This window comes from Budorcas taxicolor, chromosome 25, assembly GCF_023091745.1.
Source record: "Budorcas taxicolor isolate Tak-1 chromosome 25, Takin1.1, whole genome shotgun sequence".
NCBI classification, from domain to species: domain Eukaryota; kingdom Metazoa; phylum Chordata; class Mammalia; order Artiodactyla; family Bovidae; genus Budorcas; species Budorcas taxicolor.
The window spans coordinates 13,295,871-13,440,049 of record NC_068934.1 but is presented as its reverse complement, the minus strand read 5'-3'; the positions used below and the strand labels follow the sequence as shown (position 1 = coordinate 13,440,049).

At 39.6% G+C, this 144,179-nt stretch overlaps 2 protein-coding genes across 2 annotated transcripts; one reads left to right on the top strand and one right to left on the bottom strand.

The window, feature by feature from the left end:
• Nucleotides 1–35,383: 35,383 nt before the first annotated feature.
• On the bottom strand, nt 35,384–122,113 carry PRCP (prolylcarboxypeptidase). Its single transcript, XM_052662291.1, has 10 exons — nt 121,990–122,113; nt 120,876–121,058; nt 80,060–80,200; nt 71,366–71,467; nt 67,551–67,732; nt 67,139–67,296; nt 66,221–66,393; nt 47,103–47,267; nt 45,977–46,164; nt 35,384–35,961 (listed from the first exon to the last, which is right to left on the bottom strand). Exons 2-10 carry the CDS (start codon nt 121,041–121,043, stop codon nt 35,745–35,747), a joined length of 1,494 nt encoding a protein of 497 aa, XP_052518251.1. The 5' UTR covers nt 121,044–121,058; nt 121,990–122,113; the 3' UTR covers nt 35,384–35,744.
• A 5,518-nt stretch (nt 122,114–127,631) lies between these two features.
• Nucleotides 127,632–140,187, top strand: DDIAS (DNA damage induced apoptosis suppressor). Its single transcript, XM_052662541.1, has 4 exons — nt 127,632–127,744; nt 135,147–135,308; nt 136,366–136,483; nt 137,581–140,187. Exons 1-4 carry the CDS (start codon nt 127,632–127,634, stop codon nt 140,185–140,187), a joined length of 3,000 nt encoding a protein of 999 aa, XP_052518501.1.
• Nucleotides 140,188–144,179: the final 3,992 nt, after the last annotated feature.

Genomic DNA, 144,179 nt, shown 5'->3' with positions numbered 1-144,179 from the left:
AAGATGGCTGAGTCTGGGCTTAGTGGCAGGAAGCTGGTGGTATTCCTTGTGAGATTAATCTCACAAGGAACAAGGCAGAATTGCTCATTCAGGAGAAAAATAAAAAAGCAAATTGAGGGGATCCAAAATCCAAACCAATGGGGTAATTAGATTCTCTTACACTTCTGGAAGTGATGAACTGGAGGGAGGACACATAGCTAACTTTGACTTTTAGCAGCCTCAAATGGTAACAGACCCAATTCTGCAATTCTATCACCCTTATGAATTACTGTTAGAACTCTCATCAGATATACCTCCGGCAACCCTTTCAAGCAGGTAGACACATCTGCTGTCATTTTAAAGATGAGAAAGCTGAAATAATGAGCAGCCTTTTACTAAAAAATTATAGGTCTGTTAACTAAGTTAACTGACTTAACTGATTGTGTTTGAGTTAAAATACAGCAATTCAGTTTGCTGAATTTTTCAAAAACACCTAAAACTAGTAAGTTGTTTTCCAATGACAAATCAAGTTTATGTAAAGTTACTATACAAAATTAAATTTTACAGATAGTTCTTTGCCATTTGTACTTTTTTCTTTACTATAAAATACATGTACATGGAAAAATAATTCTAAAGGTATGAAAGATTGCAACAGAAAGGAAATTGTGCCTGTTCCCAAGCCACTCACGTTTATCCCCTCAAGTCACTACCAGTTTCTTGTTTATCTCTAAAAGTGAATATATTATCTTGGAAAAATATGTTCTATACTAATAAAATGTTGTTTGTTTAATTCCTTTTATTTACAATGATGTTATACTATATCAAACATAAAGAAGAACTAATACCTTTCTTTCCCAAACTATTCCAAAAAACTGAAGAGAATGAAACACTCCCAAATTCATTCTGTGAGGCCACCATTACCCTGTTACCAAAAACTGACAAAAGTCCTACAAAAAAGGAAACTTACAAATATCTTTGATTACTACAGTTGCAAAAATCCTCTACAAAATACTAGTAAACCAGATTCAACACTATATAAAAAGGATCATATACCATGATCAAATTGGATTTATTCTAGGGTCACAAGGATGGTTCAATATTTGCACATCAATCAATGTGGCACACCATATTAACAAAAGGGAAGAAAAAAACTTCATGATCATCTCAATAGACACAGGAAAAGCATTTGACAAAATTCAACTGCCATTCTTGGAGGAAAAAAACGTATCAGAGTGGGCATAGAGAGAACATATCTCAACATAATAAAGATCATTTATGACAAACCCACAACTAACATCATACTCAATGATGAAAGCTGAATGCCTTTCCTATAAATTCGGAAACATGACTAGGATGCCCACTCACACCACTTCTATTTGCCAAAGCATTGGAAGTCCTAGTCATTGCAATCAGACAGAAAAAGAATAACAATCATACAAATGAAGGGAAGAGGAAAACTTATTTTTGCAGATGACATGATACTTTATACAGAAAACCCTAAAGTCTGCACATACAAAAAACCTTTTAAAACTAGTAAATGAGTTCAGTAAAATTGCAGTTATATAAGCTTAATATAAATAAATGTTTCTTTTCTGTACACTAATAATAAATGACCAGAAACTTTTAAAAAATCCTGTTATAATCACATCAAAAAAGAATAAAATAGCTAAGAATAAGCTTAACAAAGAAGGTGAAAGACCTATACTCTAAAAACTATAAAACATTATTGGAGAAATTAAAGATGTTATAAAGAAATGGAAAGATATCCTGTTCTCTTGGATTGGAAGAATTAATATTGTTAAAATGGCCATATTGCCTAAAGCAATCTATAGATTTAATGCAACCCCTATCAAAATAATGATGACATTCTTACAGAACTAGAACAAATAACCTTAAAATTCATGTGGAATCATAAAACACCCTGAATTGTCAAATCTTGAGACAGTAGAACAGAGCTGGAGATATCACCCTCCCAGACCTCAGACTATACATACATAGATCAACTGAGCAGGATAAAGAGCCCAGAAATAAACCCATACACTTATAGTAAACTAAGCTATGACAAAGGAGGCAAGAATATACAATGAGAAAAGACAGTCTCTTCAATAAGTGGTGCTGTGGACAGCTACAGGTAAAATAAGAAGATTAGAACATTTTCTCATACCATATAAAAAATAAACTCAAAATAGATTAAATACCTAAATATAAGACCTAAAACCATGAAAACAGAAGAGCACATAGGCAGAACACTCTTTGACATAAGTTGTAGCAATATTTTTTAGATCTGTCTCTGAATGCAAAAGAACTAAAAGTAAACACATATGACCTAATTAACCTTAAAAGCTTTTGCACAGCAAAGGAAACCACCCACAAAACAAAAAGATAAACTATAGAGTGGGGGAAAATATTTGCAAATGATATGACTGATAAACGGTTAATATTCAAAATACACAAACAGCACATACAACTCAATATCAAAAAGCCAAACAACTCAATTTAAAAAATGGGCAGAAGACCAACAGCCATTTTTCCAAAGAAGACATGCAGAAAGCTAAAAAGCACAAAAAAGATGCTCAGCATCACTCATTATTAGAGAAAAGCAGATCAAAACAAGAATAAGACACCACCTCATACCCATTAGAATGGCTATCATCAAAAAGTCTACAAATAACAAATGTTAGTGAGGATGATGAGAAAAGAGACATCTTGTATGTTGTTAGTGGAAAAGTAAATTAGTGCAGTCACCACAGAAAATAGTATATTTCCTTGAAAAAAATGAAAATATAACTACTACAGTTCAGTTCAGTTCAGTCGCTCAGTTGTGGCCGACTCTGCAACCCCATGAATTGCAGCACACCAGGACTCCCTGTCCATCACCAACTCCTGGAGTTCACTCAAACTCATGTGTATCGAGACAGTGATGCCAGCAAGCCATCTCATCCTCTGTTGTCCCCTTCTCCTCCTGCCCCCAATCCCTCCCAGCATCAGAGGCTTTTCCAATGAGTCAGCTCTTCGCATGAGGTGGCCAAAGTATTGGAGTTTCAGCTTTAGCATCAGTCCTTCCAAAGAACACCCAGGACTGATCTCCTTTAGAATGGACTGGTTGGATCTCCTTGCAGTCCAAGGGACTCTCAAGAGTATTCTCCAACACCACAGTTCAAAAGCATCAATTCTTGGCACTCAGCCTTCTTCACAGTTCAACTCTCACATCCACACATGACCATAGGAAAAACCATAGCCTTGACTAGATGGACCTTTGTTGGCAAAATAATGTCTCTGCTTTTTAATATGATATCTAGGTTGGTCATAACTTTCCTTCCAAGGAGTAAGCGTCTTTTAATTTCATGGCTGCAATTACCATCTGAAGTGATTTTGGAGCCCCCCAAAATAAAGTCTGACACTGTTTCCACTGTTTCCCCATCTATTTCCCATGAAGTGATGGGACCGGATGCCATGATCTTTGTTTTCTGAATGTTGAGCTTTAAGCTAACTTCTTCACTCTCCTCTTTCACTTTCATCAAGAAGCTTTTTAGTTCCTCTTCACTTTCTACCATAAGGGTGGTGTCATCTGCATATCTGAGGTTCTTGATATTTCTCCTGGTAATCTTGATTCCAGGTTGTGCTTCTTCCAGTCCAGTGTTTCTCATGATGTACTCTGCATAGAAGTTAAATAAGCAGGGTGACAATATACAGCCTTGACGTACTCCTTTTCCTATTTGGAAACAGTCTGTTGTTCCATGTCCTGTTCTAACTGTTGCTTCCTGACCTGCATACAGGTTTCTCAAGAGGCAGGTCAGGTGGTCTGGTATTCCCATCTTTTTCAGAATTTTCCAGTTTATTGTGATCCATGCAGTCAAAGGCTTTGGTATAGTCAATAAAGCACATGATCCAGCAATTCCACTCCTGGGTATATATCCAGAAAAAACAAAAACATAAAAAAAAATGCATCTCAATATTCACAGAAACATTATTTACAATAGTCAAGATAAGGAAGCAACCCAAGCATCCGTTAACAGATGAATGGGTGAAGAAGATATGGTACATATACACAATAGAATATTAAATCAGCCTTAAAGCCAGTGAAATAATGCCAATTGCAGCAACATGGATGGACCTAGAGAATATTATGCTTAGCGAAATGTCAGGCAGAGAAAAACAAATACTCTACTGCTCATATGTGAAAATCTAAAAAATAAAATGAATGAATATAGAAAAACAGATTCACAGATTTGAAAAACAAAGTAGTAGTTACTAGTGAGGAAAGGGAAGGAGGAAGAGACAAGATAGAGGTGTGGTATTAAAAGATACAAACTACTAGGTATAAAATAGATTAGCAATAAGAGGATATTGTATAGCTCAGGAAAATACAGGCATTATCTTGTAACAACTTTTAATGGCATATAGCCTGTAAAAATACTGTATCACTATGCTCTATGCTGGAGACTACTGGTGGCTTACAGTCCATGGGGGTCACAAAGAGTCAGACATGACTGACTGACGACTAACACTTTAGGGCTTCCCCGGTGGTTCAGATGGGAAAGAATCCACTTGCAATGCAGGAGACATGGGTTCAACCCCTGGGTCAGGAAGATCCTCTAGAGGAGGAAATGGCAACCCACACCAGTACTCTTGCCTAGAGAATCCCATGGACAGAGGAGCCTGGTGGGCTACAGTCCACAGGATCGCAAAAGAGTCAGACACGACTGAGCAATTAACACACACACACACACACACACAGACACACACTCGCTCTATGCCTGCGACTACTATAATATTGTAAGTCAACTATACCTGAATTTTTTAAAAAAAGGAGTGAAACTGAGAAATTGGTTTAGAAGATATCAACCTGCTGTCATCTCAAGCCAGTGAGTCTTTAGGCCCAGGGTAATTCCTATGAGTTTTGGGGTCCCTTGGAGAATGCTGATAAAAGGAGTTTCATTTATCCAGATAATTGTCTTTTAGAGAATGTACCCTTATTGGCTGTTCTTGCTCTGTCCTTTCTCCCTCCTGCTCTTTCCCTGACCCAGTACCACCAATATATTTCATAAGAAAAATAACTGAGTGATTTAATTTCCAAAGGATATAGAATTAGAAAAAATCACTTGAATTCCAATCAAGAACAACTTTTCACTTGCCCATCAAGATTGGGAAATCAAGGCTCCATACAGTAAGTGACACATACAGCTTTTTCCATAGTACACAGACGTCAAACATTTGACCTTGGTTCCCCTCTCTGTACTTTTTATACTGTTGGGGAAATATAACTAAAAACAAAACATCTTCCCCTGCCCAGAACACTTCTCCATAAGGGCCAAAGAGAAAGAAAGCAATTTTATTATTGAATAAGTACTAAACCAGAATATGATGTAAGCACAGACAACCCATTAAAGAGTTTACTAAGATAGAAAGAAATCTCACCCATTTATACAGTTGTTAGGAGCTGAATCTTTTTCTCTTCAAAATTTATATGTTGCAGTCCTAACCCCTTGAACTTCAGAATGTGACTATATTTGGAGACAGGGCCTTTTAAAAGATGATTAAAAGGAGGGCCCGTATCTAATCTGACCAATATCCTTGTAAGAAGAAATTTGTTTTAAAAATTGTTTCACAATGTTGTATTGGTTTCTGCTATACAACATGAATCAGCCATAAGTACATATATATTGCCTCCCTCTTGAGCCTCCCTCCCACCTCACCCTCATCTCACCTCTCTAGGTTGTCCCAGAGCACCAGGCTGAAGCTCCCTATGTTATACAGCAACTTCTCACTGGCTACCTATTTAACACCTGATAAGACTCAGCCAGTCCATCCTAAAGGAAATGAGTCCTGAATATTGACTGGAAGGACTGATGCTGAAGCTGAAACTCCAATACTTTGGCCACCTGATGCGAAGAACTGACTCCTTGGAAAAGACCCTGATGGTGGGAAAGATTGAAGGCAGGAGGAGAAGGGGACAACGGAGGACAAGCTGGTTGGATGGCATCACCGACTCTATGGACACGAGCTTGAACAAGCTCCGGGAGTTGGAGATGGACAGGGAAGCCTGGCATGCTGCAGTCCATGGGGTCTCAGAGTCGGATTTGACTGAGCAACTGAAATGAACTGAATTTTTATATTTCAATGCTACTCCCTCAATTTGTCCCACAGAAAAGGAAATTTGAACACACAAAAAGCCACAAGGCTGTGCGTGTGTACACAATGGAAAACCACATGGGGACATGGCGAGAAGGCGCTATCGTCCGCCAGAGGCCTTGGAAGAGGCCACACTGGCCAAGGCCTTAGCTCGGACTCCCAGCCCACAGAACCCGGAGGAATTGATTTCTGTCATTCTGCCATCCTGTCCGTGGTGTTTTGTTACGGCAGCCCTAACAAACCAAGAGCCAAGCAGATGCAATCTGCTTCAAACATGTTCTCAGGTGAAACAAAAGCTAGTCCTCACGTCAGAGGACTTGTCACACATAGTTTATCTTAGATTCACCTGGTAATTGAGGTGGCCATCTATAAACATTTGCTAACTGGCTTTATCCTAAGGAAAAATAAATTTCTCAAATCTTTCTGAAAGAAGGTAGTTTTACAACTTGGAGCAGGGCACCCACTGAGGTTAGGCTTTTACCTTCCCCCAGAAACTAGGATGTAGGGAGGCTGTCTCCCTTGATGGTTACCTGTTAAAAAGAAGGCTGCCAGGATGGGTGGTGCTGCCAGTACACAGCAATAAGAATATACTTAATGCCGCTAAACTACTCCCTTTAAAAACTTTAACATATTATATTATATATATTTCACCACTTTAAAAAGAGAGATGTTTTCCAAGTCCTTGAAAGACATGCCTGGCAAAATGCTTTTTAAAAAGATTTATATACATCTCAAAGGGGTAGAGAACGAACTTATAATTTTTCTAAAGAAGATGTTCTAAGGAAAAGGAAGGGGAGAAGTCTGTCTTCCTACTCTCAATAGGGAGAATTAAGTTCCTTATTTTTAATTTGTATGTGTCACGAGTTGCAAAAGAAACAATCAAAAAATGTAAAGGGAAGCCCTGGATTAAGGAGAAAATATTTGCAAACCATACATCTCATAATAGGTTAAAAACCAAAAATATACAAGAAACTGCTACAAATCAGTAGCAAAAATACAGATAACCTAATTGTAAAGTGGGCAAAAGACCTGGATAGACATTTCTCCAGAGGAAAAAATATGTAAAGATCATAATAATAAGAGTTCAACTAGAACACAAGCCATTAGAGACAGGAGACAGGATGCATGGTAATCTTTCTCAACAGGAGCCCCCTGATGAAATTAAATCTGTACATGGAACAACAGACTGGTTTCAAATAGGAAAAGAAGTACGTCAAGGCTGTATATTGTCACCCTGCTTATTTAACTTACATGCAGAGTATATCATGAGAAACACTGGGCTGGAAGAAACACAAGCTGGAATCAAGATTGCTGGGAGAAATATCAATAACTTCATATATGCAGATGACACCACCCTTATGGCAGAAAGTGAAGAGGAACTAAAAAGCTTCTTGATGAAAGTGAAAGTGGAGAGTGAAAATGTTGGCTTAAAGCTCAACATTCAGAAAACGAAGATCATGGCATCCGGTCCCATCACTTCATGGGAAATAGATGGGGAAACAGTGGAAACAGTGTCAGACTTTATTTTTTTGGGCTCCAAAATCACTGCAGATGGTGATTGCAGCCATGAAATTAAAAGACCCTTACTCCTTGGAAGGAAAGTTATGACCAACCTAGATAGCCTATTCAAAAGCAGAGACATTACTTTGCCGACTAAGGTCCGTCTAGTCAAGGCTGTGATTTTTCCTGTGGTCATGTATGGATGTGAGAGTCGGACTGTGAAGAAGGCTGAGCGCCGAAGAATTGATGCTTTTGAACTGTGGTGTTGGAGCAGACTCTTGAGAGTCCCTTGGACTGCAAGGAGATCCAACCAGTCCATTCTGAAGGAGATCAGTCCTGGGTGTTCTTTGGAAGGACTGATGCTAAAGCTAAAGCTCCAGTACTTTGGCCACCTCATGCAAAGAGTTGACTCATTGGAAAAGCCTCTGATGCTGGGAGGGATTGGGGGCAGGAGGAGAAGGGGACGACCGAGGATGAGATGGCTGGATGGCATCACTGACTCGATGGACGTGAGTCTGAGTGAACTCTGGGAGTTGGTGATGGACAGGGAGGCCTGGCGTGCTGCGATTTATGGGGTCGCAAAGAGTCGGACGTGACTGAGCAACTGAACTGAACTGAATCGAAGAAAATTTTTGAATGACCTTCTTTTAAATTATCTTAAGGATGATGCATATCTAGGGCCATTTCTAACTACAATGGACAAAAGTTAATTTATTACACATAATGGATACTTTAAGTATTGGGGCATAATTCCCTCATTAAATACATTTTTTTAAAGACTTAAACTAAGAATCTGAGGAAGAGAGAATGGTCAAGAAGGAAGACTGAGCTTCAGGCTTGGCACCCGAGAGGCTGGGAGTTCTATTCACTGAAACAAGAAACACAGTCCTCAGGCTTTGCAAAGTTCTGCTGCACCTAGAATGATATTTCTTGCCCTTTCAGCCCAACCTGCCTGGATGTTCCACAAGCAGAATCACTCTCATGTCCCAAAACCAAGTTCTCATTTTCCATTTCCCTATTACCTCTTTCTAACCTCAGTTGGTTGGACTTTGACCTGGTGATGACAGAAAGTCGGTGTTTTCTAATCATCATTTCAAGGGCAGGGTCTATGCAGATGTTTTTGTGCAATCTCACAGTGCCTGCCACAGGGCAGGTGCTCTCTGTATATTCAGTTCAGTCACTCAGTTGTGTCTGACTCTTTGTGACCCCATGGACTGCAGCACACCAGGCTTCCCTGCCCATCACCAACTCCTGAAACTGCTCAAACTCATGACCATCAAGGTGGTGATGCCATCCAACCATCTCATCCTGTCATCCCCTTCTCCTGCCTTCAATCTTTCCCAGCATCAGGTTCTTTTCCAATGAGTCAGTTCTTCGCATCAGGGAGCCGAAGTATTGGAATTTCAGCTTCAGCATCAGTCCTTCCAATGAATATTCAGGACTGATTTCCTTTAAGATTGACTGGTTTGATCTCCTTGCAATCCAAGGGACTCTTCAAGAGTCTTCTCCAACACCAGCATCAATTCTTCAGTGCTCAGCTTTCTTTATAGTCCAATTCTCACATCCATACATGACTACTGGAAAAAACCATAGCTTTGACTAGATGGACATTTGCTGGCAAAGTAGTATCTCTGCTTTTTAATATGCTGTCTAGGTTGGTCATAGCTTTCCTTCCAAGGAACAAGTGTCTTTTAATTTCATGGCTGCAGTCACCATCTGCAGTGATTTTGGAGCCCCCCAAAACAATGTCTGTCACAGTTTCCACTGTTTCCCCAACTATTTGCCATGAAGTGATGGGACCAAATACCATGATCTTAGTCTTCTGAATGTTGAGTTTTAAGCCAACTTTTTCACTCTTCTCTTTGACTTTCAACAAGAGGCTCTTTCTTTAGTTCTTCTTCACTCTCTGCCATAAGGGTGGTGTCATCTGCATATCTGAGGTTATTGCTATTTATCCCAGCAATCTTGATTCCAGCTTGTGCTTCCTCCAGCTCAGCATTTTGCATGATATACTCTGCATATAGGTTAAATAAGCAGAGTGACAATACACAACCTTGACATAGTCCTTTCCTGATTTGGAACCATGTGTTGTTCCATGTTCAGTCCTAACTGTTGCTTCTTGACCTGCATACAGATTTCTCAGGAGGCAGGTCAGGTGGTCTGATATTCCCATCTCTTGAAGAATTTTCCACAGTTTGTTGTGATCCACACAGCCAAAGGCTTTGGCATAGTCAATAAAGCAGATGTTTTTCTGGAACTCTCTTGCTTTTTTGATGATCCAATGGATGTTGACAATTTGATCTCTGGTTCCTCTGTCTTTTCTAAATCCATCTTGAACATGTAAAAGTTCATAGTTCACATACTGTTGAAGCCTGGCTTGGAGAATTTTGGGCATTACTTTGCTTGCCTGTGAGATGAGTCCAATTGTGTGGTAGTTTGAACACTCTTTGGCATTGCCTTTCTTTGGGACTGGAATGAGAACTGACCTTTTCCAGTCCTGTGGCCACTGCTGAGTTTTCCAAATTTGCTGGCATATTGAAGGCAGCACTTTCACAGCATCATCTCTTAGGACTTGAAATAGCCCAACTGAAGCTTTGTTCGTAATGAACAAAGGCCCACTTGACTTCGCATTCCAGGATGTCTGGATCTAGGTTGGTCATCACACCATCGTGATTATCTGGGTCGTGAAAATCTGTTTTGTACAGTTCTTCTGTGTATTCTTGCCATCTCTTCTTAATATCTTCTTCTTCTATTAGGTCCATACCATTTCTGTCCTTTATTGTGCCCATCTTTGCATGAAATTTTCCCGTTATCACTAATTTTCTTGAAGAGAACTCTAGCCTTTCCCATTCTATTGTTTTCGTCTATTTCTTTGCATTGATCTCTGAGGAAAGGCTTTCTTATCTCTCTGTGTTATTCTTTGGAACTCTGCATTCAAATGGATTTACCTTTCCTTTTATCCTTTGCCTTTCACTTCTCTTCTCTTCTCAACTATTTGTAAGGCCTCCTGAGACCACCATTTTGCCTTTTTTCATTTCTTTTTCTTGGGCTGATCTTGATCACTACCTCCTGTACAATGTCACAAACTTCTGTCCATATTTTCAGGCATTCTATCAGATCTAATCCCTTGAATCTATTTGTCACTTAGATGATAGCTCATGGTGACTAGACCTACCTGGTGGCTCACATGGTAAACTGTCTGCCTACAATGCGGGAGACCCGGGTTCAATCCCTGATTGGGAAGATCTCCTGGAGAAGGAAAAGGCAACCCACTCCAGTATTCTTTTTTTTTTTTTTTCCTTTATTTTAATTAACAATACTGTAATGGTTTTGGCATACATTGACATGAATCCACCACGGGTGTACATGCGTTCCCAAACATGAACCCCCCACCCACCTCCCTCCCCATAACGTCTCTCTGGGTCATCACCGTGCACCAGCCCCAAGCATGCTGTATCCTGCGTCAGACATAGACTGGCAATTCGAATCTTACATGATAGTATACATGTTACAATGCCATTCTCCCAAATCATCCCACCCTCTCCCTCTCCCTCTGGGTCCAAAAGTCTGTTATACACATCTGTGTCTTTTTTGCTGTCTTGCATACAGGGTCGTCATTGCCATCTTTCTAAATTCCATATATATGTGTTAGTATACTGTATTGGTGTTTTTCTTCCTGGCTTACTTCACTCTGTATAATCGGCTCCAGTTTCATCCATCTCATCAGAACTGATTCAAATGTATTCTTTTTAAAGGCTGAGTAATACTCCATTGTGTATATGTACCACAGCTCTCTTATCCATTCATCTGCTGATGGACATCTAGGTTGTTTCCATGTCCTGGCTATTATAAACAGTGCTGCGATGAACATTGGGGTACATGTGTCTCTTTCAATTCTGGTTTCCTCAGTGTGTATGCCCAGCAGTGGGATTGCTGGGTCATAAGGGAGTTCTATTTGCAATTTTTTAAGGAATCTCCACACTGTTCTCCAAAGTGGCTGTACTAGTTTGCATTCCCACCAACAGTGTAGGAGGGTTCCCTTTTCTCCACACCCTCTCCAGCATTTATTGCTTGCAGATTTTTGGATCGCAGACATTCTGACTGGTGTGAAGTGGTACCTCATTGTGGTTTTGATTTGCATTTCTCTAATAATGAGTGATGTTGAGCATCTTTTCATGTGTTTGTTAGCCATCCGTATGTCTTCTTTGGAGAAATGTCTATTTAGTTCTTTGGCCCATTTTTTGATTGGGTCGTTTATTTTTCTGGAATTGAGCTGCATAAGTTGCTTGTATATTTTTGAGATTAGTTGTTTGTCAGTTGCTTCATTTGCTATTATTTTCTCCCATTCAGAAGACTGTCTTTTCACTTTGCTTATATTTTCCTTTGTTGTGCAGAAGCTTTTAATTTTAATTAGATCCCATTTGTTTATTTTTGCTTTTATTTCCAGTATTCTGGGAGGTGGATCATAGAGGATCCTGCTGTGATTTATGTCGGCCACTCCAGTATTCTTGCCTGGAAAATCTCATGGATGGAGAAGCCTGGTAGGCCACAGCCCATGCGGTCCCAAAAAGTTGGACATGACTGAGCATCTTCACTTTATGGTGATTAGTGATCTAAGAAGATTTAGCTTTGGAACCATGGACCAGGCTTGATCACTCAAGAGCTTTTGTGTAGCAGAGTTTTATTAAAGTATGAAAAGGTACAGAGAAAACTTCTGACATAGACATCAGAAGGGGGACAGAGAGCGCTCCCCTGCTAGTGTTAGCAATGGAGTTATATACTTTTTAATTGGTCATTGCTGCTGCTAAATTGCATCAGTCATGGCCGACTCTGCAACCTCAGAGATGGCAGCCAACCAGGCTTCCCCGTCCCTGGGATTCTCCAGGCAAGAATTCTGGAGTGGGTTGCCATCTCCTTCTCCAATGCATGATAGTGAAAAGGGAAAGTGAAGTCGCTCAGTCAGGTCCAACTCTTAGCGACCCCATGGACCGCAGCCTACCAGGCTCCTCCATCCATGGGATTTTCCAGGCAAGAGTACTGGAGTGGGTCGCCATTGCCTTCTCCTAATTGGTCATTGAGTGTGAGTAAAAGTCGCTCAGTTGTGTCCAACTCTTTGCGACCCCATGGACTATGTAGTTCATGGAATTCTCCAGGCCAGAATACTGGAGTGGGTAGCCTTTCCCTTCTCCAGGGGATCTTCCCAACCCAGGGATCGAACCCAGGTCTCCCGCATTGCAGGCAGATTCTTTACCAGCTGAGCCACAAGGCAAGCCCTGATTTATTGTAATTGGTCATTACAATAAACCAAAAGAATGTCTCATGGTTGTAAAGATCTTACTAGACCCACTCCTATAATTTACATTTTAAGATGACAAGATTAGAATTAACAATAGAAAGATCTTACCAGACTCCCTCCCATAATATACTTTTTAAGATAACAGGATTAGTCAGGTTTTCAAGAAGGAGAAACTGTCCTCAAGCAGGATACACTGTTGTTATATAATTCTTAGTACAGAGTTTAAACTGAGTTGCTTTTTGTGTAATCATCAGTTTCAGGCTTAAATAAAAACATGTTTTATGTGACTAAGACTAAGAAATGTAGAGAGAAAAAAAGTCCTTTGTCCTTTCCTTCTCCTTGAGAATTCCAGACCTCTATTTCCTCCTTAAGAGCCCCAGACCCCTTTCTCCTTCTCAGAGACCCCAGACTGCTCATCAACCTGCTGATGAGGAATTGACTATCCTCAACTTCCACTGTATAATTGTATGGGATTTTATTTAGATCATACCTGAATGGTTTACTGGTTTTCCCTACTTCCTTCAAGTCTGAATTTTGCAGTAAGGAGTTCATGATCTGAACCACAGTCAGCTCCCAGTCTTGTTTTTGCTGACCATATAGAGCTTCTCCATCTTTGGCTGCAAAAAATATAATCAATCTGATTTCGGTATTGACCATCTGGTTGATGTCCATGTGTAGAGTCGTCTCTTATGTTGTTGGGAGAGGGTGTTTGCTATGACCAGTGCATTCTCTTAGCAAAACTCTGTTAGCCTTTGCCCTGTTTCATTCTGTACTTCAAAGCCAAATATGCCTGTTACTCCAGGTATTTCTTGACTTCCTACTTTTGCATTCCAGTCCCCTATAATGAAAAGAACATCTTTTTTTGGTGCTAGTTCTAGAAGGTCTTGTAGGTCTTCATAGAACTGTTCAACTTCAGCTTCTTCAGCATTACTGGTTGGGGCATAGACTTGGATTACTGTGATATTGAATGGTTTGCTTTGGAAATGAACAGAGATCATTCTATCATTTTTGAGATTGCATTGCAGACTCTTTTGTTGACTATGAGGGCTACTCCATTTCTTCTAAGGGATTCGTGACCACGGTAGTAGATATAATTGTCATCTGAGTTTAATTTGCCTGTTCCAGTTCATTTTAGTTCACTGATTCCTAAAATGTCAGCGTTCACTCTTGCCCTCTCCTGTTTGACCACTTCCAATTTACCTTGATTCATGGACCTATATATATATTGAGTCAATAATTAGTTATGCACTCATGATGATTAAACCATTTGGAACTTAAGCAAGAAAGTGATTTAAGATTTGTTATTTAATAGGATTACTCTGGCTTCAATTTGCAGAATCTCTAGAGGTTTTCTTAACCTCAGCACTATCGATATTTGAACTGGTCAATTCTTTGTTGTGAGGGACTGTCCTTGCATTGTAGGATGTTTAGCATCCTACATTCCTGGCCTCTACCTACTCATTATTATTAGCTCTCATCCCCAATTATAAAAGCAAAAATGTCTCTTCAGACATTGGCAATGTTCTCTAGGAAGCAAAATTGTCCCTTGATGAGAACCACTGTCCAAAAGGGAAAAGAAGATGAAGGATCAGTCAGAGGCCAGTCACGAGGTAATCTCATAGGAGGAAGAGAGAAATACAGTCACATTGATTGAAAATGTCTACTATGTGCTGGGCACTTTACATATGTTATCATATTCTAAAGAGGGATATGGAATAAGAGAGCCCCACTCCCATACTGACTGCCCCTTGAAACCCCTTGACCTGAGGTCAAGCTCCCAAATGATTAAACCCTAGAACAGACACCATCACTTTCCCTGGCCCCATATGAGTGCAGTGGAGTCTAATTCCCACGCCATGTCAAAGAGGAGTGTTTGACATTGCTCCATGGATATTAATTTGGTATTCTGGGGAGGCCTCAAAATCACTTTCCAGTCAGCTCCTAGGGGGAACAGGGAGAGGTTCTTTGCACACGCTGGTCAAACTCCAGAACTTGGGTATACTATTCTTTTGCCCAAGCCCTCAGGCACCTTTGGGGAGCCTCTCCCCGGGGATCACACAGCTGTAGGGCTAAGAGCTGAATGCTGGAGTCAACCAATTTTCCCGGTGAGGTTCAGCTCAGAGGGCCCTGGCAGGTGCCTATGCCTTCATTCAGCAGCCTGGCGACTTGGTTTGCTCTTCTCTGCTCTCACCAACGCCCGCTGATTGTTGCTGGTATTAATAACATAAGCAGCAGGAGGCTTCGCACCAGAATCAGGTCTGTCTGGATAATTATCTAGTGGCCTAGGACCAGTCAGTAAATTACTCTGTGACCTGAGAATTCAGCAGGTTACCACCATCACTCAGTCCTGCTCACTTTATTGCTCTCCCCTCCTGCTGCACTGACATTTATTTGTCTAGTTTACATTCAGAGCATTGATTTCATGCCTTTTGTTTTCTGGCTTAGAGATGAGAATTAGTTCCTTTGGGAAGGCTGGTTCTCAGGTCAGTGGGATGACTGTAGTGAAATGGGGAGGGGAAACATTGGAGTTTTTGTTTAGTGCAATTGTTTCATGGGCTCCCAGCACATCAACACCTGCTCTCTGTGTTACTCCCAAACACATTTGTTTTCGTCAAGAATTGTGACACTCTCTACTAAACTGCCTGTATACGTAACCTTGCATATTGGAGAAGGGGAGGTCAGAGAAAAAAACTCACATCACCCCCACCTCACACACTACATTTCAGCTATACCAAATAGGAATGGTACAGTCAAACTACTTTTTCCAAATTATTAATACTTGGGATATTTGCATAAACTGTCCCCCTTGTCTAGAACACTCTTTGCCCTCTCCTATACTGCACTCTTGTTCATCTTTCAGGTCCTACTTTAGATGCTACTACCTGCCCACCCTCCACTCCCACCACCATCACAAGGAAGTTTTTCCTCACCAATCCAGAACATAGTTACTCATGCCCCTTCTAGACTGCCACAGCATCCTATACCTTATTTTAATGAGCAGTTCCAGTTGGTTGCAATTACCTGTTTTCTTGTCTGTCCCATCTTTTCAGACTATGAGCTCAATGAGGACAAAAACTAGTTCACATCTGTACTCAGCTCCCATTTAAAGTAGCCAGAAAGATTTAGTAAGTAGATGTAGGAAGATATCCCCTATGTCTATTTTCCAGGCAAACTCATTTTTCATCTTCAGCTCAGCAAAGACATTCACTTTCATATTCAACACCACTCTTCAAAGAGAGCTGTCATGAAGTTCCCAGCAGGGAACCTACAGCTTTGGCTAAGGATTTTATCCCCATTCCCTGGAATTATCTACTTCATCCAATCCTCTTTTCAATTCATTGGTAAACTGAAACTCTTACCCAGCACTATTAAGGGTTTAAACTGTTTGGTTAGACACATTTGGGACTCTGATTTGGTTCACCACCTACCACTGTGGAAAAATGACTTAAATGATCTGACCAAGCCTCAGCCTCCTCAGCTGTGAAATGAACATACTAGTTTCTACCTCATAGAGCTACAAGGATTGAATGAGGTGTAACCTTAGTAAAACATATGACTCAGCTCCCAGCTGAGTGCTGTATAAGATTTAGTTATCACTATTGATGTCAGGTTAAAATTAATCACTTTTGATGCATTTATCAAGCTGAATTTTACATGCCTGTCTCCCCTACAAGATTGTGATCTCCTTAAAGTTCAGGAACTTATATTCATATCTATATTCCCAGACTGTGCCCAGGACATAGTAAGCTACAAACAAATGTTTTGCTATGTCAAATTGAATCATACATTTAGAAAAGAAAGGTATTCTTAGAAGTACAAGAATTTAAAATAATACTTTAAATTATTGTTGTTTAGTCGCTAAGTCGTGTCCAACTCTTTACAATCCAATGGGCTGCAGCACAAGTGTTCTCTGTCCTTCACTATCTCCCCGAGTTTGCTTAAACTCATGTCCATAGAGTCAGTGATGCCATCCAACCATCTCACCCTCTGTCGTTCCTTTCTCCTCCAGCCCTGTCTTTCCCATCATCAGGGTCTTTTTCAATGAGTCAGCTCTTCGCATCAGGTGGCCAAAGTACTGGAGCTTCAGCTTCAGCATTAGTCCTTCCAATGAATATTCAGGGTTGATTTCCTTTAGGATTGACTGGTTTGATATCTTAAATAAAGTAGGATTTTTTAAAAAAGTGTACAACATGTTATCTGATCTGATCATACTCTAGAGTGACTGTGACATTTTCACTTTCATGTTCATGTTTTCACTTTTGTTCTCACAGTGAATTCATGTGGCAGATATTACTATTCTGAGTTCACAAATGAGAGAAAGAACCTTGATTTTGCTCCAAATTCAGAGCAATTAGCAGAACCCAAAACTGTTATCACTTTGCTCCCCTCTTATGCTTCCCTTGCCCACCCCTACCCCACACCCTCCCCATAGAAGGAGTAACTCAACCACTCTTAAAAGTCAGGTAAAAGATACTAAGCTTCCCCAAGTGATCCCTCACCCAGCATCCAAGGAAAGCAGGCACCAGGCATGGGCCCTTCTCCAAGATGCCATTCTTGCTGGCTACTGCAGCCGCCACTTCTCCACAGGCTGGCGGAGAAAGCATGTGTGTGCTGTATGTCCTGCCCTCAGCATTCAGGAGACACTTGGTTTCTCCCAGTGCTTTGGGCTCCTCCAGGCTTTTCCTGTGCTTTTGTGAAGCTGAGAAGGTGAAGCGTAAGGGTATCAAAAGCTGTAAACAGTCCCTACCTCTGGAGACAGGCATTTACTAGAAGAAAGGACGGACCACTGGCTTCCCAGAGCATTGTTCAGCCACATTAGAGAAAGGATTAAGCAGATACATTCAGCTATTCTAACAGATTTTCTTTAAGCTTTGAATACGCCTCTCACACTCACTCAGATAATCACATTAGTTTTGTCATTAAAAGATCCCTTTTATAGAAAGTACCTAAACCGCTTAAACCACCCAGAGAGGTTGCATACATTATCAAACACCAGGACAAACAAAAGGGATTTTCTATTCCACATCTCAGTTTTTCTTATTCCTCAAAAAATCTGGGAAATTGAGGTAGAAATAATTTTGCAAGTGGACAGTGGCAGGAGAGCAATTCTCACTCCTTCCTTCCCTGGCCAGTCCTTCGGCGATCAGAACTGGGAAAACTAAAACACTTCCAACTACAGCACCAGCAAAAAACAGAAGTTAAGACAGAGATGAAGATAGCAGGGCAAAGAAGGGGTAGAAAGAAGTGTGCTTGCCTCTCTGACACAGGAAATTGCATTTGGAACCAAGGGAGAGTAGAAATGCACAGGACTGGGGGTCAGACCACTGCCATTTACTAGATCTATGGCTAGTGGCTGGGGGTGGAAGAGTCACTTTGTTTTTCTTGGCCTCACGGTCCTTCTTATAAAATGGAAGTAGGTAATATCTGCCTTACTCTCCACACAGGGAGGTTAAGGGGCTCAAATGAGAAAAGGAAGGTGGCAGAGTTCATATAAACTGTGATACAAGCGTTACAGAGTAGGTTTCTTTTGGCTTTCCTTTAATAACCCCCATGATGATAGTAACTATGCCTATTCTTTTCAAACATGATGGGTGTCTAACCCTTAGTATATGATGAGTAGAGCTTAATATTTATTAAAATAGTGCTTTTACTGCCTTTCTCACCAAGCTGTATCCACCCTGCAAACTTCTATCCCTCAAGTCTCAGCTCAAATGTTACTTTTCCTTTAAAGCCTTCCTGAAACATTCACAATAAATTCATCACTTCAGCTTTCATGCTTCCACAAAATCCTGAATGCAACACAAATTCTTAGCCCAAAGCATTTAATCATCTGACATTGTGAACATTTCTCCCCATTAAGAGTGAGATTCCTGAAAACAATAAGGTTTTGCCTTTGAATTCTTACTACCTAACACTGTACAGCACAGAGTAGCCATTCATTACATGGTTGAATGAATCAATGATAAATGAACAAACAATCTCAAGAATTGCAGCTATTTGGCCCTGGGAAGAGAAATTCAAGGGGTAACTTAATAATTAGATTTCAAAATAAAGGTTGTTAAATTTTAAAGACGAATGAGTCTGTACCATACACTTTGCTATTGTGTTGTTTAGAGGGTAAGACTACTGGGTAAACGGAATTAACCACTGGCTTTTCATTTCCTTTGCTGGGTAAAACTTGAGGAAAGGGCCTTAAATTATAATGGAGAAGATTTAGATTAGACTAGAGTTTCTCAACACCAATATTATTTCCATTTGGGGTCAGATAATTCTTTGTTGTGGGAGGCTGTCCTTTGCATTGTAGGATGCCCACTAAATTAGATGCCAGTACAACCCACCCTCCCACTTCAAACACACACCCCTACTGCTATGAACAGTAACATCTCCAGACATTGTCAAATGCCCCTGGGTGGCAAAATTGACACTAGTTGAAAACCACTGACATGGACCTAAAGCATGAATTCCTGCAGGTGAGGGTTTTGTGACATCATAAAAGGAGACAAAAGAGATGGTGTGGCTCTAACCATGAGTTCCTTAGAGATAAAACAGATGGTTTCCTTTACTGGTTTACATTGTACCTTCTATTCCGAAGGTAGGCAGATCAGTTAAATAAACTGATATTGTGATAACACATGAAGCGCCTCCTGTCGACCATGAGATTTCTGAAACAAGAATAATCCGATAGCCTGTTGATGAAAAAAGAGGCCATTTATCAAATCACTGTATTGCACTTACTCAAGGGCATTTAATATACATCCACAGTGTCAAAGCATCTTACATATCACCTGATCAAAATGAATCACGTGGAGTTTAATATCTTGGAGCTATTGATGGTTTTCTGCATGCCTTTCTTTGGCTATTTACATCTAGATTTCAGGAGCTACAAAACAGAAAAATGGCTAAAGCCACTTTCCGAAAGCTAAAGAGGAAGTCTGGTAACAGAACAGATGCAAACATCTCTGCATAGACACACCTGATTCCCTATCTCTGCTCTGCCACCGCATGGCTGGTGAGCTACCAATGATCCCACAGTTCATCTGTGAGCCAAGTAAGGTGGAAAGTAAGTGAAAGTGAAGTCGTTCAGTCACGTCCGACTCTTTGCGACCCCATGGACTGTAGCCTACCAGGCTCCTCCGTCCATGGAGTTTTCCAGGCAAGAGTACTGGAGTGGATTGCCATTTCTTTCTCTACATTAAGGCAGATCATGAAACACACATACACACACCGACATATATACATACCAGTAGTTTATTACTTCATTATAGTATAATCATTATCCTTTGTATTATGACTTTCCTTTGAGTATAAAGAATGAATATGATAAAGATCATATAAGAATGAATACAGGGAACTCCCTGGTGGTCCAGTGATTAAAACTCTGAGCTTCCAATGCAGGTAGTGTAGGTTTGATCGCTGGTCTGGGAACTAAGATTCTACATGCCACATTGTACTGCCAAAAACCAAAAATAGATAATTTTTTAAAAGATGTTTTAAAAACAGAATGAATTCAGTACAATTTAGCAGTATGTATAGAGTCCACCAACTTGATGGACATGAGTTTGAGCAAGCACCAGGAGTTGGTGATGGAAAGGGAAGCCTGGCATGCTGCAGTCCACGGAGTTGCAAAGAGCTGGACACGACTGAGCGACTAAACTGATAGAGAAACTGAAGATCTTATTCATTACATTTTTATTCTTTCAGTAAGTTTCTGTGTGGGAGTCTCCAGGTTGATTGATCTGGTTTTATCTTAAGCACAGTGTGAACTATTTAACTGACTTTATTTTCCTCCTCGCAAATGGTTGATAAAAAGCACAGAAATTTCTTGGCTTCATTCAACAGAAAATGTCGAGAATTCCATGGCAGCATTTCCCAGAGAGTGTTTGGCAGAGCATTAGTTCCTCAAATGTTGTTGGAAAAGGGGCTCTAGATCAAATGAGTATGGGAAATGTCACATTCTTGTCAGTTCACAATGCACATGGCACATAGTTCTGAGAGATTCTGTAGTAAAGATAAGTTGTTTAAATTTATTTTAGCCATGTTCGAACAGTTTGATCACGTACCTCTCTTTTATGTAACACCAACTTACATCTGGCCTTACTATCATTCTGTGGAAACTGTTTGATAAATGCTGTTTTATGGTTTGCATTCCTGGATCCATTTTACATCAATCACGATCCCTTTTAAATCTCTCTGTCTGATTTATGCTGTGCTTACTATATATATTTAGATCACCTGAAATCCTTTCAGAACAAGATATGGAAAAACTGAAAAATAGGAGGTCAAAATGGCAAAAGAGGAGAAGCTGGGGTTCACCTTTCCCCATAAGCATGTCAACAATACATCTGCAGGTAGAACAATTCACACAGAGTACCTGCTGAACACTTGCAGAGGACCTCAAAAGTAAAAGATGCTCACATAACTAGGTAGAACAAAAGAGAGAAAGGGAAGAAAAAGAAAAGAAGGAAACGAGATGGGTTGCATCCCTGGTGGGTGGAGAGCTGAAGGAGAGGAGAGGTTACCACACCAGGGAGGCCCCCTCACCACCAGTGAAGTACACCAAAATAGAGCGGGGAGCTTCAGGGGCTACTAGAAGAAAGTGCAGCAGCTGGTCTGTGTTGGGCAGGACAGAGTGAGACTTCCACTGATGGTGGGTGCTACAGCTCTGCATGCCCCAGCCTGAGACGTACATCCACCATTGCTGATGGAGGCTGGGTACTGAAGCATGCAGTTAGGAGAGTGGACCCATGGAGAGGGCTGCTGTTGGCTATATGAAGACAGACAAAGGGGATGGGAGAGAGGAGCTCAACTGCATGAAGACAACCTGAGAGGATAGGTGTGAGGAGCTCTGCAGCCAGGAATGCTCCTGGAGGAAGCACAGGCTGCCTTGGAAGCAAGGGGCCAATGCTGAGTGGTGCACAAGGGGCAGAGCCGCCATTGTAGACTCTCTCCCCACACACCAGCCCCTGCCTCCATGGGCACTAGACAGGGAATCCCACTGGAGCTGAGCACACACACCCCGGTCAGTCACTACCTCTTGCCTTTCCCACATAAGTGAGCAAGCCTGCCCCAGTCAGTCAGTGCCTCCACTGCCTCTTGCCTGGGCAGACAACAGATGCCTGAGGGTGGCCCACATGCAGAGGTAGGGTCAAAACCAAAGCAGAAGGCTCAGGGGCTGTGCAACCAAGGAAGAGAGACTGAAATCTCTCTGTGCAGCTGCACAAGCCATGGATTAAACCCCCACGATAAGCTTGGTAAACCAAGTGTCCATAGCACATCTAAATGGACAAGTGCTTCCACAACTGAGACATATCTAGCTTTAGCAGCTGCTTTGGGAGCATGCAGCTTGAGGAAAAGAGATCACAAACACAGTAAGTTAGATAAAATGAGATGAAAAAGAGAAATATGTTGGTAAGCAAGGTAAAAACCTACAAGACCAAATAAATGAAGAGGAAACAGGCAATGTCCCTGAAAAAGAATTCAGAGTGATAGTAAACACAGTGCAAGATCTGAGAAACAGAATGGAAGTACGGATCACGATGCAAGATACATTCAACAAGGACCTAAAGTGGTAAACAACTCACTTGCTGATGCAGGAGATGCAACAGACACAGGCTCTATCCCTGGGTCAGAAAGATCTCCTGGAGGAGGGCATGGCAATCCACGCCAGTATTCTTTCCTGGAGAATCCAAGGGGCATCTGTTCCATGGACAGAGGAGCCTGGCAGGCTACAGTCCATAGGGTCACAAAGAGTCGGACATGACTGAGGTGACTTACTACCTTAGCAGCCCAGGTGGCTCAGTGATAAAGAATTCACCTGTGATGCAGGAGACATGGGTTCGATCCCTGGGTCAGGAGGATCCCCTGGAGAAGGAAACGGCAACCCACTCTAGTATTCTTGCCTGGGAAATCTCATGGCCAGAGGAACCTGGCAGGCTACAGTCCATGGGATTACAAAGAATCAGACACAACTTGGTGACCAAACAACAGCAACAAGAACTAAAGAACAAACAAACAATGATGAACAACACAATAAATGCAATAAAAAATATACTAGAAGGAATCAATAACAGAATAACTGAGAAAGAACAAACAAGTGAGCTGGAAGATAGAATGGTAGAAATAACTGCCAGGGAGCAAAATAAAGAAAAAGGAATGGAAAGAAATGAGGACTGTCTCAGAGACCTCTGAGACAATATTAAACATACCAACATCTGAATTATAGGGGTCCCAGAAGAAGAGTAAGACAAAAGGTCTGAGAAAATATTTGAAGAGATTATGGTCAAAAACTTCCCTAACATGGGAAAGGAAACAGTAACCGAAGTACAGAGTCCCATACAAGAGAAACATATTAATCAAACTAACAAAAATTAAACATGAAGAAAAAATGTTAAAAGTAGCAAGGGAAAAGCAACAAATAATATACAGTGGAATCCCCATAAGGTTATCAGTCGGTTTTTCAGCAGAAACTCTACAGGCCAGAGGGAGTGGCAGGATATATTTAAAGTGATGAAAGGGAAAACCTATAACCAAGAATATTCTACCCAATAAGGTTCTCATTCAGATTCAACAGAGAAATAAATATCTTTACAGACAAGAAAAAGTTAACAGAATTCAATACCACAGCTTTACAACAAATGTTAATAGAACTTCTCTAGGCAAGAAACAAAAGAAGAAAACAAACTACAAAAACAAATGAAAACTACAAAAACAAATGAAAACGGGAACATACATATCAATAATTATCTTAAATGTAAATGGATTAAAGGGCGCAACCAAAAGACACAGACTGGCTGAATGGATGAAAAAACAAGACCCATGTATATGCTATCTACAAGAGACCCACTTCAGATCTATGGACACATACATACTAAAAGTGAGGGGATGGAAAAAGATATTGCATGCAAATGGAAATTAAAAAAATCTGGAGTGGCAATGCTCATATCAAACAAAGTAGACATTAAAGACCATTACAAGACACAAGGTAGGATACAACATAATGGTCAAGGGATCCATCCAAGAAGATATAACAACTGTAAATACTTATGCACTCAATATAGGAGCATCTCAATGCATAAGCCAAAGGCTAACAGCCATAAAAGGGAAAATTGACAGTAACACAATAATAGTGGAGGACTTTAACACTCCACTTACACTAATGGATAAAGCATCGAGACAGAAAATTAATAAGGAAACACAAGACAAATGACACATTAGACCAGATAGACTTAATTGATAGTTATAAGACATTGCATCCAAAAGAAGCAGAAAACAATTTCTTCTCAAGCGTACATGGAACATTCTCCAGGATAGATCACATCTTGGGTCACAAATCAAGTCTCAGTAAATTTAAGAAAATTAAAATCATATCAAACATTTTTTTCTGACCACAATGCTGTGAGAGTAGAAATCAATTACAGGAAAAAAAAACTAAAAAACACAAACATACTGAGGCTAAAAAATGTTATTAAATAATCAATGGATCACTGAGGAAATAAAAAAATAAAAGGACAACCCAAAACTTATGGGATGCAACAAACATAGTTCTAAGAGAGAAGTTTATAGCAATAAAGTGCTACTTCAAGAAGTAAGCAAAATCTCAAATAAACAATCTATACTTACACCTAAAGCAACTAGAGAAAGAAGAACAAACAAAATCCAAAGTTAGTAGAAGGAAAGAAATTACAAATATCAGAGCAGAAATAAATGAAATAGAGACACAGAAAACAAAACCAAAGATCAATGAAACTAAAAGATGGTTCTGGGACTTCCCTGGTGGTCCAGGGGCTAAGACTCTGAGCTCCCAATGCAAGGGGCCCAGGTTTGTGATCCCTGATCAGGGAACTAGATCCCACATGCTGCAACTAAGAGTTTTCATGCTGACTAAAGATCTTGCAAGTAGCAACTACAGATCCTGTATGCTACGCCACAACAAAGACTGAAGATCCCATGCTGCCACTAAGACATGGAGCAGCCAAATAAATAATAAATATATCATCCCGCCCTCGCCCTCTCCCACAGAGTTCAAAAAACTGTTCTATACATCTGTGTCTCTTTTGCTGTCTCATATACAGGGTTATCGTTATCATCTTTCTAAATTCCATATATATGCATTAGTATACTGTATTGGTGTTTTTCTTTCTGGTTTACTTCACTCTGTATAATAGGTTCCAGTTTCATCCATCTCATTAGAATTGATTCAAATGTATTCTTTTTAAAGGCTGAGTAATACTCCATTGTGTGTATGTACCACAGCTTTCTTATCCATTCATCTGCTGATGGACATCTAGGTTGCTTCTATGTCCTGGCTATTATAAACAGTGCTGCGATGAACACTGGGGTACACATGCCTCTTTCAATTCTGGTTTCCTCAGTGTGTATGCCCAACAGTAGGACTGCTGGGTCATATGGCAGTTCTATTTCCAGTTTTTTAAGGAATCTCCACACTGTTCTCCATAGTGGCTGTACTACTTTGCATTCCCACCAATATTAAGAGGGTTTCCTTTTCTCCACACCCTCTCCAGCATTTATTGCTTATAGACTTTTGGATAGCAGCCATTCTGACTGGCATGAAATGGTACCTCATTGTCATGTCGATTTGGATTTCTCTGATAATGACCCAGAGGGATAAGATGGGGAGGGAGGGTTCAGGATGGGGAACATGCAACTAATCTACCATGGCAGATTCAAGTCAACGTGTGGCAAAACCAATACAATATTGTAAAGTTAAATAAAAGCTGGTTCTTTGAGAAGATAAACAAAATTGATAAACCTTCAGCCAGATTCATCAAGGAAAAAAAGGGGAAGGATTCAAATCAATAAAATTAGAAATAAAAATGGAGAAGTTACAGTGGACACCACAGAAATACAGAAGATCATAACAGATTATTACAAACAGCTATATTTCAATAAAATGGACAACCCAGAAGAAATGGACAAACTTTTAGGAAGATACAACCTTCAAAGACTGAACTAGGAAGAAACAGAAAATATGAACAGACCAGTCATAAGTACTGAAATTGAAACTGTGATTAAAAATCTTCCAACAAACGAAAGTCCAGAATCAGATGGCTTAACAGGCAAATTCTATCAAACATTTAGAGAAGAGTTAACACCTATCCTTCTGAAAATATTCCAAAAAATTGCAGAGAAAGGAACACTCCTAAACTCATTCTACAAGGCCACCATCACTCTGATACCAAAACCAGACAAAGATATCACACACACACACAAAAACAAAATTGCAGGCCAGTATCACTGATGAACATAGATGTAAAAATCCTCAATAAAAAACTAGCAATATGAATTCAACAATGCATTAAAAGGATTATACACCATGATCAAGTGGAATTTATCCCAGGGATACAAGGATTTTTCAGTATATGCAAATCAATCAACGTAATACACCACACTAACAAACTGAAGAATAAAAGATATGATCATCTCAATATATGCAGAAAAAGTTTTTGACAAAATTCCACATCCATTTATAATAAAAACTCTCCAGAAAGTAGGGTTAGAGGGAACTACCTCAACATAATAAAGGCTATATATGACAAACCTACAGCTAACATCATATTCAATGGTGAAAAGCTGAAAGCATTTTTTTTCTAAGATCAGGAACAAGACAAAGATGTCCACTTTCATCACTTTAATTCAACATAGTTTTGGAAGTCCTAGCCACCACAATCAGAGAAGAAACATAAATAAAAGAAATACAAATGGGGAAAGAAAAAGTAAAACTGTCATTGTTTGCAGATGACATGACACTATATATAAAAAACCCTAAAGATGCTACCAGAAAACTATAGAACTCATCAATGAATTTGGTAAACCTGCAGGATACAAAATTAATACACAGAAATCTCTTGCATTCCTACACACTAACAATGAAAGATCAGAAAGAGTGATTAAGGAAAAAATGCAATAAACCATTGTATCAAAAAGAATAAAATGCCTAGGAATAAACCAACCTAAGGAGGCAAAGACCTGTACAGAGAAAATTATAAGATATTGATGAAAGAAATAAAGGATGACACAAACAGATGGAGAGATATACTTTGTTCTTGGACTGGAAGAATCAATACTGTGAAGATGACTATACTACCCAAAGCAATCTAAAGATTCACTGCAATCTCTATCAAATTACCAGTGGCTTTTTTTTTTTTACAGAATTGGAACAAAAAAATTTACAATTTGTATAGAAACACAAAAGACTATGAATAGCCAAAGCAATCCTGAGAAAGAAAAAGAGAACTGCAGGAATCAGGTGCCCTGACCAAAGACTGTACTACCAAGCTACAATCGTCAAAGCAGTGTGGTACTGTCATAAAATCAGAAACAGAGATCAGTAAAACAGGATGGAAAGTCCAGAGATAAACCAACACATTTATGGTCACTTAATTATGACAAAAGAGGCAAAAAATATACAGAAAAGACACTCTCTTCAACAACTGATATGGGGAAAACTGGACAGCTACATGTAAAAGAATGAAATTAGAACACACCCTAACACCACACACAAAAATAAACTCAAAATGGATTAAAGTCCTAAATGTAAGGCCAGATATTATAAAACTTTTAGATGAAAACATAAACAGAACACTCTCTGACAAAAACTGCAGCAAGATCTTTTTCTATCTACCTCTTAGAGTAATGAAAATAAAACCAAAAATGAACAAGTGGGACCTAATTAAACTTAAAAGCTTTTGCACAGCAAAGGAAACCATAAATAAGACAAAAAGACAACCCTCAGAATGGGAGAAAATATTTGCAAATGAAGGAACCAACAAGGGATTAATCTCCAAAATATACAAATAGTTCACGAAGCTCAATATCAAGAAAACAAACAATGCAATCCAAAAAATGGGTGGAAGACATTTCTCCAAAGAAGACATACAGATGGTTATAAAGAATATGAAAAGATGCTCCACATCACTAATTATTGGAGAAGGTAAATGAAAACTACAATGAGGTATCACCTCATACCAGTCAGAACGGCCATCATCAAAAAATCTACAAACAATAAATGCTGGAGAGAGTGTGGAGAAAAGGGAATCCTTCTAACTGTTGCTAGAAATATAAATTGGTACTATGGAGAACAGTATGGAGATACTTAAAAAACTGAAAATAGAGCTACCATATGATCCAACAGTCCCACTCCTGGGTATATATCTGGAGAAATCCATAATTCAAAAAGATATATGTGCCCCAATGTTCATTGCAGCACTATTTACAACAGCCAGGACATGGAAACAACCTAAATGTCCATCAACAGAAGAATGAATCAAGATGATAGGAGACATATATACGGTAAAATATTACTGAGTCATAAAAAAGAACAGAACAACGTCATTTGCAGCAACATGGATGGAACTAGAGATTCCCATATTGAGGGAAGTAAGTCAGAGAAAGATAAATATATATCTCTTATAAGTGGAATATAAAAGAAGACTACAAGCAAACATATCTACAAAACCGAAACAGAATTAGAGATGTAAAAAATAAGCTTATTGTTACCAGGAGGTAATATGGGAACATAAATTGGAAGATTGGGATTGACACATACACACCACTATAGATAAAACAGATAACTAATAAGGACCTACTAAATAGCACAGCGAAGTCTACTCGGTACTTTGCAAAGGCCTATATGGGAAAACGCTGGGCTGGATGAAGCACAAGCTAGAATCAAGATTGCTGGGAGAAATATCAATAACCTCAGATATGCAGATGACACCACCCTTACAGCAAAAAGTGAAGAAGAACTAAAGAGTCTCTTGATGAAAGTGAAAGAAGAGAGTGAAAAAGTTGGCTTAAAACTCAACATTCAGAAAAGGAAGATCATGGCATCTGGTCCCATCACTTCATGACAAATAGATGGGGAAACAGTAGAAACAGTATCAGAATTTATTTTTCTGGGCTCCAAAATCACTGCAGATGGTGACTGTAGCCATGAAATTATAAGACGCTTACTCCTTGGAAGGAAAGTTATGACCAACCTAGACAGCATATTAGAAAGCAGAGACATTACTTTGTCAACAAAAGGTCCATCTAGTCAAGGCTATGGTTTTTCCAGTAGTCATGTATGGATGTGAGAGTTGGACTATAAAGAAAGCTGAGCACCAAAGAATTGATGCTCTTGAACTGTGGTGTTGAGAAGACTCTTGAGAGTCCTTTGGACTGCAAGGAGATCCAACCAGTCCATCCTAAAGGAGATGAGTCCTAGGTGTTCCCTGGAAGGACTAATGTTGAAGCTGAAACTCCAATACTTTGGCCACCTGATGTGAAGAGCTGACTCATTTGAAAAGACCCTGATGCCGGGAAAGACTGAAGGCAGGAAGAGAAGGGGATGACAGAGGATGAGATGGTTGGATGGCATCACCGACTCGATGGACATGAGTTTGAGTAAACTCGGGGAGTTGGTGATGGACAGGGAGTTCTGGCATGCTGCAGTCCATGGGGTCGCAAAGAGCTGGACACGACTGAGCAACTGAACTGAACTCATATGGGAAAAGAAGCCAAAAAAGAGTGGTTATATGTATATGTATAACAGATACATTTTGTTGTAACACCACAATGTAAATTATACCCCTCAAAAAAAATTTTTAAGAAAATAAGTAATAAATAAACATGTTAGCTATAAACCTTAGGGAGTAACTTTCACATTCCAGGCCTGGGTTAAAGAAGCAAGCTATGTTGAACACACTTGTAGAGCTAAATGATCCCAAGACTGCTTTCCAGTCTTGTATCTTGTCTTCCAATATTGTATTTATCTATTCCAGTTTCAATATTGTATCTATCTCCACTATTAAGCAGCAAAATCTATTAAAAACAGACCCTTCCTTCACCCCCTTGCTTTAAAATGTGGACCCAGAGAAATCTAGCCATTTGCATGGCTGTTTCTTATTCAGTTGCTAAGTCATGTCTGATTCTTTGTGACTGCATGGACTACAGCAAACTGTTTCTAGTCAGTGTTTTATTCCAACCTAACATCATAGTTATATTCAGCTCCCTTGACAAAAAGTACCAGGCTCATGTAGTGGGAAAAGGAGCCTCGGGCATGAGTAGTTGAAGTGAGGGAAAATCAGTGAGTACAAGTTGTAGACGTGTTGCGTACTTGGAGATCCCCTTTCCAAAAATCTAAGGAAGCCTAGAGAAGGAAGTCACATGAGAATATCAGAGCTGTGAAAGATGCTTGGCTACAGAGACAGACAGAAAGCTTGGCCTCTTCACCTGGAAAGTATGTTTTCATATTAATTTACTGAGGGCCTACTGAGACCAGCTGCCTGGCCCCATGCCATTACTGCTGCTGCTGTTGCTGCTAAGTCATTTCAGCTGTGTCCAACTCTGAGCAACCCCATAGACGGCAGCCTACCAGGCTCCCCAATCCCTGGGATTCTCCAGGCAAGAACACTGGAGTGGGTTGCCATTTCCTTCTCCAACGCATGAAAGTGAAAAGTGAAAGTGAAGTTGCTCAGTCGCATCCGACTCTTCGTGACCCCATGGACTGCAGCCCACCAGGCTCCTCTGTCCATGGGATTTTCCAGGCAAGAGTACTGGAGTAGGTTGCCATTGCCTTCTCCATACTAGAAGCTGATTACTAGAAGAAATGAGGCCTAGTCCCTGCTCTCAGATGGCTTGGTCAAACTAAAAAGAGAGTGAGAACATTTTGCAATATATCACAATTTGGGGTATGTGTACTAAATTAGAGGTGGTCAGGCACTGTTGAAAGCTACTGAAGATGCAGAAATGAACAAGACAGACAATCTATACTGTGATGAAGTTTACATTCTAGCTGACAACCTAGGTGTGAAACTTGTTCTGTGACAGCATAGATTTAAAAGAACTACTCCTTTGGGGAAACTGAGAAAGACTTCACAGGAGAGATAATTAAGTTGATCTGGGCTTTGAAGGATGCAAAGAAGTTTGCCAGTGAAAACATACTGCAGGGTAGTGATGAGAAGAGAATAGTTTTAGAGTAACAGAAAATTTGGTGTGGCTGAAGTGCAGGGTATTAGGAAAGTGAAAGACAGCAGTAAGAATGGGAAATGAATACAGAGACAGATCCCAATTTTAGCAAAGGTTGTATCAGCGATCAAGTGATGGATTGGCTTAGTGGAGTCAAATGTACTACAGCTGTAGAATTGGAGTGTTCAGAGTTTTCTTAAGAATGTGTCATGGTAAGTACAGTATAGCAGCAGCTCCTGAAGCATATTCCTGAACAGTAGCTCCTTGAGCTCACAGCTCATGCTGTGATTACCATCTATTCACCATGGCTCCCCAGCCCAGACTGGTTTCCAGATCTTTATATTCAACAGTCCAACTGGACAGCTAACCTGACTTGGTTATTTCAGAAGTATATAAAAGTCAGCATGACAAATTGAACTCATAATCTTCCTGCCATACCTGGTCACCCTGTGTAGCTCTCTTTCCAGTGTATGGCACCATCATCTATCCAAGTACACAAGTCAGAAATCATCAACCTCGACATCTGCCCAACTCCCGTCTCAAATGTGATCCATCACCAAATCCCAATGACATTTCTTACCAAATCTCTCTCAAGTTCATCTACTTCTCATTTCCACCTCTACCACCCTAGTCAAAGCTTTCTCTTACTTAGACAACTACAACAGTGGTCTTCTATATAACATGCTTGCCCTCTCCAATGCACACTCCAATCTATCTGTGTGTGTGTGTGTGTGTGTGTGTGTGTGTGTGTGTGTGTGTGTGTGTGTTAGTCACTTAGTCTTTTCTAACTCTTTGAGACTCCATGGACTGTAGCCCACCAGGCTCCTCTTTCCATGGAATTTTCCAGGCCAGAATACTGGAGTGGGTTGCCATTCCCTTCTCCAGGGGATCTTCCCAACCCAGGGATGGAACCTGGGTCTCGTGCCTTGCAGGCAGATTCTTTACCATCTGAGCCACCAGGGACAACCCCAATCTATAGCCAGAGTGGTCTTTTTAAACGAAAATCTGTTCATGTCACTCCCCTGAACAAGGACAGTACGTGATTTTTCATTCTTTATATTGACTCCTCATCATGGTCTGCTTCAATGAGCTTCCTCCCTATCCAAGTCTCCAGATTTATCTTATGTCATTTTCTCTGTGGTTACATGGTCATGTTCTGTCCCATACAAAGGGCTTCTTTCAGTTCCTTGAATATACTATATTCAGGGCTTTTACACATGCCATTTTCTCCACTCCTCTTCTAGTATAGCCCCATTTAGATAACACTAAAATGTCACATTTCAAAACAGCGTTCTCTTATTCCCACAGACCAGCTCGGATTATTCCTTGCTAAATTTCCGACTAATCCCCACTCTTCATAGCATTTACAATTGTACCCACTTTTTGTATAATTTGACATTTCATGTCTTCCTCCCACTGGAATATAAACCTTCTTAGGACAGATACTGTGTTTGCTTTTTGACCACTGTATCCTCTAGGTTTCACAAGAACATCTTATGCCTTGTAGGTGCTCTGTAGGTAAGACAAAGAAGTTGTATTCTTGATCACCATTTTGGAAAGTCACAATGCCTATTTACTAAAACAAAACAAAACAAAACCTATTTAACTTTGTTTAACCCATCATTTTCCAAACTTGGATTAACTATGAATCTATTACATAAGTCATGTATTTTGGGGGGTGGGGGGACACCTGTATTCCAAGAAACACTGTTTGGCAGACACAATGAATTGCTTGAACTGCTCTTCCTTCATCCTTATCCTAAACACTGTGTCTCTCTTGCTGCTGCTGCTGCTAAGTCGCGTCAGTCGTGTCCGACTCTGTGCGACCCCATAGATGGAAACCCACCAGGCTCCTCTGTCCCTGGGATTCTCCAGGCAAGAACACTGGAGTGGGTTGCATTTCCTTCTCCAATGCGTGAAAGTGAAGTCGCTCAGTAGTGTCCGACTCTTAGCGACCCCATGGACTGCCACCCACCAGGCTCCTCTGTCCATGGGATTTCCCAGGCAAGAGTACTGGAGTGGGGTGCCAGTGCCTTCTCCGGTGTCTCTCTTAAGTCATGCCTTTATGACTGCATCCCTCCCTAACCACCTGAGAGTTGTGAGCTTGTGAGGTGGTACTGCCCAAGGGGCCTGAGGACACCATTCTGGGAAGTCATTGAAGGTCTTCTGTGAGCAGAAAAGAGGAAGCTGGTGTGCAGAGATGAAGTAGCCATGGGGAAGGAAGAATTTGGCAAGGTTCCCATACTCAAATGGGATCATGTAGTTCAACAGGAGTGAGGAGAATTCTTCTTCCCTGTTAGAAGAAATTCAAATTCAGAATTCTCTTAACTACTGGTTCTTGAAGTGTAATCCCCCAGCATCGTGTGGAAATTTGTTAAAAATGCAACTTCTCAAGATCTACCCCAAGATGTATTATATAAATTCTGGAGTCGGGTTCAACAATCAATGTTTTAACAAGCCCTTCAGGTAATTGTGATGCACATGCACATTTTAGATTGGTAGCCAAATAATAAGAGAAACAAATCTTACTCACAATTTGACAACTGATGACCTCTGCTGTGAGCAAAAGAAACAGAAAGTAACAATCTTGACTTTTAATGACTTTCCAGATCCTAATTCCATTCTTTCACAATTCCTAGTTACCCAAGTCCTGGAGCTATTCTTACATAGCTTCAATAAACTTTTTCTTTTGTTTCAGCTGGTTTAATGAGGATTTGTTGCTTTAATTCAAACAAAGATTTAAGCTACACCAATAAAATGAAAACAACAGCAACAACAAAGAAACCGGGATGCAGGGCTTGGTTCTGCTAAAAAATGAGCTGTGAGGCCTTAGACAAGGCCCTTTTCTCTGGGTCATGATGGCATCACCTATGAATGATGTGACTGGCCTGGATGACACCTGAGATGTCTTCAGAACCCTCTAATATGCTCGGCTAGACACTGGCTCCTCTGGATAATCTCTTAACTCCACCGATCCCCTAAGAAAGACCTCGAAGTTTCTTTAGTTCCCATCAGTTCTACCTGTTACTCTAGGTAGTGAGAGTAACAAATACAGAAAATAAAAAACACTCCAACTCTCTCTCTTTCCTGGTCTTTCAAAAGCATCAATCATTAGAGGGATGCTTTAAATAAGGCTTATTTGATGCTTCAGTTGTTTTTCAATTTAAATTTTAAAATGTTAGTATATTATAATTAGGCCAACTTTAGTTAAGGTTGCTATCTGTCATTAAATGTACATAGAAAAAACATGTACATACAACCAACTTATACTTGCAGAAAAATAGTCATTTGGGAGCAACTAGTCTCTCCACAAAAATGCAGCTCATGCAAACAATCAATATTAAGCGAAGTGGCAATGTATATTTTAAAGATTTTAAGTAAAAATGCTTTGATGGACAACTCACTACAATGAGAACTGAAGGCTTCTGAAACCAGACAAAGATTTTTCTGTATCTCCCAGATGCCAGGCGAAGTAAGAGAAATATTTTGGTCTCCCATCCAAGAACAAACACTATATCTGCATTTTATTAAAAAAAAAAAAAAGCACTTTAGAAATAATCAAGCTCAAGATACAGTTTTTTAAAAAGCAGAAAATGTTACCAAGGCAGAATGAAGAAAAAAAATTGAGAGAAAATAAAAAGAAACAAGGGGAAAGAAATCTTTTAACAGAGTAGAAACTGTTAGAATCTCTGTGTCCCTGAAAGGTTTTGATCCAACCCTATTTGTTATCCTAGAAAAGCTCTTCTGAAGAAAGGTCTCAGTGTAAGAACTGCTTAAAAGAAGCCAACCCCTTGGAAATAAGAACGGCTCAGCCATTTATTAATGTCAAATATGCTGCTTGCATGAATTAGTCAGCTTGTCTTTTGGAAGCTATACAGAAAAGTTCTTCTGCACCTGCCTCTTAGTGTCCTGACACTTCTGGCTTTAATGACAACATAACAACCACCAGAAAATGAAATTTAAAAAACAAAACACTGAACACTACTATGTTTTACCTTCCGAATAGCTGATAGATCAATTTTTAAAGGCTTCTTACTGAAGTATCATCAGCGACTGGAGAATATAAAAGCTTGCTTAGATGTAAAAAGAAAAGGAAAACAGAGTCATTTTCCTAAACTGGCAAAATGTAACCAAATTACCACAAAACTTACCTTAGAAACAAAGAGAAATGGGGCAGAAAAGGCCAGATTTCTTACTGGCAGTACCAGTGGCAAATATCCCAGAATAAGAAAAGCTGCCAAATAGAAGAGAGAAAATTAAAGGACTTTCCTTTAAAAACAGCCAAGCCCAGCACACACAGCATTCCTAACAGCTGGAGCAAGCTTCAGAAGCAACACACAGGTATAAGGTCCAGCCCTATTCTTTATTTACAGCACAGTTCAAAGTCATTGAATCAAGCACAAAAGAAACGACTCCCATTTCCTGATTTGGCATTGGATATCCTTCCTACCAGCTGCAATTACATCATTTTTATCCATCTTCTTCTTTTCCTTTTGGGAGGGTAGAAAAGGGACAAGTGACAAATGGGCCAAAGAGACTTCAAAACCAAGAGAAATCCTTGCTTTCAGAGAAATAAAAGAAGGGATTCTCCCTCTTGTGAAAGGCAATCAATACTCTGCTCCGGTTATGAAGGCCGTGGATGGTGTGGGAAAGCTGTGGTGAAGAGATTCTTCCTGGAGGTGGCACAGGGATGGCGAGGACTTGGGTCGTGGGATGGCTGCTATCCCCACCATCAAGTTTGCTCTATCTCAGTCTTCACCACACGAAATTTAATGAACAAGGGAAAGTAATTATGCACAGAAAGCCAAAGTGAATGTAAATGTAGGTGGAATGAACTTAAAAGAAGAAACTGAAAATGATCAAAAGTTACTCAGTTCATTTTTCTCAGACGGACATAGAAATCAGTGACCCACTGCTTCATGTATTTAACTTCCAAGGAGCGAGTTAACTGCACACTGACAGGATCCAAGGCATTGCTGGCTCGGAGATCTAGATGATGGGCTCCATTTGGGATGACGATAGCAAGTAAGGTGTCTGTGATATCCTTGGTTACTCCACCTCCTGACCAGGGGTCTAGTTCACCATTGCTAAGTGAGGGAAAGAAAAAAAAATCAGATTGCTAGTTTTTCATATCTACATAAAAGATAAGATAGGAGAAACCTATTATATGCATAACACCTAAAATTATAAGCTTATGAACTAGGGAATATGATCTGAGGATTTAATCTGTCATATAGAAAGGTGCTTCTTCCTGGAGTTTGACAATACTTCTGTAACCAGGGACAAGGAATAGGACCAGAGAACCCTGAAAGTGGTGCCCCATCAATCAATTTAGACTATACTGGAACTTCGAATTTAGAAGACTCAATTCTAATCCTGGCTTCATTACTCAAAAGTTGTCTGACCTTACATAAGTTAGCTGTCTCAGTTTCCTCATATATAAAGCAGAGTTAACAAGGCCTACCTCAGGAGGTTGCTTTAAAGGTTAAATCAGATGGTACATGTATATATACTGAATAAATGTTAGGCACGAAGGAGTTCCTCAATTAAAACCTGTTTCATTCCTTCCTAGAACCCAAATATTAGTGATAAGGGAAAAAAAAACACCTATATTTTAAAATGCTAATTATCTCTTCAGTCAATTCAGTCACACAGTTGTGTCTGACTCTTTGCAACCTCATGGACTGCAGCATGCCAGGCTTTCCTGTCCATTACCAACTCCCAGAGTTTGCTCAAACTCTTGTCCATCAAATCAGTGATGCCATCCAATAATCTCATCCTCTGTCATCCTCTTCTCCTCTGCCTTCAATCCTTACCAGCATCAATGTCTTTTCTAAGGAGTTCTTCGCATCAGGTGGCCAAAGTACTGAAGCTTCAGCTTCAGCATTAGTCCTTCCAATGAATATTCAGGACTCACTTCTTTTAGGATTGACTGGTTGGACCTCTTTGCCATCCAAGAGCTATCAAAAGTCTTCTCCAACACCACAGTTCAAAAGCATCAATGCTTCAGGACTCAGCTTTCTTTATAGTCCAACTCTCACATCCATACATGACTACTGGAAAAACCATAGCTTTGACTAGACAAACCTCTGTCAGCAAAGTATTGTCTCTGCTTCTTAATATGCTCTCTAGGTTCATCAGAGCTTTTCTTCCAAGGAGCAAGAGTCTTTTAACTTCATAGCTGAAGTCACCATCTGCAGTGATTTTGGAGCCCCTCAAAATTAACTATGTCACTGTTTTCACTATTTCCCCATCTATTTGCCATGAAGTGATGGGACCAGATGGCATGATATTAGTGTTTTGAATGCTGAGTTTTAGGCCAGCTTTTTCACTCTCTTCTTTCACTTTCAACGAGAGACTCTTCAGTTCCTCTTCACTTTCTGCCATAAGGGTGGTGTCATCTGCGTATCTGAGGTTATTGATATTTCTCCCGGCAATCTTGATTCTAGCTTGTGCTTCATCCAGTCTGGCACTTCGCCTGATGTACTCTGCATATAAGTTAAAAAATAAAAAAGCAAGGTGACAATATACACCCTTGACATACTCCTTTCCCAATTTGGAACCAGTCTGTTGTTCCATGTCTGGTTCTAACTGTTACTTCTTGACCTGCATACAGATTTCTCAGGAGGCAAGTAAGGCAAAATATAATAAGACAAGTGCCAGTCCTGAATATTCATTGGAAGGACTGATGCTGAAGCTAAAACTCCAATACTTTGGCCACCTGATCCAAAGAACTGACTCACTGGAAAAGACCCTGATGCTGGGAAAGATTGAAGGTGGGAGGAGAAGGGGACAACAGAGGATGAGGTGGTTGCATGGCACCATCAACTCAATGGACATGAGTTTGAGTAAACTCTGGGAGTTGGCAATGGACAGGGAGACCTGGGATGCTGCAGTCCACGGGGTCACAAAGAGTTGGACACAACTGAGCGACTGAACTAAACTGATACAGCTTCTCCATCTTTGGCTGCAGAGAATAGAATCAATCTGATTTCAGTATTGACCGTCTGGTGATGTTCATGTGTAGAGTTGTCTCTTGTGTTGTTGGAAGAGGGTGTTTGCTATGACCAGTGTGTTCTCTTGAAAAGACTCTGTGTAGCCTTTACCCTGCTTCATTTTGTACTCCAAGGCCAAACCTGCCTGTTACTCCATGTATCTCTTGATTTCCGACTTTTGCATTCCAATCCCCTATGATGAAAAGGACATCTTTTTTGGTGTTACTTCTAGAAGGTCTTGTGGGTCTTCATGGAACTATTCAACTTTAGCTTCTTCTGCATTAGTGGTTGGGGCATAGACTTGGATTACTGTGATGCTGAGTGGTTTGCCTTGGAAAGGAACCAAGGTTATTTGTCATTTTTGAGATTGCACCCAAGTCCTGAATTTCAGACTTCTTGGTTGACTATGAGGGCTACTCCATTTCTTCTAAGGGATTTTTGCCCACCATAGTAGATATATAGTACATATCTAGTAGTAGAGGTCTTTCTTAGCCACCTCATCAAAAATTCAAACTCCCCCCCAACCCCCACTAACATTTCATAGCCTTCTTCCCTGGTTTATTTCCCCACCCCCCCACCCCCTTAGCATCTATCTCCTTCTAACATTCTTATAAGTGCTATCTTGTTTTTACCCATCTCTCAAACTAAAGCTTCCCAACAGCACGGTTTTTTGTCTGTTTTATTACTGTATCTTCAGTGCCTGGCATACACTAGGAGCTATACAAATATTTATTGAATGAATAAAAAAGAATAATCTAGTTATTTATAGTCTTATATCAGATGCCCTACACAAAAGATGTCTATACATATATGCTTGTGAGTTCAGGAACATGTAAATCACTACAGTACTTTTTACATGGAAAAGTAGAGTTCACATAGGTGATTAATGTAAATATACAGACAGTGACATTCAGCTAGGTATAATACTGGCAAGAAACAATGAACTAAGTCAGCAGGTCTAAGTTTTATACCCCAGTAAGCCACATGACTTTGGGTAAGTTATCTGACCCCTCTGAATCTAATTCTCATGTGTATGACCAAAAAAATAACTTTTAAAGATAATGCCCTTCAATCACAGAGACACTGTGAGGTTCCACTTGAATAATACATTTGGAAATAAGGTATAAACTATAAAATACCACACAAATGTGCAGTATTATTGTAATTATTATCACATTCTATAAGCATGAGAAGTGTTAATACTTCTGAGTGGTAAATGAAACATGAAAAGGGATGCCACAGCATTTCTCACAGAAATTTGGTCAGAAAAATGCATGCAATCAATTTTCTAGGTAAATGTTCAAGTTAAAAAGGAAATAAGCATTTAGGTACATTAAATATATATGTGCTTGAAATACAAGTCTAAAATCCCTGCTCTAGCCTGACCACACTTTTAACCATATTTTTGGTTTTTTAAGAAATTAATTCAATTGCAACTTAACATCATTCTTGGGGGGAGAAATCACTCTGAAATTTTACCTTTTTTGGTTTTATTAAAAACAAGAGGAAAAACTCACATGCAAAACAGGATGTTAGTTTTCAACTATGAGATAAATTTTTTTTTTTTAGATAAATTTTTAAAGTAAACTACACAAGGGGTTGGATTTTCTTAAATGAACAAGTGGCCTTTATCATTATTCCAATTTGACAGGACCAACCAAGATAGGAAACTCTCCATTATTTGCAAAACAAAAAAGCCATCCCAACAGCTACATAATAAGCAAACTGCATTTGATTTAAAAGGTCATCTGAATCCACCCAGTGGCTTAGCAACAGTGTTTGGAGTTGCTGAGAGACCTAAAATGCACATGGACTTGAATTTCTTGGTTCTAGACATGAGAAAGCTAAATCAGTCAATGGGAAATTTACAGGAGAAAAAAAACTGGCTTTCATGAGAGAACCTAGATGCGTGCATAAAATTCCCAACAGTGAGCCTCACTTAATTGCTGGCAACAATTAATTTCCCTGAAAAATTATGTTAAATTAACCAACTTCTCAGGGACTCCTTTTTGAATTTACATTTAAATAACTAAAAATGACCATTGGTAAGATAATTTCTCAACACCTGCGTTTTGGGGAAAAAATAAATCCTTCCAACAAAAATACTGTGGAATAAGAAAATTGCTGAAATGGAACTATTAATAGCTACTATTAAATTCTTATTTGCTCAACATGTTTACTGACTGCCTACTATGTATCAGGTACTGACTCGGTACAGTTAACTCAACTGTGAACAGACAAAAATCTCTACCCTCATAGTGCTCACTTCTATGATTATCTACTCCTTGAAGTAACTCTGGCAGATAGTTATTATTTCTAACTAATATAAATTGGCAATTTGCCTGAAGGCACATTGTTAACAGAAGCAGAATGGCACCTAGGTCTCTCCAACTTCAAAGCCAAAGTTCTTAACTTGCAGATATCTAATTCAACAGTTAAAAACAGACTGAACTTTCTAACCAAAAAAAGTAGTCACAGTTGATGCCTTAAGGAGAGAAGTATCAACATAAAATATGCTTTCCACATGGTTCCTTGGACATTTTCTTATCGTCAACCATAAATATTTTGTAACTGATAGCCACTCAGTAGACAGAACCTAATGCTGCTTTTTTATTTTTGGAATATGTTTTCTTTACAAAAGCAATAGAATTTTGAATTTTTAAATAAGGTAAGTTTTACATTGAATTCTTCACACCTAGCAGTACATGGGAAAAAATTTCTTTTTAAAAGTATATTTGCCACTGCAGGAAGATAAACCAGCATTTTTATATAGTTCTGCCTTTATACTTTCACATGCCTCTGAAGTTTTCCTGAGCTTTATGTCATTTCTCATCCTTATCAACACACACACTAACTGGGCATCTACTATGTGCCAGTCACTGTGGCAGGTGCTAAAGGCACAGAGATGATTAAGAAAAATTCTCTGTCACTGAGAAGTTCATAATCTCATTTGAACAGAGAAATGAGATTTCTCTGTTCTCTGAGAAATGAGTGAGGGGCAGAGAGAAACACAAACAGGTAAATTCCACACAGAGTGCTAAGGGATAGTCACAGGCTTTAGAGAAGCTAAGTGTGTAGGGGAAACATAACCTCCTTGGAGATGTCAGGGAAGGTTTCCTTGAGGATGCCTAGGTCTTAAGAAAAGGAAAAAAAGTGGAAGGAAAAAGACATTCAGAGACAAGTAGTTCCCTGCTACCTCGAAGCTAAAGTACAGGGCTGTGAGTATACTTCCACTTATTCATTCAGTGGGAATTTTTTTGGCATATAATTTGCCAGTTCAGTTCAGTTCACTTCAGTCACTCAGTCATGGCCGACTCTTTGCGACCCCATGAACTGCAGCACGCCAGGCCTCCCTGTTCATCACCAACTCCCAGAGTTCACCCAGCTCATGTTCATCGAGTTAGTGATGCCATCCAACCATCTCATTCTCTGTCATCCCCTTCTCCTCCTGCCTCCAATCCCTCTCAGCATCAGTCTTTTCCAATGAGTCAACTCTTCGCATGAGGTGGCCAAAATATTGGAGTTTCAGCTTTAGCATCAATCCTTCCAAAGAAATCCCAGGGCTGATCTCCTTTTAGAATGGACTGGTTGGATCTCCTTATGGTCCAAGGGAATCTCAAGAGTCTTCTGCAACACCACAGTTCAAAAGCATCAATTCTTCGGCGCTCAGCTTTCTTCACAGTCCAACACTCACATCCATACATAACCAGTGGAAAAACCATAGCCTTGACTAGACGGACCTCTGTTGGCAAAGTAATGTCTCTGCTTTTCGATATGCTATCTAGGTTGGTCATAACTTTCCAAGGAGTAAGCGTCTTTTAATTTCATGGCTGCAATCACCATCTGCAGTGATTTTGGAGCCCCCAAAAATAAAATCTGATACTGTTTCCACTGTTTCCCCATCTATTTGCCATGAAGTGATGGGACTGGATGCCATGATCTTCGTTTTCTGAATGTTGTGCTTTAAGTCAACTTTTTCACTCTCCTCTTTCACCTTCGGCAAGAGGCTTTTTAGTTCTTCTTCACTTTCTGCCATAAGGGTGGTGTCATCTGCATATCTGAGGTTATTGATATTTCTCCCGGCAATCTTGATTCCAGCTTGTGCTTCTTCCAGCCCAGTATTTCTCATGATGTACTCTGCATAGAAGTTAAATAAGCAGAGTGACAATATACAGCCTTGACGTACTCCTCTTCCTATTTGGAACCAATCTGTTGTTCCATGTCCAGTTCTAACTGTTGCTTCCTGACCTGCATACAGGTTTCTCAAGAGGCAGGACAGATGGTCTGATATGCCCATCTCTTTCAGAATTTTCCAGTTTATTGGGATCTGCACAATCAAAGGCTTTGGCATAGTCAATAAAGCAGAAATAGATGCTTTTCTGGAACTCTCTTCCTTTTTCCATGATCCGGTGGATGTTGGCAATTTGATCTCTGGTTCCTCTGCCTTTTCTAAAACCAGCTTGAACATCTGGAAGTTCACGGTTCATATATTGCTGAAGTCTGCCTTGGAGAATTTTGAGACTTACTTTACTAGCGTTTGAGATGAATGCAATTGTGCGGTAGTTTGACCACTCTTTGGCATTGCCTTTCTTTGGGACTGGAATGAAAACTGACCTTTTCCAGTCCTGTGGCCACTGCTGAGTTTTCCAAATTTGCTGGCATATTGAGTGCAGCACTTTCACAGCATCATCTTCCAGGATTTGAAACAGCTCAACTGGAATTCCATCACCTCCACTAGATTTGTTTATAGCGATGCTTTCTAAGACCCACTTGACTTCACATTCCAGGATGTCTGGCTCTAGGTGAGTGGTCACACCATCGTGATTATCTGGGTGGTGAAGATCTTTCTTGTACAGTTCTTCTGTGTATTCTTGCCACCTCTTCTTAATATCTTCTGCTTCTGTTAGGTCCATACCATTTCTGTCCTTTATCGAGCCCATCTTTGCATGAAATGTTCCCTTGGTATCTCTAATTTTCTTGAAGAGATCTCTGGTCTCTCCCATTCTATTGTTTTTCCTCTATTTCTTTGCATTGATCACTGAGTAAGGCTTCCTTATCTCTCCTTGCTATTCGTTGGAACTCTGCATTCAAATGGGTATATTTTTCCTTTTCTCCTTTGCTTTTCGCTTCTCTTCTTTTCACAGCTATTTGTAAGGCCTCCTCAGACAGACATTTTGCTTTTTTGCATTTCTTTTCCATGGGGATGGTCTTGATCCCTGTCTCCTGTACAATGTCATGAACTTCCATCCATAGTTCATCAGGCACTCTATCTATCAGATCTAGTCCCTTAAATCTATTTCTCATTTCCACTGTAGAATCATATGGGATTTGATTTAGGTCATACCTGAATGGTCTAGTGGTTTTCCCTACTTTCTTCAGTTTAAGTCTGAATTTGGCAATAAGGAGTTCACGATGTGAGCCACAGTCAGCTCCTGGTCTTGTTTTTGCTGACTGTATAGAGCTTTTCCATCTTTGACTGTAAAGATTATAATCAATCTGATTTCGATGTTGACCATCTGGTGATGTCCATGTGTAGAGTCTTCTCTTGTATTGTTGGAGGATGGTGTTTGCTATGACCAGTGTGTTCTCTTGGCAAAACTGCATTAGCCTTTGCCCTGCTTCATTCTGTATTCCAAGGCCAAATTTGCCTGTTACTCTAGGTGTTTCTTGACTTCCAACTTTTGCATTCCAGTCCTCTATAATGAAAAGGACATCTTTTTTGGGTGTTAGTTCTGAAAGGTCTTGTAGGTCTTCATAGAACCGTTCAACTTCAGCTTCTTCAGAGTTACTGGTTGGGGCATAGACTTGGATTACTGTGATACTGAATGATTTGCCTTGGAATCAAACAGATCATTCTTTCATTTTGGAGACTGCATCCAAGTACCGCGTTTCGGACGCTTTTGTTGACCATGATGGCTACTCCATTTCTTCTAAGGGATTCCTGCCCACAGTCTGGGCTAAATATTTCACTGGGTTAACTCTTTTAAGCATCACAGCAACTCTATAGGGTGATTGGCATTATTATTCTCATTTTACTGAAGAGAAAACTGAGGATCAAAAGCTTAAATAATTTAAGACAATTCACTCTAACTATGCATAGCTCTGTTAGGAAGTCCTTTCTTACACTAGCTGAAAGTTTTTTTTGTTTTTTTTTTTTAATGTTGCGCCATATGTTTTACATACTCTTTCAGTTCTACTCCAAACTTCTTTCAACAAAATCTATCCTTTCCCCAATGATGATGATGACAATAACTTATTTTGATACCTGGAGGAAAATAAGCATAAAAGGATAAATGGGCAACTAAAATACTCATGTAATGGTTGAATCCAACAAAAAAGCATAAAGTATTTGACCAAAACTCAGATATCAAAACCTTTATAGATAAGATTCAAAGACTCTACTTTACAAGTCAACTTGAACTTCAGCTTTATGAGGTCAAAGCAAATAAGGATGAGCTTATAGCCTCCACATGCCAGAGAAATCCATATAAGTACTATCTGGAGGTAAGTTTCTAAAAACAAGAAAATGACAAAGTATTTCCTTCTCTGAGGGAACAAAGATGAGCTTGATACCCAAGGCTTACATTTAAGCCTTTTCAGTCCTCTCAGTCCTTTCATGTTTTCCTGATTTCAAACATCCTAATTTGGTACAGTTTCCTACCCTAAATATACTTAATTGCTCAACTATCACCTCAAAAAGCTGAGCTGAAAGTATAGTTTTGAAGAATTCTACTGAGGACAAGGTAAATAATTCTAGGGAATTAAACAAAAAGAATCTTTAAGTTTTGCATTTAGTGTCTCACATTTGAGGGAGGGGAGGGTATCCTACACCCAACTCCAGTACTCTTGCCTGGAAAATCCCATGGGCAGAGTAGCCTGGTAGGCTGCAGTCCATGGGGTCGCAAAGAGTTGGACATGACTGAGCGACTTCACTTTCACTATTCACTTTCATGCATTGGAGAAGGAAATGGCAACCCACTCCAGTGTTCTTGCCTGGAGAATCCCAGGGACTGGGGAGCCTGGTGGGCTGCCATCTATGGGGTCGCACAGAGTTGGACACGATGGAAGCGACTTAGCAGCAGCAGCAGCAGCAGCAGGGTATCCTACTGAGTGAGAAACTAGCATGAATCCAACAAGAAAAAGGTTCTTTTGCAAAATGGGCAGTGTCACTGGCCTAAACCCAGAGAGTGATCTTTCAGCTAAAATAGCATTGCTCCTTCCTAAGAGCTTTCAGTCATGTCTCAAAAGTCAAATGTGACTCTGTTTAGAAGAATTTGTAAAAGAATAACGTTTACAGTTTAAACAATTGGTTAAGAGATATGTATGGATATCTCTCTACTATTTCCACATAAACTTGGGGAATTTTCTTATTAAATGGTTGCTATTTTAATAACTAACAACCTAATGTTCAAGCCAAAACACGGAAATTTTGAAGTCACAATCAGGCACATTTAGAGTCTACTTGATTAACTCCAATATGAACCAATACCAAATATAATTCTTCTAGAGAAACAGTTTTACAGAATAAACAGTTTTTGTAGTCAGATGGGCCAAGATTGAAAATTGGCTTTATCACTTGGTAACTAAAACAAAACTGGATAAGTTTTGGCAAGTGACTGTACACACTGACTTTCACTTTCCTCCTCAGTAAAATAGGGACTGTAAAAACTTCTTTCAAAGTTTTTGTGGGAATTAAGTGATTTATTTAAAGTGCCTCATATAGTGCCTAGGACAGAACAGAGTGGGCACCTCAAAAGTGTTTGTTAGGTATATACTGAAGATTTTTTATTATCATTGATAACAATAAAAACAATAATGAGATAAACTGAGAACAACAGATGATGCTTCCTTTTCTTTTGAGCACACTTTTAAAAATATTTTAACTTTGCTGCTGTTGTTTTTCAGCCTTTAAACATAGTGCAATAGAACAAAAAATCATATCACCTCTCAGAATCCTTTATCTTTCAAGGAGTAGAAAAATATGATAGATATCACTGCTATATTCTACATTGTTTTAACTGTGCAACATTTTCCTGGTTTTCTTTTCTCATCCATTCTACAAATGTCTCCATCAACCAGAATTTTCTTTGAATCAACAAAAATTCACCTGAAAATGATGTTTGTGTGCGAACTGATGTTCTTGCCTCCATACATAGTAGGGATCCAAGAGGGCCTCGGTCTCACACCCCACTGTTTAAAACAGTCATCAGAATATTCCTTCATGTTCCACGAGTGAGGTTCGAACATGTCATCAACACCATCAGAACAGGTGGGCATGACCATTTCTGTACAGGCCTGAAAAAGCAAATCAGGAAAGATTCTAGTGAGAAAATGAAGCACAAAGAGTGAAATAAATTCCCCAAGGTCATACAGCTCAGAAGCAAAAAAGTGAGGGTTTGAACTCAGCAAGTCTGGCTTCAGAGCCCCTGTTCTCTACTCCATACCACCTCTCTTTATTCCTAAGGCTCAGCTGAGAAGTCACAGAAGTTGGGGCTATATATTCCTTCTTCACAAACTATTTCATTTCATATCTATTATCATACTGAACTCTCAAAACAACTCTGGAGGAACATATTGCTATTATTATTACTATTCTCATTGTACAGATGAAAAAAATGGAGGCTCAGATAGAATCAAGTTAGACTCCCTCTTCTTTTCTGTGTCCATAAAATGCTACCCTTATAGGACTTACTAAGATCTATTGTAATATTAGTTTAGCTACCTATATTTTCCACCAAGCTACATTTGATGATTAGATCATATTTTATTTATAATTAAATAAATTTATATCCAATTTGTATAGCTGGAGCCTGGAATAGTGCCTGACATGCAGTAAGTACTCAGAATATATTTGGTGATGATTAAATACCAAACTGAAGTAGTATATATAGGATAGATAAACAACAAGGTCCTACTATATAGAAGAGGAAACTATATTCAATACCCAGCAATAACCCATAATGGAAAAGAATATGCATATATATAACTGAGTCACTTTGCTGTTTATTAGAAATTAACACAACATTGTAAATCAACTATACTTCAATAAAATTTTTTAAAAATTGAATTGGTATTTAATGAATCAATGAGGGAACTCATCCACAGTCTTGAAGTGTAAGGTAACAGAACCCAGATTTGGATCCAGGTTAGGTGACAAGATCTTCAGGATTCTGTTATAGTATGACCGAAACAGTAAAAAGTAAGCTCCAATTGGGGAAATTAGACACACTTACCTGATAGCTCCAACCCTGGACTCCAAGACTGCTAGTTGCTGTCTCTGAGACATTCAGACATTTAGCCTGGCCCGAATAATTGTAATACACATTCAGAGCTTGGAAAATATTCCGCAGCATCAGGGTATCAGGTACATTGGAATATTTGAAATACTGGCATACTACCTGTCATTTTAGAGAGATAAAAGGGAGAAGAATCAAATATAAATATAAAATCACAGTTTATTAAAACAAAGAAGAAACATGATTCTGATTTGATCATAAACAATCTTTACAATCTAACTTCACTGCTTGACAATTTCTATTTATTGAGTATAACCACTTTCATAAATGAATAAACCTTTAAGATTAGTCCCCATGGGACTTCCCTGGTGGTCTAGTGGCTAAGACTCCACGCTCCCAATGCAGGGAGCCCAGGTTCAATCCCTGTTCAGGAAACTAAATCCCACAAGCCACAACTAAAGAGTTTGTATGCTGCAACTAATGATTCCACATAACCCAATTAGAAGAACCCACATGCCACAACAAAGACTGAAGATCCCATGTGCCACAACTAAAACTAGGCACAGTTAAAAAAAAAAAAATTAGCCCCCAAATTATAGAAATAAACCAAAATTATCTGCAAGGTATGCAAAGTCCTCCCCACCTACCACTCTAGTTTCATCTTCCATAGCTTTTGCTCTAGTCTAGCAAAACCGTTTCTACCACACCAACTTCTTGCCCTCCTCATTGCCATTGCTCACACTGAAATGCCCTGTTCCCACTCTCCCAATGCAGTAGTGCCTGGCAAACACCAACTCATCTTCCTCAATGCAGCTCAAGCATGACCTACTCCTTGAGGCCACTTGCCTATGCCTTCAAGGCAGGAAGAACTAAATCACTTTCTTCTTTGTGCCTCCACTGCATCCTGTGCCTATTTCTATCAGAGCCCCTGTAATGCTGACACCATTTGATTCCAGAATGTCTCCCTCAGCACTTAGGAAGGCATCTGGCAACTAAGTCCTTGCTGATTAAATGACTTTTTATGAAAATGAAAAATTTATTAAATTTCTTTTGGAAAAACTCCACCAAGCTCCTATATCTGTAGCATTATAAGAAGCATCTCAGGCAGCTCCCCAGGTCCAAATACTCCTAACACTTGACTATAGTCAGTGCTAAAAATCACAGGTAATACCTGGGGTTGGGAGTGAAGACAGGACTGACTAGTCAGGGACACAGGGAACTTTCAAGGATATGAAAATATTTCTTATCTGTAGGGGCCTAGTATACAACAAGTAGCACATTTATGATTTGTACATAAATTTCACTTCAAAAAATGATAAACAAATATTGAACTCTAGATAATGTTGTTAAAGCTGAAGTATATAGTCTATATTTCATTTATTTCTGCTCTTTCTTTCCTTCTACTGACTTTGAGCTTCACTTGTTATTTTTCTAGTTCCTTGAGGTATAAATTTAGGTTGTTTGAGACTTTTCTTATCTCTTGAGATAGGCATTTATCACTATGAACTTCCCTCCCAGAAGTGTTTTCACTACATCCCATAAATTTTGGTATGTTACATTTCCATTTATCTCTGTTTTTTTTTAAATTTCTCTTTTAATTTCTTCTTTGACCCATTGAGTGTTCAATAGCATGTTGTTTAATCTCCACATATTTGTGAATTTTTCCATTTTCTTTGTGTAATTTATTTCTAGTTTCATACCACTGTGGTTGGAAATGATGCTTCATATAATTTCAATCTTCTTAAATTTATTAAGATTTGTTTTGTGGCCAAACATTTGATCTATCTTAGAAAATGTTCTATGTGCACTTGAGTAGAATGTATATTCTGCTGTTTCAGAGAGAATGTTCTATAAATATCTATTAAGTTCATCTAGTCTAATGTGTTAAGGCCAATATTTCCTTATTGATTCTATGCTTGGATGAACTATCAATATAAGTGGAATATTAAAGTCCCCTTCTGTCACGTACTGTTGTCTATTTCCACCTTTAGGTCTGTTAATATCTGCTTTACTTATATAGGCGCTCCTATGTTGGGCACATAAATATCTACAAATGTTATATCTTCTTGTTGAACTGACTCCTTTATTATTATGCAACACACTTCTTTGTGTGTTAGTAAAGTCTTTATTTTAAAGTCTGTTTTGTTCAATATAAGAATAGCTACTCCAGCTTTATTTTGGTTTCCATTTGCATGGAGTATCTTTTTCCAACCCTTTACTTTCAGTCTGTGTGTGTCCTTACATTTAAAATGACTCTCTTCTAAGCAATAATATTGATGGGTCTTGTTTTTTTAATTCAATCAGCAACTCTATGTATTTGACTAAAGAATTTAGTCCATTTACATTAAAGTAATTATTGATATGTTATGTGCTTACTGACATTTTGTTCATTGTTTTCTGGCTGTTTATGTAGTTTCTCTAGCTCCTTTCTTTTTTCTCTTGCTCTCTTTCTTTGTGGCTTGAAGATTTTCTTTAGTGGTAGGCTTATATTCCTCTTTTTATCTTTCATATATTTACTGTAAGTTTTTGTTTTGTGGTTACCATGAGGCTTATATATAACAATTTATATCTACAACAGTCAAAGTTGATAACACTCAAGCTTGATCTCACTGAAAAGCGCAACATTATTACCCCCCTCATTTTATGATTTTGAAGTCACATTCTACATCTTTATCTTGTGCATACCTAACAAATTATTGTAATCATAGTTATTTTTATTACCTTTGTCTTTTTCAGCCTTCATACTAGCTTTATACATAATTAATCCCCTACCTTTACTACACAATAAGTCCCCTACATATGAATCTTCAGATTGTGAACTCAAAGATGTAAATGTATTATAAACCTACTACAGTACAGTACTATGGAGCTAATTGTGCTTGTTGTTTACCTAGGCTAACTTTGTTGGATTTGCAAACAAACTGAACTTATAATTGTGCTCTTAGAATGGAACTTGTTTGAATGTAGGGGACTTCCTGTACATATTTTTCTTTCCAGTGAGGTTTACTTCTCATATGAGTTCTCATTACTAATTAGTGCCATTTCATTTCAGCCTAAAGAAGTCCCTTTTAACATTTATTCTAAGGCTGGTTTAGTGGTAATGAATGCCTTTAGTTTTTGCTTATCTGGTAAACTCTATCTGTTCTATAGAGTGTTCCTGGTTTAAAGGTTCTTTTCCTTTTAACACTTTGAATATATTGTGCCATTCCCTTTTGGCCTGAAAACTTTCTGCTAAAAAATCTGCTCATAGTCTTATGCGAGTTTCTTTGCATGTAAGAAATTACTTTCTCTTGTTGTTTTTAATATTTTCTCCTTAATAGAACTTCCATATGACCTGGCAATTTCACTGAAGGGTATACACTATAGAAGATCATAATTTTAAAAGATACATGCACTCCAGTGTTCATTGCAGCACTATTTACAATAGCTAGGTCATGGAAACAACCTAACTGTCCATCAGCAGAGGAATGGATAAAGAAGCTGTGGTACATATATACAATGGAATATTACTCAGCTTTAAAAAAGAATGAAATTGAGCCATTTGCAGAGACATGGATAGACTGAGAGACTGTCATACAGAGTGAAGTAACTTAAGAGAAAAATAAATACCATATATTAACACATATATGGAGAAGGCAATGGCACCCCACTCCAGTACTCTTGCCTGGAAAATCCCATGGATGGAGGAGCCTAGTAGGCGCAGTCCATGGGGTCGTTAAGAGTCGGATACGACTGAGTGACTTCACTTTGATTTTTCACTTTCATGCATTGGAAAAGGAAATGGCAATCCACTCCAGTATTCTTGCCTAGAGAATCCCAGGGATGGGGGAGCCCGGTGGGCTGCCGTCTATGGGGTCGCACAGAGTCGGACACAACTGAAGCGACTTAGCAGCAGCAGCAGCAACACATATATGTGGAATCTAGAAAAACTGTATAGATGATCTTACTTGCAAAGCAGAAATAGAGACACAGATGTAGAGAACAAATGTATGGACACCAAGGGAGAGAAAGGGGTGGTGGTGAGATGAATCAGGAGACTGGGATTGACATATATATACTACTATGTATAAAACAGATAACTAATGAGAAGCTACTGTATAGCACGGGACACTCTACTCAGTGCTCTGTGACCTAAATGAGAAGGAAATCCAAAAAAGAAGGGACAGATGTATACCTATGGCTGATTCATTTTGCTGTACACCAAAAACTGACAAAGCAGTGCAAATTGTTTTTATACTCCATTGCCAGTTTTTTATATTCCAATTAAAAATAATAATATAATCTGTGTAAAAATATGTATAAAGTTCCTTCTTGTCTTTAACTTTTTTTTTTTTTTTGGTTGCACAAGGTCTTTGTTGCTGTGTATGGCTTTCTCTAGTTGCAGTAATGAGGGGCTACCTTTAATCGCGGTGCACAGGCTTCTCATTGTGGTGGCTTCTCTTGTTGCAGGGCAGAGGCTCTAGGTGCATAGCCTTCAGAAGTTGTGGCACATGTGGTTAGGTACCCCATGGCATGTGGAATCTTCCTGGACCAAGAATCAAACCCACGTCCCCTGCATTGGCAGCCAGATTCTTATCCACTGAACCACCAGAGAAGTAAAGACTTTTGACATTTTAATTGTAATTTTTCTTGGTATTAGTCTGTTTGGATACCTCTTATTTGGAACTCTCTGAGATTCCTAGGTCTGGAAGATAGGGAAGCTTTCAGCTGTTTTGTCTTCAAATAAGATTTCTGCCTCTGTTTCTCTTTTTCTTCTGGGGACCCTATGATGTGAATGTTAGACCATTTGATGTAAATGTTAGTCTATAAGTCCCTTAAGCTATTTTCACTTTTCTTCATTCTGTTTTCCTTCTGCTGCTCTGATTCAGTAAGTTCTACTGCCCTCTCTTTGAGTTGACTGATCTTGTCTTCCGTTTCATCTAATCTGCTGTTGATCTTCTCCAGTGTAATTTTATCAGTTATTATATTCTTGAGCTTTGTAACATCTTATTTGGTACATTTTTAATATTTTCCATGTCTTTTTTGAAGTTCTGTGTTCATTCATTCTTCTCCCCAGTTCAGTGAGCATCTTCATAATCATTACTTTTAACTCTTTATCAGATAAATTAATATTTCTCTCATTAAGATTTTTCTGAGTTTTATATTCTTCTTTCTTGGAACATATTCTTCTTGTTTCTTCATTCTGTTTGATTCTCTGTTTCAATTTCTATACAGTAGATGAAACAACCACCTCTCCCAGTCTTGAAGGAGTGGCCTCATATAGGAGACAAATCTTGTTGTTCAACTCTGCCTTAACTCTTAGTTGTCTTTCAAATCTCTGTGCTTATCCAAGCAGCCTACTATAGTCTTAATAACTCCAAGTAGTTGAAGACATGCCACAACCTGTCAACATTCCAAAAGGGAGAACCTTAGCTCTTTGATTCAGGCTGACTAGAAGCCAGACTCTCAAGCATCAGTTTTTAAAAATATGCAAATATATACAGTCCTGTGGGACTGCAAGCATGAGTCCTGTTGGCCACCAGAGTTGGATGATCTGGAAGTGTCCACTGCGCAATCACAAAAAATGGGCTCCAGGTTAAGTGTATAAGCTCTTTAATAGGTGATAACAGCAAGGCAGAATGAAAGCACCAAGATGGCATCCACAACCTACATTCTTTAAGAGCAGCCTTGAAGGCCACTAAATATGTGTCAAATCTGAAGCCTGCCCTGCAGGCAGAAGCCCCAAACTAGCAAAGACATCTCCTTCACAAAAATACTGGGCAATGCGCCCCAACCTGCTATCTGTGCAGTGCCCTGAGGGTGGCAACCTGTCAAAAATCATACCTCCAATTACAGTCTCACGGGACCCAAGAATGCAAGCCCTAGTCCATCCCAGCCACCGGGGCCAGGTGATCAAGGGGTGTCCCAAGGGTGGCACCCATAAAAACTGGAGCATCATATATAAAAATCAGGACACCAGACATATGTAAAATTCTCTTCCAGGAAACACTTGCAGTCTGGAACATGGCAATAGGAAAAAAAAAAAAAAACCTGAACCCTTGAAAAGACAAAGAAAATTAACAAGTCTTTAGCCAGCATGACCAATGACCAAGAAAAAAAGAGAGAACTCAAATAAATAAAATAAGAAATGAAAGAGAAGATACTACAATTGATACCACAAGAATACAAAGGAACATAACAAACGACTATTATAGTTTGTTATTGATGTTATTGATATAACTTGATGATAATTATGTCATCAAATTCAACAACCTAGGAGAAATGGATAAATTCCTAGAAACATGCAACCTATCAAGACTGAATCATGACGAAACAGAAAATCTGAACAGGCTGAATACTACTAAAGAGACTGAATCAGTAACCAAAAACCTTCCAAAAAAACAAAAGTCTAGGACCAGATGGTTTCCCTGGTGTATTCTACCAAACATTCAAGGAAGAATTAATACCAATCTTTCCTAAATTCTTCCCCAAAAAATAGAAGAGGAGGGAACACTTCCAAGTTCATTTTACAAGGCCAGCATTACCCTGATACCAAAACTAGTAAGCCTGCCACAAGAAAAGAAAATTACAGGCCAATATCTCTGATGACCACAGATGCAAAAATCCTCAACAAAATATTAGCAAACCAAATTCAATGATACATTAAAAGGATCATACACCATGATTAAGTAGGATGTATTCAGGGATTCAAGGATGGTTCAACATCCACAAATAAGTCAATGTGAACCACCATATTAACAAAATAAAGGATAAAAATCATATGATCATCTTAATAGATGCCAAAGAAGTATTTGACAAAAATCAACAGCCATTTATAATAAAAACTCTCCACAAGGTGGGCATAGAGGAAACATACTTCAACATATAAAGGTTATACATGGCAAGCCCAGAGCAAACACCATACACAACAGTGAAAGGCTGAAAGCTTTTCCTCTAAGATCAGGAACAAGACAAAGATGTCCACACTCATCACTTTTATTCAACATAGTACTGGAAGTCCAGGCCAGAGAATGTAAGTTAAGGAAAATAAATAAAAGGCATCTAAATCTGAAAGGAATAAGTAAAACTGTCTCTATTTGCAGGTGACATGAAATTATATATAGAAAATCAAAAAGTCTCCATCAAAAACTGTTAGAGGAAATTCCCTGGAGGTTTGGCACTAGTTCAATCTCTGGTCAAGGAACTAAGATCCTACAAGCTCTGTGGTGTAGCAAAAAAAGAAAAGCTGTTAGAAAAATTAATGAATCCATTAAGAAAACTATGAATTTTCAAGATACAAAATCAAGTTTCAAGATACAAAATCAACATACAAAAATCTGTTGCACTTATATATGCTAATAATGAACTATTAGAAAGAGAAATTAATAAAACAGTCCCATTTACAATTACATTAATAAGAATAAAATACCTGAGAGGAAGTATTTTAGATATGGAAGACCTGTACATTAAAAAAATACAAGGGACTTCCCTGGTAGTCCAGTGATTAAGACTCCACCTTCCAATGTGGGGACAAAGGTTTGATCCCTGGTCAGAGAACTAAGGTCTCACATGCCACAGAGTGCAACCAAATTTATTTTTTATATACAAGACATTAATTTAAAAAATGAAGATAAATGAAAATATATTTCATGCTCATGGACTGGAAGAATTAATATTGTTAAAATATCCATACACAAAGCAATATACAGATTCAATGCTATCCCTACCAAAATTCCAATGGCTTTTTCACAGAAATAAAATTTAAAAATTTGTGTGGAACCATAAAAGACCCCTAGTGGATAAAGCAATCTTGAGAAAGAGAAATGCCAGAGGCATCACACTCTCTGATTTCAAACTATATTACAAAGGTTTTTTAATTAACACAATATGGTATTGGCATAAAAACAAAGACACAGAATAGAGAAACCAGAAATAAACCAATGCATATATGATCAATTAACTTATGACAAAGTCAAGAATATACACTGGGGGAAAAATAGTCTCTTAATAAATGGTATTGGGAACACTGCACAGTCACATGCAAAACAATGAAACTGGATGTCTATTTTACACCAAACACAAAAATTAACTCAAGCTGAATGACTTGAATGTAAGACCTGAAACCATAAAATTAACAGAAAAAAAACCACAGGTAGTAAGCTTCTTGACATAGATCTTAGCAATGATTTTTTAAATCTGACACAAAAGCAATAGCAGCAAAAGCAAAACTAAACAAGTGGGATTACATCAAACTGAAAGGCTCCTGCATAGCAAAGTTAACAATCAACAAATGAAAAGTCAACCTACTGAATGGGAGAAAATGTCTGCAAATCATATATCTGATAAGGGGCTAACATCCAAAATATGTAAGAACTCAACTCAACAGCCAAAAAACAAAAAAAATCCGATTAAAAAATGGGCAGAAGATCTGAACAGACACTTTTCCAAAGAAGACATACAGATGGGCAACAAGTATATAAAAAGATGCTCCACATCATTAATTAAAAGGAAAATGCAAATCAAGAGTACAATGAGATATCACCTCACATCTATAAGAATGGCTATTATCAAAAGGAAAAATAGTAACAAGTGTTGGCAAGGATGTGGAGAAAAGGGAATTCTTGGGCACTGTTGGTAGGAATGTAAACTGATACATCACTATGGAAAACAGTATGGAGGTTCCTCAAAAATTTAGAACTGCCATATAATCCAGCAATCCCACTTCTGGGCATTTGCCCAAAGAAAAGAAAAACACTCATCTAAAAAGATACATGCATCACCATGTTCACTGTAGCATTATTTACAATGACATAGGTCTTGGCAATGATTTTCCAAGATATGGAAACAATCTAAGAGTTCATCAGTGCATGAATAAATAAAGGAGATATGGTACATATATACAATGGAATATTATTATGCCATTAAAAAAGAATGAAATCTTGTCATTTGTGACAACATGGATAAACTTTAAGGGCATTACGCTAAATGAAATCAGTCAAACAAAGACAAATATTGTAAGCTCTCTCATATGTGGAATCTAAAAAATATTCTTTTAATTTAAAAATCTATACTAATAAATAAAGAGAACAGATTAATGGCTGCCGGAGACAGGAGGAGGGCAGCAGCAGAGAGAAATAAATGAACTGGTTTTTTGTTTGTTTAGTTTTAATAAATTAAATTTAAAAAAATAAAATCACATCACAGTATTTAGGAAGAAGTGTACTGATATCTGCAACATACTTTGAATGAATTTAAAAAATAAGATAAAAGGAAGGATAGATAGAGGGGTGGATAAGTGAATACATATATTATAAGCAAATATAATATAGCAAAAATAATATTGTTGTTGTTGTTGTTGTACAGTAGCCCAGTCGTGTCCAACTCTTTGTGACCCCATGGTCTGCAGCATGCCAGGTCTCCTTGTTCCTCACCATCTCCTGAAGTTTGCTCAAGTTCATGTCCATTACAAAATGGACAAAATGTTACTTACATTTTCACAATAAAATGTTGGGGAAAAATCATAGGCAACAGAATCAGCTGAAATAGAGACAGTAGCAACAACAGCAGTAGCTACTAATTATTGATTGCTGGGTTTACAAATATTACATCATTTAATCCTCCAACAATCTCACTAGATATGTATTTGTCTACTAGTTTACATGAATAAACTGATTCTTAGGTTAAATCACTTTATTCAAGGTCATCTAGTTAGTAAATGGTAAAACTTAGATCCTTTCAACTCCAGGTCTCTCTGGTTGTAAAACATATATCTTATCTATTATGCAGCTTAGGAGGCATCCCCTTGTAAAACTGCAAATACCCCAATGGCAAAAAAATACATTAAGCTTGCATCCTCTATTAACATCTTGACATGTATTCAGTGATCTGATCCCCTCTCATTTCATACAGATAAGATACATACAAAAAGGCAAGTTCTGACAAAAAAGAGACTGGTCCAGAGAAGATGGAGCCAGGCAAGGAAGAACCCAGTTACCCCACTTCAGAGAGAAATTCTGGGCAGCAGGAGCAACAAGGCCTCATCTAGGGACATGTTCCCACAGACAGGAAAGTTGCAAAAGGAGATGAGCAGTCACAAGCAAAGCTGGTCTCTCATCACAGTTCTGCCTAGGACCAGCTTCCAGCAACGCCTTCCTGAGAAAAAGGGAAGCTTGAAAAGACAGAAAAAATAAATTACAGGGAAATTTTAATACCTCTCCCCAAATTTATTTGGCACAACAATATGTCTATGGAATGTTAAATGATACTTTGTGAAAAAAGATTTACAGTCAAATAATTTTAGGAAATGTTGTAGCAGCAAATGTGAACAGTATTCTTAACTACAGGATTTCTCAGAGCCTTTAACATGCTCAACTGCAACGTGACTTTCCAAAAGCGAGATAGAATGTGATTATTCTCAATAAGGTTTTGGAAATGCTGAGTGTGAGAAAGTCAGAAATTAAGATTCACAAACTTATCAAGCTTAAAGCAATAAGGAAATGAAAGCTGAAGAAAACAAGCAAAAGAGTGGTTTACTATTCTGACAACTCTCCATCATTCATGGTAAGTCAAAAATACCTAATTGTATAGCACTTTTCTCAGACAATGTTCCTGAGACACAAACCAATCAAACTCTCAAGAATATATGAAAATTAAGAACTAATCATAGAATTGTTAAACTATCTACTGCCACACAATAGATCATGTATAGATAGCAAAGATCATCATTCTTTCGTGCATGTGGATTCCCCCAGTGGACTTAGCTCTTTCAAAATGCAGCACAAGACTACAGAGCAGACCCATGGAATGCAGAGAAGAGCATTATGTTCAAGCACGGCATGGCAGATGAGGCAGGGTGACAATGCAAGCTGGGCCGAGGGAGAAGGGGGTGCTGATGTGCAGCAACAAGTGGCCTAAAACTCTTGAAGAGAACAGTAACAAGTGAGTGTGACTCACATGCTGGCATCAGATCCCCTCTCAGAGCAAGAACACTGGGCCTCTGTCAGGCAAAGAAAAGGCGTCTCCATGAATAGTCATCTATGCAAACAGCTACTGTCACTCCTTAAAAGACACAAGCATGGCTGGAGACTGGCACCAGCTGACAATACTCGGGTTTTGGCAGCCCCACTTACACAGAGAGAACATCATGATCAGAAAATTGGCCTCTGCTGATAGAAATTCTATGTCCAGATTAAGGGCAATCCTGGGCCCACTGTCCTCTGTGAGGTCAGAGCACCGTTGGAGTACTGTGTCCAGTTCTGAGCACCACACTCTAATAAGGACAATGACCAACATGAGAAACTTCAGAAGGCAGCAATCAGCATGCGGATTTGAGGACAAATTGGTAATTTGTATCATCTCAATCTTTTATTATTACAAGTAAGGCTATAATAAATATCCTTGGGGCTAAATCTATCTATCTACCCACCCTTGCTTTCTTGAGATAAATTCTTAGAGGAATCACTGGCTTGAAAGAAATAAACATTTTTAAGTCTTTTGCTACATGTCAAAGTACCCTATAGAAAGGAAGTATCAATTTATAATGCTACCAGTATGCTAGATAGAAGGCCTGGAAAATATCACTTAAAATTTGTTTGCCATAGATCGATGGCGCTAGTGGTAAAGAATCTGTCTGCCAAAGCAGGAGACATAATCGACACAGGTTTAATCCCTGGTTCGGGAAGATACCTTGGATAAGGAAATGGCAACCCACTCCAGTATTCATGCCTGGAAAATCCCATGGACAAAGGATCTTGGTGGGCTACAGTCCACAGGGTCACAAAGAACAGTACATGACTGAAGCAACTTAGCACTTAGCAAGGCTAGATAGAAGGCCTGAAAAATATCACTTAAAATATGTTTGCCGCAAATTCCCTGGTGGTCCAGGGGTTAGGACTCAGCACTCTCACTACTGGGGCCCTGAATTCCATCCCGAACAGGGAACTAAAATCCCATAAGCCACACAGCGTGGCCAAACAAAAATTAATTGAAATAAGATAATTTGATTATTTTAGGTGTTTCTAAATTTCCTTTCTAACACAAAGATTCTGTGAGTCTAAGTATCATCCTCTAGCTTAAAAGACACACTGCCTAACATATCTCTATGTACAGCTGACTCTTGCAAAACACAAGTTTAAACTGAGTGGGTCCATTTATAAAGATTTTTCTCAATAAATATACAGTCAGCCCTCCATATCCACAAGTTTGGTATCCATGGATGGAAATTTCCATCTGAGGCTGGCTGAATCCACTGATGGGAAACCCATGGATAAAGAGGCCCACTAACCCTACTTCCTGTTGTTTAGTCGCTAAGTTGTGTTCAACTCTTCTGCGACCCCATGGACTGTCGCCCACCAGGATCCTCTGTCCATGGGATTTCCCAAGCAAGAATACTGGGGTGGGTTTCCTTCTCCAGAGGATCTTCTGAACCCATGGCTCCTGCATCAGCAGGTGGATTCTTTACCAGGGAAGCCCACTGACTGTACTATGCCATTTTATATAAGGGACTTGAACGTTCATGGATTTTTATAGAAACATGGGCTCCTGGTACCAATCCCCTGAAGATACCATGGATACTAAGGGAAGACTGTATTCCATTAAGAATTTTGGGGTAGCCAAGAGTGAATAAAGTTTTCCCCAAAACACGTATATTAGCAAAACCTCAGCACCATTCCCATGTTTATTCAAAAACTGGTAATTCAAAAGAAGTATTCATAAACTTTTGTTAAACTACTATAAGATGCATTAAATACCTATGTAAATGTTAAGCTGAATCATAGGAAATTGTCATGCTTATAAGTCAAAAACAAATATTGGCATATTTGGTTCAATCTCATATAATATTTCAGCTTAAGCCTGAAATTTGCAATTATTACCCATATGACTTGGTCTGTTAATTATATACTTAGGGACTGTGACCTAATCAAAGAAAAATTCTCTGCCAACCACTTCTATTCAAAATACTCAGCATTAAGATAGCCCCTGTATTATGAAGCAGAAGAATTGATGCTTTTGAACTGTGGTGTTGGAGAAGACTCTTGAGAGTCCCTTGGACTGCAAGGAGATCCAACCAGTCCATCCTAAAGGAGATCAGTCCTGAGGGTTCATTGGAAGGATTGATGTTGAAGCTGAAACTCCAATACTTTGGCCACCTGATGAGAAGACCTGACTCATCTGAAAAGACCCTGATGCTGGGAAATATTGAGCGCAGGAGGAGAAGGGGACAACAGAGGATGAGATGGTTGGATGCCATCACTGACTCAACGGATATGGGTTTGGATGGGCTCCGGGAGTTGATGATGGACAGGGAGGCCTGGCATGCTGCAGTTCATGGGGTCGCAAAGAGTTGGACATGACTGAGCAACTGAATTAATTAATTATACTGTCTATTTATTTTGTAGACACTAACAAACAATGCTTTCTAAACAATTTCTACATATGACATAGCATAAATCCACTGATATGGGAACAGCTGGGGCTGAATCTGCTAGTAAAACTATTGACTATTCCTTGAGTTCAGGTGTTTTGCCTATAGTGACCCAGGGAGAAACATAATAACCATCCCCACTTCACAGAGAAGGAAAAAGCTCAGAGAGGTCTGACTACAGATACACAAATTTAAAATAGTGAATACGGGTTCTGAACCCAGAATCTGGCTACAAACTCTTGGTACAACAATGTCTTCTTGATATGTATATATATATATTATATAGTAACAATCATATGCATATAACTAGCATCAATTTCAGAGAAGGCAATGGCACCCCACTCCAGTACTCTTGCCTGGAAAATCCCATGGATGAAGGAGCCTGCTAGGCTGTAGTCCATGGGGTTGCTAAGAGTCGGGCACGACTGAGCAACTTCACTTTCACTTTTCACTTTCATGCATTGGAGAAGGAAATGGCAACCCACTCCAGTATTCTTGCCTGGAGAATCCCAGGGACAGAGGAGCCTAGTGGGCGGCCGTCTATGGGGTCGCACAGAATCAGACACGACTGAAGCGACTTAGCAGCAACAGCAGCATCAATTTAGTGCTTACCATACAGCAGGTCCTATTAAGTCCTCATACCGACTCTAATAAACATTACAGTTCTTTATCCCCCTTTTGCTGATGAGGAAACCAAAGCAGAGAGAGGTTAAGAAACTTCTGCAAAGTCATACAACCAGAAAGTAACAGAACTGGGATTCAAATGCAGAAAACTCTGAAGATACCATGTGTAACCACTACACTACACACACTCGACTCTGAAGTCACAGTATGAGTCAAGTAACAACAAAAACAGTGACTAAACATACCTGCAGCCTCAGGCTTAATTTTTTTTTTATTCTCACGTTACAGTTTTCTAAGTGCATTTGTTTTAGGTAAAAACTTAGAGAAGGGATTCTGTGGCAATATAAAATTACAAAAAACTTTTTATTAAGAAATAGTAAAAAGAAAACTGTAATGTAAGAATTAAAGATTTTAAAATTAAAAAAAATAAATAAAAAAAGAAAAGAAAACTGTAAAGCAGTAGAGTAAAACGAGGTTTAAGAAATGGGCAGATTTAATTCACTATTTCCCAGAACAAATGTGAACATTCAGGAAAAAAACATAACAAGAGCATGAGAGGTCCATTTTAATAATTCTGTTTTAAATAGTGTAGAAATCATGGAGATAGTAGAACACTGTAATGTCCATTCCAAACTGATCAGCTTTTAACCCAAATAGAATGCCACGTACACCAGAGAAAGTAAAGATAATGAGTTGTTGAAAAGCTTTAAATGTCCCTCTACCTATGAAGATAAGTATTTGAATAACAGAAAGAAAAAGAAGGCAAAGAAATGCTTTTAAAGAAGATAGGTCAAAAAAAAACACCAAACTATCTCTTCTCAGATAGGATGGCCCATCCACATTAGAGAAAGGATTAAGCAGATACATTCAGCTTTTCTAACAGATTTTCTTTCTCTAAGGCTTCAATACCCCTCTCACACTCACTCAGATAATCACATTAGTTTTGTCATTAAAAGCTCCCTTTTCATAGAATGCACCTAAACCGCTTAAACCACCCAGAGAGGTCGAATACATTATCAAACACCAAGACAAACAGAAGAGGTTTTCCATCTTATGTCTTATTATTTCACTGTATCTATCTGCATGCTCAGGAGGCTAAGCCAAAAGATTTGGTGAGTTATCAGCTGAAAAATGATTCCAAAATAAACAAACTATAGTATCCTTTACCACTGCTCTTGAAACTGAGAACTGAGAGCTAGCAGTTTTTATGCTGACAGAGCAGTCAAATGACAGACGGGTTTTCTATTTCCCTTTTCTCCTCTTCCTTGTGTTCTATCAGCCAAGGCCATGATTATTTCTGCATGAATGTTGCAGCTTCTGTTAACAGTAAACAAAAGCAAATGGAGTCTGAGTGTGCATGGCTCAAAGATAAATTAGAAACAATGATACTTGAGTTGACATGGAAAATGGCATTCAGACACCCCATATGGATACTTCAGAACTGTGCAAGTCCAGGCAGCACTGGAAATCACCTGCATTTTCTCATAACTATTACATATCATCTCACCATCCTAAGCTTGAGATACAGACTCAGAAAAGGAACGCTGTTTGTTAGTCCTTTAAAAAGGAGGAAGTGTATCAGAGGGAGGAGGAGTCCTGGTTAAATGGAACTATCCAAGTGAAAGAGCAGTCTCCAACTGGGTAGTGTTCCAGGGATTAGGGGGTTGGGAGAACAGAGAGGGGGTCAAGAAAGGAGAAACAGAATGAACAGTGAAAGAAAGTGATCTGAAACTAAAAGCTTGGGAGGGAGACATGTACTGGAAAAATTCTGAAATCAGATAGGATAAAATTAGAGATAGATGGAGGCAAAGGAAGTTTCTCAAGCAAGAGGTAAAGAGAGGTTACTTTTGGTGGGATGCAGGCAAGAAAGAGATTTATAAACATATCATAAACAATCAAGAGTTCCTTAATAAGTCAAAAGAAAGGATGAAGTTGGTAACAAAACAAAACCAAAACAAAACAAAAAAAACTGAAGGAAATGACAAGAACAAGTCCTAGATAAAAGAAGTAAAAGATCATTATGAGGCAAAGGCACAAAGTTACTTTGCCTTAAAAATAAACTTTTAAAATATATATAAGTACACAAAAGATATAAAAGACTGTGCTAAATCAAAAACACATGACAAAATATTTGAGATATACTCCACTAATTTTGAGTGATTACTTAGGAGAGACAAAAGACAAGACTATATATTTACAGTTAAGATTCAACAGCAAAATATCTCAAAAGGAATATTAAAGAAGCAGAGACAAAACCAGTTAGGCTGTTTACTATTCCAAATCATAAATGAACATTAAAAAGATGTATTCCTCTGGCACTTATCCTAAGTTGGGTCAGCAAACTACAGGCCCCAGGCCAAAGCCAGCCACTGCCTGTTTTATAAATACTGTTGGAACATAGCCTTCCTCATTCATTTAAATATTGTCTGTGGTCACTTTCTTGCCAAAGCTACAAAGCTGAGTAACTGTCACAGAAACTATACAGCTCACAAAGCCTAAAATATTTACCATCTAGTCCTTTACAGATAAAGTTTGCCAGCCCCTATTCTAAATAACAAAGGAAGTCCCCATATGTTTTTAGCATCTGACAACTCATTCTCCAACTAGGCATAAAGATGTAAATGTAATTCTCACTCTGTACACAGAGTATAAAGTTAAGTCTGATAGTTGTCACACTGTGGCCAGCAATCTACCCAACTCTTCCCTCAAGTCCTCCATTACTAGTTCAGTGCAATATGTGAGAAGATCATGGGCTCTGAACAACAGCAGATTCGCATTCAAAACCACTTCCGCCACCTCTTTGTAGAGCTTAAATTTCCTCTCCATAAAACTGGAATTATAACTCGACTGTGGGGATTAAATGAGATAGCATATATGAAAGTGCTTTATAAATATAAAATAATATAGAAAGACAAGACATTATTAGCACCTATACATTTATGGCGACTAATGGTTTCAGATTTAGTTTTTTCTCATTATTTTGATTTAGTTTTTCTTACCATGTAAGAGAGATCTACTCTTTAAAATAATTTTGTAGTGTCAAAATTCAATTTAATTCAAATACACATTTACCTCTGACTTACTGTGTGCAAGTTATCCACTGGCTATTCTACTTTTTAGATGAAGAAAAATATCTCTAGTAGCAAATGATCTTAGTTCATTTGGGTTACAAAGTTTTAAGCACGGTGTGCATTTAATAATTCAAAAGAACAGCTAAATTAAAATTGCTTTTGAAATCTGGTTCTTACATTACCAATTCTTTCTACATTTACAGCACTCATTCTAGCTATAGAATCTGTTATATTTCTGAATTTAATAACCATCAAGTTGGTCAGCCTTTGTTTCTAAAACTATGAGGAATGCTCTTTACAAAGGAATGCTTAACAAGAATACATACGATAAAGAATTCTGGCATGAAAAGAACTTTAAATTTTATTGTGTCATGTTTCTTTAAATTTTCCAGAGCGTTTTCACATCCAGTATTTTATTTGATCCTCAGCCCAACCCTACTGAGAATGTAAGTATCGTTATCCTATTCTGCACAGGAAGACATGGGGGCCTAAGAAGAGGAGAGACTTGCCAAAGACCACACAGCTGGTAGAGGGTAGCTCTGGATAAGGATCCAGAGTCAGCACTCTTTGTACTCCACCTTGCTGTATGTATGCAGCCTTTATGATGTCTCTAGTACTTAGAATACATTTAGCAGTTGACTGAATCATAGCACCATGATAGCAGCTGCCATTTATCAAGCACTGACCATGTGAAGAAAGCTGAGCGCCAAAGAATTGATGCTTTTGAACTGTGGTGTTGGAGAAGACTCTTGAGAGTCCCTTGGACTGCAAGGAGATCCAACCAGTCCATTCTAAAGGAGATCAACCCTGGGATTTCTTTGGAGGGAATGATGCTAAAGCTGAAACTCCAGTACTTTGGCCACCTCATGCGAAGAGTTGACTCATTGGAAAAGACTCTGATGCTGGGAGGGATTGGGGGCAGGAGGAGAAAGGGATGACAGAGGATGAGATGGCTGGGTGGCATCACTGACTTGATGGACATGAGTTTGAATGAACTCCGGGAGTTGGTAATGGACAGGGAGGCCTGGCATGCTGCGATTCATGGGGTCCCAAAGAGTCAGACACGATTGAGTGACTGAACTGACCATGTATTACATATAGCTCTATGTGACTCACATATACAAATATACTGCACAGAATTGGGCACATAGTAACTATTTCATTAACAGCAACTATTGTTCTTATTTCTAAGAGTTAGTTTTTTAGTTCTAAGAGTTGTAATTCATACAACTCTATAATCTATGCATTTTACCTCCATTATTTAAATGAGGAAACTGAAGTTCAGAAGAGTTAGGTACCACGTCCAAGTTTGAGTAAAACCAGGATTCCTACCTAGGTTTGAGATTCGATTAATTCCAGAGTCCCCTTGTCACTGAGACTTCCTCTGATGCTGAAAGTCAGAGAACGCACCAAAAAAAAGAGAGGCAGGGGGTGGGGGCCGGTGAAGAGAGAGAAGTATGTTATTGTTAGGTAGGTAGAATAGGGAAAAGGAGTCCAAAATGGTGATGGCTAAAAGACAAGGAAGGGAAAAGCCCACGAAAATAGAACAAAAGAAGGTCCAAGGACCAGAGTGAAGACTTCAGGTAGAACAAACAGCACTCCTGGCTAAGCCCAATTTGCATAGGGCAGGCCCAGGTGGAGGAAAAAACATAAAAGGAGGAGCCAAAGCCTTGCTCTCTCTCTCTCTCTTTCTCTCCCATGCTCTTTCTCTCTCTCTCTCTCTCTCTCCCTCTCTCTCTCTCCCTCCCCCACGAGCTCCTCCACTCTCTTCTCTTCAAGTCTCTGGGTTGGCATGCCCTCCCCGCTCTGAGGATGGATTCTCCTGCTATCTTCTAAATAAAATTGAGCTGTAACACTGATTTGCCTAAGAGCTATAACACGGTTTGTCCTGAGAGCTGTGATGCGCCGAGGGCTTTAATGCCCGTCGCTCCAAATCTTTGTTGTGATGAGACAAAGAACCGAGGAACATACACTCGTGTGACATTATTAAAAGTGATGAAAGGATATCTTCCTGTTACCTTGACAGGCCAAGCAGGCAAAGGCTGTAAAAAGTTGGACTCGTAAGGGTAGTCCACCATTGCCAGATTCACCCAGGTTTCAGCGATCCAGTCTTTCAAATGCTGAACATCCTCCAATTTTGTTAACGGAGTGCATAAGTGAAGGGCTTCAGAAAGCCAACGCAAGCCAGGGCCTGAGAATAGAGTCACATTGTTGGAATCAAAAAAGCTCAACAGAAGGGTTTTACAGATCATTTATTCTTCACTTGTGTTTTAGAAAACTCAGTCTCCTATGCAGTTTCTCCAAAAAGGCTTTTTCAACATTCAACAAAATATCTTTAGAGCAACTGGTTAATCTCATGATAGATAAGCTGCCTATTTTCCTGGGGCTTACCAGAGTTAGTATTCTCAATCACTGTCATTTGTAAATAAACAAATGAAACACTATACAGCAAGGAGAATGCATAAACTATACCTAATAAAACAAATGGATTTATCTCACAGTGTTGAGTAAAAGACAGCAGAGACAAAAAATACATACTATGCAATTCCGATTATTAAAAAATTCAAGAGTAAGCAAAGTTAATTTACGGTTCTAGAATTCAGTATAGCAACAGGTTTGATAAGCACATAGGTGGTAACTGCAAAGGGCCAGAGGGGATTTGGGGTGGGGGTGGGGAGGGATTTCCTGATCTGCATGCTGAATACACTACGTATTCACTTTTAAAAAATTCACCAAGCTGTATATTTTGATTTGTGTACTTTTCTATATGTTATACTTAAATATGTAAAGTGAAATAAAAGAAAGTGTTAGTCGTTCAGTTATGTATGTTATATTTAAATAAAAAGTTTACTGAAAAAGTGGAAAGTGTTAGATTTAGCATTTAAAAGGTACAAAAAAAAACAAAACATGATTCCATTCTCTTAATTAAAGCTTACCCTTTTTTGCAAGTCGATTAATGGCATCCCAGGACCTGCGGATACTCTCTGAACAATTTGGGCCACTTTGGCTAAAATCTGTAGTTACAATCTTCATAAATACGTCACAAGGCACCAGATCATTAAACTGCCAGATGGGGGCAGAGGATGCAAGAGCTCTAAATGGTAAGAAGACCAAAAAAAAGAGAAAAGAAAAAAATGTAACTCACAGAATTCAAGTTTTAAAATTGAAACTGATACTGAACAAGAGTGGTGAGAAAAATCTACAACTCTTAGTGAAATAGAAATTAGAAATCTCTGTACAATAGAATAGGATATGTTTTACCTTCCCCCAACCCCCCCCCCAAAAACACTCTGTGTTCGCTTTGCCAATCATTAAGAAAGTGCTCACATCCAACATAAATGCATTTACCCAACCACCAAATGAGGATACTTCATCCTGAACCAGGCTGCAAGCATGCCACCATAAGAGCCCCCTAGGGCAATGACAGGTTGATTTCTAGCTCCTGGGATTGTTCTTTTCAAGTATTTGATTAACTTTGCAAAATCAGCCAGAGCTTGTTCCGTTGTCAGAAAATTCAAGTGTCTGGAATCCTAAAGAAAAATAACAAAGAACATGGGTATAAATGTGCACATAATAGCAGCTTAGGCATAACATAGATCCAGAAAAAAGCCAGATAAGCTTTTCTCCAAATAGAATTTCTAGGCAACTGAGTTAAAACACCCAGTTAAAGCATTAGCACTGCTAATTTCAACTCATGGAAAGTGATTTTACGTTTGTGGGAAGAAAATAATATATTTTTGCATTCAAATGTAATTTCTATTAAATGCTATTTACCAAAGACTTTGCTGAGGTAGTAGAAACAACAGAGATAAACCATAAGTAACATTTAACAACAGATGTGACAGCATACAATACTAATTTTAACAGACAACTATTCTAATTTTTATTTCAAATCTTGAAACATTTACAAAGGCTACCATATAAAGCAAAGGTAAACTAAATCTTGTGAAAAATGGAAGAATCATCAGTAAAAATAAAACATCCTTCCTCATCAGAAAGATTATTATGCCTCATATACCAACAACCGGAACAAGTCAGCCTGCCTGTTGTACAACTATAAAATTGGAGTTAAAGAAAAAAAAAAAACAAGATATGGAACAACCTTTTTCAGACATTGGAAAAGCAATACAAGACTTTGATTCCTGAGAGAAGAATGTTGTTGTTCAGTCACCAAGTTGTGTCTGGCTCTTCGCAACCCCATGAACTGCAGCACGCGAGGCCTCCCTGTCTCTCAGCATCTCCCCGAGTTGGCCCAAGTTCATGTCCTTTGAATCAGTGATGCCATCCAACTATGTGATCCTCTGTCACCCTCTTTTCCTTCTGCCTTCAACCTTTCCCAGCATCAGGGTCTTTCCCAATGAGTCAGTTGTTTGCATCAGGTAGCCAAAGGACTGGAGTTTCAGCTTCAACATCAGTCTTTCCAAAGAGTATTCAGGGTTCATTTCCTTTAAGATTGACTGGTTTGATCTCCTTGCTTTACAAGGGACTCTCAAGAGTCTTCTCCAGGACACAGTTCAAAAGCATCAATTGTCTGGCTATTTTAAAGTCTAGCTGTCACATCTGTACATGACTACTGGAAACATCATAGCTGTGACTTACTTACTCAGGAAGTAAGTTCCATGATCATCTAGTTATCTGCCTAGGGAGAATTTCCTCACTGCAATGTAGGAAGATGGAACTCAAACGGAGTCCTGGTAAGCTGAGAAGATTAAAGAAGAGTCTCCTTTTAAAAGGTGAAGGCTAATTCTTCCCCCTTTGAACTTGGTCTCGACTTAGTGACTTGGTTCTAACACAAATAGAATGTGGCAGAAATGATATATGACTTCCAAAGTCTGGTCGTAAAAAGCATTGCAGGTGGACTTCCCTGGTGGTCCACTGGGTAAGACTTCACCTTCCAAAGCAGGAGGTGTGGGTTTGATCTCTGCTTAGGGAGCTAAGAGCCCACATATGCATGTATGCTAAGTCGCTTCAGCTGTGTCTGACTCTTTGTGACCCTTTGGACTGCAGCCCACATGACTTGCGGCCAAAAAACCAAAATATAATACAGAAGCAATACTGTAATAAATTCAATAAAGACTTAAAAAAAAAAAAAGCACTGCAGTTTCCACCTTGCTCTCTTGTATGGCCAACCTTGAGGGAAGCTAGCTGTCATGTCATGAAGCCACTCAAGCAGGCCTTTGGAAAAACCCAAGAGAGGACAAACTAAAGCATCTTGCTAACACCTAGCACCAATTTGTCACTCATATGGATCCTCCACATAAGTAGCGAGGGTCCTCCAGCCTCAGTCAAGCCTTCAGGTGACTGAAGCACTAAATGACATCTTAACCTCATGAGATCCCCTGAAACAGAACCATCTAGTTGAGTCACTCAAAATTCCTTACCCACAGGAAGTGGAAAATAATAAATGTTCATTGTTGTTTTAAGCCACTAAAGTTTGAGGTAAATTGTTATGTAGCAACAGATAACTAACACAGCCACATATCCATATCGGACTATCCTATTTAACCTTCATATTTTGGTCTCACCACTCTGACTACTCCCATCACCTGGTATATTTTGGAACCACAGAGGCCCATCTGTCCTCTCTCCTATGCATGTCACTTACTCCTTTAACCTTTCCTCTTATCCAAGATGTATGTTCTCTGACTTCTTAACTTCTCTCTCATGGTCTGTCACTATTCTTTACTTTTAGTTTTCATGGCACGACATATAGCTGAGTACGGTTTTTTTCCAATCTTATGCATTTGCAATATTCCCCCATGCTACTGACAAATTCTGCAAGCACATGAAGGGAAGGAAGTATAGCATAGAGAGCCCTCACCTCCTTTTTCCTAGCAGAGTATGGACCACAGGGAACTAGGAAAGAAGGTTGTGTTTTTATCTGCAACAAACTACTTTCCAATGGTTTCAAAACCTGTCAACTTTCCTAATCAGATAATTATGCAAAATAAACTAAAGAATAGAGTTTCCCATGCAACAATTACTCTGGTTTTCATTTATAACACAAGAACTTTTTATTTATTTATTTATAATATAAGATAATAAAATTTCCAAAAATAAAAAGTTCTTTTAAAACTGGAAGCCTAGAAAATGACTGACCCAAGTTACTCTAACTCAAATTTCTCCAAAATCACTGTATGGGGATTTCCCTGGTGGTCCATTCACCTTCCAAAGTAGGGTGTACAGGTTCGATCCCTGGTCAGGGAACTAAGACCCCACATGAATTAGGGACAAAAATAGCAAAACATAAAACAGAAGTAGTGTTGTAAGAAATTCAATTGAAGACTTTAAAACAAAGTGACCACATTAAAAAAAAAGAAAGAAATCTTTTTTTTTAAATGCCTGGTATGTGTATAAAGGTGGTATACATCATGATCCTAGGTAGTGCACAAATATTTTTAATTTAATACTTTATTTCAATGTAACTTAGAAAAAATAGTACATAAAGCCTTTATTTAAAAAGTACTAAGTTTGAAAAGTGAGTTACTAAAAGAAAAATAGTGAATAATACAGATGGCAAATCCATATAGTCAGAAACACAAGGGTAGTACATAAGTGACTCAGCTGAGGAAAGGGTATCTTGGCTTATTGAAGTGTAGATCTGTGGCCAAGGCCAAAGTTCCTTGAGAGAAAAGAAAGGCCAGGAGAGAATCTAGTCACTAGTTGACCTCTCTGAATCATAGAGATGATCTGAACTTATTTTATTGAAAAACACCTTACTAAACAAGTATTTGTGTACTCCTAACATTTTTTTCCAGTGATAGACCCAATAATTTACATATATAATTTATAAAGAGGATTATTTATTGATATTTTTAAACAATGAAAAATTCCCTCCAATCTCCACATTCTTAAATTAAGATTTACCTGGCAAAGGCTAGCCTCGTCACATTGAGTTAAAGACTGATCAACACTATAAAAATGGTAATAATACGATTTTTCAAATAATTTTTAAAATAATATGATTATTTAAAAAGAATACAGTTTTTTAAATTGAGGCTTTAAAATTATATATGAAATTATATACAAAAAGGTTTCAAATTGTATATGAAAAGGTTAAATACAAGTTACTAAAATTTCAGTCAGTTCAAGTTAAAGCTATCATTTTTCTTACAGTGGAACATGTGATTAGAAAATGTTCTAAACTTAAAAGACACACTTACTGAGAAGGAGTCAGCACCAAAAGGTAGGGACTCTCCATAGTACCGATGTTCAGCAAACACCAACATGGCTTTCATTTCCTCAGCTATGTCCCACATGAACCCCTAGAAGGAATTTACAAATTCACAAGGTAAAATTAGGATGCGAAAGTCTTAATTTTTTTGCAACTCATATGAAATGGATGTTAAACCATACCAAAAAGAGTTCTCTGAGAATCTGGACAATTCATATTTGTGCTACAGATAAATGATATAACTGTTTCATTGTTGCACATCCAACTCATACTGTTCAGAATGAAACAATTCAAAGTAAGACCACATTGCACAACTACCAATCATTTCAACTCTCATTCTGACACTCTAGCCTCGGAATCAACATTATGTCTAAAATAGCCTTCAAATTGCACTGTGTCCCAAAGAATCTAGCAAAGAGCAGGATCAATAAGCTATCTGCCTACTCACAAATAACTTTTATTTATAAAAGACAACAGTACAAATAAACATATTGGATTCCCCTGGGTTTACTATTAACTGAGTGCTTACAATTCATTAAATACCATTCTAAGCACTTTATATGTATCAATTCACTTAATTATCATAACAATCTACGACATAGGTACTTTGATTATTAATCTTATTTACAAGAAGATAAATAGTAGGTAACAACAGCTAGTACTGAGTGCTTCAGTTCAGTTCAGTTCACTTCAGTCGCTCAGTCGTGTCCGACTCTTTGCGACCCCATGAATCGCAGCACACCAGGCCTCCCTGTCCATCACCAACTCCCAGAGTTCACTCAGACTTATGTCCATCAAGTCAGTGATTCCATCCAGCCATCTCATCCTCTGTCATCCCCTTCTCCTCTTGCCCCCAATCCCTCCCAGCATCAGAGTCTTTTCCAATGAGTCAGCTCTTCGCATGAGGTGGCCAAAGTACTGAAGTTTCAACTTTAGCATCATTCCCTCCAAAGAAATCCCAGGGCTGATCTCCTTTAGAATGGACTGGTTGGATCTCTTTGCAGTCCAAGGGACTCTCAAGAGTCTTCTCCAACACCACAGTTCAAAAGCATCAATTCTTCGGTACTCAGCTTTCTTCACAGTCCAACTCTCATATCCATACATGACTACTGGAAAAACCATAGCCTTGACTAGATGGACCTTTGTTGGCAAAGTAATGTCTCTGCTTTTGAATATGCTATCTAGGTTGGTCATAGCTTTTCTTCCAAGGAGTAAGCATCTTTTAATTTCATGGCTACAATCACCATCTGCAGTGATTTTGGAACCCCCCAAAATAAAGTCTGACACTGTTTCCACTGTTTCCCCATCTATTCCCATAAAGACAAAAGTGATGGGACCGGATGCCACAATCTTAGTTTTCTGAATGTTGAGCTTTAAGTCAACTTTTTCACTCTCCTCTTTCACTTTCATCAAGAGGCTTTTTAGTTGCTCTTCACTTTCTGCCATAAGGGTGGTATCATCTGCATATCTGAGGTGATTGATATTTCTTCCGGCAATCTTGATTCCAGCTTGTGCTTCTTCCAGCCCAGCGTTTCTCATGATGTACTCTGCATAGAAGTTAAATAAGCAGGGTGACAATATACAGCCTTGACGTACTCCTTTCCCTATTTGGATCAAGTCTGTTGTTCCATGTCCAGTTCTAATTGTTGCTCCCTGACCTCCATATTGGTTTCTCAAGAGGCAGGTCAGGTGGTCTGGTATTCCCATCTCTTTCAGAATTTCCCACAGTTTATTGTGATCCACACAGTCAAAGGCTTTGGCATAGTCAATAAAGCAGAAATAGATGTTTTTCTGGAACTCTCTTGCTTTTTCCATGATCCAGCGGATGTTGGCAATTTGATCTCTGGTTCCTCTGCCTTTTCTAAAACCAGCTTGAACATCTGGAAGTTCATGGTTCATGTATTGCTAAAGCCTGGCTTTGAGAATTTTGAGCATTACTTTAGTAGCATGTGAGATGAGTGCAATTGTGCGGTAGTTTGACCACTCTTTGGCATTGCCTTTCTTTGGGAATGGAATGAAAACTGACCTTTTCCAGTCCTGTGGCCACTGCTGTTTTCCAAATTTGCTGGCATATTAAGTGCAGCACTTTCACAGCATCACCTTTCAGGATTTGAAAGAGCTCAACTGGAATTCCATCACCTCCACTAGCTTTGTTCATAGTGATGCTTTCTAAGGCCCACTTGACTTCACATTCCAAGTTGTCTGGCTCTAGGTGAGTGAACACACCATCGTGATTATCTGGGTGGTGAAGATCTTTTTTGTACAGTTCTTCTATGTATTCTTGCCACCTCTTCTTAATATCTTCTGCTTCTGTTAGGTCCATACCATTTCTGTCCTTTATCCAGCCCATCTTTGCATGAAATGTTTCCTTGGTATCTCTAATTTTCTTGAAGAGATCTCTAGTCTTTCCCTTTATGTTGTTTCCTCTATTTCTTTGCATTGATCGCTGAGGAAGGCTTTCTTTTCTCTTCTTGCTATTCTTTGGAACTCTGCATTCAGATGCTTATATCTTTCCTTTTCTCCTTTGCTTTTCGCTTTAATGAGTGCTACGACTCATTAAAAACCATTTTAAACGCTTTACGTATATTAATTCACTTAGTTATCACAACAATCTAAAAGATAGGCACTTTGATTATCTCTACTTTACAGGCAAGGACACAGTTTAAACAACCTGTGACAGTCACAGAGCGAGAAAGCGGCAGAGCCAACATTCAAGCACACGCCACCTAGCTCCAGAATACAATCATCAAGTGCAAACCTCCTTATTTCAACACATAATGCTGGTCACTAATCAACAGCTGCAATTTTTTCACTTACCTAAAGTTGTGACCTCAGAATCCTTCTTAACAAAGCATTCTAGGTGGTCAACATCAATTAACTAGATTTAGATTTGCTGTTGTTATTTAGTCTTTTCCAACCCCATGGACTGTAGCCCACCAAGCTCCTCTACCCATGGGATTTCCCAGGCAAGAATACAGGAGGGGGTTGCCATTTCCTTCTCCAGGGGATCTTGCAGACTGAGGGACTGAACCCGCATTTCCTGCATTGGCAGGCAGATTTTTCACTACTGAGCCACCAGGGAAGTCCCAGATTTAGATTTAGCATAGATTACAACTGCTTGTCATTCCTAGTGCACATTATTCCTTTTTAATGAGCTCTTATTCCTTTACAAAGACTGAATGAAAGTGTTAGTCATCCAGTTGGGTCCAACTCTATGATCCCATGGACTGTAGCACACCAGGCTCCTCTGTTCATGGAATTCTCCAGGCAAGAATCCTGGAGTAGGTTGCCAATCCCTTCTTCAGGCGATCTACCCAACCAAGGGATCAAACCTGGGTCTTCTGCATTGCAGACAGATTCCCCATCACTGAGCCACCTGTGACGATCCTAACAAAGACTAAGAGAAATTTTTTCTTTGTCTTGACCAATAAATGAACAATTAAAAGAGCTGTATGCATGTGAGGACGGAGAGTTTAACCTATATTTGTGATGGTTTCAATAACACTATTGTCTCTCTTAACACCTTGCTCTTCTCTACCCCTGCCATGTATCTACAGACATCTGTACCCAGCTCAAGATGCCCGCCTCTGCCTGCCCTCTTGACGACTTGCTGACCATGCCCTCCTATCAATATCACTCTCAACAGGTATGGATCTCTATTACTTTGTTGCAACATTTGCTTATCTGTGTCTGACCCTACCAGAGTATGAGTTTCCTAACAGAAAGGATCATCCATCAAAGTAATCAGAAGAGTTGACCTCAGGTTTTGAGAGGAAGCAAATGTATTAATTTGGACGCAAGCTACCCCACATCCAAGGTCAGGAGCGGCAGCCATGAGGAGATAACCCACGTCCAAGGTAAGAGAAACCCAAGTAAGACAGTATGCGCTGAGAGAGGGCATCAGAGGGCAGACAGACTGAAAAACCACAAGCACAGACAACTAGCCAATCTGATCACATGGGCCACAGACTTGTCTAACTCAATGAAACTAAGCCATGCCATGTGGGGCCACCCAAGATGGATGGGTCACGGTGGAGAGGTCTGACAGAATGTGGTCCACTGGAGAAGGGAATGGCAAACCACTTCAGTATTCTTGCCTTGAGAACCCCATGAACAGTATGAAAGAGCAAAAAGATAGAACACTGAAAGATGAACTCCCCAGGTCGGTAGGTGCCCAATATGCTACTGGAGATCAGTGGAGAAATAACTCCAGAAAGAATGAAGACATGGAGCCAAAGCAAAAACAACACCCAGATGTGGATGTGACTGGTGATGGAAGCAAGGTCCGATGCTGTAAAAAGCAATATTGCATAGGAACCTGGAATGTTAGGTCTATGAATCAAGGCAAATTGGAAGTGGTCAAACAGGAGATGGCAAGAGTGAATGTTGATATTCTAGGAATCAATGAACTAAAATTGACTGGAATGGGTGAATTTAACTCAGATGACCATTATATCTACTACTGGGGGCAGGAATCCCTTAGAAGAAATGGAGTAGCCTTCAGAGTCAACAAAAGAGTCTAAAATGCAGTACTTGGATGCAATGTCAAAAACGACAGAATGATCTCTGTTCATTTCCAAGGCAAACCATTCAATATCATGGTAATCCAAGGCTATGCCCCAACCAGTAATGCTAAAGAAGCTGAAGCTGAATGGCCCTATGAAGACCTACAAGACCTTTTAGAACTAACACCCAAAAAAGATGTCCTTTTCATTACAGGGGACTGGAATGCAAAGTAGGAAGTAAAGAAACACCTAGAGTAACAGGCAAATTTGGCCTTGGAGTGCAAAATAAAGCAGGGCAAAGGCTAATAGAGTTTTGCCAAGAGAATATACTGGTCATAGCAAACACCCTCTTCCAACAACATAAGACTCTACACATGGACATCACCAGATGGTCAACACCAAAATCAGACTGATTATATTCTTTGCCACCAAAGATGGAGAAGCTCTATACAGTCAGCAAAAATAAGACCGGGAGCTGACTGCGGCTCACATCATGAACTCCTTATTGCCAAAGTCAGACTTAAATTGAAGAAAGTGGGGAAAACCACTAAGACATTCCGGTATGACCTAAATCAAATTGCTTATGATTAGACAGTGGAAGTGAGAAATAGACTTAACGGACTAGATCTGATAGACAGAGTGCCTGATGAACTATGGACAGAGGCTCATGACATGGTACAGGAGACAGGGATCAAGACCATCTCCATGGAAAAGAAATGCAAAAAAGCAAAATGGCTGTTGGAGGAGGCCTTACAAATAGCTGTGAAAAGAAGGGAAGCGAAAAGCAAAGGAGAAAAGGAAAGATATAAGCATCTGAATGCAGAGTTCCAAAGAACAGCAAGGAGAGAAAAGAAAGCCTTCCTCAGCGAACAATGCAAAGAAATAGAGGAAAACAACAGAATGGGGAAAACTACAGATCTCTTCAGGAAAATTAGAGATACCAAGGGAACATTTCACACAAAGATGGGCTGGATAAAGGACAGAAATGGTATGGACCTAACAGAAGCAGAAGATATTAAGAAGAGGTGGCAAGAATACACAGAAGAACTGTACAAAAATGATCTTCGCCACCCAGATAATCACGATGGTATGATCACTCACCTAGAGCCAGACATCCTGTAATGTGAAGTCAAGTGGGCCTTAGGAAGCATCACTATGAACAAAGCTGCTGCTGCTGCTGCTGCTGCTGCTAAGTCACTTCAGTAGTGTCTGACTCTGTGCGACCCCATAGATGGCAGCCCACCAGGCTCCCCTGTCCCTGGGATTATCCAGGCAAGAACACTAGAGTGGGTTGCCATTTCCTTCTCCAATGCATGAAAGTGAAAAGTGAAAGTGAAGTTGCTCAGCCGTGTCCAACTCTTCACGACTCCATGGACTGCAGCCTACCAGGCTCCTCTGCCCACGGGATTTTCCAGGCAAGAGTACTGGAGTGGGATGCCACTGCCTTCTCTGATGAACAAAGCTAGTGGAGGTGATGGAATTCCAGTTGAGCTATTTCAAATCCTAAAAGATGATGCTGTGAAAGTGCTGCACTCACTATGTCAGCAAATTTGGAAAACTCAGCAGTGGCCACAGGACTGGAAAAGTCAGTTTTCATTCCAATCCCAAAGAAAGGCAATGCCAAAGAATGCTCAAACTACCACACAATTGCACTCATCTCACACGCTAGTAAAAGAATGCTCAAAATTCTCCAAGCCAGGCTTCAACAATACGTGAACCATGAACTTCCAGGTATTCAAGCTGGTTTTAGAAAAGGCAGAGGAACCAGAGATTAAATTGCCAACATCCGCTGGATCATCAAAAAAGCAAGAGAGTTTCAGAAAAACATCTATTTCTGCTTTATTGACTATGCCAAAGCCTTTGACTTTGTGGATCACAACAAACTGTGGAAAATTCTGAAAGAGATGGGAATACCAGACCACCTGACCTGCCCCTTGAGAAACCTATATGCAGGTCAGGGAGCAACAGTTAGAACTGGACATGGAACAACAGACTGGTTCCAAATAGGAGAAGGAGTACATCAAGGCTGTATATTGTCACCTTGCTTATCTAACTTCTATGCAGAGTACATCATGAGAAACGCTGGGCTGGAAGAAGCACAAGCGGGAATCAAGATCACCAGGAGAAACATCAATAACCTCAGATATGCAGATGACATCACCCTTATGGCAGAAAGTGAAGAGGAACTAAAGAGCCTCTTGATGAAGGTGAAAGAGGAGAGTGAAAAAGTTGGCTTAAGGCTCAATACTCAGAAAACTAAGATCATGGCATCTGGTCCCATTACTTCATGGCAAATAGATGGCAAATTTATTTTGGGGGGCTCCAAAATCACTGCAAATGGTGATTGCACTTCCAGTGGTCATGTATGGATGTGCAAGTTGGACTGTGAAGAAAGCTGAGTGCTGAAGAATTGATGCTTTTGAACTGTGGTGCTGGAGAAGACTCTTGAGAGTCCCCTGGACTTCAAGGAGATCCAACCATTCCATTCTGAAGGAAATCAGCCCTGGGTGTTCTTTGGAAGGAATGATGCTAAAGCTGAAACTCTAGTACTTTGGCCACCTCATGTGAAGAGTTGACTCATTGGAAAAAACTCTGATGCTGGGAGGGGTTGGGAGCAGGAGGAGAAGGGGACGACAGAGGATGAGATGGCTGCATGGCATCACTGACTCGATGCACGTGAGTTTGAGTGAACTCCGGGAGTTGGTGATGGACAGGGAGCCCTGGTGTGCTGCAATTCATGGGGTCGCAAAGAGTCAGACACGACTGAGCGACTGAACTGAACTGAACTGAACTCCTTAGAAGGAAAGTTATGACCAACCTAGACAGCATATTAAGAAGCACAGACATTACTTTGTCAACAAAGGTCTGTCTAGTCAAGGCTATGGTTTTTCCAGTAGTCATGTATGGATGTGAGAGCTGGACCATAAAGAAAGCTGAGTGCTGAAGAACTGACGCTTTTGAATTGTGGTGTTGGTTAAGACCCATTGCCTTGGCACAGAAGAGCAATTGCACAAGGAAGTGAAAGAGAGACAAGGCAGCCTCAGTCGTTTCACAGAATTACAGAGCAGGAATCTGATGGAAAATAAATTCTGATTTTATCTGTCACTCATCTAAGAGAAATAGATATCTAAGATCAGTTCTTAGGGAATTATTTTATTTTCAACTAACATATTTAGACTAATAACATCCTAAAGAATGTTATTTCCTAAGGAAATAATTATAAATAAGGAATACAATAACACAATATAATTGGTTTCATATCTTTGCTTTTAATGTAGTTCAATTCAATATTTACTAAGACCTTCTGAATACCAAGCACCATGTCAGACATTGGCAGTGGAGAAAATATGATTCAGTCCCCACCCTAAGGTAGTTCACAGACTAGCTTTCTGGTATAAAGCTGACATTTTCTAGTCTTAGCTCTGGCTGATTAAAAAGGAAAATTTCTTCCTTTCATTTGTCTTCATTAAGTTTTGTTAACAGATTTAAGCATTATTATAAAAGAAGATAGAATATATAGTCAAGAGAAGCAAGCTAACAGCTACAATATTTTTTATCCTCACAAATATAAGAAAAATAGTACAACAGGAAAGCTAAAATATACCTTCATCCATTCCTATTTGAAAATCAAACTTCCATTTTTTTTCTTATTTGCACTGGCTTTGTTTAGATTTTATTAGTTAATTCATTTAACAAATATTTATTGAGTACCTGCTATATGCCTAACACAGTCCTGGATCTAGGATACAACACTGAACAAGCAAACAAAAATTCCTGCCCCTGTGTTCTCATTCTAGACTGTAATAATAACAATAAACTATATTTATTACATAGTTATGACATCCCTACTCCCATTTCTCCCATATCCTTGTTCAATTGTGAAATAAGCTGGGATATTTTTTCACCTTTTAAAATTCAGTTGTCCAAAAATAGTATCAGATTTCATTCTTTTCACATGTAATTCTTTAAGGCTGAACAGGCTTATTGGATGTCTGTATTTATTCTTTTGTAAACTGCCTATTCACATACTTTTGCTGTTTATTATTTGTGAGTTTATCTTTTTGATTTTTTTTAAAGAACTTCAGAATTATTTGGTCATATATACTACAAAAGATTTTTTTCCAGTTGATCATAATAAAAAAAAATTGAGCACAAGAGTTTCACAAATCAGCACATACCGTGTTATTGCAAAACCAAATAATGTCCCCTTCATTACCAGTGTAGAAAAGTATTGATCCACCATCTTCCTTCCAGTAGTTATCAGCTATTAGGTACCGCTGTTTAAAAGTTCTATCGATATTAAATCCAAAGTGATCAACCTATGACAAAAAAGAAACAGACAAGACATATTTCAAAGGAAAGTAATTAAAAACTAAAAAGTACATATATTATTCTTCCATTCAAATCAAGCTACGCTACAAAAATTAAAAAACTTCAAACTTCATTTGGTTTAATTAGTAGTAGTAATATTGATAGTATATTCAAAAGCAGAGAGATTACTTTGCCGACTAAGGTCCGTCTAGTCAAGGCTATGGTTTTTCCAGTAGTCATGTATGGATGTGAGAGTTGGACTGTGAAGAAAGCTGAGCACTGAAGAATTGATGCTTTTGAACTGTGGTGTTGGAGAAGACTCTTGAGAGTCCCTTGGACTGCAAGGAGATCTAACCAGTCCATTCTAAAAGAGATCAGCCCTGGGTGTTCTTTGGAAGGAATGATGCTGAAGCTGAAACTCCAGTACTTTGGCCACCTCATGCGAAGAGTTGACTCATTGGAAAAGACTCTGATGCTGGGAGGGATTGAGGGCAGGAGGAGAAGGGGACAACAGAGGATGAGATGGCTGGATGGCATCACTGACTCGATGAACGTGAATCTGAGTAAACTCCAGGAGTTGGTGATGGACAGGGAGGCCTGGCGTGCTGCGGTTCATGGGGTCGCAAAGAGTCGGACACGACTGAGCGACTGAACTGAACTGAACTGAACTGAGTAATATTGATATTATTTTGAAATCATTTTCTTCATATTTTAAGATAAAGCAATATTATTCAAGATTTTCAGTGTAAAATATACAATTATAAAATCAAGTAGCCACTTAAAAACACAATAATGTTAAAATTAAATTGGAAATAGTAATATGAACTTAGTAATTTTTAAAATACAGACATTCCTTACTACTTGAATTTTCATTATTGAAACTTTCAATATTGAAATTCAAGGACTAGAAAGACCATTGAAGAGGTCTATAAACATTGTCATCCCAATAACAATTGACATTGCAAGGGCCAGGATCTTGGTATCTCATACTATACAAAGGACTGTCATTGGCTGAAGTTTTAATTAATTGAACATAAAACAAATGAAACATAAAAAGAATAATGATTGTAGCTAATTAAAACATTTGATTTCATATTTTAATTGATTCATGAAAATCCATTATTCCATAAGGATATCAAAAAAGAGAAAGCAAGAAAAATATTTATTCCTCACCATTTATTTATTAAGCCAACTCCTCATTTAGAAGTTGTAAATACATTACTGATAAAGAGTCTAAGCATAATCATGTTATCAAGATTATGTTATCCCCTCAAAAAAAAAAAAAAAGAAGTTGTAAATAAAAAAGCAAAGAACTCAACATTTAACTTGCCTTTCCAACAGAATTGTATTTCAGGGTACTAAATAGTCCCAACTGATGAAAAACAGCTCTGTTTTATCAAATGTCAGCTAATGCAGAAGCAATGACAGAATTAGAAAAATGGTATTTGACAAACCTAGTCCATATTTAAATTAACCCAGTTGTCCCTAAATTGTGATTTATATCTTGTTTGTTCAAACTAGGATTTATTAACATTAATTTTGTTAGAAGTGATATTGTTTTGACTACATAAGAAAAAGTTTTTCTATTTTACAGCTGTATATAAAGGATTTAGAGAGAAAATATCATGCTGTTTTAATTTACTTGAAAATACTTCAGCTTAGGACTTCTCTGGTGGCTCAGTGGTGAAGAATCCACCTGCCAATGCAGAGGACACAGGTTTGATCCCTGGTTGAGGAAGATCCCACATGCCTCAGGACAAATACTGAGCCCACATGCCACAACTCCTGAAACCTGTGCTCAGCAATGAGAAGCCCACACACTGCAACTAAAGAGTGGCCCCCACTCACCACCAAAACAGAAATGTCCGTGCACCAATGAACACCCAGCATAGCCAAATAAATGAATAAAATTATTTAAGAAAAGAATAAAAAAATACTTCAGCATAAAAAAAGTGAAAAGGTAAAATGGGAACGTCCTAGACTGAGCCAGCAGTTAAGACTCGCACTTCCACTGCAGGGAGCACAGGTTCAATCCCTGGTTGGGGAACTAAGATCCTGCGTGCTGTAAGATGCAGCCAAAAAGTATTTTTATAAATTGTTTTTAATTTTTGTTAAAGTAAAGTGAATTTAAAGGAAAAAAAATTTAATCTATACTAAAAGAGACAAAAAGACACTGGATACTGAGACTTTGCCAGATACAATACAAATTATGTCAAAATGACACAATTTTGAGCTTAAATCAAACTTCACTAAATGAACTCACCACTTAAAAAATACAATTGTTAAATGCTATAACATGGTAAAGTTCACATACAACTATCTGAATTTAAAGAGTTACAACAGACAGAGCCTACCAAGCCTTTAGGATCACAGGGTCTGAATTCCTCAAGGCTCCAGAGGGACAGGAGTGAGAATGCAGGGTCTGGTCTGGGGTACACATAGGCTGACCCAGTGTTGCTCCAACCTCCCTGGGGCAGGAGTTAGTTCTGACCTAACCCAGACAGGACACGACTGAGTGACTTCACTTCCACTTTTCACTTTCATGCATTGGAGAAGGAAATGGCAACCCACTCCAGTGTTCTTGCCTGGAGAATCCCAGGGACAGGGAAGCCTGGTGGGCTGCTGTCTATGGGGTCGCACAGAGTCAGACACGACTAAAGCGACTTAGCAGCAGCAGCAGCAGCAACCCAGACCTTGCAAGATTTCTCTAGACCATTCCAAAAGAAATGGAACTCCATCTATACACACACACACACACACACACACACACACGCTTCACATTCATACCACAAGTTCCAAAATGCAAGTTTCTCAACTCTACACCTTATGCACACTTCCCAATGTCCACAATCTTTACCATATATGGTCTTAAAGTATAGGCTATTCTAATATAAAGACTATTTACCATTCAGTAAAATAGCAGTTTGTATGGGGCAGGTATATAATAATGATATCCATGTGCTAAAAAAAACAAAAACAAAAAACCCTCCTATGACATATCTTGAAGAGAGCACAGCAACCCACTCCAGTATTCTTGCCTGGAGAGCCCCCTGGACAGAGGAGCCTGATGGGGTCCATAGGTTCAACAAAGAGTCAGACGTGACTGAAGCGACTTAGCAAGCACACATGACATACATTAACTCACTCAATCACTTATTCAACAAGCATCAACTGAATGGGCCAAGTACTTGTTCTAGGCCAAGAAGTAAACTAAGCAACCAGATAAAGAAGTGACTGAGCCACAGTTTCTTAACTTAACTCAAACTAACTCAACTACACTCACTAAGCCTCAAAGTAAAAAAGAGCAAGAGAAATAGACAAACAGTGAAGGAAAGATAGACAAGTGATTCCACTTGCTTCCGTTCAAATTAATATAGTGTTTCTCCACGTAAGGTCCCTAGATACCAGCATCAGCTTCATCTAGGAACTTGTTAAAAATACAAATTCTCTGGCCTACTGGTTAAAAATGCAAATTCCAAGGCCTACTGAATTAGAAACTTGAGGAGTAGAACCCAGTAACTTGTGTTTTAACATGGCCTCCGAGTAATTCTGGGGCTTCCCAGGTGGCGCTAGTGGTAAAGAACCTGCCTGCCAATGCAGGTAGACTTAAGAGACACAGGTTCGACCTCTGGGTCAGGAAGATCCCCTGTAGGAGGGCATGGCAACCCACTCCAGTATTCTTGCTTGGAGAATGCCCTGGACAGGAGCCTGGCAGGTTGCAGTCATTAGCGTCACAAAGAGTTAGACATGACTGAAGCAACTTAGCACACATGCACACCAAGTAATTCTGATGTACAACTAATGTTCTGAGAACAAATGAGTTAAGCCCCTAAATAAGATATGAATCTGCTCTTCCTTCTCTTGATCGAAGTTTCAGAATACTTTTAATATGTAAGCCTCTCACTATGCTGAGACCTGGGTTCAGTCCCTGGGTGGGGAAGATCCCTTGGAGAAGGGAATGGCAGCCTACTCCAGTATTCTTGCCTGGAGAATCGCCATGGACAGAGGAGCCTGGCAGGCTACAGTCCATGGGGTTGCAAAGTTAGACACGACTGAGTGACTAACATACACACACACACACACACACACACACACACACACATACACACACACATACACAATGCTGAATGAGACTCTGATGCTCGAAGATGTGAATTACCACCCACCATGGCCCCTAAATACATGCCAACTGCATCATTTGAAGCTCAACAGGAAAAACCATGATCTGTTTCAACAAAGGAAGAAAGACTAGCTGTGCTGGAGTTAAAGAAAGGAAGTACATGGCTCTCTAACAAGATGACTACTTCCCCCTGGTATTCTCAAAGATAATTCTGCCATAGTGATTTTCAATTTACCCACTGACTTTAGAGCCAAGCTTTGAGAAAAGGCTTATATCTAGAATTACAAGAGCCATAAAAACTTCAGAGAAAGCCAAACTTCCTTATATGGCCACTCTCAGGGCAATCCTGCTCCTAGCAATCACCAATTATTTAATTTGGGAGAAAGGGGGTGGAACACTGGTATGACAGAAAGAAAGCAGATTCAGGAGTTAACAGATGTGAATTTGAATTGTTACTGTGAGGCCTCAGGCAAGCCACTTAACCTGTATGAGCCCCATTTTCATCCTATATAAAATAAAGATAATAACGCACAACTCAAAGGATTACTGTGAAGATTAAACATAACTAAAGTACCAGGAAGAGTCCCTAATGTATAATGCATGCTCAAGGAATGTTAGCTCTCCACTCCACCCCATCTGCACACCAGTCCCAAGAATGGGATATCAAGATGAGGTAAGTGAGGTGGAGAGTGACGAAGCTCTTCACAGAATTACAGGACATCCCACTAGAACATCAAAATCTCCTATTTCTTGAGTGCTTCAGCTAAATAGTAAAGAGCTAGAAACAAGTAGTGAAATATCCTTTGCAAAATATTCATTTACAGAATTTTCTTGACTCTTCCTAATCATCAGGGATACCCACTTCAGACTATACAACTGTAGACAGTTCGCAATACCTAATGGCCTGGCACACTAGGTACAGTGTGCCCTCTGCTGTGGAGAGCTGAGGGCTGCATACCACTTTCAGCTATGTGATCCTGAATAGAAATTTTATAAACAACAACAGAAACAGAGACAAGGGACTTAGAAGCCAGTTGATCTGCACTGTTCAACTGAAAAAAAACCAGGCTCAAAGAGGTCAAGTGGCTTGGCCAAGGTTACAAGTCAGAGGCAAACCTGGAATTTTTAATTATCTTTTCAATTTGGTATATTGAGATAACTAAAATAATAGCACCATAAAAGCCATGCAAACATGATCTCAAAAAGGGAAAACACCTCTAGTCACACTCAGCAGTTCTCTCTACAATATGGTCCTATTTCAAGAGATATTTCCCTCCTTCACCTTGTAGAGGATAAAGAGATCCATGAGAATGGGTAGACAGGAAGAAACAAAGGGAACATCCTTTAGTTTATTGTGACAACAATAACTACGTGGACTTTAAAACTGCTCAAAAATAAAATTTACATCCAGAAAAGCCTGTAAGAACATCACACCTACTAGAAGCAGTTTTGGTGGCAACTTGGAGAAAGGTAGGGGAGGTGCGTAACACAGAACACCTATTCTGGGTGTGGTACTGTGTTGGTGCTTTACACAGATCACCTTACCATCCTCCCCATCAGCCTCTGGGGCATGTTCATTACACCAGTCCTATAAATAAGGATATGAAAGCTCAGAGAGGTCAGATAACTTGCCTAAGGTAATATAACTAATAAATAAAAGTAAATACAATTCTTCTTCATGTGTGTTTTTTACTACCCAATCCTACCTCTCACAAAATCCAGTCTGCTTTTTTCATTGTAACACACTACTGCAGATAGGGCTGGCTACAAACTTCAATCGTCAGCAGGGGGCACTAGGGCATCTCTCTCCTAGATTTGCAAAATGAAGTACACATTACCACCCATATACTAACAGTTTTACTGCAGAACATGGTCTTTTCACTGACTTAACTCAGTAATTGTTACTATATTGTTTTTAACTCATTTAAATAGGCTACTTATATAAAAAGAAAACAATGTTGACTCTTAGTAGGCTTTAGTTTTAGAAAAATTGGTTTATAGTTGATTTCATTTACATATCCAGATATACAATAACAACAGAATTTTACTAAAATACACAGGGCAAAAAAAAAGGCACACTTCAAATTAAGGTACCTTGAAAGAGGGCTCTCTGGTGTCCAGTTCTAGACCAGAGACATTGAAATGAGATAAGACTTCCTTTCCTCCATTTGATGTGCATCTCCTGTAATAATTTTGGATTTATGGCATGACATTCTATTCAGTTCAGTTCAGTCGCTCAGTCATGTCCGACTCTTTGCGACCCCATGGATTGCAGCACACCAGGCCTCCCTGTCCATCACCAACTCCCGGAGTTCACTCAGACTCACGTCCATCGAGTCAGTGATGCCATCCAGCCATCTCATCCTCTGTCGTCCCCTTCTCCTCCTGCCCCCAATCCCTCCCAGCATCAGAGTCTTTTCCAGTGAGTCAACTCTTCGCATGAGGTGACCAAAGTACTGGAGCTTCAGCTTTATAATCAGTCCTTCCAAAGAACACCCAGGACTGATCACCTTTAGAATGGACTGGTTGGATCTCCTTGCAGTCCAAGGGACTCCCAAGAGTCTTCTCCAACACCACAGTTCAAAAGCATCAATTCTTCAGTGCTCAGCTTTCTTCACAGTCCAACTTTCACATCCATACATGACTACTGGAAAAACTATAGCCTTGACTAGACGGACCTTTGTCGGCTAAGTAATGTCTCTGCTTTTCAATATGCTATCTAGGTTGGTCATAATTTTCCTTCCAAGGAGTAAGTGTCTTTTAATTTCATGGCTACAATCACCATCTGCAGTGATTTTGGAGCCCCCCAAAGTAAAGTCTGACACTGTTTCCATTGTTTCCCCATCTATTTCCCATGAAGTGATGGGACCAAATGCCATGATCTTTGTTTTCTGAATGTTGAGCTTTAAGCCAACTTTTTCACTCTCCTCTTTCACCTTCATCAAGAGGCGTTTTAGTTCCTCTTCAGTTTCTGCTCTAAGGGTGCTGTCATCTGCATATCTGAGGTTATTGATATTTCTCCCAGCAATCTGATTCCAGCCTGTGTTTCTTGCAGCCCAGCATTTCTCATAATGTACTCTGCATAGAAGTTAAATAAGCAGGGTGACAATATACAGCCTTGACATACTCCTTTTCCTATTTGGAACTAGAGTTCCTAAATGGAGACTAACATTGTTTCTGGGCAAGCTGGACCTCCCCTGAAGGGGTAGACACCTTCATGGTAGAAGGACACAACTTCCAGAATGAACCAAAATCTGAAAGGATGGTGCGGTTTTGCCAGGTTCCGGGTCTGTGGGTGGAGAAAAGTGGAGCTGTCCCTCACCCAGGAGGAGCCCCCGAGCTGGGACTAGACGGGAGAGCAAGCTATATATTATGAATCAGATCATGGGTGACTCTTGGCTTATTTTCACTTGATTATGTCAGAAGATTTCAAGAATCCTTTGAATGTTCTATTGTTGCAGCAAAAACAGAAATGAGTGAACAGCCTTTGTTACATACATACTTGTCAAACAGGCCTGCAAAAATTTAGACAACCTTGGTTATTCTCTAGCTATTACTACTAACAAACACTTATAGCTAGACTTGCCCTTGACAAAGCTAAACAAAACAAATTACTCTCTGATTGTACTTGGCACCTGACATTCTTCTTCCCCCTACACTGTCTTGTAGCATTCTGCATTTTCAAAAAGGCCATGGGCTACATAACTTCAGTGACACCAGTCCTGGTTGCTGAGTTGCCTAAAGCCAGCTGTGGCCATTTTGAAAACTTGCAGAAGGAAAATAAATAAATAAATACAAGACCTTCAGAATGATATAAAACTACCGACTGCCGAGGGAAAAGGGGCACAGTTCTTGAGATACTAGACTGCTATGTATTCCCTTTTGCTGGGCAAAGATAAAGCCATTTTTCTTATCCTTCCAAAACTCTGTCTCTGTATTTATCTTCAGCATTGGTGCACAGAGTCAAGATTTCAGCAATACTACCTTTATTCATCTGTATTTTCTAAAGGAGATCAGTCCTGGGTGTTCTTTGGAAGGAATGATACTAAAGCTGAAACTCCAGTACTTTGGCCACCTCATGCAAAAAGCTGACTCATTGGAAAAGACTCTGATGCTGGGAGGGATTGGGGGCAGGAGGAGAAGGGGACGGCAGAGGATGAGATGGCTGGATGGCATCACCGACTCGATGGATGTGAGTTTGGGTGAACTCTGGGAGTTGGTGATGGACAGGGAGGCCTGGCGTGCTGCGATTCATGGGGTCGCAAAGAGTCAGATACGACTGAGTAACTGAACTGAACTGAACTGATTCTGAAGAAAATAAAGAAAATAAAGTCTCTCACTGTTTCCACTGTTTCCCCATCTATCTGCCATGAAGAGATGGGACCAGATATCATCATGATCTTGGGCTTCCCCGGTGGCTCAGAGGTTAAAGCATCCGCCTCCAATGCGGGAGACCCGGGTTCGATCCCTGGGTCGGAAAGATCCCCTGGAGAAGGAAATGGTAACCCACTCCAGTATTCTTGCCTGGAGAATCCTACGGACGGAGAAGCCTGGTAGGCTACAGTCCACGGGGTCGCAAGAGTTGGATACGACTGAGCGACTACACCTTCCTATCATCATGATCTTAGTTTTCTGAATGTTAAGTTTTAAGCCAGCTTTTTCACTCTCCACTTTCACCTTCATCAAGAGGCTCTTTAGTTTCTCTTTGCTTTCTGCTATAAAGGTGGTGTCATCTGCATATCTGAGGTTATTGATATTTCTACCAGCAATCTTGATTCCAGCTTGTGCTTCATCCAGCCTGGCACTTCTCATGATGTATTCTGCATGTAAATTAAATAAGCAAGGTGACAAGATAGCCCTGACATACTCCTTTCCCAATCTGGAACCAGTCCATTGTTCCACATCCAGTTCTAACTGTTGCTTATTCTGAAGATACCAGGAAAGACTGGAGGGTAAATTTGACTTAAAGAATTTAAAAGGAAACAGCATCCCTTGATGACAGAGTGGAGATGGTGATAAAGAAAAGCATCACAAGTCCCTCCAAGAGGAAGGTGAGTCTAAGAAACAGGAATGTCCTTCCCTCCCCACAGGGATGCTCCTTTCATTGCCAATCATAGAAGATCTAGTTTATTTTAACAAGGAAGGTGGATGTTTGCTCAGAGATATCCTTCAAATCAAATCATCCTTCTATGTAACAAGATGTGGCATATTTTCAAACATTTTTCTGTGCATATTAATATACACAAGAGAACTGTATTCTTTCCTTCTACATATTATTTGTAACCTGCTCTTAGTCTCAAAGAAGAAACTCTTAGATATAAATTATTTACTTAAAGGTAAAATAACAAACTGGGAAGGGAATAAAAGGATATGAGAGACTCCACTGCGGAAAAAAGTTTGGCTATCCAACTTCCTGCACCTATAAAGAGATTGTTAGAAAGGCAAGAACACAATAGCTACCATAGTGCCCCTCTACAAGACAGATACTTTATAATTATTAAATGAATGCAGTTCAAATCTTCTAAATGTGGTTTCCCACCTTTCTGTGTATAAGGACCTCTTGTTAATGTTAAATTCTCATAGACATTTTATATATCAAGCTAGTGCTTGAGAAAATATAAGAGAAGCTATTATAAACTCAATAATGGTATAAAAAATATCACAACAGCATCTAATTATATTTTTAACAGTACATACTTGGTCGGAAAATGGGTACAGCAAAATTTTACAGTGCTCAGGAAGCCTCCTTTCCCCTAACCAGGACTTTGGACCCCAAAAGGAAAATCATATTCTATATTACCAAAATCCTATGACATCATAATATTTTGTACTCTAATATTAAAAGGTGAAGATATCCTGCCCTTTCAGTTCAGTCAGTTCAGTCGCTCAGTCGTGTCCGACTCTTTGTGACCCCAGGAACCACAGCATGCCAGGCCTCCCTGTCTATCACCAACTCCCAGAGTCCACCCAAACCCATGCCCATTGTGTTGGTGATGCCATCCAACCATCTCATCATCTGTCGTCCCCTTCTCCTCCTGCCCTCAATCCCTCCTAGCATCAGGGTCTTTTCCAATGAGTCAGCTCTTCACACTAGGTAGCCAAAGTATTGGAGTTTCAGCTTTAACATCAGTCCCTCCAATGAACACCCAGGACTAACCTCCTTTAGGATGGACTGGTTGGATCTCCTTGCAGTCCAAGGGACTCTCAAGAGTCTTCTCCAACACCACAGTTCAAAACCATCAATTTTTCTGCACTTAGCATTCTTTAGAGTCCAACTTTCACATCCATACATGACTACTGGAAAAACCAGAGCCTTGACTAGATGGACCTTTGTTGGCAAAGTAATGCCTCTCCTTTTTAATATGCTGTGTTTATGTCCTGTCCTTTAGAAGACCCAAAACATTCCAGTAAATCAATACATGTTTTGTCAAATAGTCAAGTGTTCCAGCAGAGCAAGATTCCGGTATCATCTATTGGCTAAGCAACTCTATGACAGCACCACACAGTTAATAACTTACTGTGGCTTCAGGAAGCTATGTGCCACTAGAACTACCTGACCACAGCCTAAGCTCTCAAGTTTGAAATTATCTATTTAAATTTTAGGAAATATTACATCATCAGAGGGCACTACTGTATAAGCAATAAAGTGGGAGAACTGTTACGTTTTAAATATTAGAGTCATAAAATTTTAGGACAGGAAGGGAACTTAAATCTCAAGTCCTAAGTCTGAAATGAAAAAAACCTGAGTTATAGAGATGTCAATTATTTTACATCTTTCTTTTCAAACAAAGATGTATTCACATAGCTTAATATCAGAGTTCAAAATACCTGTTGTTAGGAGTCAGAATAGTGATTACTCTTGTAGGGGGAAGGTGACTCTAAAAGAGAATTAGAGGATTCTAGAGTTAAGCTGGTGCATTTCTTCTATACTTGTAAGATAATTAGGGCTTCCATGGTAGCTCAGTGGTATAGAACCCACCTGACAATGAAGGAGACAAAAGAGACGTGGGTTCGATTCCTGGGTCAGGAAGATCCCCTGGAGGAGGGCATGGCAACCCACTCCAGTATTCTTGCCTGGAGAAGCCCATGGACAGAGGAGCCTGGCAGGCTACAGTCCATGGGGTTACAAAGACTTGGACATGACTGAAGAGACTTAGTAAGATAATTAGCAAATAGATTTGTAAACACTTGAGACTACATTTAAGATACATTTTTTATTTTATAATGTACATGCCTGTATTTCTACCTCACTATGTTGTTCTTTAGTCACTAAGTTGTGTTCCACTCTTTTGCAACCCACATGTACTGTAGCCCACCAGGCTCCTCTGTCCATGGGATTTCCCTGGCAAGAATGGGTTGCCATTTCCTTCTCCAGGGCATCTTCCCAATCCAGGGATTAAGCCTGGGTCTCTTGCATTGCAGGCAGATTCTTTACTGTCTCAGCCACCAGGCAAGCTCCTATTTCACTACAGTCATATGTAAATTATACTACATCACATCTATATTTAACTTCTCTTTCACTTAAAAATGTGTATTGAGTACTCATTAAGTAACAGGCATTAGGAAAGAGAACTAAGATACAATTCCATTTCTCAAGTTTTTAATCTAAAAAAGTGATGAGCATAACTAACAAACAGTCACAAGATGGTAAGTTCCACATACAAAGTATTGTGGGAGCTGATAGGTTACAGTCTGACCCAAGGGAATCATGGAAGGCTTCACTGAGGAAGTGATACCTGAGTTGAACTCTGAAGAGTAACAAGAATTTTTTCAAGTACAGAAAAGCGTGTCAAGCAAAGAGTATGATGAACTCTGCAGAACAAGCATATTCAGGAACTGCTGTTGTTTGTAGCAGAAGATACATAATTTAAGAGATGATGAGATTAGATTCACCAGGCTAACACCTAAAATCTCCCTATAAAGAGAAACCTGAAATCTGAGATTGCCTCTCTAAACCAACAGTAAGTGAAATAGGTGCATGAGCAATAAAGCTTCAATGAGGCAGAGATTTTTGTCTGTTTTGTTCACTGCTAAGACCCCAGTGAGTAGAATAAGGTCTGGCACATGGTAGATCAATGAATAGGGATTCCCCTAGTGATTCAGGGGTTAAGAATCTACGCTACCACTGCAGGAGTCCTGAGTTCAATCCACTGTCAGGGAACTAAGATCCTGCTTGCCACAGGATGCCACCAAGGTGGGGGGAGGGGGGATCAATGAATATACATAGAATGAATGTACACATCCTAGCTCTGCAATTGGTATTAAAACAAATCCAACACAGCTTCAGAGAAAAGCATGACTCAAAGCAATGAGAATGCAAATCAAAGTTCCCAGGGTCAAGTCTGTGCAGGTTCATTTATTGCAAGGGTCTGTTACTGCCTTTGGAAGAGTCACAGAATGCTGTAGTCAGATGTACCTTTTGCCCAGACAAATCACATCTCTGAGGGAGAACCCAAACATAAAATCTAAACCTGACTCATAATAGTTTAGCTTTACCCAGGCAGCTGAGGAACCAGAACTGTATGCCCTCTGCTGGGAGGAGAAACAGGAAGATAAATAAGTCCAAATTAATGCAGGCAAATCTGATTAGATGGGCAGGGGAAGGACTAATCAGCATTTTGCTGAAGTATATAAGCTAAAAGGTCAGGGGTGACTTTGAGACAGGGTTTTTGTTGTTCAGTCGCTCATGGTGTCTGACTCTTTGCGACCCCATGGACTGCAGCACGCCAGGCTTCCCTGTCCTTCACTGTTTCCTGGAGCTTGCTCAATCTCATGTCCATTGAGTCAGTGATGTCATCCAACAATCTCATCCTCTGTTGTCCCCTTCTCCTCCTGCCTTCAATCTTTCCCATCATGAGGGTCTTTTCCAATGAGTGGGCTCTTCACATCAGATGACCAAAGTATTGGAGCTTCAGCTTCCAGTGAATGTTCAGGATTGATGTCCTTTAGGATTGACTGGTTTGATCTCCTTGCAGTCTAAGGTACTCTCTCAAGAGTCTTCCCCAACACCACAGTTCAAAAGCATCAGTTCTTCGGTGCTCAGCCTTCTTTATGGTCCAACTCTCACATGCATATGTGACTACTGGAAAAACCATAGCTTTGACTGTTTTTTTGGACCTTTGTTGGCAAATAATGTCTCTGCTTTTTAATGAACTATCTAGGTTTGTCGTGTATTCTTGGGCTTCCCTTGTGGCTCACCTGGTAAAGAATCTACCTGAAATGCAGAAGACCTGGGTTTGATCCCTGGGTTGGGAAGATTTCCTGAAGAAGGGAAAGGCTACCCATACTTCAGTATTCTGGCCTGGAGAATTCCATGGACTGTACAGTCCATGGAGTTGTAAAGAGTCAGACAAGACTGAGAGACTTTCACTTTCACTTCTTCCAAGGAGCAAGTGTCTTTTAATTTCAGGCCTGCAGTCACCTTCTGCAGTGATTTTGGAGGCCAAGAAAATAAAGTCTCTCACTGTTTCTACTTTTCCCCCATCTACTCGCCATGAAGAGATAGGAATAGAACTGGATGTCATGATCTTCATTTTTTTAATGTTGAGTTTCAAGCCAACTTTTTCACTCTCCTCTTTCACCTTCATCAAGAGGCTCTTTAGTTCCTCTTCACTTTTTGCCATAAGGGTGGTGTCATCTGCATATCTGAGGTTATTGATGTTTTTCCTGGCAACTTGATTCCGGCTTGTACTTCATCCAGCCCAGCATTTCATGTGAGGTACGCTGCATATAAGTTAAATTAGTAAAGTAACAAGATACAGACTTGACATACTCCTTTCCCAGTTTGGAACCGGTCCGTTGTTCCATGTCTGATTCTAACTGCTGCTTCCTGACCTGCATACAGATTTCTCAGGAGGCAGGTAAGGTGGTCTGGTATTCTCATCTCTTAAGAGTTTTCCACAGTGTGTTGTGATCCACACAGTCAAAGGCTTTAGCATAGTCAATGAAGCAGAAGTAGATGTTTTTCTGGAATTCTCTTGCTTTTACTATGATCCAACAGAGAGATGTTGGCAATTTGTTCTCTGGTTCCTGTGCCTTTTCTAAATCCAGCTTGAACATCTGGAAGTTCTTGATTTATGTACTGTTGAAACCTAGCTTGGAGAATTTTGAGCATTACCTTGCCAGCTTGGGAAATGAGTGCAACTGTGCAGTAGGTGTGACAGGGTTATAGTCACATTTTCTAGTGCTGGAAAGCACTTAAAGCTGTGGTTCTTGACCAGTGCACAGCTATTTAACCTGAATGACAGCTTCCTATAAAATGTCTATCATACTGGCTCATTCAGCAGCATACTGCTGCTGCTGCTGCTGCTGCTAAGTAACTTCAGTCATGTCTGACTCTGTGCAACCCCATAGACAGCAGCCTACCAGGCTCCCCCGTCCCTGGGATTCTCCAGGCAAGAACACTGGAGTGGGTTGCCATTTCCTTTTCCAATGCATGAAAGTGAAAAGTGAAAGTGAAGTCACTCAGTCATGTCCGACTCTTCACGACCCCATGGACTACAGCCCACCAGGCTCCTCCATCCATGGGATTTTCCAGGCAGGAGTACTGGAGTGGGGTGAGCAGCATACTAGTGTTCAGTAAATCAAATGTGCTGCCAAATGTCGATTTGATCAATTTGTAAGATACGTTTTTCCAGCAAAGAGTTTACAAAGAAGAAGAAACATGGGAGAGGTATAAGGTCCAAAGGCAAAAAGTAATTAGAGGGAATAGTTAAGACTCTAGGTGGGAGGGGGATTAGTAATGCCTGGAGATTCTAAGGAGACACAAGAAAATGGTGCCAAAGACACAGATGGAGGGATTTGATTTGGATAGGAGGAACCCCTCCTCTGCTGGGAAACAGATGGGCGCAGAAGGAATTACATCTCTAGGTGGAGAAGGAAGAAACTGAAGGGGTTATAGCTAAAACATCTCTCACACAACAACAAAGTTGTTTAATCAGTGAAGTAGGGAGCAAAGCTATCTATTAAAGGAGAATAGAAGGGTACAGTGTAGCAATGATTTGAAGATAAAAGTACAGCATGGAAGAAGGAACTGATGCTCAGGCCTCCATTGGATCCCTGAGTTCAGAGGCTAAATTTGCAGGCAAACTTCTTAGTTGTGGGATTGCTTCAGCAAACATCCACCACCCAAGATAGTAAAGAAGTTTAGTGGCTGGATAAAACCAGGATGGGAACTTCCTAAAGTACTGTGACATAATACACAAGAGACAAGAGAGCTGAGGTCATCCCTGATGTCCTTGCAACCATGAATACCCAAAGCCATGAGGTCCTCTCCTTCATAGGCAAATACTGCCAAAATGTCCTTGTTGAATTGTAAGGGAATCTAAATTATGTTATATTTATTCCATTTTAAAAAGTGAAAAATCTTGCTGGAACCCAAAGGATGTCAGAAACTGCAAATAATGCTGAATCCTATAGAGTCAGCAAACCCTATACGGTCAGCCCTTCATATCCATGGGTGCAGAATCTACAGATACGTAGAGCCAGTTGTACTATGCCATTGTACAGTATGATATATAAGGACCCTAAGCATCCATGAATTTTGGTATCCTTAGAGGGGTCCTGGAATCAATCCTCTGTGGATCCCAAGGGAATATATTCTATGTTTTTTTCCTATGCTAACAAATAGACAGCATATACAGCATGAATATGCTGGACGTAGGGATGATTCAGGTCCTGGAAGGATGGAGCAAAAGGTGTGAAATTTTATCACACTACTCACTCACAACAGCATACAATTTAAAACTTATTGTTTATTTCAGGAATGTTCCATTTAATATTCTTGGACCAAGGTTGACTGCAAGTAACAAACTGTGGAAAGAAAAACTGCAGATGAGGGGGACAGTATATAAACATTTCATTAATAATCTTTTAAAAATGATATAATATTATCAAACAAAGCTTCACAGGTTTATATTCTCTTACTTTGTCAAGTATGGTATGGCATATTACTAATATTTTTCTTTCTTCATGATGGAAGAGATGAGGCTGGTATATAGTCAAATGTAATGGATAAAGACCCCCACCACTAAAAAGGTGAAACCATGCTTCTAAAGTTCAGGATACAGACCTGTGATACAAGTAATCTATAATCCAGTCTTCTGTATCCCCTCCTCTGAAGGAAGGTCCTCCTGCAGGGGGCCATGAGTACTTCCCAGATCTACACCTCTCCAACTGAGCAAAACCCCAGTTCTTACCCATATAGCATGATTTCTAAAATCCTCACAACTCCATTCACGTCCTAGTACACTTATCTTCCCTCTCACGGATGGCATACCCAGAATTGAGTGTTATACGTGAAATGTGGTCTAATGAAGTGCCATGCTCACCCATGGCTAGAAACCAATAACTCTGTGAGTATGTTTATAGATATAGCTCCACCAACACAGCCTACTTTAAATTGAGAGTCAGGGAAGGTGTTTTGGATTGAACAATCCCCCAAAATTCATGGTCTTCCTGGAACCTCAGAATGTGACTTTATTGGAAATTGGGTCATTACAAACATAATTAATTAAGATGAGGTCACGCTGGAGTAGGCTTGGTCCTTAATTGAATATAATTGGTTACCTTTTTAAGAAGAAAAGAAACACAGACAGACACAGAGAGAAGGCTATGTGAAGACAGAGAAGGACTACAAAAGACAGACAACAACGTGATGACAGAAGACACTGGAATTATGCAGCTGCAAACCACTAAGCATTGCCAGCAACCACCAGAAGCCAGGAGAGAGACAGAACAGATTCTCCCTAGGAGGAACCAATTACACCAACACCCTGATTTTGAACTTCTGGCCTCCAAAACTGTTAGAAAATAAATGTGTGTTATTTTAAACCTCCCAGTTTGTTGTACTTTGTTACAGCAGCCCTAAAATACTAACAGAGATGGTCCTCCATGGAGGTGGCATTGAGAGTAAAGCCTGAAGGAGCCAGCCAGTAGAAGAACTCTGGAGAGAAGTAACAGAAAATACAAAGGCTCAGAGACTTGGCATGTTGTTAAAACAGGAGACTAGAGTCTCTCTAACATGGTGAACAAGGGGAAGCACTGTGGAATGGAATGAGGCTCAGGGCCAGGCAGGCCACAATATGGAGCTTAAATTTAACATGAAGAGCAATAAGAAAGTGTTAAAGAGTTATAAGACTTATTCTCATTTGTATTTTAAAGAGATTGTTCTGGCTATACTGTAGAGACTGGCCTGTAGAATGAGATGACAAAAAAAAGGCGGGGAGAAGGGTAAACAGAAGGCTACTGAAAGTTCCAGGTGAGAGATTATGGCAAGGCTAGTAAGCCAGGTTTCTTTAGTCACTACATATATAACACCTATAACATAATACACCACTTTCTAAAATCATAAAACACCCAGGAAAGATCACAGTTTAGAAAAGGACCCAGTGTATGACATCAGCAGTATTTGCAAAACAGTAAAAAGGAAGTCTTCTAAACAGCTGTAACCACCACTATCATCCTTTAATAACTGATTCTGCACTGACTCTGTCCACTATAAATATAAGAACTCCAGTAAATGGTGAAAGAGTTCCAAGGCCATCAGGCTCCCAGTAGCACTTAATGGAAATTAACAAAGCAGATTTTACTTCACCCTTTTTATTCAAAACCTACTTCAAGAAATTATACAAAGTGAGAATCTAATTGTTCTCAAACTTGACTGTCTCTGTTTCTCTCTGGTGAGATAAAAGACATCAGGGGCCACAATCTCTACCTAGTTACCTCTGCCAAAACAATAAATAAACTATTGTTTTTTTAAGTAATGCATAAAATAAGACACTACTACACAATGCTAAAATACAACTCCTCCTGCCCCACAAAGGATCTTCTGTGAATAATACTGTAAGAACTGTTGAAACAGACAACTTACAGCATTCTCTCTTTAGAGATTACTTAAAATAAGTTTTTCTTATATTAACTAATACATGACTTTAAAGGTTTTTAGCATTCCAAATTAAACTTTACAATATGTCCACATGAAGATCCTCCACAAAAGAAAGCAACTGAAGAAAGTAGCAGCAGTTTTCCTCCGGGGAACTCCAACATCCAATTTTCAGTCCCGGTGTCACTATAAAATGGGTTCTAGAGACTCTTAATCATCACCTTAAAAATATACTCTATAGACTACTCATTGTTTTCAGCAGTCATCCGGTCTGAATGATAAGGGCACTGTAAGAAAGATAAAGGAAAGGAAAAGGATATCCTCAGCTGAAACCAAAAAGCTCAGAACAATGACAGCAAGTTCACACATGACCAAGTAGCTCCTTTGATTACTTTCAGGTGCTTCTGTCACTGTGCCACCATCCTGTATAGCAACTGCCCTGGAGCTAATAGGATATACAGATAAATGACAGTCAGTGGTTAAAGACATTCATTCATTTAATAAGTATTTCTCTAGTGCCTACCAATGGTTAGTGCTAGAGATAAAACAGTGAACAAGCTAGATATGATTACTGCCTTCACACAGCTTATAACCTAATGAAAGGCAAGTAATAAAGCAGCAAATATACAATAAAGAAATACTAAGAAACTGTAGTTTTGCACAGAATATAACAGAGAGCTTAATTTTAATAGGGTGGTCAGAAAAGAGGTCTCAGAGCAGGCAATAGTTAATGAAGCCTTTAATCTCCACAGCCTTTCAGTCAGGTATGTCAACTGTGTAAAAAGGGGATTTTATTCAACGCCACTTCCTACACGAAGCATTCCTTTGCCTTCCTGCTTTGTGTGTCCATGGTACTTTTAGCTCTATTATAGTGCTTTTCAAGTGTAGCTTTTGCTCTGTAGTTACTTATTTACATATGTTGTACACCTGCTATACTATTAAAAACTCTAAAGTAATCTGATAAGATGCTAGAATCTATTGATTAAAACCATGCGTGTTATTCCCACCTGCCCTGTGAATAGGGTAAGGACTGCACTAAGGGCTAAATGTACATTCTTTCATTTGTTCATCAAAGGAAGTGAAGAGGCTGCATTTTTCCCACCATGCCATACTGTCTCCCCTTACTTGTTCATGCCTGAACCCCACAGCAAAAAGTACAGTGGGCATAGGACTTGCTTCATCAATGACTGTTGAGTTGAACTGAGGAGAAAAAGGGAGAAGTGTAATGTTACATCAAAAGACCAAGTAACCCAGGCTGGGTGAGCCCACACCAGTTAACACTGCTCTGGGCCCCTGGAGCCACCAGTAAGGCTCTGTTAGCTTTCTACCAGGTGTGTTAGCCTTAGGAGGATCTACCCTGATGGCTCAGATGGTAAGGAACCTGCCTGCAATGACAGAGACTAGAGTTCAGTCCCTGGGTTGGGAAAATCCCCTGGAGTGGGAAATGGCAACCCACTCTAGTATGCATGCCTGGAGAATTCCATGGACAGAAGAGTCTGCAGGCTACAGTCCATGGGGTCACAGAGTTGGACACAACTGAGCAACTAACACACATAACATAACCTCAGGAACTGTGAACAGATCCTAAAATTATCAAGTTAAAATCCTGCTCAACCTTGAAAGGGTAGAAGAGCAGCAAGTACATGGCTACACTAGATAGAAGAATAAAAGGTACAATCTTTGCTCTCAAAGAGGCCAAGGTCTAGTCTGCTACAATGTATATAACCAAGAAAAGCTTCACTTCAAAGTCTCATTTGATTTAAAAAAATAAAGAACGAAGGAAAAGGAAGGGCTTCCCTAGTGGCTCAGTGATAAAGAATATGCCTGCCAATATAGGGGACACGGGTTCAATCCTTGATTCTGGAAGATCCCACATGCCAAGGAGTAACTATGACCGTGTGTCCCAACTATTGAGCCTAGGATCTAGAGCCTGGGAGCCACAACTACTGAGCCTCTGAGCTGCAACTACTGAAGCTGGCAGGAATGAACACCCAGCAAAGCCAAAAATAAATAAATTTAAAAAAAAAAAAAGAAAAGGAAAAAAATCAATGGAAAATAAACAAAATCTTCTGAGGGAAATTACTCAGGAGTAGGAATTCAAGTCAATATTACTTACTATACAACATTCCCTCCCTTTAAAACTACAGTTCAAGAAGCTTACAGTGAAAAGGTAAATAACACTCTTCGCAAGTGATGGTGTTTTCATCTCAGAGCCTAGTACCTCTTAAGAGTTTCCCATTTTAAAAAGTTTTTTTTGGTTCATCCACAAAATGGATGAGTCTAAAACAAGAAATAAATCTTCTCCCTTATGGTATTCTGCTTTTGCTTGCTGGTGCACTAGGATGACCCAGAGGGATGATATGGGGAGGGAGGTGGGAGGCAGTTTCAGGATGGGGAACACATGTACACCCACGGCGGATTCATGTCAATGTATGGCAAAACTAATATAATATTGTGGGGTAATTAGCCTCCAATTAAAATAAATAAATTTATATTTTTTTAAAAAACCATGTGAAACATCAATATCCTCTGACAGTTCTGTAATTGATGTGAATGCAAAATATCCTGTGTCTTGTGATTAAAAACAATAAACAATATGAGAAGTCAAAAAAAAAAAAAAGAAATACAATTCACATCAGGAAACTTAAATTACAAGCCCTGTTATTATACAAGCACATAAATGTTGAAGAGGAAAATAAGACAATAAGTAAGTAAAGAGTAAATGAATATGTATTATTCTCGCATGCCCTTGTGAAAAGGAAAAAAAAAAAAAAAAAAAACCTGATAGGGACTATTTAACTACCAAAGGAAAAATCTGTAAGGGATACCAAAGTCCCTGCTTCCCCAAAGAGACTCATGTTCCTACAGTAGGAAGCAGCTTTTACCCTGAAGTTCTCTGTCCTCTGAACTACCCTGCTACCTACCATGCCTGCAATACTTCACACTCACCCTGTAGTAAAGATTTTTGCTTCCAGGACTTAACCTCTCCATTACAGGAGAAAGATTCATCTTTGTAAGGCCCATATAGTTTAGTGTTTTATAAAATGGAGGTTGTGATCCAATAGTGGATTATAAACTCAATTTAGTGGGTCACAGTCAGCATTTCTCTTTAACAAAATTGCACATTATTCAGAAAGCCAGCTACAGAATTTATGTCTATTAAGAAATTTTTTAAAATCTATAGCCTGAATCATTATGCTCTTGTGGGTGTATTAATTCTCGGACTTTCTACTTGAGGGAGAATTACCTATTAAATCATATTCCAAGATGTAACTGCAATTCAGGCAACAAGAGCCATTTCACAACGTAGAGCATAGCTAACAGCCAAACAAATATTACAGACATTAAGTACCAGGGAAGCCCAGAGAAGGATAGCTCATGCTAAGCTGAGTCAATTAGGGAAGGCTTTCCTGAGGAAGTGAGGCTTAAAGAACTCCCAGTTGAGACCTGCATTAGAAAACAGGAGAAGAGGGGGGAAAAAAAAAAAACAATGCCAGCTAGCCTGGACTGAAGCGGAAAGAACAGAGAAACTCAAGAGGCTAATATAGTAGTCTACTTTGGGCCCATACAAGGTAAGAACCCTGGGGGTGTAAAGGAAGGGGCAAAAACTAGAAAGGAATCATGGACAGTCTTGGTGATTGACTGGATTTGGGGCATGAAGGCAAAAGTGAGGCAATCAAATAACTCAGAAGTTTTTTATCCTGCATGACCAGGAAGAGAGTGGTGCCATTAACAGCAACGTGAAAAAAAAAAAAAAAATCAAAGGAAATTTAGAAGGGAGTCTTATGCAATCTGTAATAAAACATTAATGCTTATTATAAAAGTTTATCTTGTTCTGAATGCTTATACCCCTGAGTTGTACTTCCATAGCCATGTGAGGGCTACTAAGCAATATAAGCAGCATACTATTCCTAGGCACTTACTATCTGGAAGAACCAAGGCTTGACACTCAGCCAGTTCTTAAGATACTGAAACACCATATCTGTTGGCAAAATAATTACCTTAGCACCTCAAGTGATGCCGTCCCAGTTTCTTCTCCACATCTGCAGACCTAAAGAATTAACCTTTTGCAAGATGTCCCAGCTCTATGACTCATTTCTGCTTTGACTGGGCAGTATCTATGCCATGTGGGTAGCACTAGGTAAAATATAATAACAAGTGCCAGTCCTGAATGTTCATTGGAAGGACTGATGCTGAAGCTGAAGTTCTAATACTTTGGCCACCTGATGCAAAGAACTGACTCGGAAAAGACCCCGATGCTGGGAAAGATAGAAGGCAGGAGGAGAAGGGGACAACAGAGGATGAGATGGTTGGATGGCATCACTGACTCAATGGATGTGAGTTTGAACAAGCTCCGGAATTTGGTGATGGACAGGGAAGCCTGGCGTGCTGCAGTCCATGGGGTCACAAAGAGTCGGACACGACTGAGTGACTGAACTGAACTGATATGTTTTTAAAGGTTAAGCCTAAAATTCATTTCCATTTTCTAAGCCTACACGAGCTAAGCAAGGGATGAGACAGTCGAGATATCCTGAGAGGCATGGGGTCAGTCAGTTTATTATTTTAAAATGAAGTAACATGGAATCCACACATCAACTAGAGTTGCCTGCACTTGTTAGATATACGTAATCAAAGATAAGAGTAGGACAGTAAATGAACTGGAGTATGCATTAGGAGCAAAATAACAACAGAGGACATCACTACTTATCCATTAGTTTCCTGAAAGGGGAACATTTTTTTAACAGAAGGGAACAAGTGAGTGTTAAACAGACCAGATACATTCAAAATTGAAGAAGTATTTCGAGAATAAAGCTTTGCAAGAAGACCAAGAGGAAAGAATAAGTATGTCTGGGATATGGAGTGGAGAAAGGTCATATGAAGAAGAGAGACTACAGATAAATGACTAACAATGCAAATTACTAAAAGGGTTTAGCAATGTTACAGCATTTGACTGCAAAAACCCTTTCTGGAAATCTTTAAAGACCATGATCCATATTTTTTGGAAAGTAATTCCCCTGGAATCTCAGCCAACATCTATTTCACCACAGTAACACTCACATTCTCCAGAGATAGACCAAAGCACTGGGGGTATATAAGTAACAGCAATAGATCCTTCCACACCTTGCCTAAGGTCAGATATTTGCATTTAATGTTTGCAATAAAACAGGACATAACATGCAGTTTCATTGCATCAGCTCAGTCTCACATGTACAGAGCTTGGTGCTGTGTCCTCCCAGATCCACAGATTAGCGAAATTCAAGGTTGCCTTTGAGGAGACCATGGAGAAATGCTCAGTAAATATGAATTCCCTTCTCTTTTAAAGTGTGGTCATTTTCTGGATATTTAGATAGTCCAGACTATATAAGAAGGAAAAAAAAAAAAAAGCCTGCTTTGGTCTTCACTGGCTGTGCCAGACACTGTCGAGAGAAAGGAAGCATCCGATGCCAAGGAGAAGGGAGTCATTATCACTGCTTTCCAAAGTTGTTGTATGAGCGGCGCCCTCAAAGGAAGAGGCCATCAGTGCTCAGGAAGTGACAGAGGTTTCCGACAGTTTTCAAGCACGGTGTCTGCAGTGTGACCCTTGGTTCAAACTGCATAAAAATAAAAATTAACTGACAAATGATAACAAGTACTTCCTCACTTTCCTATCTGCTAAATCACAGCCATTGTTTGGGTTGCAGCTCCTTGTTTAAATTAGGTTATTATATCACAATGATGCTGACCAAACATGCCAGTCATATAGCAACAGGAAAACTTATCAAAAATGCCAAAGTGTGTCAAGGCCTAAACACACACACACAAGTGCTTCTGCACTAATAAAATCTAGCCAGTACCAAGGACATCTTTCAAAAATCTGGGTTGTTTTTTTTTTTTTAACCTCCTAAAAATCACAAATGTTCTGTGATGAAGTGGAAAGCGAAGGGAATCTGCAGACAGATTTGAGCTGAATGTCAGTTCTGCCATCGATTAGAGGTATCTGAACTTCAACAAGGTACTTCATATCTTTGGGCTTGTTTTCTTATAAGTAAAATTAAAAATAATAGTGACTATCCCAGATGTTCTTTTTTGTAATTTTTAAATTTAAATTAGAGTATAATTGCTTTATGATATTGTATTAGTTCCTGCTGTACAACATGAATTAGCTATAAGTATACATATATCCCCTCCCTCTCAATCCTTTGTTTTTTAATTAATTTATTTATTTTTATTGGAGGCTAATTACTCTGCAAATATTGTGGTGGCTTTTGCCATACATTGACCTGAATCAGCCATGGGTGTACAAGAGTCCCCCATCCTGAACCCCCCTCCCACTTCCTCCCCGTCCCATCCCTCCGGGTTGTCCCAGTGCACTGTCTTGTGTGTCCTGTTTCATGCATCGAACCCGGATTGGTCATCTGTTTCACATATGGTAATATACATGTTTCAATGCTAGTCTCTCAAATCATCCCACCCTCGCCTTATACCACAGAGTCCAAAAGTCTGTTCTTTATATGTCTCTTTTGCTGTCTCACATATAGGGTCATCGTTACCATCTTCCTAAATTCCATATATGTGTGTTAATATACTGAATTGTTGTTTTTCTTTCTAACTTACTTCACTCTGTATAATAGGTTCCAGTTTCATCCACCTCATTAGAACTGATGGAATGCATTATTTTAAAAAATGCATTAAATTATTAAAAAGAAATGCATTCTTTTTAATAGCTGAGTAATATTCCATTGTGTATATGTACCACAGCTTTCTTATCCATTTGTCTGCCAATAGACATCTAGGTTGTTTCCAGGTCCTAGCTATTGTAAACAGTGCTGCGATGAACATTGGGGAATACATGTCTCTTTCAATTCTGGTTTCCTCAGTGTGTATGCCGAACAGTGGGATTACTGGGTCATATGGCAGTTTTATTTCCAGTTTTTTAAGGAATCTCCACACTGTTCTCCATAGTGGCTGTACTAGTTTGCATTCCCACCAACAGTGTAAGAGGGTTTCCTTTTCTCTGCACCCTCTCCAACACTTACTGTTTGTAGACTTTTTGATGGCAGCCATTCTGACATGCATGAGATAGTACCTCATTGTGGTTTTGATTTGCATTTCTCTGATAATGAGTGATGTTGAGCATTTTTTCATGTATTTGTTAGCCATCTGTATGTCTTCTTTGGAGAAATGTCTGTTTAGTTCTTTGACCCATTTTTTGATTGGGTTATTTATTTTTCTGATATTGAGCTGTATGAGCTGTTTGTATATTTTTGAGGTTATTTGTCAGTTGCTTTGTTTACTATTATTTTTTCCCATTCTGAAGGCTGCCTTTTCACCTTGCTTATAGTTTCCTTCATGTGCAAAATCTTTTAATTAGATCCCATTTGTTTATTTTTGCTTTTATTTCCATTACTCTGGGAGGTGGGTCATAGAGGATCTTGCTGTGATTTATGTCAGAGAGTGTTTTGCCTATGTTTTCCTCTAGGAGTTTTATAGTTTCTGGTCTTACATTTAGATCTTTAATCCATTTTGAGTTTATTTTTGTGTATGGTGTTAGAAAGTGTTCTAGTTTCGTTCTTTTACAGGTGGTTGACCAGTTTCCCCAGCACCACTTGTTAAAGAGATTGTCTTTTCTCCATTGTGTATTTTTGCCTCTTTTGTCAAAGATAAGGTGTCCACAGGTGCATGGATTTATCTCTGGGCTTTCTATTTTGTTTCATTGATTTATATTTCTGTCTTTGTGCCAGTACCTTACTGTCTTGATGACTATAGCTTTGTAGCATTGTCTGAAGTCAGGTAGGTTGATTCCTCCAATTCCATTCTTCTTTCTCCAGATTGCTTTGGCTATCCAAGGCTTTTTTGTATTTCCATACAAATTGTGAAATTATTTGTTCTAGTTCTGTGAAAAATACCGTTGGTAGTTTGATAGGGATTGTATTAAATCTATAGATTGCTTTGGGTAGTATACTCATTTTCACTATATTGATTCTTCAGATCCATATTTCTCTATTTGTGTCATCTTTGATTTCTTTCATCAGTGTTTTATAATTTTCTATATATAGGTCTTTTGTTTCTTTTGATAGATTTATTCCTAAGTATTTTATTCTTTTTGTTGCAATGGTGAATGGAATTGTTTCCTTAATTTCTCTGTTATCTCATTGTTAGTGTGTAGGAACACAAGGGATTTCTGTGTGTTAATTTTATATCATGCAATATATTCACTGATTAGCTCTACTAATTTTCTGGTGGTGTTTTTAGGGTTTTCTATGTAGAGGATTATGTCATTTGCAAACAGTGAGAGTTTTACTTCTTCTTTTCCAATCTGGATTCCTTTTATTTCTTTTTCTTCTCTGATTGCTGTGGCTAAAACTTCCAAAACTATGTTGAATAGTAGTGGTGAGAGTGGGCACCCTTGTCTTGTTTCTGACCCAGATGTGTCTTGTGATGATTAACTTGGATAATAAATTCATGCAAGTGCCCACCAAGGGCCTACAGGAAGTGAGAACTTGGTATATTTATATTAGTATATTATTAGCATTCACCTCCAAAGTCTGAAACCACTTTCAAATACACACACAAACATACACAATGATTTGTGTCATGTGTTTAATATTGCCACTTAGGAGGAAGAAATTAGTAATATGAAACCTTAGCAATTTATTCTTAGTGTTCACTTAAAAAGCCGTGACCTTGGACTGCCCTGGTGGTACAATGGATAAGAACACGCCTGCTATTTCAGGGGGCACAAGTTTTGATCCCTGCTCTGGGAAGATCCCACATGCCATGGGGCAACTAAGCCTGTGCACCACAACTACTGAGCCTGTGTTTAACTACTTAAGTCCAAGCGCCCCAGCACCCAGAGCTCTACAACAAGCGAAGCCACTGCAATGAGAAGCCCACATATCACAATGAAGAGTAGTCCGCGCTTTCAGCAACTAGAGAAAGCCCACATGCAAAGCAACAAAGACCCCAGCACAGCCAAAACTAATTAAAAAAAAAATTTTTTTTTCAATGACCTAACAAAGTAAAATTTAACAAAAACAAACTTTTCAGCTCTCTTGGGTAGTGACTTGGTAACATTAAGAGCCTCTTAAACACCAAATATGTTGTGGTCTAGTATGGGATACGCGTTTGCTTTTGACTTTCTGCCCAATCACCAGTAACCAGTGCTACAGCACAATATATTTTAGTACACAAAGTGAAAGTCGCTCAGTCGTGTCCAACTCTTTGAGACCCCATGGACTATCCAGTCCATGGAATTCTCCAGGCCAGAATACTGGAGTGGGTAGCCATTCCCTTCTCCAGGGGATCTTCCCAACCTAGGGGTTGAACCCAGGAGTACATGTTCATTGCTGTACAAATAATGTAGCTCTGAGGAAAGGTACATACTGCAGCAATGAAACATGGCAATTTTAGATTTTTGAACTGATTTATAAAGAAATTAAATAATCTGTGATATCCTCTTCATCACTTCATATGCTAAAGATTATAAATCCCTATCTCAAGGAACTACTTATTTCCTCCCAGGTGGGAAAACAATGGCTCAAACAGCTGGACTTGTGACTAAAGAGATTAGCTTAAATTTTCAGTCTAATATCTTTTAAAACAATAATACTTTATTAAATAAATGGGAGAATAGTACTATTATTCTAAACACTATGTTTAAAGATGAGACCAATATCCAGACTTTTAAAGAAAACAAAATACTTAGGTAGAATTAATTGGACTTGACTCCCTAATCCATGGACTGGGAGACTTTCAAAAACAGAGTGCCAAACAGTGACCTGTGTCCTTTGGAGTTACTGGGCAAGAGGAGGGACATTCAAGGACCTCTGCAAGTGGAGTGGAAAAGATATGCCAGGGACTAATCCATGTAGCATAGATTAGGGACCTTTATAGGAACTCTAATTAACTTATTCCAAGCCAAATTTTGTACATGGACTGCTTAAAAAGCTTAAAATGGAGGATCTCCTAATGGATTTATGGTAAACTACATTAAGTGCCAAGTTTAAGGGGACAAAATTCTACAGTAGTGACCTTATTCCTTTATTCCCATGGAGAGAGAGAGAGTGAAGTAGCTCAGTCGTGTCCAACTCTTTTCGACCCCATGAACTCTAGCCTGCCAGGATCCTGCATATATAGGATTTTCCAGGCAAGAATACAGGAGTGGGTTGCCATTTCCTTCTCCATGGAATCTTCCCAACCCAGGTATCGAACCCAGTCTCCTGCTCTTCAGGCAGACTCTACTATCTGAGACATCAGGGATGTCCTCTTATTCCCACAGAGTGCCTTTTAGTGATCATCAATGGATGTCTCTTAACATATTTTGCTCTAGAATGTATACAGTCACCCAAATATATCTCCTAGTATGTTTTACCCTAGGTGGCATAGTCCCCTTCTGCTACTAAAATAGTTCCCATTCATTTTTTAAATAAATTTTTATTGGAGTATAGTTGATTTACGATGTTGTGTTAGTTTCAGATGTACAGCAGAGTGAACCAGTTATACATATACATATATCCACTCTTTTTTACAGTTATTTTCCCATGTAGGTCATTATAGAATATTGAGAATTCCCTGTGTTATACAGAAGGTCCTTATTAGTTATCCACATTATATATAGTAGAGTGTATATGTCAATCCCTTATCTTCCAGTTTATCCCTACCTCGCTTTTCCCCCTGGTAACCATAAGTTTGTTTTCTACATCTGTGACTATTTCTGTTTTGTAAATAGATTCATTTGCAACATTTTTTTAGATTCCACATATAAATGATATCATATAATATTTGTTTTTCTCTGACTTAACATCACGCAGTATGACAATCTCTAGGTCTATTTATGTTGCTGCAAATAATATTATTTCATAGTTTTTTATGGCTGAGTGATATTCCACTGTGTGTGTGTGTGTGTGTGTGTGTGTGTGTATGCACACACACCATGTCTTTATCTGTTCCTCTGTTGATGGACATTTAGGTGACTTGGAGTACATGTATATTTTTGAACTATGATTTTCTTCAGGTATATGCCAAGGCATGGGATTGTAGGATCATATGGTAACTCCATTTAAAATATAACTATCATATGATCCTTCAAACTCATTCATTTAAATACTTCTTTCCATAACACAAAACCAAGGCCAGAAGAAAGTTCTGTATTGTTAAAACCTCTATTATGATTTTTTTTACTCTCCAAAATTACCCTACTTGCTATTAAAAAAGATAATTGAAACTCCTTATTCCTCTACTTTATTAATGTCTAATCTGGATTTCCTTACAAATGTGACTTCTACAACTATCTCTAAATCATAAATTACAGAATCTTCTATCTATTCCAGAAATACAGTTAGTAAAGAGGCAAAGTGAAATACAGGCTTTGATGACACCAAAGCTCAGTTTAAATCCTGATGCTATCATTTATCAGCTATGTGATCATGGATAAATTACTTCATCTCTGAGCCCTTTATTCCTCTGTAAAACAGATGCAGTAGCTCTGTGCAGGGTTAAAGATAAGCATATGAAGAGCAGTACCTGTCACAAGGTGACTGTGTCATATCCTGGTGAACAGAGAAGTGCTATGTCTCACAGCAACGCAACACCAAGTCATGTTCTTAAAGTCAATGAAAACTTCAAAGAAGGAATATCCACACCAAGAGTGTATTTAAGTGGAAATAGTAACATTGACTTCACAGTGTTGACTGCCCACCTCTTGCCTCATCACCTCTGCCCTGTCTCAGGGCAGATCTCCTTTCAATTCCTCCTAATCGTTTCTAAATTAGTATCTTGTACACAATATATCCTCTACTTGGACAGGAATCTCAATCACCTCCATTCTCCTGGCCAATAATGCCTCCTCAGCTTCCTGCCTCTGCTTTAACCACTGCTGACCGGAGGACTCCCTAATATCCAAGACTTAGGACCCTACTGTGGCTCCCACAACATATTATTTCCTTAAAACACACATCATAGTTGTAATTACTTATCACTATCTTCTTTCCCATTAAAATGTAAGCTTCCTGAGGTATGTCTTTGCTTTCCCCTTATCCCTAACTATTGAGAATATGGCACATAGGAAGAGTTCAATAAATACGTGTCAAGTGAATATATAACTGTGTTGCTTTACTAATGTTAGATTCATAACTTCTATTATAGTTATACTTTCAAACATGTAAATTCTATCACACAACCAAACTGCAGGGCCACTGTGGGAAAGTTCCTAAAGAAATCTGACTTTAATAAAACTGTCTTTTCCTTATGCCATGTGGACAGTTCTCACAATATAAATAGCAAGAAAGAAAACATCATGAGCCTGACAGAGACACAGCAGCTGTTTCTCTCCATTCACAGCACCACAGGCAACTTGGAACTAAGTGACTCATACACAACAGATAGCAAGGATTTAAAAACACACATGGTTAATTAGACTCTGTTTGCAAATGAAAAGCAAAAAAAAATAAAATAAAAATACTGCCTTTACTTTAGCTCTCTAATAAACAAAGGCACTTCACAATCACCACAGAAGTAGCTTTTAAGGAGAAATTGTTCCTGAAATGTTCATTCTTCACCCTTCCCTCAGCCCACATTCATACACATATAGGGACTGCTGCACTCCCTCCCATGACCCTTCTCTGTAGACATGCTGAGAAAAAAGTCAGTACAGTTCACCTCCAGATCATCAAAATAAGAGGATGAAAACAAGTAGGCCTGTTATTTGCCTGGCTTCCTACCTTGTTCCATCAAAGCATCTTAGAAGGTTGGGAATCAAGTTTCCATACTCTTCCCTTCCCTATGCATACACACCCCTTCCTTACCTCAATGTGCAGGGAAGCAGGAAAAGGGAAGGGGAGAGATATTGATTCAAAAAACATTTGTGCAGACGATATTCTAAGTAAAACAATGTGCAAAGGGCTGTGAAGGGGTATGGATACTTACAAGACACGCTTCCTGCTTTGATAGGGGAACAAAAGGTTTTAACACAAGGCTAGAGTTGAGACAAATGCCATGAGAGAAGTACAAAGAAAGATCTGACCAATCACACACTTTCTGGCCCCTGGAGGAGGAGTGTCTGAGATGGAGCTTAAAAAATGGAAGGGGTTGATAAAGGAGGAAAGAGGCACGGGAGAGGCATTCCAAGCAAAGGGAACAATGTGGGTTAAAACACAGAAACAGGATGGGCATGTGTGGAGAACAGATTAGCAAACTGGAAAGGTGGGTTGGAGCCAAAGGGTGGAAGGCCTCAAACACTACAGGATTTTTTTCTTGAGAAAGCAAAAAATCAGGAAACACTGCAGGTCCTGAGAAGAAGAGTGGTTTGACTGAAGGGGAGGTGATTAATGTGGCCCATGGGGACTGCAGTGGAGGAGGAACTACAGGTTTCAAGCAGGACCAGTTAAGACTCTTCCAGGAACTTCCTTGGTGGTCTAGTGGATAAGAATCCACCTTGCAGTAGAGAGGACATGGGTTTGATCCCTGGTTGGGGAACTAGGATCCCACATACCACAGAACAAACCTGCATGTCACAACTAAGACCTGATACAAATATTAAACAAATATTAAAAAAAAAAAAGACTCAGGGAAACCTTACTGAGATAAGCCTTTCCATTCCACTGTACACCCATATGTATATATACATATCACCTTACTTATTTAACCTATATGCTTATTTAACCTATATGCAGAGTACATCATGTGAAATGCCAGCCTGGACAAAGCACAAGCTGGGATCAAGATTGCCAAAAGAAATATCAATAACCTCAAATATGCAGATGATGACACCACTCTTATGGCAGAAAGTAAAGAGGAACTGAAGAGCCTCTTGATGAAAGTGAAGGAAGAGACTGAAAAAGTCAGCTTAAAACTCAACATTCAAACAATGAAGATCATGGCATCCTGTCCCATCACTTCATGGCAAATAGATGGGGAAACAATGGAAACAGTGAGAGACTATTTTTTGGGGTTCCAAAAATCACTGCAGATGGTGACTGCAGCCATGAAATTAAAAGACGCTTGCTCCTTAGAAGAAAAGCTATGACCAACCTAGATAGCATATTCAAAAACAGAGACATTACTTTGCCAACAAGTCCATCTAGTCAAAACTATGGTTTTTCCAGTAGTCATGTATGGATGTGAGAGTTGGACCATAAAGAAGGCTGAGTGCCAAAGAATTTGATGCTTTTGAACTACGGTGTTGGAGAAAACTCTTGAGAGTCCCGTGGACTCCAACCAATTTGATATGGATCAAACCAGTCCATCCTAAAGGAAATCAATCCTGAATATTCACGATTATTATCCTGGAGAAGGAAATGGCAACCCACTCCAGTACTCTTGCCTGGAAAATTCCATGGATGGAGGACACTGGTGGGCTATAGTCTATGGGGCCGCAAAGAGTCGGACATGACTAAGCAACTTCACTTTCTTTTTCTTTTCCGGAATATTCATTGGAAGGACTGATGCTGAAGCTGAAGCTCCAATACTTTGGCCACCTGATGGGAAGAAGTGACTCATTGGAAAAGGCTCTGATGCTGGGAAAGATTAACAGTGGGAGGAGAAAGGAATAAAAGAAGATAAGATAGTTGGATGGCATCACTGACTTGATGGACAGGAGTTTGAACAAGCTCCAGGAGTTGGTGATGGACAGGGAAGCCTGGCATGCTGCAGTCCATGGGGTTGCAAAGAGTTAGGACACAACTGAGCAACTGAACTGATTACCTTGCTTCCCAGGTGTCACAGTGGTAAAGAATCCTCCTGCCAATCAGGAGCCGCAGGAGACAGAGATTAGATCTCTGGGTCGGGAAAATGCTCTGGAGTAAGAAATGGCAACCCACCCAAGTATTCTTGCCTGGGAAATTCCATGAACAAATGAGCCTGGTGGGCTATAGTCCATGGGGTCACAAAGAGTCTGACAAAACCGAGCACACATCACCTTGCTTATTTCCTTCAATGCAATCATTACAGTCTATAATTATCTTATTTACTTAATGTTTATTTGCTTATTATCTACTTCCTAACCAGAAAATAAGTTCCACATGAGCAGTCCAACTATTGTCTCAAGAACCATGCCTGCCATATATATAGACTCTCAGTAATTCTTTCTTTTTTTTAATTTTTATTTTTACTTTATTTTGCTTAACAATACTGTATTGGTTTTGCCATACGTTGACATGAATCAGCCACGGGTGTACATGAGTTCCCAATCCTGAACCCCCCTCCCACCTCCCACCCCATATCATCTCTCTGAATCATTTGAAAAATGGTAACAGTGCCACAAGGAGAAAGTCGTCATTTAACCAGATGAGTCTGGTTCTGAGTTAGAACTATAGATCCAAGAGAAAAGGGAATTCTCCTACACTGCTGGTGGGAATGTAAGTTGATACAGCCACTATGGAAGAAGTATGGAGATTCCTTAATAAGCTAGGAATAAAACTATCATATGACCCAGCAATCCTGCTCCTAGGCACGAGTGCCAAAACTGAAAAAGACACATGTACCCCAATGTTCACTGCAGCACTATTTATAATAGCTGGGACATTGAAGCAACCTAGATGTCCATCAACAGACAAATGGATAAAGAAGCTGTAGTACATATATACAATGGAATACTACTCAGCCATAAAAAGGAATGTATTTGAGTCAGTTCTAATGAGATGGATGAACCTAAAGCCTATTATATAGAATTAAGTAAGTCAGAAAAAGGAATATAAATATTATATACAGATGCATATAGATGGAATCTAGAAAGATGGTACTGATGAATTAATTTTCAGGGCAGCAATGGAGAAACAGACATAGAGAACAGACCTATGGGGGGAGGGAAGGAGAGAGAGAGTGAGATGTACGGAGATGGTAACACGGAAACTTACAATACCATATGTAAGTTATATAGCCAATAGGAATTTGCTATATGACTCAGAGAACTTAAACAGGGGCTCTGTGACAATTTAGAAGGGTGAGATGGGGAAGGAGATGGGAGGGAGGTTCAGGAGGGAGGGAACATGGGTGTACTTATGGCTGATTCTTGTTGGTGTATGACAGAAAACCACAAAATTCTGTAAAGCAATTATCCTTCAATTAAAAAAATTAAGTGACAAAAAAAATCCTAAAAAAAAAAAAAGAACTACAGATTCAAGTAGACATATTAGGAGGCAGAGTGAGGTAGTGATTAGAATACACTTGGCACCTCAGTTTCTCCATCTGTAAATTGGGAATAGCAGTACCAAAACCACATGAGGTCAATGGGAGAATTAATGAGCTAATATGTGTGAAGTGTTTACATAAACATAAATACAATGCTCTATGTTATAAATATTGTATCAGTGGGAGAGCTAATTTTTAATTTAAAAAACATTTTACATAATCTGAGTCTGTATCTTACTCAAAGTTGAGATGGAAGAATCGTTTAGGTCTCATCTGTCCACAGGGTCGCACAGAGTCAGACACAACTGAAGCAACTTAGCATGTATGCATACACTGGAGAAGGAAATGGCAACCCACTCCAGTACTCTTGCCTGGAGAATCCCAGGGACAGAGGAGCCTGGTGGGCTGCTGTCTATGCAGTAACACAGAGTCGGACACAACTGAAACGACTTAGCAGCAGCAGCATTTACCAAAGACAATTAATGGTAAGGCAAAAAACAGAACTTGTGCCCACATCCCTACCTGATATATTAATATATATCCACTCTTGATATAATTCCCTATAGATAGGAGGCACTCATGAACAGAATTACAGGTGCATCAGAGATCAGCAGATCTAATATCTTCATCTTACATATCAGTACACTGAGATCTAGAGTGAAGCAACTTGCCCAACATAGTAATACAAGTTAGTAGCAGGGCTGATACTAGCAACCAAATTTTGAAAATGTTGTGTTTTATGTACCTAAAGGATAAAATCCCTGTAATATGCAGATAGATATAAACATGCATGCTTAGTCACTCAGTTGTGTTCAATGCTTTGTGACCCCATGGACTGTAGCCCACCAGGCTCTTTTCTCCATAGAATTTTCCAGGCAAGAATACTTGAGTGGGTTGCCATTTCCTACTCCAAGTGATCTTCCTGACCAAAGGATCAAACCTGAGTCTCTTGTGTCTCCTGCATTGCAGGCAGATTCTTCACCATTGTACCACCTGACAGTATAAACTCTAAAATTAACTTCTGCTGAAACTACATTTTAGCATTCATTGGTAAAATATTAAAAACTCAACTATTAGAAAGACAGTGTTAGATTTAGTATTATCAAGGAGGTATTTGAAAAAATCTGAAAGGATACAATTATTATCATACATTTTTCTCTCCACAATTTACCAAAACTAAAAATAGTATAGGAAAAAAGTAGAATTAGCTTCATATGCCTTTTTTTATGTATCAGTCTTATGTGAAAGAAAATAATTTCAGTGAGGAAAAAAGTTAATTCCTATGCCTTATTTACAAGTGTACTATACTACATCCCACTGGAAAAAAAAAAAGAAACATTTGTACTAGTTAAGTAACAGAAAAGAATTCACAAAGACTTTCATATTTACCAGAATAACTATTTTAGATATGATACGGAATGACATATTTTATTCTGAGTGGAGAGGAGGTACGTGCTCAGTTGCTCAGTCGTGTCCAACTCTTTGTGACCCCCTGGACTATAACCCACCCTCCTCTGTCCACAGGATGATCCGGCAAGAATACTAGAGTGGGTTGCTATTTCCTCCTCCAGAAGATCCTCCCCACCGAGGGATCAAACCCCCATCTTCTGCAGCTCCTGCATTGGCCGGCAGATTCTTTACCACTGAGCCACCTGGGAAGCCCCCAGAGAAGAAATTAAAGCCATATGAAAAAACTTCAAGATAAAATAAAAATAACATTTACCATTTACTAAGTGTTTGCCAAGGGATCTGAACTGTGCTAAATAAACACTTTACACATATCAGCTTATTTCACAACAACTCTGTGAGATGAATAGTATAATTGTCCCTATTTTGCTGATTATAAAAATAGAAGCTCACAGTAACTTGTCTGAAATTACTCAGGTAGTGTTAGAAACAGAATGCATTCTCAAACCTGTATGATTGTCAAGCTCTATCAAGTTCCTAATCCTCAAAAGTTTTGATCAAGATCAATTTATCATAGCTTAGGGGTGAACTACATGACCCCTTCTGACAATGATTCTGTGAATAAAAACAGAAATCAGTTCAGAATTCGTATAATATTTGTGGCAGTATGCTCCAGGCTTAAGGAGAAGGTCATCAATAGATGAACCAGTAAGAAGAGGAGAAAGGAAAAATGAAAAGAAGAACAGGAGGAGAAAAAGCGATAGGCCGTTCCAAGGCACCTGACACAGCTCCATTTTACTAGACATTCACTAGGGCCACCATGACAAGAAAGGGAAACCCAGAATAGGAATTGAAAGTAGAACTGTAAGGGTAGAAAGAAGAACTGTAAGCTATAAATCAAAATTGCTTCATCTACCATGATGGTCTTACCACAGACGAGGAAGGAGCTGTAGGAAGGCCCTGCAGGAGTCAGCAGCCATGAGCTCAGTGCTGGGCCAAGATGCACAGTTCTCACATAAACACTGGTCAGTAGTTAAATAAGAATAGTTGAGTATAGATGACTGACCACTAGGTTTCTAGAAGAGGCATTACCACAAGTGTCAGCATGTAGATCAACCCGAAATGCATGGCACTACAGACAGTGTGGTTTAAAGACAGAGTAGCGGAGGAACCACCATTTACTTCATTAAGATCCTCAGTTTCCTAATGTTCCAGGCACTGTGCGTGTGCTCTCCTAAATTACCATATTTAACGCTCACAACAGCCGTAGGTAGATGTAACAGTTAATTTTAATGTCACCTCAGCTGAGCCGTGGTGCCCAGAATGCTCAAACATTCTAGCTGTTTCTGTGAAGGTGGTTTTTTTGGATGGGATTAACATTTAAAACAGTAGACTTAGAGTCTAGCAGCTTTACCCTCCATAATGTGGGTGGGTCTCATCCAATTAGGTGAAGCCTGAAGAGCACAAAAGACTGACTACTCCTGAGCAAGGAATTAATGCAAGTTGACTGCCTTGGGACTCAAACTGCAGCTCTTCCCTGGGTCTCCAGTCCACCAGCCTATGCTGCAGCTTACAAGGCTCCTCAACAACATGAGTCAATTTCTTAAAATAAATCAATCTCTCTCTGTGAAGAAAGAGATATACATACATACACACACACACACACATACACACACACCCTACTAATTGTTTCTCTAGAGATCCCTGACTAATAAGTAGATACTGATTTCTATTTTCACCAGTGAGGAAAGCAACAGCCTGAAAAGACCCATTCTCCTTCCCCATTACATCACACAGTAAAATGCCTTCAGGATTCACATTCAGATCTGAGGGACTAGCATGGGAGTAAGAGAGTAATGAGAACCATGGAAATTGAATAAACACAAGTCACGCATCTGAAGGAGCCCTTTACAACATTCGCATCACACATATGAGTGAATGAGTGAGTGAAAGTCAGTCAGTTAGGTCCGACTCTTTGCGACCCTATGAACTAAAATACAGTCCATGGAATTCTCTAGGCCAGAATACTGGAGTGGGTAGCCTTTCCCTTCTCCAGGGGATCTTCCCAACCCAGGGATCGAACCCAGGTGCAGATTCTTTACCAGCTGAGCTACCAGGAAAGCCCAAGAATACTGGAGTGGGTAGCCTATCCCTTCTCCAGAGGATCTTCCAGACCCAGGAATTGAACTGGGGTCTCCTGCATTGCAGGCAGATTGTTTACCAGCTGAGCTATCAGGGAAGCCCTGTCACACATACATGCAGAGCCCTTGATGTGCCCAAATGATGTGTTATCCTTTCTCTGGTCTCCTGACTCAGTTATTTTTGATTAAAAAAAAAATCAAACATTCCTACTAAATCAACATTTGAAGACTGTGAAAGAAAAGGAAATATAAATGGTAAAAAAAAAAAAGGAAAAGATTTAAAAGGAAAATAAATAGATGATTTGTGTCATTAATTAAATGACAGTAGACCTTGTTTGGGCTTTTTCTGGGTAGTCATCCATTTAATTCCTCAACAAATATTTATTTCGTACTTTATATTTTTATGGGCTCTTCTGGGTAATGGATAATGCTGTCTAGCTGAGGAGACACAAAATAGTAAATGTGAAAAAAGTCCAACTAAAATCAGTAAAGTTTCACAGAAAAGGTGATATTTCAGCTGGGACAGAGGTATGCATTTAACTAGCGGAGAAGAGGGGGGTAATTCCAGACAGAATTTCTGACACAGTAAACTTCAATTAAGTCTATGTTCTATGTTGCTAAAAGTGTGGAGAAGGTGGAAGGAGGTGGGGATCTATGGCAGGATATGAAGCTGAAAGACCAGCATGCGATGAGAAACAATACGAAGGACTTTGACCTTTATTCTGCAAGTAATCAGAGTTACGAAGGAGGGCTAAGCCTTTATACTGAGACCATTCATGGAGCTTGCATGAATATAATAACAACTGGGAATAGCTTAGACAGATATAACAACAGATAAAGAAATCATTATAAAGTTGAATGAAAATTAAACCTTGAATAAAGACTAAGTCTTAGGTACAATAATAATGTTTATCATTAAAAGGCATGAAAGTACTTCATCTGCTCTAACTTAAAAAAATTAAAGTTGAGTTTACACATACTTTTCAATCCCAACTAAAAATTTATGGTGCAGAAAAACTGGCAATTACTATAAAACCACTATTGTGCAATAATTATTATACAAAACATTTGTATATATGTGAAAGTCTTTCTCAAAACAGTGAAATAAAACTCAATTGGAGTTGATGCAAATAAAATTACTATTATGGTAATAAATCCATTTGTGGAATCTGAGTCCTAAAATGTGAACTAAATATAAGCCAGAGGGCAAAACGTGGCTGAATAAGGCCAAACAGATCTTGTAAATCACCACAAATGGAAAAAGAACTGGCCTTTTATAGCTAAAGAGTGAAGTGGTCAAGAAAGAAATTTACAATGAAGGAATATAAATTAGGACCTAAGAGATCATTCAGTCTCTTCTACCTTTTCATTCTCCCTCTTTTCTGCTGACAGTTCTCTCACCATTCCTAAAAAGATTATAGATATCCATTCCAGTAGTTTCCCTTCAACTTAACTTTAGTTATGGAACTCTGCAAAATCCCAGCATATAGAACAAATAAAAATATAAATCTCAGGCTGAAAGAAGTCAGGGGGAGGGGTTCTGGGGTACCCTAACTTGGTTTCCATATGGGCCTTCACCATCCCTCTGAGACAGCTCCCCCAAAGCCTTAATTTTTCAGTAAAATGTGAAACACATTGGTCCTTGTCCAAACCTCTCAATTTACAAATGAGGAAACTGAAGCCTAGAGAATTGCCTAAGAAAAAGATGTTTCCTAGTACTCCTGCTAAAACTAGAATGCTTTCTCTTCATAATCTCTAGATTTCTGGGTTAAAAATGATTTCTTATACTAGAAGTTCACATCATCCCTCTCTATCAAATTCTCATTTAAAATTCACTTGGGTTAGTAACCATCAATTTACTAAATGTCTGCTCAAGACCAAATACTTTGTTAGGGATATGTCATCTATTCTCATTTAACCACCACCAAATCCCCCAGAGGTCAAGAAATTGGGCTCAGAGAGGTATATGCAACTTCCCAAGGTCAGAGAGCTAGTATTAATAGATTGGAATTCTGATCTATCTAACTCCTAAAGCCAAACCTCAGACTCTTGAAGTTCTAATCCCAGTGTTTCCCAAATCTTTGCCTATCTTTTCACATGCATGCACACACGCGTGCTCAGTTGCTCAGTCATGTTCAACTCTTTGAGACCCCATTGAATGTAGCCCACCAGGCTCCTGTGTCCATGGGATTTCTCAGGCAAGAATTTTGGGGTGGGTTGCCATTTCCTGCTCCAGGGGATCTTCCACCACCCAAGAATCAAACCCCCGTCTCCTTTATCTCCTGCCTTGGCAGGCAGATTCTTGGCAGGCACACTTTCACTGTGCCACCTGGGAAGGTCATTTATCTTTTCACAGGCTCCCAGAACTGTAAGTGATATTGTCATTTCACAAAAGATGTACTTCCTCATCCAGGCTTCTCAGGGAATACCTACCTCATGCTTCAGCCAAGCACAAAGGCATCATGCCTACCTTAAACCTCTGAACTCAAAATTCAGAACTATAGAGATGCTCACCTTCACTCCCCCACTCCAAATTTTGACAGACTCCTACAACTTCCAGGGAAAGATGAAAACTCTTAATAAAAGGGCTACGAAAGCAATAACGCTGAACTGAGCATAAGACAATAGACTGACATTTTAGATTGAAAAAATATTATATATTATCTGGTAAGATATTAGAAATTTGAACTTAGGGGCTGCTTTGGGACAAAAGATGACTGTCACCGCGAAGTAGGCTCCAGAGCTGGCATTAAATAATTTGAATTTGGCGGGAGGTCAAAGGAATTTTAGGGCATCCTCTGTAAGCAGGAGTTGAAGTGACTGTGACGGTCAATCACAAAAGGGAGTGTAGAGCCAGAAATGACAATAAATTATTGGTGACGGAAGGTGAGTTTAAACAGATGGGACTTGGGCCACCGGACAAGTCCTCAGCATTAGGGTTCTACAATTTCGATGAGCTTCAGTGCCTGAAAACCACAAAACCCCAGTCCTCGCCACCCACTCGGACACCCCAACCCTTTTGGCCTTACCTTCTGTTGGATGTAGCGAATCGAATACTTCGGGGTAATAGTAGGGCGAGATCTGAAGCTGGTTGACCAGGGTAGGCTGCTAGGGGCCCTCAGTGACGGCGATACGGGGCTGGCGGCCCCAGGAGTCAGGGAAGCTAGGAGCAGGAGCAGGAGGGAGCAGCGCCCCATGGCTCAGGACCGTGGCTGCAGAGCGGGTAGAGGGGAGACAGGCAGATGCACGCAGCGCCGCCCAGCCCACAGCTCCGGCCCCGAGACAAGCCCCTCCTTCCCGGGGGAAACCCAATGCTACCCCGCCCCTCAGCAAAGCCTCTCAAATTCGAATTGCCAAAGCCATTCCGACCCCCGTCCCAGTCCCACAGGGCGCCGCCAGGTTTCATTTCCCTCTTGTACCGTCCCCTCTTTATTAGAGTTCACCTTTATTCCCTTCCGACTCAAAGCCTACCTTTACCATCCCAGGGCCCCTCCTATCTGACCTCTGAACCCCATTCTTAACTATATCACCCCCCACAAACACTTTCTCCCACCCTATATCCTCCCCTTTATCGTCACTGCCAAACCCTGCCCTGTCCACCTCTATTTCATCGCCACATCCTTGTCCTCCGCAAATCCTGCATAAGCGTGTGCATGCGTGCAAACGTGCCAGGCCGCTTGGGTCGTGTCCAACTCTTTGCGACCCTATAGACGGTAGCCTGCCAGGCTCCTCTGTTCATGGGATTCTCCAGGAAAGAATACTAGAGCGAGTTGCCATGCCCTCCTCCAGGGGAATCTTCCCAACCCAAGGATCTGACCCAAGTGCCCCACATTGCAGGCGGATTCTTTAGGGTCTGAGCCACAAGGGAAGCCCCGGGAAGGGCTACTGCCAACTTAAAACTGGCACTCGCCACCAGCTCTACAAGGACTAAATCATTCACTAGTCACTCAGCCCTGACAGTCAAAACACCCTGAAAAGAGGAGCTCAGGGTACAGATCTGCTCCTCCTGACTGGCAGCGGCATCTGTCAATCCGTGTTAATGTGTTCATATCCTGCCCTTTTCACTAAAATCATGTATACTACTAAGCTATCCCCACTAGGTCTGGCTCCTTTGCACCGCCACCTCCATGCCAGCCTAATCACCTCCTAGGGCACTCTGTCGGTTGGTCACCCCTACACATGCGTGAAATCCACACAGTCCACTTCTCAACGCAGGTCGCTCCGGAATCCCACTAGGTCCCGGTCCCTGCTTCCAAGCTACGGCCCCTTCCGTCTTCCGGCACCCAGCTTCGGACCCCGCCTTCCCCTCTCCTTGGGGGCAGTCCCAGCCCCAGGGGGCGGAGTCCCCTTCGGTCTTCGTGACTCTCCCACCACCAACTTCCGCTTCTCCTTCCAGTCAGCCAGGTGAACCTCGGTCTGAGGGGCGCTCCCACCCACTACCACCCTTCCCGGGGTCCCTACGCCTGGCTGGCTCAACGCTGCCTCAAAACCAACTGTACAGACTGTACTACTGCTCAATCAGTTGGGAAAGGACACTTGCCTAAGCCTCTCGGACAAAAATGGTCGTTCCCAAAACCTCACAAGTTGTCGAGCTACATCGCCAACCTCGGCGGCGTCGTCTTCTGATTGGCTCTAAGGCCAGACGGTCATGGCGTCACTTCCGGCGGAAGGAGGCGCGGGAGATTTGATTGGAAGACACCCTCTTGCCGCTTGAGTCTTGGGGTCCGCGTCGCTGATCTTCGCCCGGGCAGATTCCTGGTCCTCTGCCTCAGGTGAGGAGGTGCGGGAGGAGATTCTCGGGGAGCAAGGGCCGGAGACTCCTAAGAAGACCTTTGAACGTCGTTCTGAGTGAGCATTCAGAGCATTCTATGTTTTTTTTTTTCAGGAGTCAGTCTCTTCTATAAACGGGCGGTTATGAGAGTAGAAGAGTGAGGTCAGTTCTTTTCATTTTAGACGGTGCTGTTGCAATCAGTCAGAGAGCGTTTGTGTGTGCCATCGACCTGGAAACGAGTAAGTGTCTGGAACCCGAAATACAGGGAGGAAAAAGGTGCTACTGCAATTTTTGAGGTGCTCGGAGGCTCGTACACAGCGGGCTGCTATGCCCAGTAGTACCTGCTGAAAAGGGATCTTTTCCAAACTGCTTTGATGACTCAGAGGGACAAGTGCTCACTGAGCAGAGTGTTCAAACCAGAAACAAGTTTTCTAGGTACCTTCCTTGTCTCTCACATCAAGCCGTACCAACCTCTTGAATATCTCAAACCATACACTTCTCGCCAGTTTTACTTCGGTTCAGCACAACTGCTTCATAACTATGACTGTAGCCTCCCAGCTGATCCTTTCAATTTCCTTACGTTCCAATCCAGTCTCCACGTTGCTAGGCTGATAAAGTACAAATCTGATCAGGGCACTCCCCATTAAAAACCTTTCCTTTGGTCACTCCTGTTTGCCCTCAGGTTTAAGTCTAAACTCCTTAAAGTGGTTAACAGGGCCCTTGTCTGGCCTTTGCCTAGTACTCCAGCTTTTTTTTTCACCTCTCCAGCCCTATGCTCCAACCACATGGAATTTCCTTTTGAGTCCCTCTAATGCACCATTCTCCCTCACCTTCAGACCCCATCTGAATCCCATCCCACCTAGTTCTTAATCATTGTTTAGGTCTCAATTTATGAAGCTTTCTATCAGGAGGCCTTTCATCATCCTGCAAAATTGGGTCACAAAGCACCCAGTAGTTACTTACTTATTCTACAGATAGTTTTTTTAACTGTCTCCCTCTGTGCCAAGAACTTCTAAGTACTAGGATCACAATGGTGAACAAGATGTGAGAATCCTTTGGAACTTAAACTTTTTGTGTGTGGGCTTAAAAAGAATGAAGTGGAATCTATTTGAGTTAGGTTTGTTTGGAAAGGCCTGTGAGGAGTTGACACTTAAATTGAGGCCTAGAAGATGAGAATGATCTAGCCATGCAATAGAAGAAAGGAAGAAAATTCCAGAGTGAACAGGTTATGTAAAGGCCTTAAAGCAGGAAAGAACTTAGCATCTTAATGTTCAAGAAACTAGGAAAAGGCCAGTGTTGCTGAAATGTGTTCAGCAAGGACAGCTGCATGAGGTGATTTTTTTCTATCTGTAACCCTGTCCCCTTCCCCATCTCTGGAACTTTACCTGTCATAAGTGCAGTGAACAAACTGTGCTTGATACTCACTAAGAGTTTCCTGAGTAATGGTTTAAAAATATTTTTCATCAGTATTTCTCCAAACAAAAGAGGTTTTGTCTTTTTTGCTTATTTGATTTTTTTTTAATCTCCTGCCTCCCTCTCCCTTTTCCAGAATTTTCATTTTAATGTCAGAAGATCATTTCTCAGGGACTTGTTATGACTGCCTTTAGAAAGATTAGACAAAGTATGCACCCTTGGAGGGAGACCATTAGACAGCTTTAATAAAGCAACTCAAAGTAACTACCATTTCCATAGCTGAAGAGTCTGTCCTATAATATATGAAATGAGAAATCTGAGATCAACAGAATGACAAGATTTTCTTGCAAAGCAAGAGCAGTTTGAGGAGGAATGAAGAAAGGGAGAGGAGTTAGTCACATCTCCTTTTCTGTATGCCATTAGAAGTGTGGCCCAGTTTTTTAAAGGAGTGATTTCATCCTTTGGCCACAATCTTAGACTAAATGAGTCCCCTGCTATATTTTCTCATGGTATAATGTACTTTTCCTGTATAGAATTTTCTACCTATCTCTTACTAGGCTATAGATCTAGTGACCAGGTAGAGACCTTGTCTGTTTTGTTGATCACTTATATTATTCCCATCAGCTGGTATTTATCAGCTGCACAATTAATTGATAAATAAGTAAGTATATTGAACTTGGACTTCCCAGGTGATACTAGTAGTAAAGAATCTGCCTGCCGATGCAGGAAACACAAGTCGCGAGTTCAATCCCTGGGTCTGGAAGATCTCTTGAAATAGGAAATGACAACCTGCTATGGTATTCTTGCCTGGAAAATTCCATGGACAGAAGAGCCTGGTGGGCTACATCCATGGGACCACAACGAGTCAGATGCGACTGAGCACATATTGAACTTATTAAATTGGAATATGGTTTGTTGACTGTGGTGGAACTGAAAGCAATATAATGCTGTATTACCATCCTCCCCAATAAAATCAAGAAGAAAGATAAACCGCAGGTAGATACCACATATGGAATTGTTCCCAAGTCTGTGATCATGTTTTCCTAACTTTAGTGTTTGCTCATTCCTCATGCTTCATTCAGTTGTCCATCAAACATAAATTCAATACTTAAAATCAGACGAGAGAGAGAGAGACAAAACAAACTAGATGACCAAAATCATAAGGAAATACTATGAAAACAGCAAAGGGAATGACTAGTAGTGACTGCCTAAAAGGATCTGATTTCATATTTGTCCACTGCCAATGGATGGAAAGTCTTTTTGCCGTTTGCTGAGTTTACCAAATGAAACGCAAATAATAAAAATATCTTAATGACCTTTTACATTTCAGTTCTCAAATTTACCATTGTTATAGTTTTCTGAGCCTATTTCTCCACTAGAGGGCAATAAACCCTTAAGTAATAACTGTTTAACCAATTTATTGCCTTTAAAATATAGCAATTAGTGCTTACACAATTAATTTAGAAATTAATTCCCAAATATTTCTGCTTATATATGTTTTGCATTTACTGGTGACTTGATAGACCAGGCCCCCATCTTCATGAAACTTTCAGACTAATGAGGGTAGAACTAACAGAAACAAGGGAGCATATGTACATTTTCATGATGGCGTATATCACAAGTGTGGTTAAAGGAATAAAATGGACGATATCATGGAAACCAAGCAGAAGAGAGTATTTATTGAAATGAAAAGGGGCTCTCTTCAGGTTAACATTAAAGATTTAATGACGAGAATGAGAGCCAACTATCTGAAGAACTAAGGGAAAAGCTTTATAGACAAAGAGAAAAGTAAGAACAGAAGCCTGAAAAGAGAAGTTATTTTGTGCATTTAAGGAGCAGAAAGAAGGCTGGCTTGGCTTGAAGTGTAGTGATTAAAGAGGGCAAGTGGGACAAGGTGAGGTCAAAGAGGTGCTGCTAGATGAGCTAAGGCCTTACAGGCATTGTGGGGAATTGAGGCTTCATTTCAAACTACAAGATTTTAAGCAGATAAAAGACCACATTTTCAGGAGGGAGTTTTGCCCTGTTTTATCTCCCCTAGCTCATATATGGGCTTCTGCTGTGGCTCATGGTAAAGAATCTGCCTGCAGTGCAGGAGACACAGGTTCAATTCCTGGGTCAGGAATCCCTGGAGAAGGAAATGGCAACCCACTCCAGTATTCTTGCCTGAAGAATCCCATGGACAGAGGAGCTTGGTGGTCTACAGTCCATGGGGTTGCAAAGAGTCAGATATGACTGAACAATTAACACTTCACTTTTTAGCACATAGGTAGCTGTACCACCATATTAACACTGTACCCAAACTGGATTTTAGAGATGTTCAGAGAAGATGCATTTACTGACGTACATTCCATCATTTGCCACTTGGCAAGAAGGAACTTGAAGTCAGTAGCACTAATAATAGCAGTGTTCTCTGGCCTGCCTTTATACTGTGTCACCTCTTCTACCTTATCCTTAGAGATTGCCATGTGGCCTAAGGTGACAGCCAAATCTAGGAATACATATCTGCTTTTGGTAGAACCTTATTAGTCATGTATACCTAAGGGTACAAAAGCAAGGACTTCAACAAGAATTAAGCAGGGTGAAATGTCTTTGTTTTTTCTTTTTTTTTTGTTTCGTATGCCCCCTTTAATAACATAAACCAGTGATTTATGTAAATCCATTTATCTATAATTTTTGTAAGTTTCCATCTTACTGCCTTCAGTGGCAAGATTTTATTTTCACAGAAATATTCTGATTGATAGACAGGATTAATGTCACTTTAAGATATCCATTCCAAAATCACACTTATAAATTTGCGATCATCCTCAGGATGAGCTATATGTAAAAGATTTTTTTATGATTTTAAACTAATGACTTCCACTTTATCAAAATTTACTGATGCCAGTCTCCGAACGTTTCACCCATTTTCAGAAGTTGAAAGCTTTTGCCATGTGTTTACAAATGAAAATTTATTGATATAGCTTTATCTTGAACATCTACAGAGACATTTATTTCAGAGCATTTACATTATGCTATATATAAACTAATCAGTTTTAAAATTTTGATAAACCAACATTTGAATTTTTAAAAAATATAAAAGAGGTGAATTGCTATTTTATTGTTTTACTTCTCTGATGTGTTTTATACAAGGCTCATAAAGCACTTTGAACTCTCCTTTGATTTTTATTTTTCTATTTGTACACTCTAAAATGTCTTTTTTTCCCTCTTCAGGTTGTATAAAAATGTACCCAGCCCAAATACTGAAATCTAATGAAGTGATATTTTCCCGCTAAAAAGAACTGTTTCCCACCAGTTCAGGTTTAAACATTCATGTAAGTTCATTTACGTTCTTTCCTGTTAATGGTAGGAACAAGTTCTGTATAGCTCTTCTTTCTAAAATTACCAATATTTGCTTGAGCTACTCTGTTTTAAGTCTTACTTTCTTAACTATGTAGAAAAAGAAAATTAGTTTTCCAATATACTGACACTTACTACAAAAAACATCTATTGACTTTGTAGTGAAGGTTAGGTGATTTTCCTAAGAATTGAGTTATTCACATGCAATTAAAGATTTGCCAGTCATCCCACGGCTACTTTGTTTTGCAGACCACAGTGGGAACACATGAATAGAAGAAGAAAATTTCTTCTTGCCTCAGTTCTTGCTCTCCAGAATTCTAGTTTTATATATCCTTCATGTCAAAAGTGCTTTTCTCGGATAATCCTGGTCTCCAAAAGGTAAATATAAAGCCTGAAAGTGTGAGAAGGAAAATATAAGAATTCAACCAACCACAGAATATACAGTACCATAGTATTCACTGTTGGGGTTGGGGGGGGTGGGGAGTGGAATCCATGGTTAAGTATACCTCTGCAGTTCAAACCTGTGTTGTTGAAGGGTCAGCTGTATAAAGTTAGTTTGGGGGGAACTTCCCTGATGGTCCACTGGTTGAGAATCTGCCTTCCAATGCAGGGGATGCAGGTTTGATCCCTGGTCGTGGAAGTAAGATCCCACATGCAGTGGGGCAACTAAGCCTGTACACTACAACTACTGAGCCTGTGTGCTCTAGAGGCCGCACACCACTACTACAAAGAAGCCTGCTTGCTGCAGCTAAGAACTAACACAGCCAAATAAATCAAAACTTAAACGAAGCCTCAAAATTTTTTTTAAGTTTGGTCCTTCATTTGAGAAGATTATCATATTCATATATGTGTGTGTGTATGAATATGATAATTTCATATGAAGGAACAAACTTAACATATACATAAATTAGAGCAAAGAAGGCAACTCATTTGTCCATATAAGCCATCCACCCAGCTCAAACTAGTAATTGTTAGTTTCCAAGACGTGTCTGATTCTTTGCAACCCTGGATTACATCACGCCAGGCTTCCCCGTCCTTCACTGTCTCCTGAAGTTTACTCAGATTCATGTCCACTGAGTTGGTGATGCTCTATCTAATTACCTCACCCTCTGCCGCTTTTTTCTCCTTTTGCCTTCAATCTTTCTCATCATCAAAATCTTTTCCAACAAGTCATCTCTTCACATTAGGGGGCCAAAGTATTGGAGCTTCAGCTTCAGCATCAATCCTTCCAATGAATATTCAGGATTGATTTCCCTTAGGATTGACTGGTTTGATCTTCTTGCAGTCCAAGGGACTCTAAAGAATCTTCTCCAGCACCACAGTTTGAAAGCATCAATTCTTCAGCTCTCAGCCTTCATTATGGTCCAACTCTCAACATCTGTACATGACTACTAAAAAGACCATAGCTTTGACTATATAGACCTTTGGCACAAAGTGATGTCTTTGCTTTTTAATATGCTGTCTAGGTTTATCATAGCTTTCCTTCCAAGGAGCAAGTGTCTTTTAATTTGATGGCTGCAGTCACCATCCACAACAATTTTGGAGCCCAAGAAAATAAAATCTGCAACTGTTTCCATTGTTTACCCATCTATTTGCCACGAAGTGATGGGACTGGATGCCATGATCTTAGTTTTTTAAATGTTGAGTTTTAAACCAGCTTTTTCACTCTCACCTTCATCAAGAAGTCCTTTAGTTCCTCTTCGATTTCTGTCATTAAAGTGCCATCATCTGCATATCCAAGATTGATATTTTTCCTGGTGGTCTTAATTCCAGCTTGTGAGTCATCCAGCCTGGCATTTTGCATGATATATTTTGCATATAAGTTAAATAAGCAGGGTGACAATATACAGCATTGATGTGCTCCTTTCCCAACTTTGAACCAGTCAGTTGTTCCAAGTCCAGTTCTGTTGCTGCTTGACCTGCATACAGGTTTCTCAGGAGACGGGTAAGGTGATCTGGTATTCCCAACTCTTTGAGAATGTTCTAGTTTCTCGTGATCCACATAGTCAAAGGCTTTAGCATAATCATTGAAACTAAAGTAGATGTGTTTTTGGAATTGCCTTGCTTTTTCTGTGATCCAACAGATGTTGGCAATTTGACCTCTGGTTTCTCTGACTTTCCTAAGTCCAGCTTGCACATCTGGAAGTTCTCAGTTCATGTACCGGTGAAGCCTAATTTGAAGACTTTTAAGCATAATCTTGGTAATATGAAATAGGTGCAATTGTACAGTAATTTGAGCTTTCTTTGGGATTGCTTTTCTTTGGGATTGGAATGAAAACTGACCTTTTCCAGTCCTGTGGCCATTGCTGAGTTTTCCAAATTTACTGGCATATTCAGTGCACTGCTATTCCATAACAAGTGACATTTTGGGTATAGGAGTGCCTCTAGAAATTAAATCAGGGACTGTGACTTGAATGTGTGGTCTCTACCCTTGATTCTCAAAATGTGGTCTGAGGAACAGCTGCATTGGCATCACCTGGGAGCTTGTTAGAAACGCAGAAACTTGGGCCTTGTCCCAGACATAGTGAATCAGGATCTTTGTTTTTAACAAGATCCCTAGGTGTTTGGAGAAGGAAATGACAACCCACTCCAGTGTTCTTGCCTGCAGAATTCCAGGGACGGGGGAGCCTGGTGGGCTGCCGTCTATGGGGTGGCTTACAATGTAAAAATATATAATTTAGTATATATATTCATAATTGCTAATAATGCGTTAACGCTAGCAATGTGCTAATCCTAGTCTTTCTTAGGCTATCGTTGATATTCTCTATTTATAAGATAGTTCATTCTTAACCATACCATTCTTGTATTTATCATCCAAGAAAGAACTCCCGGCAAAGAATCCAAAGCCTTGGATTTCGTCATAAAAATCACTAACTTTGTCACCTTGGGTAACAATTCACCACAATTTCCCAGTTATGTGAATGGGGCTAAATGCCTTGTTTACCTGTCAAAAACAAATAAAATATGTAAGTTCAGTTCAGTCGCTCAGTCGTGTCCGACTCTTTGCAACCCCATGAACCACAGCACGCCAGGCCTCCCTGTGCATCACCAACTCCCGGAGTTTACCCAGACCCATGTCCATCAAGCTGGTGAGGCCATCCAAACATCTCATCCTCTGTCGTCTGCTTCTCCTGCCTTCAGTCTTTCCCAGCATCAGGGTCTTTTCAAATGAGTCAACTCTTCACATCTGGTGGCCAAAGTTTTGGAGTTTCAGCTTCAACATCAGTCCTTCCAATGAACACCCAGGACTGGTCTCCTTTAGGATGGACTGGTTGGATCTCCTTGCAGTCCAAGGGACTCTCAAGAGTCTTCTCCAACACCACAGTTCAAAAGTATCAATTCTTTGGCACTCAGCTTTCTTTATAGTTCAACTCTCACATCCATGCGTGACCGCTGGAAAAACCATAGCCTTCACTAGACAGACCTTTGTGGACAAAGTAATGTCTCTGCTTTTTAATATGCTGTCTAGGTTGGTCATAGCTTTCCTTCCAAGGAGTAAGCATCTTTTAATTTCATGGCTGCGATCACCATCTGCAGTGATTTTGGAGCCCAAAAAAATCAGCCACTGTTTCCCCATCTATTTCCCATGAAGTGATGGGACCAAATACCATGATCTTCATTTTCTGAATGTTGAGCTTTAAGCCAACTTTTTCACTCTCCTCTTTCACTTTCATCAAGAGGCTCTTTAGTTCTTCTTTTTCTGCCATAAGGGTAGTGTCATCTGCGTATCTGAGGTTATTAATATTTCTTCCAGCAATCTTGATTCCAGCTTGTGTTTCTTCCAGTGCAGCGTTTCTCATGATGTACTCTGCATATAAGTTAAATAAGCAGGGCGACAATATACAGCCTTGATGTACTCCTTTTCCTATTTGGAACCAGTCTGTTGTTCATGTCCAGTTCTAACTGTTGCTTCCTGAACTGCATATACGTTTCTCAGGAGGCAGGTCAGGTGGTCTGATATGCCCATCTCTTGAAGAATTGTCCACAGTTTATTGTGATCCACACAGCCAAAGGCTTTGGCATTGTCAATAAAGCAGAAATAGGTGTTTTTCTGAAACTCTCTGGCTTTTTTGATGATCTAGCGGATGTTGGCAATTTGATCTCTGGTTCCTCTGCCTTTTCTAAAACCAGCTTGAATATCTGGAAGTTCACAGCTCACGTATTGCTGAAGCCTGGCTTGGAGAATTTTGAGACTTACTTTACTAGCATGTGAGATGAGTGCAATTGTGCGGTAGTTTGAGCATTCTTTGGCATTGCCTTTCTTTGGGATTGGAATGAAAACTGACCTTTTCTAGTCCTGTGACCACTGCTGAGTTTTCCAAATTTGCTGACACATTGAGTGCAGCACTTTCACAGCATCATCTTATAGGATTTGAAATAGCTCAACTGGAATTCCATCACCTCCACTAGCATTGTTCATAGTGATGCTTCCTAAGGCCCACTTGACTTCACATTCCAGGATGTCTGGCTCTAGGTGAGTGATCACACCATCATGATTATCTGGGTCATGAAGATCTTTTTTGTACAGTTCTTCTGTATATTCTTGCCACCTCGTCTTAATATCTTCTGCTTCTGTTAGGTCTGTATCATTTCTGTCCTTTATTGAGCCCATCTTTGCATGAAATGTTCCCTTGATATCTAATTTTCTTGAAGAGATCTCTAGTCTTTCCCATTCTATTGTTTTCCTCTATTTCTTTGCATTGATCTCTGAGGAAAGCTTTCTTATCTCTCCTTGCTATTCATTGGAACTCTGCATTCAAATGGGTATACCTTTCCTTTTCTCCTTTGCTTTTTGCCTCTCTTCTTTTCACAGCTATTTGTAAGGCCTCCTCAGACAGCCATTTTGCTTTTTTACATTTCTTTTTCTTAGGGATGGTCTTGATTCCTGTCTCCTGTACAATTTCACCAACCTCTGTCCATAGTTCATCAGGCACTCTATCAGATCTAGTCCCTTAAATCTATTCCTCACTTCTACTGTATAGTCATAAGGGATCTGATTTAGGTCATACCTGAATGGTCTAGTGGTTTTCCCCACATTCTTCTATTTAAGTCTGAATTTGGCAATAAGGAGTTCATGATCTGAGCCACAGTCAGCTTCCAGTCTTGTTTTTGCTGACTGTATAGAGCTTCTCCATCTTTGGCTGCAAAGAATATAATCAGTCTAATTTCGTGTTGGCCATCTGGTGATATCCATGTGGAGAGTCTTCTTTTGTGTTGTCTGAAAAGGGTGTTTGCTATGACCAGTGCCTTCTCTTGGCAGAACTCTATTAGCCTTTGCCATGCTTCATTCTGTACTCCAAGGCCAAATTTGCCTGTTACTCCAGGTGTTTCTTGACTTTCTACTTTTGCATTCCAGTTCCCTATAATGAAAAGGTATCTTTTGGGTGTTAGTTCTAAAAGGTCTTATAGGCCTTCATAGAACTGTTCAGCTTCTTCTGCATTACTGGTCAGGGCATAGACTTGGATTACTGTGATGTTGAATGGTTTGCTTTGGAAACAAACAGAGATCATTCTGTCATTTTTGAGATTGCATCCAAGTACTCTATTTTGGACTGTTTTGTTAACTATAATGGTTACTCCATTTCTTCTAGGGGATTCCTGCCTGCAGTAGTAGATATAATGGTCATCTGAGTTAAATTCACCCATTCCAGTCCATTTTAGTTTGCTGATTCTTAGAATGTCGACATTCACTCTTGACATCTCCTGTTTGACCACTTCCAATTTGCCTTGATTCATAGACCTGACATTCCAGGTTCCTATGCAATATAGCTCTTTACAGCATCGGACCTTGCTTCCATCACCAGTCACATCCACAACTGGGTGTTGTTTTTGCTTTGGCTCTACCCCTTCATTCTTTCTGGAGTTATTTCTCCACTGATCTCCAGTAGCATATTGGGCACCTACCGATCTGGGGAGTTCATCTTTCAGTGTCCTATCATTTTGCCTTTTTATACTGCTCATGGGGTTCTCAAGGCAAGAATATTGAAGTGGTTTGCCATTCCCTTCTCCAGTGGACCACATTCTGTCAGACCTTTCCACCATGATCCATCCATATTGGGTGGCCCCACACGGCATGGCTTAGTTTCATTGAGTTAGACAAGGCTGTGGTCCGTATGATCAGACTGGCTAGTTGTCTGTGATTGTGGTTTTTCAGTCTGTCTGCCCTCTGATGCCCTCTTTCAGAGCCTACCATCTTACTTGGGTTTCTCTTACCTTAGACGTGAAAACGTTTGTAAATTGTAAAACACTGATGCATATTAATTCTAAGATTTGCTAAGAATTTTGCATTAACTCTAATGCATTATTAAAACGTAATTTCTGAACAAGTTCTAATATATGTTTAAAACATTTAAAACACTAATTCATTTCACTAAAGCTTGGTACTAGTGAGGTTTTATCACCCTAGTAAATGGATTACCTTCACTTATTCTATGACCAGAATACAACACAAACTGCAGCCAGTTTGGTTAAGATTATATGAATGGATGTCACAGCTCCATTATCATTGTGGATAAAAAAATAATTAGCACAGATAATGAAAGTGAATCAGTAACTTATATGAAGGATTAACCTTTGTTCAAAATAGTCACCTTGTGAGTCATGGAATTTAGGCTCCCCCTAGTGGCTGTCTTGGAGAAGGCAGTGGCACTCCACTCGAGTACTTTTGCCTGGAAAATTCCATGGACGGAGGAGCCTGGTGGGCTGCAGTCCATGGGGTCGCTAAGAGTTGGACACGACTGAGCGACTTCACTTTCACTTTTCACTTTCATGCATTGGAGAAGGAAATGGCGACCCATTCCAGTGTTCTTGCCTTGAGAATCCCAGGGAGGGGGAGCCTGGTGGGCTGCCGTCTGTGGGGTCGCACAGAGTTGGACACGACTGAAGCGACTTAGCAGCAGCAGCAGTGGCTATCTGGAAGCAATCAAATATATACAGCTGTCTTTTAACGTTATTTTCTGTTTGCACTTTTCCACCTTTTTTAAGCCAAATGATTAGCGACATGAAGAAAAAACATTCTAGGATTAACCATTACCATAGATGTTTTAAGGGGTCAGTTTGCTAAACTAAGAATGTTAAAGATGGATAGCAGTACAGACAACTGGAAAAGAGGGAAACAGAAGCAGAAGTGGCAGGAAAGCAATGTTTAATTATAAGAGAGCAGCAGACTAAACACAGTAATTTGACAAGATCTGTACTAGACTCTTTAACTTTCTTTCCTTATACTTTGCCTCATTTTATCCTTCTTCAATCCTGGATTTCACAGGTGATTAAGTTTAAGTTTAAAGATCTTAATATGTATCCCGAGACCAGAGAGCTAGTACATTACAGTAGTGTTATACTTAACACAGTATTTTTTTATAAGAAAGACTTTGACCATAATTGCAACACAAGTTAAACAAGATGTTTTGTACCTAGTTTCTGTAATCTAATGAATTCTCAACATATTTCAATGAATTTTTAAAAAGTTAAGTTATCATAGTGAGAAAAATATGACTAGGAACGTTATAAATATTTAAAGATTACTCATTGTTCTTTGAACAGAAGATAGACATTAAATTTTAGGTCTTCTCTTGGTGTGGCATTTACTTCACTATATTTTAGTTTGCCCCCACCAGTAAAAGTAACTTAGAGAAAATTTAAAAGAGGTTGATCTGAAATCATTTTACAATGTAAGTTGTACATTTTGTACGGAAAATATTTTTAACCTTTACTTTGCCAGATTTATTTTACATCACAAAAAAAGTTAGTGAACATCTCTTTTTTCCCCGCACTTTTCCAGGTCTAACTGTCCAAAATGTGGCTCTACTGGTGAAGCTGAAAATGCCATTTACAGATACAAGCTTTCCTTAAAAGTTGCAGAATCAAACAAATTATTTGGCATTACTGTGTTTGGAAGCTGCTTAGATGCATTTTTTGGTCTCACGGCCACTGGTTTGCACAGGTAAGAATATTTAAAGCATTCTTTTTCCTAGCCACGTACGTCAAGTTTGCAGATATGTGTTTTTAAAATAATATGCATTTAGTAAAAACGTGACCACTCAACCTCAAATCATCAGTTCATTTAAAAAGATAAGAAAGAAAGAAAAAGATGTTTATTTTCTGAATACATATTGTGATGACGTTAAACCATGCTCCTTTTATTCAGACCAACTAAACGGTAATTAGAGTATTAAATTACAAAACTTTAATCTGAGTTAGAGAAATACAGATGAAGAAAGTAAAATCATTTCAAACTGAAGGATTATTCAAATCAAGTGGCTAAGGTCTCTTGAGGAAGAAGAAGCTATTTGAAGAAACATTTACATATCAGAAGTAGAAATTTTGTCATTTATTTCATTTGCATTGCAACTTCATCTGCATAATTGGACCTGTTAAGATGGTGTCCTGACAGTGTAAGTGTATAGAGAGAGAGAAAATCTCTGTCCATCTCCTTGTAGCTGTGAGCAAACTGATTTGAAGAAAGGAATAGCCAAGGATCACAGCCAGGATTGCCAGTGATGAGGAAAGACTTCCCTCTGCATTGAGGAGAAGGGCTAACGATCCCACCACTTCTCCCGCTGCCACTTTTAGAATAATTGTTAGGCCTGGTTACTAGACAGGCATCTACTTTATTCACACTTGATCAACTGCTTTTGTCTTTCTGCTGCTAAGCTAAGTCGCTTCAGTCGTGTCCGACTCTGTGCGACCCCGTAGACGGCAGCCCACCAGGCTCCTCCGTCCCTGGGATTCTCCAGGCAAGAACACTGGAGTGGGTCGCCATTTCCTTCTCCAATGCATGAAAGTGAAAAGTGAAAGTGAAGTCGCTCAGTCGTGTCCGACTCTTTGTGACCCCATGGACTGCAGCCTACCAGGCTCCTCTGTCCATGGAGTTTTCCAGGCAAGAGTACTGGAGCGGGATGCCATTGCAAAACACCTACCTGTTAAAGTCACGTTTCTTTTTTCTATATGTAACTCAAAAGTTTCATGCTTTCCCATTTTTTATTTTCTTTTCAATTAAGGTACATTCAGGATCCCAGTGAAATTCCAGAAACTCTGGGCAGTGATACAACTCAAAACCTATTAACTAAAGCAGTGGAAACTTGCTTTGTTGGACAAAACTTTGTTTTTGGAGTGACGGTAATTGAGACTAGTTTTGTTCTTAGTATTATGCTAATATTTCCATTGTAATGAATTTTCTAAGTAGTTTTTAGGAGTCATAAATGTGAGGGTCTGTAGAAACCCTTTAAACTACATAAAAATAGTCTATAAGTGATCCTTTAAAACATCATGTATATGACAAGTTCCTCTTTCAAAAGCTAGAAGAGCACTGTTGAAAGGCTTTCAGAGCTTTAGAAATCTAAGTTTATTATAAATTCACAAGTGTTAGGTATTTTGTTTTGATATTTGGTATTTACTGTGCTCTCTAAATTCGGTTTAGATTCTATACTAAAACTTTCATCAACTCTTATCTACAAAAAGGAAGAGGGAAGTAACATTGAAAGCAAAGTAACTGAGTACTGATAACTCTCAGAATAGGTTAGGAGGGATGGTCTTAAATATAAAATTGACTGTAGAAAAAGTCTAAAGAACGTGCTGACTCTTAAGGAATAATCCTTTTCTGTCTCTTGTATGCTAACGGGAGCAAATGAATATTTTGCCTGTATTGCAATTAGGGCTTTAAAAAAGGGAACACAGCACTTCACAACTGAACAGTGAGAAAACCCAAAGGGAAGTTGAAACTAGGAGCTACAGAGGTTTTCTGTGTTAAAATCTTAGATGCCTCTTTTTCTCCTTTTTTGTTTTTAACAATACAAGAACATTCCTTTAAACATTCAAAGTTTATGGAAGCTAGTGAGAAATGTAATAGTAACTACCATTTATTGAACAACTACTATTTGCTAAGCACCACAATTTTTTGTGTGTTATTGCTAATATAATAATCCTGCCTTTTTATCCTTATTTTATGAATGAAAAAACTGAGGCTCCTAATAACTTATGTAAAGTCCCCACATTAGGAAATGTTTGGAACAGAATTTGAAGACAAGTCTCTTTACTCCAAGGTTTATTTCCCCATAATTACAATTCCCTATATAACCCTATCATGCTAGAAGAATTGAATTATGGGGGTGAGAGTTATAGCTACATCTGTTTTAGCCTTTTAAATCCCTGTTTCATGTTTAAGTCAAAGGAAAAAAAAATTTATTCTCATTTAAATTCATTTCCTTCTTTCACAGAATTTTGAAAACCAGCATGGAAATGGTTCAGGTTCCAGTAACTTCTCAGAGCAGTGCTCAGACCACAAGAGAGTAGTTAAAGCACTCATAGCTTGCCAGATCATTCCACCAGACCCAAGTGTTGTAGGCTTCACTGTCATTGACTATTTCCGTCGGCTTTTGCAGCTTTCTGCTGTCAGGAAACTTCACTGTGGCTCCCAGACACCTAATAGCCACTTACTTGCTTTAGAAAGTTCGAATAGTGATCTCAGCAACTTATGCGGCCCTGACAGCCGTTCTTGTTTTGAGCCCCATGACAAAGATTATTTTCCAGGATTCTGGCAGCTATCACTAGAACTCACTTCTGTTGTTTCACAACTAACAGATGATGGTTTTTCAGCTTCAGAACAAAGCAAGGCCATTGGTACTCTTCACCAGAACAGAAAGTGCATCTCCTCTGCAGAGGCCACTGGTTCCAATAGCTGCCTTGATACCATTCAGGGTTCATGGAGCCTTGTTTCACATATGGACAAAAAGAGTTCAGCACAAAAGTTAGATGAAGAACCTGGCCTACAGGCTAATCAGCCAAGTGCAGTTCATAGCAATCATCATGAAATTGGAGTTCCTGACTCTAACTTATTCCCTATGAAAGTACAGGAGCGATTTGAACCGAGGAATACAAAATCCTTCCACAGTGCAGTGGAAGTTACATATTCTCAGCATGAGATAACATGTCACCAGAATCAGGAGGTAGATACCCCCACCACCTTTCAGCAGAGATGTATGTGTTATCCATCTTCATCACTCAGACTTGAGAAAATAGCCAGTGGTTCCCAGGACTGTGACCTCGAAATCTGGGATGACCTGCCACTCTCTGAAAGCCTTAACAAATTTCTGGCAGCTATCGAAAGTGAAATCGCTATAAACCAGACAGATGCCAGTAGCAGGAAATGTTGTCTAGATAATGACATCAGTAAACTACATGTGGACCACAGCAGGTTATCATTGACTCCACAAAGAACCCCTGGAGCCTTGCATACACCACATATAGCCTTAAGGTCACCACCAGCAACAGTCAAAGCAAACTCCAGCAGAGATAACTTCCTTTCCAACCATGAAGCAAATCCAAGTCCTAGCGTTCATAAGGAATCACAGCCAGAGAACAGAGCAGAGGCTCTCTCATTTAGTGGTAATAAAAGAGATATTTCTGAACATTCTCTACCAAATGTTCATCTGTCAGTTCTGTTTCCATCTTCAAAAGGCTCAGGCACAACAGTTGCTCTTAAGTCTATGAGAATTCTACCACGTGAGACTGAAATTTCATGTAAGCACAATACTTCAGAGGCTGACCATTCTTGTCTCAGCAGCAAATATAATAATGGATGTGGAGAAAAATCACTTTCAGAAATGAGTGAAAAGTTGACAACTTTGCATTCTAGGAGGTATAATGTTGTTTCCAACTTTCCCAGCTTAGAAAATAAACAATACTGTAGGTGGCCAAAGAATCAGGGCAACAGTTTGACAATTTGCAGGAAACTCACATATCCTTTAGAAGCTCTTCACAGTACTCCAGACAGAAGTATGAATACATTGAGAGCAATGCTTTATGAACACACTGGTAATAACCTAACACAGAACTGTTCTACTGGTCATGAAGGCAATTACAGTGCTTCTGTGGATCTCTTTGATGATAGTCCTAAAGAGATGGACATTGTAACAGACATGACCAAAAGGTCACAGGATGTTTTATTACAGTGGGGAAAGTCTTTGGCAGAAAGTCATCATATAGAATCTGATTTTTCACTGAGATCACTTTCTGAAAATTCCAGCCAGTCATCACAAAAATTATTCTTGGAAAACACATCTGCCTCTCTCTATCCAAGAACCTGTCCCTCTCCACCTCATTTTCAGTCAGATTCAGAATATGATTTTGAATATAGCCAAGACTTTGTTCCATGTTCACAGTCAACTCCAGTTACTGGATTCCACCAAAGTAGGATTCATGGGATGAAAGGAGCTTTCCAAAAATTACCTGCTTTTTATTTGGACCTTGATGCCAACTATAAAAAAACAAGGATTTCCTCTGCAAATGACGCACAGCAAGCCACCCCTATCTGTCAAAAAAATATAAAGACACCTAGCCAGAAATCCAGAAGCCCTACTGTATCTGGTATTACACCACCAGAGATCTCCAACAACCATCCTGTCACTGAATGCCTTGAAACTGATGCTGACGAATGGGTCCCTCCTACCACACAAAAAGTGTTTCCTTCAGAAATGCTTGGATTCCGGGCCATGGGTCTAAAGAAATGCCATGCTGCTTATAATTCTCCTGATCAAAATGAGTTACCAAGAAAAAAACTGAAATATGTAAAGCAAAGAACTGGTAAATGCTTAATTAAGAGAGAGTTAAATTTAAAGAATATGCTTACAGCAGCAGTTATAAAACAGAAAACTCCTGACTGTAACAATATAAGGTCAGGCTGGATTTCTAAAGAGTCAGTTTTGGGACGTGGTTCTTGTGCGGAAGTCAAACGTTGCCTCCCGTTTTCAGAAAATTGGTCACCTTCAGCACATGAAGCTAAAAGTGCTTGGTCTCCTGAATTGTTCTCACAAAATGTCACCTAAACCCAATTTCTGAGCTTTCAATAGTACGTCTCTTTGGAAACTGCCTCCAATGTCATGGAGAGCAGACTTAGCATTTTGAAGACTTGACGCAAATAGAAAAGAGGTGCTATTATGCCTATAAACAGGGAAGCCATTGTTTTTCCTAGCGTTTTATCCAGAATGATCTGATTTCAGATAATTTGGCACTTTATCTTGTATTGATGGTACTTAAGTAATATTGTTAATTTTGCTTGTTAAAAGTATTTGTTAAATCACACATACATGCAGAAATAAAGCTTTTGCAGACCAAAACTTAGTCTTTCTAAGTTCTTCAACTTAGATCAGAAAATGCCTGCCAGCTACTGTTGGGTTTATGATACAAAGCTACAAGATCACTGATCTCAAAAAGATTTTAGTCTACTAGGTAAGACAGAAATATAAAAGACAATTTCAGTGTAATACAATAAACACAATGATGGAACTTTTTTAATGGATAGTACATTTATGTTGCTCTGGGAGCATGGTAGATAATCAGTTAACCCAGCAGCATCTGTGGGCTTTGACTCAGAAGAATGGTCAATAAAGACTGAATTAAATGTGAAACTGTCACTATTTTATTTAGTCTGTATTTTTTGAATCCTTTGGAGGAGCCTGCTAGGCTGTACTGTCCATGGGATTACAAAGTCACACACAACTGAGCAACTCCACTTTACTACATGCTAGGTGCTGGAAACTCAAAAGTCCAGACCCTTTACCTCAAGGCCCTTCTTCATGATCTAGAAGAATAAACAAGCAGTTAGTATCAATAAGTTCTATGATAGGAAGGTAATCTCAAAGGGCTAATAATGAGCAAAAATGAGGAATAGTTTCCAGACGTTCAAGTCCTTAGCATCACATCACCTGTGCCCTGTAAAGATCTCTTGCTGTGCACAAGTTTTCTCTAGCAGCTGAGCAGGGGCTGCTCTTCATTGTGGCGCACAGGCTTCTCACTGCAGTGGCTTCTCGTTGCAGAGCACGGGCTCTGGACGCACAGGCCACAGTAGTTGCTGCTCTCAAGTTCAGTAGTTGTGGCACATGAGCTTAGTTGCTCCGTGGTATTTGAAATCTTCCCAGACCAGGGATCAAAACCTCATCCCCTGCACTGGCAGGCAAATTCTTATCCCCTGTACCACCAGGGAAGTCCATGCACCCCATAAAAAAATTTTTATGTGTCTCCGGTCAGCTGCTTTTGCCATTCCCCACAGCAGCTACTCCAAATCTTCACTCTTCATGCCACCGACCAACCTACTCTCCTTGCCTCGTACTTCATGGAGATCACCTGGTATTCCCTTGCCTTCTCACACCCATGCTTTGCGACTTGTCTATATCTCCTCACCCACAACTTTTATCCTGTAATCTCCGAAAATAATGAACACCGCCTCCTGCCTTTCTGTTTGGGCTGTTGCCATTATACCCATCTTCAATATTATCTAATGTTTAGCCCATATTTAAGTTTTTTTACTTGTCCCTACATCATCTTGTAATTGTTGATGTTTAACCAGGATTTCATTAAAGTGACTCCATGGTTTTCAGTTATGTCTCGTCTCATTTTCTAGAACATAATTAGATTTAGGATTTTGATGGAGATATTTCATAGGTTTATGTTGTACCTTTCATATTGTATTACATTAGGAGACACAGTGTCAAGTGGCCCCACTATTAGTGATGTCAGATAATAAGATTGCTTGCTTACTATGTTGCCCACCAGATCTCTATTGTTCGGGTACTTTTTTTTAAGAATAAAGAGTCAGGACTTCCCTGGTGGTCCAGTGGTTAAGAATCTGCCTTCCGGTGGAGGGAACGCAAGTTTGATCCCTGGTCAGGGAACTAAACTCCCACATGCCATGGGGCAACTAAGCCCAGGCATGCTGTGAAGACAGCACAGCCAAAAAAAGAGTAAAGTCAGTATTAGAGAATTCCCTGGAAGTCCAGTGGTTAGGATTCTGCACTTTCACTCTGAGGACCTGAGATTCAGTCCCTGATTGGGGAGCTAAGATCCCACAAGTCACGCAGCATGGCCCAAAAAAAAAAAAAGCTACAGTTGTCTACCAGTGGTAAATGAATCTGTTTTTCCCACTCTCCATCAGTATTTACTCAAGAATTTTTATTTTCTCAATGATATGCAGTCAGTTTCACTCATTATTCTTTTTGATGCTCCATGTAATAGTTGCTCCCACATTTCTGGCCACTATTGTTTATAGCTGGTGGTTTAGTCGCTAAGTTGTGTCCGGCTCTTGCGACGCCATGGACTGTAGCCCACTAGGCTCCTCTGTCCATGGGATTCTCCAGGCAAGAGTACTGGAGTTGATTGCCATTTCCTTCTCCAGGGGATCTTCCCAACCCAAGAATCAAACCCAGGTCTCCTGCATTGCAGGCAGATTCTTTACCAACTGAGCTGTGAGGGAATATATAGCTAGTCTTGACCAAAAAATATAGTCACTGTCAAATTTCACGTCACTCACTGTTCAACCTACTGAAATTTGTTCTCTCTCCCCACCTCCAGTGGCTATGGTGTTAGTTTTCTAACCCTCAAATCCAATGGATTTGTCATTCCATATTCTATTTGATCTCTTTGCACTCTATTTCCAAGATAACATTTTTGTGGTTTCTGGTTTCTCCTAGACTCTAATCAGGCATGCCTGCAGGGTTTTTTGTTTTCTTTTTACAGGGCTTTTATAAACAATTTGATTTTTAAATGGACAATAAAATCCATGGTCCCATATAAGGTATAGTGGTTTGTCAGTGAATATTTAGAATAATGGATAAGGAAAAGATGTATGTTTATTGCCCAATCAGTGATGTGAAGGGTCTTCCTAGTATATAGGCCAAGGATATAGTCTCTTCATGTTCTTTATTATCAAATGTGCCATTCTTGGCTGATTTCATATCTCCCACTGTGATTAGAGTAGTAGTACAGTTACTATTGTACTGAACTATATAGATCTTAACTCTGCTGCTGCTAAGTCGCTTCAGTCGTGTCCGACTCTGTGCGACCCCATAGACGGCAGCCCACCAGGCTCCCCCGTCCCTGGGATTCTCCAGGCAAGAACACTGGAGTGGGTTGCCATTTCCTTCTCCAATGCGTAAAAGTGAAAGTGAAGTCGCTCAGTCGTGTCTGACTCTTGGCGACCCCATGGACTGCAGCCTATCAGGCTCCTCCATCCACGGGATTTTCCAGGCAAGAGTACTGGAGTGGGGTGCCATTGCCTTCTCCAAGATCCTAACTCTACAGTTCCCTAATATCATTTATTTAATGCTGGTTACATCTTTACTCGGCTTCCCTGGTGGCTCAGAGGTTAAAGCATCTGCCTGCAATGCAGGAGACCTGGGTTCGATCCCTGGGTTGGGAAGATCTCCTGGAGAAGGAAATGGGACCCTACTCCAGTATTCTTGCCTGGAGAATCCCATGGATGGAGGAGCATGATGGGCTACAGTCCATGGGGTCGCAAAGAGTCGGACACGACTGACTGACGTCACTTTCACTTTTACGTCTTTACTCATGATGATGCATCCATTGTGCCATTATGAGTACTGGCTTCCAGTAACAAAGATTATTACTCTGTTTCATCGATAATTACCAAAAATGCAAGTCTTACCCAGAGAATGCAGGAAAATGTGAATAATAAGTCATTTCCTAGTTATATTTAGCCGTTGGACTTTTCTAACATAAACATAGAATATGTATTCTAATCATGTCTTCTCTCGAACTTCTTAGGCTATAGTTATTGCATTCCTAACCTGTGACCTCTTAGCCACACCCAGGAAGAATAATCCAGAGGTACACGGGTGAAGCAAGAATGGTTTCATTTGTGCAAGGAATGTCCATTTCTCCATCAGCAAGGCTTAAGCCCAAGCCTAGAGAGCAAAATGTCACCATCCGTCTAATGTCTAATGTCGCATGTTAGAAATGAGAGGACACTGATTGGAAGAGCCAGTTGGCATAGCAGAGCAACAGTCTTGAAAGGCTCTGGATA

Excerpts from the sequence above, each read along its gene's own strand:
- PRCP (XM_052662291.1), bottom strand. The coding sequence starts at position 121,043 with ATGGGGCGCTGCTCCCTCCTGCTCCTGCTCCTAGCTTCCCTGACTCCT. Across the intron at positions 67,297-67,550 it reads TATCCTCATTTGGTGGTTGG|AGCTCTTGCATCCTCTGCCC; the intron begins GTAAATGCATTT and ends CTTACCATTTAG. Across the intron at positions 35,962-45,976 it reads CACACAAACATCATTTTCAG|CAATGGTGAACTAGACCCCT; the intron begins GTGAATTTTTGT and ends TCCCTCACTTAG.
- DDIAS (XM_052662541.1), top strand. The coding sequence starts at position 127,632 with ATGAATAGAAGAAGAAAATTTCTTCTTGCCTCAGTTCTTGCTCTCCAG. Across the intron at positions 135,309-136,365 it reads ACGGCCACTGGTTTGCACAG|GTACATTCAGGATCCCAGTG; the intron begins GTAAGAATATTT and ends TTTTCAATTAAG. Across the intron at positions 136,484-137,580 it reads ACTTTGTTTTTGGAGTGACG|AATTTTGAAAACCAGCATGG; the intron begins GTAATTGAGACT and ends CTTCTTTCACAG.